We start from the raw sequence: 144,179 nt of genomic DNA, 5'->3' as shown, positions 1-144,179 counted from the left end.
GAGGTAACATCGGAGAAGGCAATGGCACCCCACTCCAGTACTCTTGCCTGGAAAATCCCATGTACGGAAGAGCCTGGTGGGCTGCAGTCCATGGGGTTGCTAAGAGTCGGACACGACTAAGCGACTTCACTTTCACTTTTCACTTTTTGCACTGGAGAAGGAAATGACAACCCACTCCAGTGTTCTTGCCTGGAGAATCCCAGGGATGGGGGAGCCTGGTGGGCTGCCATCTATGGGGTCGCACAGAGTTGGACACGACTGAAGCAACTTAGCAGCAGAGGTAACATAATGAAATTGCCTAAAAAACTTTAGAAAGCAAGGTGAAGCAATCATTTTCTTTGTCTCAAAAGATACTTAGCCAATGTCTTTCTTTCTCTCTTTTCATTTTCAGCTGCATTTGGTCTTTGTTGCTGCACAAGGGCTTTCTGTAGTTACGGCGAGTGGGGCCTACTCTCTATTTGTGTTGCACGGGCTTCTCATTGTGGTGGCTTCTCTTGTTACAGAGCCTGCGGTCTAGGGTTATCAGGCTTCAGTAGTTTCAGCATGTGGGCTCAGTACTTGTGGTGCACAAGCTTAGTTACCTTGCAGCATGTGGGATCTTCCCAGACCAGGGATTGAACCTGTGTCCTCTGTGTTGGCAGCTGGATTCTTAGTCACTGAACCACCAGAGAAGCCCCATAGCCCATTTCTTATTCTTGTTATTTCTGTGCCCTGTCCTCATGGGACTATTTCCTAATAAGGAATTAACTTGGCTGAGGAGGAGCCTGGGACATTGGCCTGACAATTTCATTTGCTTCCCTGGTGGCTCAGATGGTAAAGAATCTGCCTACAATGCGTGGGACATGGGTTTGATCCCTGGATCAGGAAGATCCTCTGGAGAAGGAAATGGCAACCCACTCCAGTATTCTTGCCTGGAAAATTCTATGGAATTGTCCATAGTAGCCTAGTGGGCTATAGTCCAAGGGGTCACAAAGAGTCAGACATGACTGAGCGACTAACACTTTGTAACTCCAATTCAACCCTAACCTGACAGAGATGATGCAAGGAAGAGTGTGTGCAGTGAAGTAATTCTTTAGTCATCCTATAGGGGTATCTTCTCCAAGAATGTTAAAATTAAGCCTGATATTTTTCACCACTGATTTTCTTCCCTAAGCTAATGCTGGCCTGACAACATTGCTCATCATCTTGACATAAGTGTGGAGTATTTCTGTATCATCAGAGAAAATTGCTCTATTTATTCTGCATAGAGTGATTTTCTCCTAAATCAGAATAGCAGTCTATTTTATTCCTCACTGTCACTTAATAGATAAATCCCATCAATAAATTTGCTGTTCCTTTGTGAATAAATTGTCTCTGCTATCATTTTCATTTTATAGCTAGTCACATCTTTCATCTGGATGCTATTACTCACCTCCTTGAACATTAAGTTCCTCCTTCTCAATGAAATAAGCTGTTCTTAGTACTTTTTCCTCAAAGTCAGTACTAAATGCTCACATCAAGTAAGCATTAACGGGAAGAGTACTGGCTGGGGATTAAGAAGTCATGGGTCAGAGTCCCATTTCCAGTCCCCTCTGTCCAGACATGTGACTTTGGGGCAAGCTACTTGTCAGCTTGAGTTTCTTCATCTGTACAAATGGGAGAGTGTGCTCTTTCACTACTTATATTCCCATGGTGGTTTGGGGAATGAAACAAGACAGGTCTATGTAAAAGATCTCTAAGGTGTGGCACTCAAAGGCAAATTGTTAAAGTACCAGGCACAGCTGAGGTACTCGTACAAACCTTTTGTGTTAGTCGAATCAATTTCTCCCACTTACTGCTTGCCAATACCAGAAGATTCACAGAATAAGGGGGACAAGAGCTGGAGTGATCACCCTGGCTTTTAACTCTGTTCCTGCCCAGTTTCTCCAACTTCACTCATCTCAGAGATCAGTCAAAACATGTAGATACTGACTATACAAAACGTACAGATGTCTGATATGGTGATTTGGGCAAAGCTCATTAACCCATAGAGTAGGTATTATCCCCAAAGTTGAGATAACTCAGCCTGTCTTCTGGGAATTTGTTCTTTGATGGGGGAGACAAACTTTCATTGTTACCAGAGTGGAGTCAATTAATGACTGGCCCCTAGGAGAAGCTTTTTGAATCGCTGCTAACACCCTTAGCTTTACCAGGATATCTTTTCTTCTTATGTCAGATTATTAAGTATATCTTGGAAACCTATGAAACAGACAAAAAATAAACAGGGCTGTGTAGTGTGCATATACCAGTTCCTGAGATACGGTAAGCATTCAATAAGTGAAGGGCTTCTCTGGTGGCTCTAACAGTTCAACATGACATTGGTTAGTTTAAGATGTATAACATGTTTATTTGATATACTTATTTATTGCCAAATGATTACCAGCATAGCATTAGCTAACATCTGGATCACATCACATAATTATTATTTCTTTTTTTCGTGTGCAGTGATAACATTTAAAATCTTCTCTCTTGGAAACTTTCAAGTAAGTAATACAGTATTGTTAACTATAGTTACCATGCTGTACATTAGATCTGCAGAAGTTATTCATCTAATAACTGAAAGTTTGTACTCTTTGACCAATATCTCATCATTTCTCCTGTCCCCTATCCACTGATAACCACTATTCTAGTCTTTGAGCTTGACTTTTTTTGATTCCACATATAAGTGAGATCATATAGCATTTGTCTTTCTTTATCTTACATATTTCACTTAGCATAGCACCTTCAAGATCCATCCTTGTTGCAAGCAGGAAAATATCCTTTGTCTCAGATACATGGCTGAGTAATATATCATTGTGTAAAGTCATTCAGTCGTGTCTAACTCTTTGCGATCCCATGGACTGTGTCTGTAGAATTCTCCAGGCCAGAATACTGGAGTGGGTAGGCTTTCCTTTCTCCAGGGGATCTTCCCAACCCAGGGATCGAATCCAGGTTTCCAACCCAGGTGTCCCACACTGCAGGCGAATCTTTACCAGCTGAGCCATAAGCGAAGCCCCACCATATCTTTATTAGTTAATCCATTGATAGACACTTATATTGTTTCCATATCTTGGCTATTGGCTGCAATGAACACAGGACTGCAGGAATCTGTTTGTGTCTCATGAATATATACCCAAAAGGAAGATTTCTGGATTCTATGGTAAACTATTTAATTTTTTAGCATCCTCCGTATGGCTTTCCATAATGGCTGTAGCAATTTATATTCCTACCAACCTCCTTATCCACACTTTTCTCCACATCCTCACTAATACTTTTTTTTATCTCTTGTCTGGTTGGTGATAGCTATTTTAACAGGTGTAAGATGATATCTTATTGTATTTTTTATATGCATTTTCCTGATTATTAGTGATGCTTTTTTATGGCCTATCTTCTTTGAAAAGATGTCTATTCAGTTCCTCTGCCCATATTTAATCAAAGTGTTGTGGTTTTTTTTTGCTATTGAGTTGTATAAATCCTTTATATATATTTTATGTTAACCCCTTATCAGATATATAATTGGCAAACATTTTCTCCCATTCTGTAGATTGCCTTTTCATTATATTGATGGTTTCTTTTCTGTGCAGCTTTTTATTTTGATGTAGTACCATTTGTTTATTTTTTATTTTGCTGCCTTTGCTTTGATATAAAACCTAGAAAAATCACTGCTGAGATAGCTGTCAAGGAGATTATCCACTGTATGTTTACTTAGATCTTTAAGCCATTCTAAGTTGATTTAGCATATGGTGTAAGACTGTTTTGATCTCCTTGCAGTCCAAGTTTCATTCTTTTACATGTGGCTATCAAATTTTCCCTACAACTCTTATTGAAAAAACTGCACTTTACGCATTTTACATTCTTGGCTCCTTTATCAAAAATTAGTTGACCATGTATATGTGGGTTTATTTTTGGACTTCTATTCCATTGATCTGTGTCTGTTTTTAAGCGAATATCATACCATTATGATTATTATAGCTTTGTGATATAGTTTGAAATCAGGAATTGTGATGTTTCCAGATTTGTTTTTCTCTTTCAATATTGCTTTGGCTTTTTGAGGTTGCTTGCAGTTTCATACAAATTTTAGGATTATTTTTTTTCAATTTCTTGAAAAGTACCATTAGAATGTTGATAGGAATTGCATTGAATGTGTTGATCATTTTGGGTGGTATGGAATTAACAATATTAGTTCTTCTAACCCAAGAGCATAGGATATCTTTCCACTTATTTGTGTCTTCTTCAGTTTCTTTCATCAGTGCCTTAGAGTTTGCAGTATATGGCTATTTCACTTCCTTGATTAAATGTTTTCTGAGGTATTTTATTTTTTCATGTTATTATAAATTAGATTGTTTTCTTAATTTCTTATTTTGATAGTTTGTTATTAATGTTCAAAAATGCAACTGATTTTGTATCCTGCAACTTTACTGAATTTATTAGTTCTATAGTTCTTTGGTAGAATCTTTAGGGTTTTCTATGTTTAATACATTTCATCTGTAAATGTGACAGTTTTACTTCTTCCATTCTGATCTGAATGTCTTTTGTTTCTTTTTCAGGCTTAATTGTTTTTCTAGGACTTCTCATACTATTTTGAATAAAGATGGGAAATATGGGCATCCTTGTTTTGTTCTTGATCTTAGAGAAAAAGCTTTCAGCTTTTAACTGTTTGGTATGATGTTAGCTATGGGCTTGTCATATATGGCCTTTATTAAGCTGAGGTCCAATATCACTGCAGATGGTGACTGCAGCCATGAAATTAAAAGACGCTTACTCCTTGGAAGAAAAGTTATGGCTAACCTAAAGTGTCCTACTCTTTGCAACCCCATGGACCATAACCTACCAGGCTCCTCTGTCCATGGGATTTTCCAGGCAAGAGTACTGGAGTGGGTTGCCATTTCCTTCTCCAGGGGATCTTTCCAACCCAGGGATTGAACCCAGGTCTCCCGCATTGCAGGCAGATGCTCTGCTGTCTGAGCCACCAGGGAAGATTCCTATGACCTACCTAGATAGCATATTAAAAAGCAGAGACACTACTTTGCCCACAAAGGTCTATCTAGTCAGGTTGTGGATTTTCCAGTAGTCATGTATGGATGTGAGAGTTGGACTACAAAGAAAGCTGAGTGCCAAAGAATTGATGCTTGTAAACTGTGGTGTTGGAGAAGACTCTTGAGACCCCCTTGGACAGCAAGGAGATCAAAACAGTCAATCCTAAAGGAAATCAGTCCTGAATATTCATTGGAAGGACTGATGCTAAAGTTGAAACTCCAATTCTTTGGCCACCTGATGCGAAGAACTGACTCATTTGAAAAGACCCTGATGTTGGGAAAGATTGAAGGCGGGAGGAGAAGGGGATGACAGAGGATGAGATGGTTGGATGAGGATCACTGACTCAATGGACATGAGTTTGAGTAAACTCTGGGGGTTGGTGATGGACAGGGAGGCCTGGCGTGCTGCAGTCCATGGGGTCGCAGAATCAGACATGACTGAGCTACTGAACTGAACTAAACTGAAGCTAAGGTGTGATTATTTTTCCATACACATTTTGTTGAGAGATTTTATCCAGAACAGATGTTCAATTTCATCAAATGCATCAAATAAAAAAAGATCATATGATTTTTATCTTTCATTTTCTTAATGTGGTGTATCACACTAATTTATCAGCTTCATGTACATATATATATATACATATATATGCTCTACATTTATCCACTCCATCTCACATTTTATGTATCTTATATCACAACTTACCTCTTTTTAAATTGTGTATATATTCAAAGTTGTTGTAGTTACAGTTGTTTTAATACTTTTGTATTTTGACCTTTATACTAGAGTTATAAGTGATTGACCCACCACTGTTACATTAGAGTATTTTGAATTTAACTATATATTTACCTTTACCAGTGACTTTTATACTTTCATATGTTTTCCTGCTCCTAGTTAGTGTCTTTCCATTTCAACAAAAACTCACTTTAACATTGCCTGTAAGGCCAGTGTAGTTGTTATGAACTCCTTCAGCTTTTGCTTGTCTCTTTATCTCTCCTTCAGTTCTGAAGGGCAACTTTGCCAGGGTTAGTATTCTTGGTTGGCAGTTTTTTCTTTCAGTACTTTGGCTGTATCATTACCACTCTCTCCTGGTCTGCCAAGTTTCTGCTGAAAATCTGCTGATAGTCTTTTGGAGAGTCCTTTGTATGTAACAAGTTGTTTTGTACTTACTTTTTAAGTTTTTTTCTTAACAATTGACAATTTAATCACAATATGTCAAAAAGCATTACACCATGTCTTCTTGTGGGTCTCCTTCAGTTCAGTTCAGTTCAGTCGCTCAGTCGTGTCTGACTCTTTGCGACCCCATGAATCGCAGCACGCCAGGCCTCCCTCTCCATCGCCAACTCCCGGAGTTCACTCAAACTCACGTCCATCGAGTTGGTGATGCCATCTAGCCATCTCATCCTCTGTCGTCCCCTTCTCCTCCTGCCCCCAATCCCTCCCAGCATCAGAGTCTTTTCCAATGAGTCAACTCTTTGCATGACGTGGCCAAAGTACTGGAGTTTCAGCTTTAGCATCATTCCTTCCAAAGAAATCCCTGGGCTGATCTCCTTTAGAATGGACTGGTTGGATCTCCTTGCAGTCCAAGGGACTCTCCAGAGTCTTCTCCAACACCACAGTTCAAAAGCATCAATTCTTCGGTGCTCAGCTTTCGTCACAGTCCAGCTCTCATATCCATACATGACCACAGGAAAAACCATAGCCTTGACTAGACGGACCTTTGTTGGCAAAGTAATGTCTCTGCTTTTCAATATGCTGTCTAGGTTGGTCATAACTTTTCTTCCAAGGTTCTTATTTGAAACTCTGAGCTTCCTGGGCTTAGATGTCTCTTTCTTTCTCTGGGTTAGGGAAATTTTTCTTTGAATAAGCTTTCAGCTTCTTTGTACTTGTCTTTTCCTTCTGGGACTCCTATAAAGCACATATTTTTCCATTTGAAGGTGTACCAAAAGTATCTTAAGTTATCTTTGTTGTTTTTGTTCTTGTTTTTTGTTTGTTTCTCAAACTAAATGAGAAACACTGTCCTGTTTTCAAGGTCACTGATCCTTTCTGCTGCTTCACTTAGCCTACTGTTGACTTTCTGCTCTTGGATTTTTTAGTTAACTTATTGTATTCTTCTGCTTTATGATTTGTTTGATACTTTTAAATATTTTATATTCCTACTTTGATGTTCTTACTTTGTTCATGTCCTCAGTAAATATCTTTATGACTTATTTTTAACTCTATTAGATGAATCATTCATCTCCATTTCATTAAGATCTATTTCTGGAGTTTTATTTTTTTTCTTTGAAATATATTCTCTTTCTTCATTTTTTCTTACTGTCTGTATTGATTTCTACACATAGTTAAGGCATCCACCTCTCCCAGTCTTGACTGAATGATCTCATGTGGGAGATGAACCTTGTCTATTAGTCTAGCCTGAAGTCTTGGTTGTCCCTTAAATTTTTGTAAATAGCAAGCTGCTTTCTTTGTTCTTGATGCCTGTCAGTATTTGAGGATGTACCCAGACCCATCAGTGTCCTAAAGGGCGGAGAATCACAGCCAGCACTTAGATGCCAGTTTATTGGAAACAGGGCTCTCAGCATCTTAGAAAATTTGTAGTTTGGCCACACCCAGGGAAAAGCCAGGATGTTGGCATTTTGCCTACTCCCCTTGTGCTTGGTCCAAGTGTAAAACTGTGTGTGTAGAGGTGCTCCTGCACCCATTAAAATGCTTCTTTCCTAAAGTCCTATGGGACTTGGGAATGCAAGCACTGTTAGCGCTCAGTCAGGTAATCCAAGTGCCCATCCTGGGCAGAGCTGGAAAAGTTGGGGAGCCAAGTGTGTGTACAAGCTTCTTCCAGAAAAATACTGTCTTCTTGAAGTGGGCTAGGGAGAGAACAGAAGAGGTTCCACAAGCTTCTTGGTCTCCAGGAAGAATGTCATTCAGTCCATAGGTGTGTGCTAAATTAGAAATTGGATGCTCAGGCAGCAGCTTTCAAAGTATGCAAATCGACTGCTTTCAGAGACAGACTGGGAGATGAGTGTTTCTATTGTTTCTGTTTGTCCCCTCTGCTCTGAGTTCTGGGAAGATAGCCAGTTAAGAACTGCTTCTTTGTTTGCTACAATCCTATGGGACTTGTGAATACAATACTGTTGGGTTTCAGAACCAGGCAATCCAGGAGCCTGTCTGTCACATGGCAGCCACCTAGCCGGGAGTGCAGACTATGTACAAGCTCCTTCCAGGGAGATACTGGTGATTTATAGTAGTCTAGAGGAAGAAGGCAGAGGAAATGTCCACTGGCTTCCCTGGTCTTCAGGTAGGATGGCAGTCAGACCCTAGATATGTGCTAAATTATAAGCCTTTTCCATCTTTGTGCATGGAAAGTGATGTCATTTTCTTAAAATGCCTAGATATTAATTAGTTTTCCCTTTATCTATGGACATTTATGTAGGTTTACTTTATCAAAAAGCTGCAACAAATTCTCTTACAATATATTGTATTAGGCATATGTTTTGTTCTCTTTACAGAGAAGAGATCTGGTACTGCCATAGCTGAATCATAAGGCATATTTAATGTTACTAAATTATGAAAAATTACCCATTAAAGTAGTTGTACCCCCTATATATTATGGCTGCATGTTTCTCTGTTCTCTTACCAACATGTCATGTTACTAAAATTTTAAACGATTTTCTTATAAGATGTTATGAACTCACTTCTTTAATTTGCATTTCCTTAATTACTACTGAGAAACATTTTTCATATGTTTATGAATATTTATATTTCCTCCTTTGTACACTGTCTGTTTTCCATTTGTTTATTTAGTATTTGATTTAGAAAATCTGTTTTCCTCCTGGGAACCATGGAGTATTCCTTGAGAAGTCTGAGAACAGATTACCTTCTCTCTCAGACCCACAACTTTTGGGTAGAGACAAGTGAGAATGAATTCTTTTAGAACAATATTTCAAACGTGAATGAGGATGAGCTCTCTCAGTTATTGATATAAATTTAAACAGCGTATTCAAAGCAGAGCCAGCAGCATCAGCCTTTTATGTGCTTAGTCACTCACTTATGTCCGATTCTTTGCGACCCCATTGACTATAGACCGTCAGACTCCTCTGCTCATGGCATTCTTCAGGCAAGAATATTGGAGTGGGTAGACATTCCCTTTTCCAGGGGATCTTCACAGCCCAGGGATTGAATCTGGGTCTCTTGCACTGAAGGCAGATTCTTTACCATCTGAGCCACCAGGGTACATTCTCAGGCTACTTTGTCAGAAGCTCTAGAGGCAAGTACAGCAAGCTATTTTAATTTAACAAGCTTCTAGGTGACTAAGAAGTGCTAAACTAGACCATTAAAAGAAGAAAAAAGTCAGTTAGTGATTCTAAAACTAGGTTAAGAATAAGATTATATTTGTTTTATTAACATTTAAAAATTTTATTAGTAGTATACACAACAACTTGAATAAGTCTCAGGAGAATTACATAGAGTGAAATAAACTCTTTCACATATACTGTATGATTCTATTTATATAATATTCTAGAAATGAAAAAATTATAGAAATAGAGAACAGATTAGTGATTGCCAGAAGTTAGGGAAGGTGAAGGGTAGTGAAGGATTGGGAGGTGGACTTGATAATGAAAGAATACAGTCAGGAATCTTTGTTCCGAAGGAACTTGCTGCATCTTGACTGTGGTGGTAGGTACACAAACACACACATGGTAAATTGCACAGAACTGAACACACACACACACACACATTTAATGCAAATAAAACTGAGGAAATTTGAGTAAGACCAGTGGATTATATCAATGTCAATATCCTAGTGGTGATATTATACTATTGTTCTACAAGCTTTGGTGAAAATTGAGTAAAAGATTCGAAGTATCTCCTTGTTTTACTTCTTACAACTAGAAGTGAATCTCCAATTATCTCAAAATAAAATGTTCAATCAAAAATGAAAACAAAAGATTTCTTAGATTTAATTGCCATCAATTCCCCCCAAATATTCATAGGAAATGGGAAAATGGCTCATTGCCATTTTCATTCAGAATTTGGCAAAATGTCCCAATTATCTTAATTGTATATTCAAAGAATTAGATAAATTAATACACATGCTGAGTGAAGAGCATTTATTTTCTTGAAAAAAATCAAAGAAACAATGATTTTTAGACATAGATTTAATTCTTCCTCAAACAATGTATCTCTAATGTATCTATAATGTTAATCTTATGTTATTAACTAAGACATACTTAAAGAGGAAAAAATATCATATATTTTAATTTTTAACTTTTAGGACTGAGTGTATTTTTATTTGAATGACAATGCTTTGGAATAGGAAAACTATAACTGAAATTAGAGTGTAATTTATGCAGAACAGACTTAAAAAAAATGGGAACTCTTGACTACAGATGGGATTTTAGTTTTCAAATAATTACAAAATAAGCTTGTTCAATAGTCTCAAACACCTAAACATTCTGCTAGTGATTAAAGACTCCAAGAGAAAGATGTTTATGGATCTTTGGTAAAATCACTGTGATTTTCATGTTGACACAATTTCTCATGTAAACAAGCTAAAATACTCCTGGGTATCAATTTTGTTTTTCTCCCTAGAGGTTCTTATGATGTACCGTTCAGTTCAGTTCAGTCACTCAGTCGTGTCCAACTCTTTGTGACCTCATGGACTGCAGCATGCCAGGCTTCCCTGTCCATCACCAACTCTCAGAGCTTGCTCAAACTCATGTCCATCGAGTCGGTGATGCCATCCAACCATCTCATCCTCTGTCATCCCCTTCTCCTCCCACCTTCAATTTTTCCCAGCATCAGGGTCTTTTCAAATGAGTCAGTTCTTTAGAGTTTCAGCTTCAGCATCAGTCTTTCCAATGAATATTCAGGACTGATTTCCTTTAGGATATACTGGTTGGATTTCCTTGCAGTCCAAGGGACTCTCAAGAGTCTTCTCCAACACCGCAGCTCAAAAGTATCAATTATTCAGTGCTCGGCTTTCTGTATAGTCCAACTCTCACATCCACACACGACTACTCAAAAAACCATAGCTTTGACTAGATGGACCTTTGTTGGCAAAGTAATATCCTGCTTTTTAATATGCTGTCTAGTTTAGTCATAGATTTTCTTCCAAAGAGCAAGCATCTTTTAATTTCATGGCTGCAGTCACCATCTACAGTGATTTTGGAGCCCCCCAAAATAAAGTCTCTCACTGTTTCCATTGTTTCCCCATCTATTTGCCATGAAGTGATGGGACCGGATGCCATGATCTTAGTTTTCTGAATGTTGAGTTTTAAGCCAACTTTTTCACTCTCCTCTTTCACCTTCATTAAAAGGCTCTTTAGTTCTTCTTCACTTTCTGGCATAAGGGTGGTGTCATCTGCATATCTGAGGTTATTGATATTTCTCCTGGCAATCTCGATTCCAGCTTGTGCTTCATCCAGCCTGGAATTTCACCTAATGTACTCTGCATATAAGTTAAATAAGCGGGATGACAATATACAGCTTTGAAATACTCCTTTCCCAATTTGGAACCAGTCTGTTGTTCCATGCCCAGTTCTAACTGTTGCTTCTTGGCCTGTATACAGATTTCTCAGAAGTTTGGTATGGTGGTTTGGTATTCCCATCTCTTTCAGAATTTTCCAGTTTGTTGTGATCCACACAGCCAAATGCTTTGGCATAGTCAATAAAGCAGAAGTAGATGTTTTCCTAGAACTCTCTTGCTTTTTAGATGGTCCAGTGGGTGTTGGCAATTTGATCTCTGGTTCCTCTGCCTTTTCTAAATCCAGCTTGAACATCTGGAAGTTCATGGCTTATGTACCTTTGAAGCCTGACTTGGAGAATTTTGAGCATTACTTCACCAGTGTGTGAGATGAGTGCAGTTGTGCGGTAGTTTGAGCATTGTTTTGCATTGCTTTTCTTTGGGATTGGAATGAAAACTGAATTTTTTCAGTCCCATGTCCACAGTGAGTTTTCTAAAAATGCTGGCATATTGAGTGCAGCACTTTCACAGCATCATCTTTTAGGATTTGAAATAGCTCAACTGGAATTCCACCACCTTTACTAGCTTTGTTCCTAGTGATGCTTCCTAAGGCCTAGTTGACTTTGCATTTCAGAATATCGGGCTCTAGGTGAATGATCACACTATTGTGATTATCTGGATCATGAAGATCTTTTTTATATAGTTCTTCTCTGCATTCATGCCACCTCTTCTTAATATCTTCTGCTTCTGTTAGGTCCATACCATTTCTGTCCTTTATTGTGCCCATGTTTGCATGAAATATACCTTATAGGAAACCATTTATACTTTCTTTTTCCTGGAACCTTGATCTTCTGCACCTTATTGACTTATTCATATTAAAAAAAAAAAAAGACTATCTGAATGTATTCAAGATTCAAATTTAGAAAAGTTTGAGGATTAACTGTATGGAAAGAATTATTGTACATTCACTAAAATTCATATTCTCTTCATTTTCCTGGGCACACAACTTGTGTGTATAACCAGCTTTCCTTGAAGTTTATTTGATCACTAAGTCGTGTCTGATTCTTCAGAGCCCATGGAATATAGCCCACCAGACTCCTCTGTCCATGGGGATTTTCCAGGCAAGAATACAAGAGTGGATTGCCATTTCCTTTTTCAGGGGATCTTCCTGACCCAGGAGCCCAACCGGTGTCTCCTGCATTGGCAGATGGATTCTTTACCACTCAGCCACCAGAGAAGCCCCTCCTTGAAGTTGATGTAGACATGTGATTGAATTATAGGTAGCAGAATGGGATAAAAGTGAATCTTCCACTTCCAAGACTCATTCATAAAAATGTTCCTAAGCACATTTATTTATTTCTTTTTGGCTGCTTTTGGTCTCAGTTTTGGCATCTGGGATCTTCCGTTACCACATGTAGGCTCTTTGTTGAGGCATGTAGGCTTCTCACTGGTTGTGGTGCGTGGTCTTAGGTGGATCTCACTTCCCCACTCAGGGATTAAACCCATATCCCCTGCATTTCAAAGAGGATTCTTAACCACTGGCCCACCAAGGAAGACCCCTAAACACAAATGCTTTTGTTTTATTCACCTTCTGGTTGCCTGGGATGTAGACAGATGCCATGGTCTTGTGAACCATCTGTTATGACCCAGTTTTAGTATCAGTCTTCCTTCTGTGATTGGCTGACTGCTTTAGACATTCCTTGAACTTTTATATCAGTCTTGGGTGGTATATTTTAACACAGACTTTTCATCTGTGAACTACTAAAGCAGTCAATAAAAGTTGAAGAATCAAATAAGAATGGAGTTGCCTATATTCTAATTGGAGTCTTTCCCTTCATTTGACTTGTTCCTGGATTGACCAAAGTGGGTTTCTCTCCACTCAATATTCTATTTCACCTGGGACTTAAAAAATGAACACAAATATTCATGAGAACTGTGAGTAGAATTTATCATATTTAGAATCCTTAAACTACATGAAAGTGAAAGAAAGTGTTAGTTGCTTAGTCAAGTCCAACTCTTTGCAGCCCCGTGGACTGTAGCCTACCAGTCTCCTCTGTCTGTGAAATTCTCCAGGCAAGAATACTGCAGTGGGTAGCCATTCCCTTTTCCAGGGGATCTTTCCTATCTAGGGATTGAATCCAGATCTCCTGCATCGCAGAAATATTCTTTTTTTTTTTTTTTAACTTTACAATATTGTATTGGTTTTGCCATATATCAAAATGAATCTGCCACAGGTATACATGTGTTCCCCATCCTGAACCCTCCTCCCTCCTCCCTCCCCATACCATCCCTCTGGGTCGTCCCAGTGCACCAGCCCCAAGCATCCAGTATCGTGCATCGAACCTGGACTGGCGACTCGTTTCATATATGGTGTTATACATATTTCAATGCCATTCTCCCAAATCATCCCACCCTCTCCCTCTCCAACAGAGTCCAAAAGACTGTTCTGTGCATCAGTGTCTCTTTTGCTGTCTCGTATACAGGGTTATTGTTACCATCTTTCTAAATTCCATATATATGTGTTAGTATACTGTATTGGTGTTTTTCTTTCTGGCTTACTTCACTCTGTATAATAGGCTCCAGTTTCATCCACCTCATTAGAACTGATTCAAATGTATTCTTTTTAATGGCTGAGCAATACTCCATTGTGTATATGTACCACAGCTTTCTTATCTTGAGAAAGAATGGAACTGGAGGAGTCAACCTGCCTGACTTCAGGCTCTACTACAAAGCCACAGTCATCAAGACAGTATGGTACTGGCACAAAGACAGAAATATAGATCAATGGAACAAAATAGAAAGCCCAGAGATAAATCCACGCACATATGGACACCTTATCTTTGACAAAGGAGGCAAGAATATACAATGGAGAAAAGACAATCTCTTTAACAAGTGGTGCTGGGAAAACTGGTCAACCACTTGTAAAAGAATGAAACTAGAGCACTTTATAACACCATACACAAAAATAAACTCAAAATGGATTAAAGATCTAAACGTAAGACCAGAAACTATAAAACTCCTAGAGGAGAACATAGGCAAAACACTCTCCGACATACATCACAGCGGGATCCTCTATGACCCACCTCCCAGAATATTGGAAATAAAAGCAAAAATAAACAAATGGGACCTAATTAAACTTAAAAGCTTCTGCACAACAAAGGAAACTATAAGCAAGGTGAAAAGACAGCCTTCAGAATGGGAGAAAATAATAGCAAATGAAGCAACAGACAAACAACTAATCTCAAAAATATACAAGCAACTCCTACAGCTCAATTCCAGAAAAATAAATGACCCAATCAAAAAATGGGCCAAAGAACTAAATAGACATTTCTCCAAGGAAGACATACAGATGGCTAACAAACACATGAAAAGATGCTCAACATCACTCATTATCAGAGAAATGCAAATCAAAACCACTCTGAGGCAGAAATATTCTTTACCGTCTGAGCCACAAGGGAAGAAACATGTTTAAGAATTTTCACAATTTAAAATCAGTTAAACATATATGCTGCTAACATAATTTATTATTATAAATCATGATTTATTTCTATTCATATATTCATTTGCCCTGATATCCTAGGAGGTCTGTAGGTATGGGTTGCTATCTTAGAAATGGATATTTGATGAATATCGCATAGAAACTGGAAGAACACAAGAGCTTGTACCTTTACATTAGGATGACTATTCTAAGAAAACTTTTGGAAATATATTTTACGCTGTGTCTAGTTCAAGGGAAACTGCATTGTAATCATTATTTAGACAATAAGAAAATCCCATTTGGTATAAATCTGAGATCAACTTTCAGTTGTAAATCTATGTGTTTTTCCCCTGCATTTTGGGAATGTCTCCATTCTTAAGCAGCAGGAAAGTATCTAATACAGGCTTTGAACTCCTCTCAAAGCCACAGAGAGAGAGTCAGTCTTTTATAGTTCCTGTTTACTGAGCCATAACAGAGCAAGTCACTGGTGCCAAAACCCCACACTCATTCCCTTTAAACAATCTCTGCAAGCAGGTCAATGAAGTGTTCCTGGAACTATAATTTATGGTGCCTCATGCAGTGATAAGAAAAATGCTGGACTGAGTTCAGAAACAAGGGTCAAATGATGACAATGAGAGCAAACCATTTCAAATTGTTTTAGCTGCAGCTGATTATGAGGCTGCTAGGAGGGAACATCTATCAGGGAGAGCTAAATAGTCATAACTAAGCCAGGCATTGATTTATTTACTTATTTGTTTATTCACTCATTCATTCATTTGAACATGCTTTGAGCTCTTTGAGAGAGGGAGGAGAGGTAATATGTTTCAGTCTTTCTCCTGAAAGGTTCATTTAGGAAAATTGGGCAAGAGATCCTTTTTATCACAGATTTCCAAGGACTTGTAAGACTCAATTATGTGAGCTGATTAAAAGCACAAAATATTTATACTTTTGGTCAAGGAAAGAGTGACCCTCTGTTGTCTGGTTACTGATGTGAGCATGTGCTGTGCTTGTTCTGTCGGTTTCATCCTCTTGTTTCCAAAATAGTACAGTCTTTCTGTATATTACCCTGCCATATTATCACTCACCATTATCTGTCACCATTCAGATCTTTCCTTGTTTTTAGCTAATAAAGTCTTTAAGCTCCCTTAACAAAATTAAGATAACAGACTGAAAGGGGAAAAAGTAGTGGCTCAAGTCTTATTTGCCTAGGAAGAGATTGGAAGTCTTAGTAGATTTTCTAGGTGTTAGACAAATCTCAAATATTTTGAAAGACTCCCATATTACTAGTGTTTAAGTTGAGAAAGAAAAAAAAAAAATGTGTAGCTATACTTCTCTGAAGTAGAAAGAAAATAGCTATTATATGTCCTGGTTCTTCTCCTATTCAGTTTGTGACAGTTGGATCATGTTCCTTTCAGTCAGGGCAGTTCTCCCAATCTATTCTTGACAGAATTTTCACAGGCTTTTCTCTTATCTTGGTCTCTCTATGAACCTTACCTCTATTTCTGTTACTTTATCTAATTTGGAGATAAGCAGGGTCAAAGACAAACAAAAAGAGCTGGCCAAAGGAATAATAGAAACTTTTGTCTCTCTTCTGAATTGGAACATTCCTACCTGCTACAAGTAATGTAAATTGAAATGCAGTGAGTCATCCTTCTCTGTCATTTCCATGAATATCACACCTGTTGTCCATCTTTGCAAGAAAGGTCACTCGCTGAGAATAATGGCTCATGCCGTCTACCCCTGTTCAAGGACTTTCTAGCTGTCCATGCTCATCAATAGCATCTGTAAAATTAATTCCACTTGGCACTTTCTTCAGTCTACATCCTAGAGATCACTAAACCTGCCCTGCCTCTGTGCAAGGATCTTCTTACCTGACTTAAACTCCCCTGAGAAATCTGGGTACATGATGCTGATCCCAGGTACCCTAGAAAGAGCCCTGAAATTCAATATGTGTAAAGCAAACCAAATTTGACTTGTTAGCAATAGAAAAGGTGACATCATTCAGCATCATTCATTATTTGATAAAAGAAAGCTTAAATTTATTCTATTACTGTTTAGCAGTAGTTTGACGTTGTGATAAATTTACATTTTATTTTGCTTATATGAATACCATTAAAAACTGTTGCAGAACATAGCAATAGTTAACAGGTACTACTTGGGGTTACTGTATTAAATGTTTCACAGTCATATTTGACCTAACCCAAGGAGATAGGTGCTATAGTCTTCATTTTTCAGGAGCAGAAACTGAAGTTTAGTTATGTTAGGTAGGTAGAATAGGGAAAAGGAGTCCAAAATGGCGGTGGCTAAAAGACAAGGAAGGTCCGAGGACCAGAGTGAAGACTTCAGGCAGAACAAACAGCACTCCTGGCTAAGCCCAATTTGCATAGGGCAGGCCCAGGTGGAAGAAAAAACATATAAAAGGAGGAGCCAAAGTGCTTTCTCTGGGACTCTCTCTCCCGCGTGCGTGCGCTCTTTTCTCTCTCTCTTCCTCTCTCTCTTCCTCTCTTTCTCTCTCTCTCTCTCACTCTCCTGCTATCTTCTAAATAAAATAGAGCTGTAACACTGATTTGCCTAAGAGCTGTAGCACAGTTTGTCCAAGACCCAAGAGCTGTGACGCGCCGAGGGCTTTAATGTCCGTTGCTCCAAATCTTTGTTGTGACGAGACAAAGAACCGAGGAACATACACTTGCGTGACAGTTAGATTAAACAAGTTGTTAATCATGTAGCTAATAAGAATTGGAGGATTAATTAAATAAAAACTTTTATCCTTTTTTTTTTATCCTCTAAAGTCTATGTTCTTCTCCACTTTGCTATACAACCTCAAGAAAGAAGAATTATACTAATTCTGAATCTGCCTAATAGAATTTGTAATAATTTAACCAAAACAGTCATACACATTTCTACTCTGAGGATAAATCTGTTAGTTTAACAAATATTTAAATATTTACTGGGTGAGAGTTGTGTACCAAGAGATTTTTTTTTTTCCTAAGCTACTCAAATATTTTTTCCATTTCAGTTATAGGAGACCTATTTGGGAAGAGAATACTCATTTCCCAGGCAAAAATAAAATAAAATACAATGGTTCATCTATTGTCAATGTTAAACTGTTGAGCCTACTAGAAATCTTTAACACCTTCTGTTTCTTCTTTCAGGCTGGAGTTTGGATCTGAAGTATTATACTTTGAAAAAGAACTTTTAAATACCAGAATTTCTAGTTGTTAAAAGGATATTTTAAGCCATCATTGTTGAAATATTTTGAAACTTAACAAACCCTTAGATTACATAATAGTGTTAAAATAAATTGGAGACCAGGCTTGCAAACTGCCCAAGCCATGTTGTGTGCGTGCACGTGTGCGTGTTCAGTCATGTCCGACTCTTTGCGATCCCATGGACTGTAGCCCACCAGGCTCCTCTGTCCATGGAATTGTCCAGGCAAGAATATTGGAGTGGGTTGCCATTTCGTCCTCCAGGGGATCTTCCCACCCCAGGGACTGAACCTGAGTCTCCTGCGTCTCCTGCATTGGTAGGCAGATTCTTTACCACTGCCACCTGGGAAGCCCCTAAGTCATGTTCACAAAACTAAATCTAACTTATTTCATGAAAATAAGTGAAACTTAGGTCATTTCTTGTAAATGTATTCCTCTGATAATCACAATAGAAACTTAACTCATTTTCCCAAAATGGTTTAAGATAAATCATTTTTAACCAGTCCTCTGTCATCTGGAAACCCCCAGTGTAATCAATTACTGTAAGAGTTAAACAGTTTCCTCATTTTTGCTTTATAAGCCATCCTGCAGTATTATGCCTCTGAGCTTAATTACAGTTTTAGTCTGAAGACTCTTAGTTCATGAACTGCTCTTATATGCACAACCAACACTATTTTATTGATCTGGTTTTGATTTTACTGTTACTGGATTTTTGATGGTTCTTGGAGTCAGAAATGGAACCAAAGAAGATGCTCCTCAGTGACTCTGAGGCTGATGTGCAACCATGTGCTGGTACCCACAGAGCCCATTGCACTCACTGCTTTCTCACTTATCTCAGGGTCCTAGGATAAGTTTCCACTGGATTCAAGCTCTTTTTTTTTTTGCAGTTTGAACTTTCTGAGTTTATTTTGCATACCTGTGTTTGTGGAAGCTTCTTAGTAAGTCATCCTTCTGTTCAGAAAAGGAGATAACTGGTTTTGGGGACTTTCAAAAATACATATATAAGATTGTATCATCTGTAAATGGAGAAAATTTACTTTTCCTTTCTGATTTGGATGCCATTTATTTATTTTTTCTTTTGGAATTGCTTGTGGTTAGAACCTCCAACACTATTGAAAAAAAGTAGTTAGAGTGGACATCCTTGTCTTGTTCCTGATCTTAGAGGAAATGTTTTCAGCTTTTCACCATTGAGAATAATGTTTGTTGTGAGTTTGTTGTAAATGGCATTTATTATGTTGAGGTAGGTTCTCTCTATGATCACTTTCTGGAAAGTTTTTATCATAAATGGATGAGTTTTATCAAAAGCTTTTTCTCCATCTACTGAGATGATCATATGGTTTTTATTCTTCAATTTGTTACTGTGGACTATCAGACTGATTTGCAGATATTGAAGAATCCTTGCATTCTTGGGATAAATCCCACTTGATCATGGTGTATGATCCTTTTAATATTGTTGGATTTGATTTGTTAGTATTTTGTTGAGGATTTTTGCATCTATGTTCATCAGTGATATTGGCCTGTATTTTTTATTGTGATATTTTTGTCTGCTTTTGGTATCGGAGTGATGCTGGCCTTGTAGAATAAGTGAGACGTGTTCCTCTATATGAAATTTTTTGGAATAATGTGAGAAGGATAGGTCCTACCTAATGTTCTATAAATATTAGGGAGAATTCTCCTGTGAAGCCATGTAGTCCCAAACTTTTGTTGGGAGTTTTTTTTTTTTTTTTTTTTTTTCCCTAATTCAGTTTCATTGCTGATAGCTGTTTTATTTCTTCCTGATTCAATGTGGAGATTTAGTATGTGTCTAAAAATTTGCCCATTTCTTCTAGATTGTCCATTTTATTGACAGATACTGGTTCATAGTAGCCTCTTATGATTCTTTTATTTCTGTAGTGTTGGTTTCAACTTCTTTTTAATTTATGATTTTATTGATTTGGGCTCTCTCTCTCTTTAATGAGTATGGCTAAAAGTTTATTAATTTTGTTTATCTTCCCAAATAACTGGATCTCAGTTTCATTGATCTTTTCTATTATTTTTCTGTCTCTATTTCATTTATTTCTTTTCTGATCATTACGATTTCTTTTTGCTTTCATTTGTCTCCAGGTATATTTTTATTTCCCCTTTGATTTGTTCAGTGATCCATCTGTTGTTTAGTAGCATAGTATTTCGCCTCCACATGTTTCTATTTTTTTCAGTTTTTTATATAGCTGATTTCTTATCTCATAATATTTTGGTTGGAAAAGAAACTTGATATTATTTCAATTTTATTAAATTTATGAGGCTTTTTTTGTGGCCAGCATGTGATCCGACCTGGAAAATGTTTCCCATGCATTTAAAAAGAATGTGTATTCTGCTGCTTTTGGATGGAATATTCTATTTAAATCTATTAAGTCCATTTGGTTGAATGTATCACTTAAAGCCAGTGTCCCTATAGATTTTCTGTCTAGATGATGCCTCCATTGATTGAAGTGTGGAGTTAACATCCCCTATTATTATTGTGTTACTGTCAATTTCTCCCTTTATGTCTGTTAATATTTGCTTTATGAATTTAGGTACTTTTATGTTGGGTGCATATGTAGTTATAACTGTTACATCTTCTTCTTGGATTGCTCTTTTAATCATTATGTAATGTCTACTTTTGTTGTCATGTTAGGGAAGTTTTCAATCTTGATTTCTTTAAATGTTTTCTGTCCCTTTTCCTCTCTCTCCTCCTTCTCGGATCCCTATAATGCAAATGTTAGTATATTTGATGTTATCTCTTATATGGGTTACTGTAGCTTTTACTAGGTCTTTTATCATTCACTGGCAATTACTGTTTTACCCTTGATTCTCCTCTGAAAGCGTTTTCAATCAACTACAGGCGAACTTGTTTCACTTTCAAGCAGGTTCATGGGAAAGTACTTGACGATGGCTCTACAATACAGGTTTCTATTAACTTTTAGATCAAAACGCTGAATTCAGTAAGAATTTTTAATGGAAAAATTGACTAATTCATATAACTGCTGGTCCAAGATCAAGAAAAATAAGAATTGTTTACATAAAAATGAATGAACAATTGAAGATGGTTATGTTTATGACTTTGCTTGAAATAGTGCTAGTGCTTTAGTGCTGTCTTTTTTTCCCCCCCAGATTTAAACAAACCACTTTTCTCCTTAATTTTAAGCTATCTATAACTTGCAACAGTTTGGCAAAATATACCTTTATAAGCAAAAATTGAAACATTTATCATTTCTTCCTTATCTATATCCTCTAGAACTCAGAAACATTTACTAAATATTCTTATTTTTCATGACGATACAAGTATTTACAAAAGTTCTTAAATAATCTGTTCTCCCCTACAATAGAACACAATTGGGCAAGTCTCTAACTTGGCTTCTCTGCCTAAGAGACTTTTAAAGTTCTCATCTGAATTTATTATTACTTGAGAATTTTAAGTACTAAATGTTAACCTTATGGCGCTACTAAACACATTGGATATTAGCAAAGCTTTGACTAAAACATTATATTTGAAAATATACATGTAATCACTATTCTTGCTGCTGCTGCTGCTGCTAAGTCGCTTCAGTTGTGTCTGACTCTGTGCGACCCCAAAGATGGAAGCCCACGAGGCTCCGCCGTCCCTGGGATTCTCCAGGCAAGAACACTGGAGTGGGTTGCCATTTCCTTCTCCAATGCATGAAAGTGAAAAGTGAAAGTGAAGTCACTCAGTCGTGTCCAACTCCTAGTGACCCCATGGACTGCAGCCTACCAGGCTCCTCTGTTCATGGGATTTTCCAGGCAAGAGTACTGGAGTGGGGTGCCATTGCCCTCTCCACTATTCTTGCTACTTTCATGTAAATAATCAGGCCATATTTAATGAGGCTAGACTTATAAACAAATTAGGCTCACTGTAACTATTTTTGATAAAAGTACTTTTACAAAATGTAGACAAAAATATATAAATACAGACAAAAATGGTTTTAATGGAAATCTATAGTATACCTGTTATTAGATTCTAATCTTCTTCATTGTCTTTGAGATATTCTTATTTCCATGTAAACTTCAGAGAAATCATAACAGATGATATATGGACAACCTTCAAACAACCTTCAACTTGTTGTTGTATGGGACACTCCAAAGAGTTCAGCAGAACACCCATGGATATGATCAAAGACAGTCAAACTGCAAACTCAGACGGTTCATCAGATTGAAACTGCCACCCACATTTACCATCTAAAGATGACTTGAATTCAAATCTAGAAATTTTCTTAATTAGCACCTCTTCATTTCAGATATTGGGTTTATATTTTGCTCCAACTATTAACCGTTGTTTTTCTTTGGTTTCCATAGAAATTCTTTTTACTAAATTGCTTGATTGCTCAAATCATAGAGTGGTCTAATTTAGGTGGAAGTTCACCTGCAACACTGTCTCCTGAATTAAAACATCCTCATGCCATCCTTTCCTAAGTAATCGTGAGAATATGAGATGCTCATACAACATGTTGTGCTTGGTAAATAACTCAAAAAAAGGAAACCCAAGTGCGTATTACTCTGCATATGTAAGTTGACTTAGAAATGTGAAACATGAATCTGATTGTAACTCATTTGATTTATTTCAATTTTTACTCCTGGGAATGTCTACTCTGGGTTATTTTAAATCCTTGGCTATTATCCTGCTCACAGTCATTGTATTAACAACTTCCCTAGTGCATTGTATCCTCTCAAGGCTTTTAAACACATCACAGCTGCCACTCATGTCTCAAATGGTATCATCAAGATTAGACGTCAAAGGACTCACTGATCCGACCACATGTATCAATATCTGTTATGATGTTACATGTTGGTCATGTAACAGCAGCTACATGACCGTCTGTCTGAATGACTGTGTCCATAGTGGTACCTAAAAGTAGCACTATACTGGTTGGTCATACGCTCAGCTTGTGGAGAGAGTGACCAAAAGGGAGAAGTTGTTAAAAAAAATGCAGACCAGGCCTGATAATCCCCCAAGAAGATAAAGCCATTTAAGGCACATCAGTTCAGTTCAGATGCTCAGTCGTGTCCAACTCTTTGCGAACCCAAGAATCGCAGCATGCCAGGCCTCCCTGTCCATCACCAACTCCTGGAGTTCACTCAGACTCACATCCATGGAGTCAGTGATGCAATCCAGCCATCTCATCCTCTGTCGTCCCTTTCTCCTCCTGCTCCCAATCCCTCCCAGCATTACAGTCTTTTCCAATGAGTCAACTCTTTGCATGACGTGGCCAAAGTACTGGAGTTTCAGCTTTAGCATCATTCCTTCCAAAGAAATCCCAGGGTTGATCTCATTCAGAATGGACTGGTTGGATCTCCTTGCAGTCCAAGGGACTCTCAAGAGTCTTCTCCAACACCACAGTTCAAAAGCATCAATTCTTCAGCACTCAGCTTTCTTCACAGTCCAACTCTCACATCCATACATGATCACTGGAAAAACCATAGCCTTGACTAGATGGACCTTTATTGGCAAAGTAATGTATCTGCTTTTTAATATGCTATCTAGGTTTCTCATAACTTTTCTTCCAAGGAATAAGGGTGTTTTAATTTTTGGCTGCAGTCACCATCTGCAGTGATTTTGGAGCCCCCCAAAATAAAGTCTGACACTGTTTCCACTGTTTCCCCATCTATTTGCCATGAAGTGATGGGACCAGATGCCATGATCTTCGTTTTCTGAATGTTGAGTTTTAAGCCAACTTTTTCACTCTCCTCTTTCAGTTTCATCAAGAGGCTTTTGAGTTCCTCTTCACTTTCTGCCATAAGGGTGGTGTCATCTGCATATCTGAGGTTATTGATATTTCTCCCAGCAATCCTGATTCCAGCTTGTGCTTCTTCCAGCCCAGCGTTTCTCATGATGTACTCTGCATAGAAGTTAAATAAGCAGGGTGACAATAAACAGCCTTGACGTACTCCTTTTCCTATTTGGAACCAGTATGTTTTTCCATGTCCAGTTTTTAATGTTGCTTCCTGACCTGCATACAGATTTCTCAAGAGGCATGTCAGGTGGTCTGGCATTCCAATCTCTTTCAGAATTTTCCACAGTTTATTGTGATCCACACAGTCAAAGGCTTTGGCATAGTCAATAAAGCAGAAATAGATGTTTTTCTAGAACACTCTTGCTCTTTTGATGATCCAGAGGATGTTGGCACTTTGATCTCTGGTTCCTCTGCCTTTTCTAAAACCAGCTTGAACAGCTGGAAGTTCACGGTTCACATATTGCTGAAGCCTGGCTTGGAGAATTTTGGGCATTACCTTACTAGCGTGTGAGATGAGTGCAATTGTGCAGTAGTTTGAACGTTCTTTGGCATTGCCTTTCTTTGGGATTGGAATGAAAACTGATCTTTTCCAGTCCTGTGGCCACTGCTGAGTTTTCCAAATTTGCTGGCATATTGAGTACAGCATTTTCATAGCATCAGCTTTTAGGATTTGAAATAGCTTAACTGGAATTCCATCACCTCCACTAGCTTTGTTCGTAGTGATGCTTTCTAAGGCCCACTTGACTTCACATTCCAGGATGTCTGGCTCTAGGTCAGTGATCACACCATCGTGATTATCTGGGTGGTGAAGATCTTTTTTGTACAGTTCTTCTGTGTATTCTTGCCACCTCTTCTTAATATCTTCTGCTTCTGTTAGGTGCATACCATTTCTGTCCTTTATCGAGCCCATCTTTGCATGAAATGTTACCTTGGTATCTCTAATTTTCTTGAAGAGATCGCTAGTCTTTCCCATTCTGTTGTTTTCCTCTATTCCTTTGCATTGATCACTGAGGAAGGCTTTCTTATCTTTTCTTGCTATTCTTTGGAACTCTGCATTCATATGCTTATATCTTTCCTTTTCTCCTTTGCTTTTCGCTTCTCTTCTTTTCACAGCTCTTTGTAAGGCCTCCCCAGACAGCCATTTTGCTTTTTTGCATTTCTTTTCCATGAGGATGGTCTTGATCCCTGTCTCCTGTACAATGTCATGAACCTCCATCCATAGTTCATTAGGCACTCTATCTATCAGATCTAGTCCCTTAAATCTATTTCTCACTTCCACTGTATAATCATAAGGGATTTGATATGGGTCATACCTGAATGGTCTAGTGGTTTTTCCTTTCTTTCTTCAATTTAAGTCTGAATTTGGCAATAAGCAGTTCATGATCTGAGCCACAGTCAGCCCCCAGTCTTGTTTTTGTTGACTGTATAGAGCTTCTTCATCTTTGGCTGCAAAGAATATAATCAATCTGATTTCGGTGTTGACCATTTGGTGTTGTCCATGTGTAGAGTCTTCTCTTGTGTTGTTGGAAGAGGATGTTTGCTATGACCAGTGCATTTTCTTGGCAAAACTCTACTAGTCTTTGCCCTGCTTCATTCCGTATTCCAAGGCCAAATTTGCCTGTTACTCCAGGTGTTTCTTGACTTCCTACTTTTGCATTCCAGTCCCCTATAATGAAAAGGACATCTTTTTTGGGTGTTAGTTCTAAAAAGTCTTGTAGGTCTTCATAGAACCATTCAACTTCAGCTTCTTCAGGGTTACTGGTTGGGGCATAGACTTGGATTACTGTGATATTGAATGGTTTGCCTTGGAAATGAACAGAGATCATTATGTTGTTTTTGAGATTGCATCCAAGTACTGCATTTCGGACTCTTTTGTTGACCATGATGGCTACTCCATTTCTTCTGAGGGATTCCTGCCGTCAGTAATAGATATAATGGTCATCTCAGTTAAATTCACCCATTCCAGCCCATTTTAGTTCGCTGATTCCTAGAATGTGGATGTTCACTCTTGCCATCTCTTGTTTGACCACTTCCAATTTGCCTTGATTCATGGACCTGACATTCCAGGTGCCTATGCAATATTGCTCTTTAGAGCATCGAACCTTGCGTCTATCACTAGTCACGTCCACAACTGGGTCTTGTTTTTGCTTTGGCTCCATCCCTTCATTCTTTCTGGAGTTATTTTTCTACTGATCTCCAGTAGCATATGGGGCACCTACTGACGTGGGGAGTTCCTCTTTTAGTATCCTACCATTTTGCCTTTTCATACTCTTCATGGGATTCTCAAGGCAAGAATGCTGACGTGGTTTGCCATTCCCTTCTCCAGTACACCACATTCTGTCAGACCTCTCCACCATGACCCACCCGTCTTGGGTGGCCCCACGGGCATGGCTTAGTTTCATTGAGTTAGATAAGGCTGGGGTCCTAGTGTGATTAAATTGCCTAGTTTTCTGTGATTATGGTTTCAGTGTGTTTGCCCTCTGATGCCCTCTTACAACACCTACCATCTTACTTGGGTTTCTCTTACCTTGGATGTGGGGTACCTCTTCACGGCTGCTCCAGCAAAGCACAGCCACTGCTCCTTACCTTGGACGAGGGGTATCTCCTCACCGCTGCCCCTTCTGACTTTGAACATGGAATTGATCCTCTAGACCCTCTTGCACCCATGCAGCCACTGCTCCTTGGAGGTGGGGTTTCTCCTCCTGGCCGCTGCCCCTGGCCTCGGATGCTGCCCCTGGCCTCGGATGCGGGGTAGCTCCTCTGGGCTGCTGCCCCTGACCTCGGACGTGGAGTAGCTCCTCCCGGCCGCCACTTCTGACCTTGGACATGGGGTAACTCCTCTTGGCCGCCTCCCCTCGGGCATGGGGTCCTCCCTGCTTCTGCTCCTGACCTCAGACATGGGGTAGCTCCTCTTGGCTGCGCTAAGTGCGCCACTCGCAGCCGCCTGCGCTAAGTGCACTGCTCGCCGCTGCCCACGCTAAGTGCGCTGGTCGCCACCGCCTGCGCTAAATGTTGTTTATGTCACATAAACAAAACTAAATCTAGCTTACTTCATGAACAAAACTTAACTTAGTGTACTTAACTTAGTGTACTTAGATATGTATTCATCTCATAATCATAAAATAAACTTAACTCATCTTTCTAAAATGGTATAAAATCTGCAGTTTTAACCAATCCTTTGCCATCTGGAAATCCTCATTGTAATAACCAACCATTGTAAGGGTTAAATGATGTCCTCGTTTTCACTTTATATTTATAATGGCTTATAAATATGATTCTGCAGTATCATATCCCTGAGCTTCTCCACTTTTGGTTTGAAGATTACCAGTTTGTGAACTGTTTTTATGTACACAATAAATGCTTACTAACAAAATTTTACTTATCTGGTTTTAATTTTTACAATTTCTGGATTTTTTTATAATAGTTATATTATATTACAACATGAGTTTGTGCATGCATCCTCAGTCATGTCTGGGTCTTTGTGACTCCATGGACTGTAGCCTGCCACGCTCCTCTGTCCATGGAATTTTCCAGGCAAGAATACTGGAGTGGGTTGCCATTTCCTCCTCCAGGGGATCTTCCTGACTCAGGGGTCAAACCAGTGTCACTTGTGTTTCCTGCATTGGCAGGTAGATTCTTTGTACCAAATGCCACCTGGGAATCCCTATGTTACAACATATATTGCTTGAACGGTTTTTAACCATAAGTTAAAAGTCCCTTTTTCCACTGCGGTGGAATTAAATTGTTTTTGAGTTTTTCTATTATGACTTTCAAATTTTCTACAATCTCTCTGCAGTTTTTCTCAGTTTCTGAAATACGATAAATGATATTTATGAGAATCAAAAGAAGAATCAATTCAGTTCAGTCACTCAGTCGTGTCCGACTCTTTGCGAACCCATGAATCGCAGCATGCCAGGCCTCTCTGTCCATCACCAACTCCCGGAGTTCACTCAAACTCACGTCCATCGAGTCGGTGATGCCTTCCAGCCATCTCATCCTCTGTCGTCTCCTTCTCCTCCTGCCCCCAATCCCTCCCAGCATCAGAATCTTTTCCAATGAGTCAACTCTTCGCATGACGTGGCCAAAGTACTGGAGTTTCAGCTTTAGCATCATTCCTTCCAAAGAACACCCAGGACCCATCTCCTTTAGAATAGACTGGTTGGATCTCCTTGCAGTCCAAGGGACTCTCCAGAGTCTTCTCCAACACCACAGTTCAAAAGCATCAATTCTTCGGCACTCAGCCCTCTTCACAGTCCAACTCTCACATCCATACATGACTACTGGAAAAACCATAGCCTTGACTAGACGAACCTTAGTTAGCAAAGTAATATCTCTGCTTTTGAATATGCTATCTAGGTTGGTCATAACTTTCCTTCCAAGGAGTAAGCATCTTTTAATTTCATGGCTGCATTCACCATCTGCAGTGATTTCGGAGCCCCCCCAAAATAAAGTCTGACACTGTTTCCACTGTTTCCCCATCTATTTGCCATGAAGTGATGGGACCAGATGCCATGATCTTCATTTTCTGAATGTTGAGCTTTAAGCCAACTTTTTCACTCTCCTCTTTCACTTTCGTCAAGAGGCTTTTTAGTTCCTCTTCACTTTCTGCCATGAGGGTGGTGTCATCTGCATATCTGAGGTTATTGATATTTCTCCCGGCAATCTTGATTCCAGCTTGTGCTTCTTCCAGCCCAGTGTTTCTCATGATGTACTCTGCATATAAATACAGTTAATAAACAGGAAAGCAAAGGCAAAAAGAAGAGAAGATGCCCTAGGAAACAAAAGAAATTTTTAAAAAGGAGGATGGTGGGGGAGGAGAAGACGCAAAATAAAGATAAATTCCAAGCACATGGAGCCTTAAGGGGCACTGTTGGTGATGGACAGGGAGGCCTGGCATGCTGTAATTCATGAGGTTGCAAAGAGTTGGACACGACTGAGTGACTGAACTGAACTGAACTGCTAAGATGGTAAAGAATCTGCCTGCAATGTGGGAGACCTGGGTTCAACCCCTGGTTTGGGAAGATCCCCTGGAGAAGGGAATGGCAACCCACTCCAGTATTCTTGCCTGAAGAATTCCATGGACAAAGGAGCCTGGCAGGCCACAGTCCATGAGGTCGCAGAGTCAGACCCAACTGAGCAACTACTACTTTCATTCACAAAAACCCTTTCTTGCTTCTGTTAGCATATTTTTGTGCATAGATGAACATTTGAAGGTTGATCAGTGGACACTTTATTTTTGCTAGTTGTTTCTGTGAACCAAGTAAATGGGACATGGCCACTGGTGCTTGATCACATTGGTAGTACAGGGTATCTTCCTTCAGAGAACTCGACTGGGACCGTCTCTCTTTGAGGTGCTCATGAGCCAACCTAAAGGATGGTGTAGAGGAAAATTATGAACATCCCTCTGCTGTTTGGGAACCTGCATGCAATCGTTCACTTATTCATTCCCTCAACCATAATTGCTCATTCAAGTAAGTTTCTATTGAAAGCTAAAAGCACTGTACTGAACACTACAGGAAATAAAAGAAACATTATACACAGAATCCTGCCTAATTTTTTCATATTAAATGCCTTTTGTGTATGTTCCACAAGATACACAACCTCAACAGATACAAAACTAAATTCAACAGGCTCTTCATACCTCACTCCCATCACTAACCACCCAGCTCTTCCACTTACAAGCAAATCTACTCCTTCACTAATATCTCCTATATTTGTTATTGATAAAACCATCCAAACTAGAAACCTCAAGTCTTTCTCTGTTCTTTAAGCTTCCTCATCCTATTCTCTAATCAGTCATCAGGTACCTTCAACTCTTCTCCTGATTATATCTCTTTCTTTCTACCCACTTATCTCTTACTTGTACTCAACTGAGATAGGCTTCTGTCCAAATTTTCTATCAGTTCCTTTTTAGTCTTCCTTTTGAATAAAGTCTGAAAGCTGTCCTTAAAACACAAATAGTGTTCACTTTCTTGCTAACAATCTTTCAGTACTTCTCATTACCAAAGAGCAAATAAAGCCCCTCAAATTATAGAGAAATATCTTCATATCTATTCTATTAGCTATCTACCTATCTAATGTTTCTATTTTCATCTCATATGTTCTTTTCCATAAACTCTTGATTTGTTGTATGTTGTATTTTTCTTGAAATGTTTGTTAGGAGTCTTTTTTTTTTTTAACTTTATGGGACATAGAAAATTATTGGACTTATTTTTGTAAGAAAGAGATAAGATCAGGAAATGATTTATAAGGATAAATGTATTAATAATTTGAAAAATGAAATGAAGAAGGAACTGGCTATAGTAGGTGGTTACTGCCATGGTGATGAGGATGTGAGCCTGGATAGTAGAATAGAAAAGGAGATGCAGTGAGATAATGTATAAGGTGAGATTATACATGAATATGTGTGAGTTGTTTCATCTCAATAGGCTGATTTCTTGGTGTAACATAATGGACAACTGAAAGAATAGAAAAAAGGAAAGAGTTTTAGATTTTTCTTAAAAGTTAATTATGAAAAATTTAGTAGAGAGGTGAAAAGTAAATATGCAGAAGAAAAAGTGAAAAGTTAAGTCTCTCAGTTGTGTCTGACTCTGTGACCCTGTGGACTGTAGCCCGCCAGGCTCCTCCGTCCATGGGATTCTCCAGGCAAGAATACTGAAGTGGTTGCCATTTCCTTCTCCAGGGGATCTTCCCAACCCAGGGATCGAACCCAGGTCTCCTGCCTTGCAGGCAGACGCTTTAACCTCTGAGCCACCGGGGAAGCCTATGCAGAAGACTACTATACAAATAAATGAGAACGACTGATATTTAACATAGGATTTGTATTAAAATGTTACTAAAATACTGGCGTAACTTTTGGTCACTGTATATTTAAGCTCTATTCTGATTTAGTATTATAGTATTCATTTCTTAATAAACATTTCATAAAATTTTTAGGAATGAGTAAAATCTAAAATGGTTTGTCGTCTTTTTCTGTTTTGTTTTTTGGGGTTTTTTTTTTTTTTTTTTCCTTTCTACTTTGAAGTCATGTGTTATGCTGAATGCTGTATGGAGGCCTGTATAAAAAAATAAACACTAGATAATCCCTACCCTCAAAGGAAATTACTAACTCATTTAAGGCTTATAACAAGCAAAACAAAAATCTAAACTTTAGTCAATTAAGTAGAAAATTTAGGCCCCAAACACTTTCCTCTGAAGTTTGTATAACCAGAGCATGAAAAAAAAGGGATATCTAAATTGTTTTGCTTAATTTATTGGTTACCTACTAGAACCAGAGGCCCCCAAACGTGAAATAAAAACAAAGTATTCATGGGAAACATTCAACATGCAAAACATGTTTGCCAAGAAACCAAACAACCCACACATAGCCAATAAAAGCGAAGACTCTTACTCATACTCTAAATGCCTCCAGACTGAAACTGTGTCAGGGAGAGAATATCTCACAGCTGCAGGACTTCTTCATCGAGAGATTTTTTTTTCTGCCAGTCTCAGAATTCAGCAACACAAATCATTACTTCGAGAATCACACCCAAGCTTCTTAAATAATGAAGGGGCTACAGAGAAATGTTGTTATTTTAAGTTTTCAGGGAAGAGGAGACTCTGTTGTACAAACAGCTCTTTTTTAGCCCTTTGAGATGGGTGAAGATCACCTTCAGAGCTGTGGACAGTGTTCATACAGTCTAACTGGGAAGACTAAAATCTGAAAGATCTTTGAGTTAGAATTCTAGCAAGAACAGATCACTTTGTAAAGTTTGTCTTTGAAATTTTTAGCCTAATTAACTGTCATTAAAAAAAATCAGAATAATTTAAAGTGTTCTGCCATGAAATTATAGATACAGGATTTTTTCCAGTTCTTAAAAAATCACTTTTTCTGGTTTTGTTTGTTTCCGCATACATCATCAGAACCATTGCATATTGACTTGAGGATAAATGACTAATATTTAATGCAATTTGGACAGTAGTTTCTATTCTGCTTTGTCCTTCAGTGATGATTAGGAATTTTCTGATGGGCCAGTGGTTAGGACTCAGGGCTCTCACTACTGAGGGCTTGGGTTCAATTCCTGTTAAGGGAACTAAAATCTCATTAGCCTTGCAATCAAAAAAAAAAAAAAACAAAAAAAACAATGGGAGACTTCCACAGTGGTCCTGTGTTTCGGAATCCACCTGCAGATGCAGGAGACATGTTCCTTTCCTGGTTTGGGAGGATTCCACATGCTTTGGTGTAACTAAGCCCGTGTGCCACACTACTGAACTCTGGGGGGCCCAGAGCCCATGCTCCGCAGCAAGAGAAGCCACCACAATGAGAGGCCTGTGCCCTGCAGCGAGGAGTAGTCCCTGCAACTAGAGAAAGCCCACATCCAGCAATGAAGACCCAGGGCAGCCATAAATAAATAAAATAAAAAGAATGATGATTAAATGTTTCATACTTCTCTTTCCTGTTCAGAATGTTCTCCGAGATAGACCTAAAGAGAGAGAAGTATGGAGTAAGGAAGCATTTACTGGGAAATGAATTTGTATGAAAAATCATAGAGGTTTAAGTTTAGAGATAAGGCGTATTCATATTCAAATTTCCAGAATGAATTTTGCCACTGGGTATAATGTTTATAATAAAATATGCTCTTTGATCCACTCGACTGTGGGCTAAGCGTAGTGACTTTCATCTTTATTGAGAGGGTATAGTAAAGGAAAAAAAAAAAAGAATACAGTGGGGAAAGCTGGAAGATACCATTTTAAGCAAAGAATAAAGGTTGACAACATCAGTAATAATTCATGCTGATATCATGTACCCCTTGATAGGATGTGATGAGCAGTATGTTTTTATCTCAAACCTTTGTTATTGTTGTTCAGTCACTAAGTCTCAAGTCATGTTGTTAGCCAAATCATGAGAAAATACCACACAGCTAAACTAAAGGACAGTCTACAAAATAACCACTACTCCTCAACATTGTTATGGTCATGAAAAATAAGGGAAGATTGAGTATCTCACACAGATTGGAGGAGATCAGGAGACCAGAGGACTTAATGCATTGTGGTGCTCTGGATTGGATCCTGGAACAAAGAAAGGACATTCGTGGAAAAATTGGTAGAATCTGAATAAAGACTGAAGTTGAGTTAATCGTCATTTACCAGTGTTATTCTTCATTTTTGTCAAATGCACTATTCCTACATAAGATGATGACTTTAGGAAAAATTACGTTATGGGTATATGGAAACTTTTTGTACTATCTTTGCAACCTTTCAGTAAATTCAAAATTATCCCCCAATTAAATATTTATTAAATACCTATGCATATATACATACCCTGCAGTCAAGAGTTAATTACAATTTTAAGAAAGACTAATTACAGCAATGATGTTGTCATTGTGTTCAGTTGCTCAGTTGTCGACTTTCACTTGATGTTTTAAGTCTAGGCATTGAGTAAAGTGTAAGCAGTTCAAATGAGACTTTTGTTTATATTTTATATGCAGAATAACAATGATAATGCCTCATGAAAGTAGTGTTACTCAGTTTTTCTTCCAATTGTTATTTATTGAATACTGGCAAGGCATAAGGAGCTCTTTAAAACATTTATACCTAGAGGTGCTGATACCTAGAAAATTTATCATCAGACCTGGAACCAGACTGCAGTCCTTCTGACTCCTGGGCTCGAATCCTTTCAAACACAGCTTGGAGCCTTCCACAGTTCCATGGGGCATGGGAGCTATTGAGTGGGAAGATATCTTTCTCAGTGGAACTTTGAGAAAACAGTCAGAGGGCAGTATTCAGCTTCTATGTGTGTGTGTGTGTGTGTTAGTTGCTCAGTCGTGTCCGACTCTTTGCGACCCCATGGACTGTGTCCACCAGACTCCTCAGTCCATGGAATTCTCCAGGCAAGAATACTGGAGTGGGGTGCCATTTTCTTCTCCAGGGGATCTTCCTGACCCAGGGATCCAACCTGGGTCTCCTGAATTGTAGGCAAGTTCTTCACCATCTGAGCCACTAGGAAGCAGTGGTCAGAGACTGTGGGCATTTTTCCATCCTGATTAGTAGAAGTAATTGTCTGTGTCTTTGATGGGGATTTTGATTACCCTTTTTACATCTCTCCGTGTGTGTTCTTGCTTAGTTGTGTCCGACTTTTTGTGAACCTATACTCTATAGCCCTCCAGGCTCTTCTGTCCATGAGATTTCCCAGGCAAGAATGCTAGAGTGGGTTGCAAATTCCTACTCTTTCTACAGCCCTACTTAGTTTAATTGCTGGCATCATCAGAGTTGTGAATTAGGATATTACCAAAATTGCTTGCAGTGTTTTTTTTTCAGGTTGATGTAGAAAGTTTCTGAGATGACATCTAATGATCTTCATATAATCCTTTTTGTGTGATACCAGGAAATTAGTGTAGGCTTGAGTTAGTGATTTGATTCCAGTAAACAGAATACAGCAGAAGTAAGAGGCTGCTACTTCCAAGATTGGGTTTAAAAGATTATGGCTTTCATCTTGTGGGTGTTTGAGCTCTCTCATTCTCTCCTGGATAGCTCAGAGCTGGGGAAAGACAGCTTCAAGCCCTTGAGGTAACCCTGTGGAAAAACCCACATGGTGAGGGAGTAAGGCCTCCAACAGTGACATGAGTGAGCTTGAAAGGGGCTCTTCTTCAAGACCTCCCTACCCAACCTAGTTGTTACTGCAGGCCATGAGAAATCGTGAGTCTTAGCAGGGACGGTGGAGCCTGATGGGCTGCCGTCTATGGGGTCGCAGAGTCGGACACGACTGAAGCGACTTAGCAGCAGCAGCAGCAGCTATCTAGCTAAGCTATTCCTGGATTTCTGGTCTGCTGAAACTACGAGTCTGTTTTTTTCTTTTTCTTTTTTATTGAAGTGGGCTCCCCTCATAGCTCAGTTGGTAAAGAATCCACCTGCAATGCAGGAGATCCTGGTTCAATGCCTGGGTTGGGAAGATCTCCTGGAGAAGGTATGGGCTACTCACTCCAGTATTCTGGGGCTTCCCTTGTGGCTCAGCTGGTAAAGAGTCTGCCTGCAATGTGGGAGACCTGGGTTCGATTCCTGGGTTGGGAAGATCCGATCCCCTGGAGAAGAGACAGGCTACCCACTCCAGTATTCTAGCCTGGAGAATTCCACGGACTGTATAGTCCATGGGGTCCCAAAGAGTCAGACACGACTGAACAACTTGTAAAAAACAAAAACAAAAACCAGTTGACCAACAATGTCATGCTAACTTCAGGTATATATTTAAGTGATTCAGTTAGATATATATATTCTATTTCAGATTCTTTTCCATTATAGATTATTACAAAATATTGAGTAGAGTTCCCTGTGCGATATAGTAGGTCCTTGTTGTTTATCTATGTTATAGGTAGTAGTGTGTGTGTGTCACTCCCAAATTCCTAGCTTATCCAGCCCCCACCCACTTCTTTCTGCTTTGGTAACCATAAGCTTGTTTTCTATATCTGTGAGTCCCTTTCTGTTTTGTAAATAAGTTCACAGGACAGAGAGATTATTATACTAAGTAAAGTAAGTCAGACAAAGACAAATGCCATATAATACCACTTACATGTGGAGTCTAAATGTCTACAAGTTTTAAGCTGCCAAATTCTGGGTAGTTTGCTATGCAGCAGGAGAGAACAAATAGTCTCTCTATAAGGGCTGAATGGGGGAAGGGTACAGATTTTAACCAGGTAACTACATTTATTTTATGCTTAGTATTTTGCTACAGTTCACTATTATGTTTATGATACTGCATATATACAACTTATTCTTTTATTCAATTTTATCTGTTTGACAGCTGTAGTATATAATTTTCATAATCATCTAAAAGTTATCGTGAAGGCCCTCCTTCTCTCGTTTGTTTTTGTTATACTCAAGGCCAGCTTTGGCACTACAGAATTAAAACTGAAAAACGAGCTTCAACTTTGCTTTTTGATTGTTAAAATGCTCTGATGAGATGGAAATATGTTTTTAAACATGTTTATTTATCTGTTTGGTGGTACTGAGTCTTAGTTGTGACGCGTAGGATCCTGGGTGCAGTGCATAGTCTCTCTAGTTGTGGCACAGGCGTAGCTGCTCCACAGCATGTGGGATCCTCCCGGACCAGGGATCAAACCCATGACCCCTGGATTAGCAGGAAGATTCTTGGCCACCAGGGATGTCCCACACATGCTTTATATCTAATTTTTTTCTTGAAAAGTTTAGGAAATCTCCTGCCTTATGTGCATTTAGAAATATTTAAGGACAACATATAGAAGCATCTCCATTTATAAGAAAGCCAGATTAATACCTTAATGGGCACAACAGCTTATGTGATACTCTGAAAAATGCTTGTTGTTTCTTTTTTTTTCCTATAATAATTAAATCATCTTTGTGCATATTCAAAAAAATTTGATATTATTCTTTTTTTGAATTTCACATTTACAACTCTTGGGTTTAAAGCCAGATAAAATGTCTCACTACTATTTCCATTTCATCTGCCTATATATTCATCAATCTGTAAACAAACTCATAGGTAAATATACATATGCATACTTACCTCTAAATATGTACATATGTATATACATGTATAGTATGTATACAAGTAAGTTCAGGTCATGCATATTTTTGTTGTTGTTGTTCAGTCACTGAGTTGTGTCCAACTCTTTGTGACCCCATAGACTGCAGCACACCAGGCTTTCCTGTCCTTTACCATCTCCCAGAGCTTGCTCAAACTCATGTGCATTAAGTTGGTGATGCCATCCAAACATCTCTTCCTTTGTCGTCCCCTTCTCCTCCTGCCTTCAATCTTTCCTAGCATCGGGGTCTTTTCCAATGAGTCAGCACTTCACATTGAGTGGCCAAAGTATTGAATCTTCAGCTTCAGCATCAGTCCTTCGAATGAATATTCAGGGTTGGTTTCCTTTAGGATTGACTGGTTTGATCTCCTTGCAATCTGAGGGACTCTCAAGAGTCTTCTTCAACACCACAATTTGAAAGCATCAGTTCTTTGGAAAAACCATAGCCTTGACTAGACGAACCTTTGTTGGCAAAGTAATGTCTCTGCTTTTTAATATGCAATCTAGGTTTGTCATAGCTTTTCTTCCAAGGAGCAAGCATCTTTTAATTTCAGGGCTGCAGTCACTGTCTGCAGTGATTTTGGAGCCCAAGGAAAAAGTCTGTGACTAAATTCATTATTTCTCCCTCTATTTGCCATGAAATGATGGGACTGGATGCCGTGATCTTCACTTTTTGAATGTTGAGTTTTCAGTCAGCTTTTTCACCCTCGTCTTTCAGCTTCATTAAGAGGCTGTTTAGTTCCTCTTAACTTTCTGCCATAAGGGTGGTGTCATCTGCATATCTGAGGTTATTGATATTTCTCCCGGCAATCTTGATTCCAGCCTGTGCTTCTTCCAGTCCAGCGTTTCTCATGATGTACTCTGCATAGAAGTTAAATAAGCAGGGTGACCTGACACTTTTTTCCTTTTTCTCAGCATATAGAGTTTCTTTGAAATTGTTGTATTTAGGGAAAATTTAGGGTAAGATTGTTGAGTGTTGGGAGGCATTTGATAGTGACTCAGACTTTCATCTTTGCCTTCCCCTTCAGCTATACTTCCTACTTATGACCTTCTGCACTTGTCCATGTTATACAATAAAAATTCTCCCTCGCCGTACTCCACAGGCTGAGTTTGGTAAGGTTTATCCTGGAAAATTTAAATACATTTCACATAATATAAATGCAGATAAGTAAGTTAACTGAAATGTATACATTTATGGTAAGTGTTCACTAAGATTAAAAATTAAATAACTTGTTAAATTTAAAAAAAAATTGAATTTAACGGATTAAAAATCACTTTGAGTGAGTGTTTACAAGGCTTGATGCCTTTCATGTTGTGATGCTTTGGCCATTATTAATTGTTACGGTCAACAGATACAAAAGGAAAGAGAGTTTTAAGAAGAGGCATTATGATGATGATGGAAACAAAAATGAGCTCATTGGAAGTGCAAAGTTATGTGAGTATAGGAAAAATTTGAAAGGACACACCAAAAAAATCCTTGAACATATGATGCATGTTATTTAGGCTGTTAATGCATTCTTATCTCAGCAAAAGGTAAGGAATTGTTATAATGAATGGTTACAGATAAAATAAAAACTATTCATTTAAAAATACTCACCATGGTTAGAAAAATCAGCATCAATGCAAATGCCTATTGAACTAATACTATCTCAAGAGAGGAGAAGACTTTGAGAAGGTAGAGATGAAAGAGTGATGATGAAAGTTTTTTTTTTTTTCTAGAAAAGTAGAATGAGTCACAAGCTCAAGGCCAGTTATCCTTTCTATATATCATCAAATTATGTGGTAGTGCCTGCTGACTGCTGAGGAAGTGATTTGCTGTAATTGTTATCAAGAGAGACATTGCCCACACCAGCAGATTTTCCTATGGATGGAATAGTTTATTTTGAGAAAAACTATGGCCAAAGAGGCTATTGCAGAAGGAGAAGAGTGTGTCTTGTTTCAAAGCTTCAAAAGACCACAGTGAAAGTGAAAGTGAGTCGCTCAGTCATGTCTGACTCTTTGCAACCCCATGGACTGTGACCTGCCAGGCTCCTCTGTCCATGGATTTCTCCAGGCAAGAATACAGGAGTGGGTAGCCATTCCTTTCTCCAGAGGATCTGCTTGACCCAGGACCAAACCTGGGTCTCCTGCATTGCAGGCAGATTTTTATAGTCTGAGCCTCGGAGAAGCCCCTAGAAGGACCAAGGTACACACTTGTTTCTTGGAGATGTAATTGGAGCCTACAAACCAGAACCCCTTTCAAACACTGTAGGCTTTGTGTTTAAGCTTGTTTCTAGAGTTGGTACAAATGTCAGAGAAATACAGTTTGGAGAAAACAAGACTAATCTTTACTCTCCCATTGGAAGGTATTAAAATTTCCACTAAGACCTCACCTTATAGCTCAGACCCCAGCATGACCCAGTGGTCTCTTCTTGAATACTTTGTTCCAGATTCAGCTCCCTAAGCCTCTCGTGCCGGCTCTGTATCCTTGTGGCTAAACTCATACCTGCGCTTGATGAATTCTGTGATCTGTTGCACTTTATCTTGTCTTCTAGTTTTGGTGTCTTTCCTAATATCCTGAATCACAGTTTCCTTAACAACTCATTTAAAACTAATGGAATATGTTTGAGGAGGGTAGACACAATTGTCATTTCTCTCCACTGGATGATAAATAAGTCCACTAAATAAAAGTGCACTTTGCATTATTGAATTAATTCTTTATGCAAGTCATTATTTTTTTGTAAGAGGCAGTAATTTTTCATATCATTTACAGTGAATGTTTATCCCATATGATCTCAGGAGATTATATAAATAATATAGTGTTTGTGTTATAAAAAGATATAAAGGTATGGATGTAATAATATTGACTAAAATACAGTGTTCACTTTTCACTTTCATGCATTGGAGAAGGAAATGGCACCCCACTCCAGTACTCTTGCCTGGAAAATCCCATGGATGGAGGATCCTGGTAGGCTGCAGTCCATGGGGTTGTGAAGAGTCGGACACGACTGAGCAACTTCACTTTCACTTTTCACTTTCATGCGTTGGAGAAGGAAATGGCAACCCACTCCAGTGTTCTTGCCTGGAGAATCCCAGGGACAGCAGAGACTGGTGGGCTGCCGTCTATGGGGTCGCACAGAGTCGGACACGACTGAAGCGACTTAGCAGCAGCAGCAGCCTAGTCATGTATATATTATTTATAAGAGTAGAAAACATGAAGATAAAATGCAAAAGCCATAGAGTAAGTCTTCTGACTCACAAACAGATGCGATATTGTTTAATCTACAAGTAGCCTGAAAAGAGTGTGGGAGGGTGTTTATCATATTCCTTTTAAAGTTTCCAGCCCAAGTTGTAAAGGGCTATGTAAACCATCTACATTTTTGTCAGTAAAAATTATTTCATCCCTTGCTAAAACTCAGTCAGCTCGAGAGTGAAACAAAGCAACTGTTAATACTATAACTGTGTTTGCTCAGTGGTTGAGGTTAGAGTGTAGTGAGGGGCCTCTGCTGTGATACAGGAAAGGTCTAATACTTGAAGATGAGCTAACAAGTATTTGTGATGACTAATGCACTTTTGGTCATTTACTATCTAAAAGTGAAAGTGATTTATGCTAAATTACCCCATAGCAGCTATCTTCTACCAACCAAGCTGGCAACCCACTCCAGTATTCTTGCCTGGAGAATCCTATGCATAGAGGAGCCTGGCAGGCTACAGTCCATGGAGTCGCAAGAGTCGGACACGACTTTGTGACTAAACCACCACCACCCCCAACCATCTTCAACCAACCAAGCTTGAGCCTTACTGAAATTTCAAGGAAGAATAATAAATACCTCAGGTTTGATCAGTACTGTTATGGAGGAAAAACCATCAACACAATTTGTTGAATGAGGGAAAAACCACATTGTGGTAGATGTTTGATTCCTTTCATCACTCTGATTTCTGTAGTCGATCCTGGGAACTGTAGCCTCCTTGGTCTCCTCAACTCAGGGACTCCATATGGTTCTAAAGACGTTCTCCCACTTTGCACTGCACTCTGGACCCCCCACCCCCCCACCAAGGCCCTCTGAGGAGAACCCTTGGTCTCACCTGGTTCCTCTCCTCACCCTCAGGAGTGACTATTCTTCACTGCCTCGTGCATACAGTGCATACAGAATGGTGGTTTCCTTTATTTTGTTTCTATTTGGTTGATTCAATTAAGAGGATAAATTCAACCTCTCTTACTCTATGTTGGTCAGAAGTGGGAGTCTTGTTTTGAGTTCAACAATTGGATACCCCTGGTTTGCAATAAAGCCATACCAGATTTATTATGTTTAGTGTTTGCATGTACAGCTTTTTCTACATCTTTACTTTCAAGTATTTACTCTGTTTATAATTATCATGTGTTGCTTATAAGTAGCATTTATTGAACTTTGCTTTTTCATTTTGTCTGACAATTATTGATATTGTAGTGTTTAAATTTATGAAACTACTATTTGTTTTATATTTATCCATTATTTAATATGTTCTTCCTTTTTTGCCTTTTTTAGGTGAATCAAGTATTTTTCATATTTTATTGTACACTTTTGTGTGTGTGTGTGTGTTTGTGTATATGCTTAGTAACTACTCTATAATATAAATAAGTATCTTTAATTTATCATAGTCTACTTTTAAATAATTGGATACTTTTTCATGAGTCTTAAACATATGGTCCCAGTTTTTATGCTCTAATGGCATTATATTTTACTTCACACATGTTATAAACCCCAAATACATTATTATTTTTATTTTAAACAGTGAAAAGTTTGAAAAGATACAAGGATATGTATCATTTATAAAATATATTTTATGTTTCTGATGTTCATCATTCTTTCCTGTAGATCCAGGGTTTAATCTATTATTTTCTTTCTGCCTTTTTAAAGTATTTTTTTTATAGTACAGATAGTCTAGAAACAAGCTATATCTGATTTTTGTCAGTAGGAAAATGTTTTTCTTTATTATTATTATAGATACATTTTGCTGAATATAAAATTCTAGGTTAATTTCTTTTTCTTTTTTTCTTTCAGCATTTTAATGGTGCAGTTCCTCCTTTTTCTGGCTTCCTTTCTGTTGAAAAGTCAGACATCACACATATTGTGGTTCTTTTTTGGTATCTTTTTTGCAATGTATCTTTTATAACATATCTTTGTTGTAATGTATCTGTTTTCTTCAGGATGCTTTCATTATCTTCTGTGTTCAGTATTTTGTTTATCATATGCCTATATATGTGTTTTCCTTGGATTTGTTATGCTTTGGTTTTATTGAGTTTCTGATATCTATGGAGAGGATGATTTTCTTGAATTTTGGAAAGCTCTCATCCAATGTTTTATGAAATATTTCTTTTTTTCGTTTTCTCTCCTTCCTCTCCTCCTGAAATTATTTTTACATCAATGCTGACTATTTACTATGGATCTACAGAGAGGGACTCTTTTCCTCTTTATATTTCATTTTGGATACTTTCTATTGTCCTGACTTCCAGTGAGCCAATCTTTTCCTCCGTGCCCAACTGTGAAGCCATGAATTCTTCATTTCTGGTAACATTTTTCATTTCTATCTTTTCTATATTTCTCCTGCAGGGTTTTACATTTCTCCACTAAAATTCCTCATCTCCTTACATGTGGTCCATCTTTCCCATGAGATCCTTTGGTATTTTTATTGTCATTATTCAATAATCCCTCTTTGATAAGTCTAACATCTGGATACTAGCATGATTCCAGAGATATCTTTGCATTTTACAGCAAAGTCACTATCTTTTTGAACCATGGAGATTTTGTCTCCAGTTTATAGTTCAGCTGCCAGCTCTTTTTGTATTACAGATAATCTCTCTCTTCCCTCCCCCTCTGCGTTTAGCTTTGCGAGGGTCACTGCAAGCTGCCTGGGAGGCTTTCTCTCTGTTCCTCTTACCTCCAGGCTTCTGAAGTTGCCTACCTTAGTTTCTGTGGCTGCCACACTGGAGGCTCTCCCAGGAGGGTCCTTAGCCCAGCTCTCAGCTGTAAGTGTATTACAAATGGAGACCTGTGTGTGGTGTGAGTGTGGATTCGCTCTCTCACAGGGTCTTCTTGGCATTGTATCTGTCAGGCCAGCCTTCCCATGGTCATTAGAAGTTCATTCAAGCTGTGGCTTGTTTCTTCCTCTTTATACCCTTTAATAAGATATTTATTCTCTTTCTATTCCACTAAAAGTGAGATAGTGAGGAGATATCTGGGAGATAGGGACAGGGAAGCCTAATGTTCTGCTCTCCATGGGGTTGCAAAGAGTCGGACCCAACAACGACTCAACAAATATGAGAGCGGGCATGTGTCTCACCAGAAATAAGAGCAGGATTTGTTAACATTTTGAAGTTGAGTCAACTAGGGTTCTTTGCCTCCTCAGCGCTCTGGTGGATTAAAAACAAATAGTGCAATAGTTTATTCAGCTTGTTTTGGTGGTTATGCCAAAGGCAAAAGTCCTTTGTGATGTTAATATAAAAAAAAATCAGAAGAAATCCCTTGAATAGTTATAAAAGGGTTTCCAGTGAAAATTGGTGCTTTCTCCAATGCCACTGGGATGCCAGCTATAGAAAGTCTATCAGTTCACTATATGTGTCAGATATTTATATTTATAGGTATATTTATATTTATCAGTTCTAAATGCATCAGAACAGAAGGCAAGGAGTTGCCTGAAATCTTGAAAAAGAAAAGGCATGAAGTTGGCTGCCCTGGTGCTGGAGAACAGGAAATAGAAAACAAGGCAGTCTTGTCCAGGTAAACAGCTCTGCCAAGCACATGCAGCTTTCTTAATCCATTGATTTAATGTATTATTTCATCAAGGTGCTCGTTAATTTAATGAAAAATTTATAAAATATGGATTGTGGCATTTTATATGGATTTTTTGCTGGAGATATCAGCATATAAAAAGGCAGAGAAGAATAAATTTTTGTACATGTTGTAATAGAGGTGTGTCAGTGCTCAGTTTACTACTAACTTTACTGCCAAGGCTCCTGAGCATACGATACACTGGGATAGCAGAGAGCTGCTGGAGAACTCCTTAAACCACTTTCAGATGGAGGCTGAGAGTCACTTTGGTGCTGGTCGAGCACATGCAGTTAGTGTTAGGACCCTGGGTTAGAGAGACATTCTAGGACAACAGTAATGCAGTGGGTGGAAACAACTGTTTCCAGTGGGTGGATGGTGGTCCTCAGAGATGCAACGCCAGTGTCCCATTTGCAGTGGAAACCATGCAAGAACAGGTAAGGAACCGAGTGAGAATTTTTAAGAAGGAGAAAAATGCAACTTGGACAATTATCAAGAATTTGACCAGCTTCACCAGACAGTGATATGTGTAGCATAAATCAGATGTTGGCTTGTGTTCTGATAAGTGTCATTTTCTGAGAATGGAGAGTTTCATGAAGCTAGTATAGCTAAATAGTTTTCCCAGTACCTATCATCTTTAAAAGCCCATCTATTAGAGCTAGGAATTTTCCTAGACTTATTAAATGGGAGAGGCTATTTTGTCTAGCTAATATAGGGGACGACAAAGGATGAGATGGCTGGATGGCATCACTGACTCGATTGGACGTGAATCTGAGTGAACTCTGGGAGTTTGTGATGGACAGGGAGGCCTGGCATGCTGCAATTCATGGGATCGCAAAGAGTCGGACACGACTGGATGACTGAACTGAACTGAACTGAACTGATTTCAATTCAATTAGAAAAATCACTAAGCATCTAACAGTGTCAGGTATGCTGCTGGGCACTGTGGTATAAAAATAAATAAGACACAGTCCTTGCACCCAGAGATCCAACAGGTTACTAGAAGAAGAAACCATGTAAATAAATGTTAGTATGGAATATAAATCAAATTCCGTAATGAGGAACAATCCTATGGTTGAAATGAATGCATCAGGCTATTGCAATGTGATAGCATCATTGCTTAATGATTTGTTTTGTTAATTCAATAACCATTTATTCAGTAGCTATTATGTCCCTACTTCAATGTTGATGAGAAGTGTATTTCAGTCCACATTAATCCACCTAAGTCCTTATGTCTACATTTCACCCTTATGTGTACATTTCACACTTTCATATATAGTATTATATTCCTGCATTGTCTTGCATTTTGACTTCATTCAGTGAAATGAATTTTATGTCATCTAATCTGATACATATTGACTTTTTCACTGGAAAAATTAGAAATGATAAATGAAACACATTGTTTTTTTTTAACTAATTGGTTACAGGAGATTATATTTAATTTCACAATGATTTTACACTTGGGTAAGGTTTAAAGTGTATTTTGATGTATGTGAAAGGTGGCTTAATGTATGTTTGAAACAGAAAGAAAAATATGGGGAAAATAATATATACTTTATCCTATTAAAAAAGATTTAATGAAATAAATTTCACCAGGAAGCAAAAGACAAACCCATGTTCTAGCCTGAATCAATATGGAGAAACACAAAGGAGAATGAAAATGTAATTTGTCTTTGGAATTACTAAAAAGTATTGAAACTAAATAACTGGCAAGAGAGAAGCTACAGCTACTGTCTTTTCAAAGTGCCCTTCTTATGATTTCAGAGCAATCTGAGAAGGTCAGGGCCTCTCATTCTCACTGACTGCAAAGTAATAGAAGACAGACTCTAATTGTGGGATTAAATGAGCATATGGCTGGTGACTTTTCATGAAGAGAATTAGATAGAATTCTTAGAAGATAATTTTTATCAAAGGTGATGAAGAAACTGAGAGCTACTTTTGTTTTTCTTTTTTTAAGAAAAATTGGTATATAAATATATATACATATTTATATATAATATATAGTACTTATATATTATATTAGGATACAGCATATATTATATGTATGCTTTCAATTATTCAGATTTTTATTGGACCTTAGATACACTTTTTGAAACTAAGAAGATTTAAAAACACTTGAGCAGCCTACTTCTTGTTGTTATTAAATGATCTGTATCAAGGACATTTTTATCCCTTTAGTATTCACAGCTGTATTGGCACCTGTGACTCAGGTATCACATTCATCCCTGAGCCTGAGTTCAGCTGCCCTTCATGCTTTTTGAACACTATTACAGACCCAAAGATAATTTCTATGAGTCTGGCTTTTGTAATTTTCTGAATAAAACTAGAACCTTGCTAAAGATTAATAATTAGACATAGGAAACATTCTAAAGAATGGCAAATCAGTTAAATAAACATTTAAAAGTACAGTAGATAACAAATGCTTACCTTTGGAAGTTCAGAGGCCAAATGAAGCAGTAAATCTAAACTCCAACTGGGAATCCAAGCTCACAGAGCCCCTAGTTAAAAAACGGAGAACATAGGGAGTGGGTTTATCCTTTGCCTTCCCAGTTCCATTACACATCAAAGTTGTTTTACAGGGAAAATAAATCCATAGCTGCAAAGCAAATAAGAAGTGATACCAGCAGCACAAATTAAATTGTGAATGATTTCCAGAGAATACGTTCTTATTGATAAATAGTCCAGACTGGGAGAAAGCATACAGGAAGTCCAGCACAGTCAGAGGAGATGTGTTGGGTATGTTGGGAAAAGCTCCAAGTTCAGTCAGGAGGCATGGGGGTGGGGGAGAACTGAAACCAGTCGTCAAGATAAGTATTTAAAAATCTGTCGGCTAACAGGACTCTAGTGGCTTTTCTCCACTTCCCCACAAATTGACTGACAGCAGAGGCATTTCTTCCTTAGCTTAAGCCAGAGAACATCTTCCTAAAGAAATTAAATAAACTGCCTAAGATGGTCTAGCCATTCAGTGTGACATCTGTCTCTTGCGACAGAAGCCCAGCTGAATGGACATCAAGCTGTACAACCGCAAAAAGGAATGTAAAAGGAAAGACCTCTCAAGTCAGGAGAAAAACATACTGAAATACCCAATTCCCAGAGTAACCTTTTTGTTATTTTGGCATTTTAGGTAGCCTGCTTACCTTCTGGCCACACATCCTTAAATCATTCCTACACGTTGACACATCCTCACCTATTTACACACAGACAGGAAAACAGCCTGCTCACTTCCAGGGAAAGCCTTTTTGAGGAAATAGATCCAGACCTACTCAGAGAGGGTGCAACAGCTAAATTAATTCATCAATAAAGTCCTTTATTCACAAGTATGATTTGCCAACTAAAAGATCAGAGAGTTTAAAAAAATTAGTTCTGATTTTCTTAAATGCAAAGGATGCCAAGAAACAAGCTAAAGGAACAGAATGAATGACTGTAGACGAAAATGAAATAGTTCAATGAAGGTAAGAGAACTTAAATATTCTGATTACATTCTCAGAAAGATTTGTTTCAATATTAAATATATTTAAGAAAAAGGAAGAAGAAAGGAGAACCAGACTATGACTAAAAATAAGCAAACATTTTTGGAACTAAAAAAATTTTTTTGTGAACAATTACAAAGGAAATCAAACATACCAAATTAGTGATCTATTCTGAAAGATAAAGTTGATAAACTCACAAAACATTGAAAAAGAATTAAATATATGAGTAGAATAGGGATGGATTATTGAAAATCAATTCAGGGGCTCTGATTTTTTTTTTTTTTTAGGAGTTTTAGAAAAGAATGTAGGGAAAATGAAAATGACATAATTTAATTTAGACATAATGTAATATGTATTAGAAAAAATTTCTAATACATGTTTTGTCCTAGTCAAAGAAAGGTAGTGCAAGTCTTCAGAATGAAAGATTCATCTACACATGATACCTCAGAACTCAAGGGATAATGGGAAAGTTGCAAAAGTATCCAGAGAAGAGGAAAATCAGGTTACTGGAGGATGCCAAATGCTGTTTTAACAATAGGGACCTAAGAAAGGTGAAGGTTCCTGACTCTAGTGAGTTGAGTTGACCGTAGAAACAAAGGATGATTTATAAGTAGTACTGCAAAAAAATCAGATAAGTACTCATATTAGCATAAGTATAAAAGACCACTAGAGTTCTGGCCCTTAGGTACTCAGAAGAGGCTTCACAGAGAGGGTGCTGTCTGACCTGGGTCTTGAAATAGAAGTACAAATTCACATTAAGTGTCAGAAAATCAGAAACAAATACAATAATCTGCTTACTTTCCTGGTGTAATCTTCATATCTTTTACTTTGATATCCAAGTTTTCTTTTCCATTTCTTTTTCATTGCCCTGTTTATGCTATCTTCTCTCCATTATAAGCTCCTTCAAACTTCTTGTAGAAAGCAGATCATATAGCTTCAATAAATAAAAATGCTTAGTTTCTTATGCTTCGTTTCCTTAGTAGGTTGAAAGTTTTATATTTTTCAGGGAACTAAATAACATTAGTTACACATGATTTTTAAGTTTTTATGGGAAGGGAGTGCTCACTCTTATACCAGAGGCTTTAGTTCATGGTTTTGATGATTTATTGGCTTAAATGAGATGATATTATCACTGGACATATTGATCAACCAAAACTCTCCAACAGGAATGAAATCTCCTCTAGATTAAATATTTAAATATAGAGCTTTCTATTGATGCCAAAACATAAAGAGAAAGAAAGAAAAAGAAGGGACAACTCATGTAAAAAGGATTAAAGGAGGCTGCAATGACTGTTCCTGAAGCCTGCCTTGTCATTTGAATGTTTATCAGAAAACAGAATGGTGCAATCTGAAAACAATACAGTATGTTTTTTAATTTTCAAGGACCATGGATTTCTATAAATTATTTCCAGATAAAGATGTTTTAAATTGATGACACAGAGCAGAAACAGTCTTAGTGAGTCAGTAAATTGATGAGCAAGCTTTCCTGAGTACACCGTGTATGCAGGACTCCATGGTGGCTATTTTAGGGAATGTATTGTCAATATTAATGCTGATGCCTCCCTTTGGGGATAAATTGGTGACAGTCAGAGTTTCCAAAATAAAGCCAAGCCTGTTTCAACATTTTTATGTTATAGGTTCTTTTCAAAGTATTACAATATTTGGAAATGAGGGTTTATATTTTAATAATGCAATTGAACTTGGGGTCAAAAAAGATAGACATTCATTTTATATTACTACTTGTTCTGCTCCACATAGCATTTTGAATAAAATAGGACATTTGAAGATCCTCTGCACCCAGTTATATTGAGCTGGACTTGTTAAAATTGACTTTCATGGTCTTTCATTTTGATGGCTTTGGACCACTCGAAAAAGAAAGAAAAGCTAGTGTTTGGGGGAAAAGGTGCTATGTAGCTTCATCCTTTACCCCAGAAATCAGGAATACCTTTTTTGAAACCTAACAGCAGTAGTCTGGCCATCAGGAAACCTTGAAATCTATCCTGGAGACCATTTTCTGTGTCTTTGGCAAAAAGCTGGGAGGCTTGTTTGAGATGGCAAGAGAAGATTTGCACAAGGCATCTGATTCTGAGAAAAGGGATTACTTAAAGGTACAAGAGAAGGGTTTTGAGTCCAAATAGGGGTTTAGAAGGCCTTTTCAAGTGTCACCATTTGAAAAATTCTTGTTGGCTTCAGGTTGATAACGTATCTCACCATTTGGACAGAGAGCTCAATCCCTTCAGCTCAGAGCCTTCAGAAATCTGACCTACAAAGAGCCTGGCTCCACCAATGGAAGGTAATGTTATGATTTCCTTCCCTTTCACTCACGCTCTGAAACAGTGCTGGCAGATTTCCCTTCTGTACAATGAGCCTGCTGACCTTGATAGTCTCAAAGTCCTCTTTCAGTTCTAACCATTGAAAGGTTTTTCAGTTCACTTTCCATTTTCTCCCTCATAACCCGTATTTACTAACATTTTTTAAAGCTGGAGCATAATTGCTTTACAATGTTGTGTTAGTTTCTGCTGTGCAATGAAGTGAATCAGCTAATTTTGTTGTTGTTGAGTCACCAAGTCTTATCTGACTCTTTGGGGAACCCCATGGACGATAGCTCACCAGACTCCTCTGTCCATAGGGTTTCACAGGTAAGATGACTGGACTGGGTGGCCATTTGCTTTTCCAGGGGACCTTCCACACCCAGGAACCAAACCTGCATTGCCTACGTTGGCAAACGGGTTCTTAACACTGAGGCACCAGGGAATCAGCTGTGTGTGTACAAGGATCCTCTCCTCACGGGCCTCCCACGGCCCCATCCCACTCCTCTAGCTAATACACAGAGCACCAAGCCGAGCTTCCTGCGCTACGCCGCAGGTTCCCACTAGCTATCTATTTTACACATGGTGGTGTATACTAACGTTTTTTAAATGGATATGCATTATTCATTAGTGTAATTGTTTGCACAGCTGCCTGAATGTTTGTATGTTTGTGTTCCTATTGTCTGATTTAAACTAGAACTTCTAGGGAAGCAAGGACCATGTCTTATTTGTTTGATCTCAGGACCCAATCCACTGAAGCATGTGTTATAGGAAAAAGATGAAAAAGTGTGTGTGTGTGTGTCTACAGATAGATTGATGGTATGATTTGCAAGTTCAGAAACACATAAAATGTCTATGAATGTGGTTACGGGAGACTGGCTGGAAGTAAACAGAGACAGAGAATAGAGAGAGAGGGGATACTTATTCTAAATCAAGAATTCCATTTTCCTAGACTTTTCAGTGTCTTGATGTTTTATCCAAATATGCCAAAGTAAAGGAAGCAGAGCATAAATCTTCTACCTGCTAACATATTTTGCATTTATGTCGTTTGCTATTTTTCCAAAGTCTGAAAACTTCCAAGGGTAGAGCCGTTAATCTATGACTGAAGAGGCAGAAGGACTAAAGAAAAAGAAGCCCTGCTACATCTAGGAAAACAATTCAATGGGGCTACAGAGAAGGCCTCCAATTGAAACAAAATAATGTGTACTTCCACTCTTCTTACAGAAATTATTTTGCAGAGTTATCATTGCAGTACTTCCATTTGATTAAAAAGTCCATGATTTAGCACTAAGCTTAGAGTACCACGTCTGTTGGAGTAAAAATTATGTGAGAGACGGTCAGAGGGCCAGGTCTAGTTAATTTCTCAGTTTTATGACTCCTTCTCCCTCCAAGATTGCTGTACCATCTATCACCATCATGTTTGGTTAGTACGATTCTAATAGTAGTAATGATGCATTTGGCAAATGAGACAGTTATCTCATGTGAAAGCTAACTCAGATGACTGTCTTGCATTCTCGTCAGTTGCTTCAAGTCTTACCTCAAGGGGCATGCCATCTATGAAGCATCTACTGCCATCCTGCTTTCTATGTTCCCCCTCTAGTCTGAAAGAACTGCCGATCACGTGGCGATTGTGTGTCATTGCATCACCTCCTAGTTTCATATAACTCAGTGAAACAACCTCTTTGTCTGTCTTTAAGTTTCTTGAGAGTATGGCAGTGGGGTGTGTTCATTCAGGACACATCGTCTGTCCCTGACTCCAGGATATTCATATGAAACATGCTGAAAATGTGGTACATAACTGACAGTCTAGATGAATGGATAAATTCTATGTGCCCCCTCCATAATGATCTAATTTGATGTAACTTGTACTGGAATACCCATAGGCATTATACCCTGAGATACTTTATTTATTTTTTTTTATTCACACACTATTTCGTTGACTATTTCATAATACTTTGAAAATCCCCAAGATAACTGGGAAATTTACTCACAGAAACAAGCTATTTCCATTTACAAGGACTCCAAATGTAATACTGGAATAGTTTTTCCCTCCTGAAATTCACCTCTTTTACCTCTTCAGAAATATTTTATATGACTTTTAAAGCTCTTCAAATAAATACATTTTACACAGTAGAAAAAGAAATGTAAATAAGTGAATAAATCTCTTGAAAGGGACTAACCCAAAGGTGCTGCTGCTTCTAAGTTGCTTCAGTCGTGTCCGACTCTGTGGGACCCCATAGACGGCAGCCCACCAGGCTCCCCCATCCCTGGGATTCTCCAGGCAAGAGCACTGGAGTGGGTTGCCACTTCCTTCTCCAACCCAAAGGTGGCTCAGTTGTAAAGACTCTGTCTACAATGAAGGAGATGCGAGTTGGATCCCTGAGTCAGGAAGATGCCCTGGAGAAGGAAATGGCAACCCACTCCAGTATTCCTGCCTAAGAAATCCCGTGGGCAGAAGAGCCTGCAGGCTGCAGTCCACGGGTTCACAAAAAAATGTCAGACATGGCTTAGCAACTAAACAACAGCATCATTAGAAAAAAGTGTGGTTACAACTTACAATTAGAAACAAACTTCCAAATCCGTAGAATCTACACCAAGAGTGAACCCTAAGGTAAACTATGGACTTTGAGTAGTTATCTCCTGTGTGCCCCCAAATTCCACTGCCCTCTATGCGAGGTGTCTGGTTTCCTCCCTGAATTCTTTCCCAGACATGGAGGACATTGAGGGTACTCAGATATCTATAGAAGAATTTGGGGAATTATTTCTACTAATCTGTCCTGTAATCTCTGTACACTTTTTGAGCACCTTCACTCATGTAAATGCCCCAGCTTCCATTGGTCTGAGGTCCAGTATCTTCTCTGCTCTGCTCTGTCACCATAAGGCAAGACTTCTGGCATCCATCACCCATAGCTTATGAAAGATCTCCACTACCAGGGCATATTTGTAAAAAATAAACCAGTTATTTTGAGCACTTTATTCAACTGGTAAACAATAATGAAGGCTTCAGAAAAACAAACAAAAAAACAAGGCTTCAGAATTATCTGCAATCACTGTGTGCATATTAACCTCATATCCTAGATTCTCTGATTCAGTTTGTATTTCAACTATTTCATTCTTCTGTCCACTAAGGTATCTGATACTTAGAATAAATGCATCAGTTTATTCCACAAGTATGGTTACCAGATAATCATAGGTTATACCAATTTTGAACCTAATTGAGAAGGGAGGTAAAAATGCAGTAGCCAGATGTTTTAGAAGGAAAACATTATTGAATAGAAGTATTCTCCAGATTTGGTTTCAAAGGCAGAGGGAAAGTGAGTGGGACAGTCATCATCATTTACAAATAATGCATGATTGCCAGATTTCTCAAAGCTAGCCAAATATTGATTGGAAAAAAGTTTTTGAAGGGCAAAATCAAATAAACTACTCTCAAATGTTTTAAGATATTCAAAAGCTAAAATTTAATGCTAAGAACAGATAGAAGCATCTAATGTTTAGAACAGATACCTTCCAGGGCGTGGGATGGTGTTTTTGAAAAATAATATCAGCTTTGGAAGAAGAGATGTCAGTGATTTCAAATTCTGTTCTCCTACTCAAATCAATTAATTTTGGCCATCACCACTATTTTATGAGCACCCATTGGGAACAAAGGATCAACCAGGCCCTTATGAACTTAGAGTTCTTAAGCTACATACATGAAGTAAGGCAAAACGTTCTGTAACTGATTATATTTCCTTGGTGTCCAGTGCAGCAGCCAGGTGGTTTCAGTGGACTCTATTTTTAACAAACAGCCATTGGTATGACCTATTTCAATACTCTATTGAAATAAAGTTTGGTTTGGTGATTGGCTTAAAGGAATTACCTAAAATTTTATTTCATTTTTCTCTTTTTCACATTTCCTACTTTAAACTAGAAAGTGTTAACATTCTAACCTAAACTGAAGAAGACACTGCTGCTGCTGCTGCTAAATCACTTCAGTCATGTCCAACTCTGTGCGACCCCATAGACGGCAGCCCACCAGGCTACCCCATTCCTGGGATTCTCCAGGCAAGAACACTGGAGTGGGTTGCCATTTCTTTCACCAATGTATGAAAGTGAAAAGTGGAAGTGAAATTGCTCAGTCATGTCCGACTCTAGCGACCCCATGGACTGCAGCCTACCACGCTCCTCCATCACTAACCCATGCTTAACTGTGTTTGAGTCTTTGCTAGGTTGTAGTAAATGATTCATACTTTTGGCGGAAGGAATTTCCAGATAGACTACAGAATATAAAAGCAAAGTGTATGAATTCTGCCATCAGAAATCTTTATCATTTAGACTTTATTTCCTGTTATCATGATCTTAAAAAATTTTTTTTCAAAATCGTAATACTTTGAAAGTTTATATCTTCAAAGAAATTCACTAACCAAAAAAAAAGGATATACGCCAAATGATATCCTGAAGATGTTGGAAAATTAATTCCTTAAAATTTTGTATATAGTTCTGAATTTTAATTGAGTGAAAAGTAAGCCACATAAATAAAAACAGGCTATCTCATAGGTTAATGTACTAGGTATAACAAACATGACTGGCTTGTCTCTCTTTTTGTTGTCATTGATTTAAATGCTAAGGCTATCCAATCCTTGTATCTGTCATTTAATGTTAAAGACTTTCAAAAAATGTCTATTTATTTGGCGCCGTCGGATCTTAGTTGGGCTTGTTTAATTGTCCCATAGCACTTGGGATCTAGTTCCCTGACCAGGGATTGAACCCATGTCCCCTGCATTGGAAGGCGAATTCTTAACCACTGGACCAGCAGGGAAGTTCCAGTAATAACAAATTTGATCACAGCTGAACAGACAACTGGCTCATAAATTAGAACATCAATTTAAATTATAGAAGTTTGACATTCATTTATTCAATTAAAATATACTTATTTGGAAAATACTTATATTGATAACCAGCTGCCAGACATTGTATGAGGTATTCAGATAGAAGCCAGTGAAAGAGAAAGACTGCCTTCCCACATGATGTGTATAGATTAGTGAAAGAGATGTAAGAATAAGTAAATCAATTAATAATAATAAATTCTCTGGGTGGGGGGGAACTGCTGGCAGTATCACTGAATATTTCTCTGAGATAATAAACTGATGCCTAAAGGAAGATTCAGCCATGCAAAAAAATTAAGAGGGTAAAGAACATTCTGGGCAGAAACAAAAAAAAAGAACCTAAGAAAAATAATTCAACCATGGAACAGCTTGGAGAATTTCAGGAACAGGAGGTTGTTTTGATTGGAGTAGAGAGAGTAGGTGGGCCACCAGGTAAGATCATGTCAGACATTGCAGGATAAGAAAGGAATTTGCTGCTGCTAAGTCACTTCAGTCGTGTCCGACTCTGTGAGACCCCATAGACAGCAGCCCACCAGGCTCCACCATCCCTGGGATTCTCCAGGCAAGAACACTGGAGTGGGTTGCCATTTCCTTCTCCAATGTATGAAAGTGAAAAGTGAAAGTGAAGTTGCTCAGTCGTGCCCGACTTTTAGCGACCCCATGGACTGCAGCCTACCAGGCTCCTCCGTCCATGGGATTTGCCAGGCAAGAGTACTGGAGTGGGTTGGCATTGCCTGGGATCCGGTTAATAATCTTAAGTCGAAGAGAGAGAGATCAGATGTACTTTCACTTTATGTAGCTGCTGTGTAAGAAATGAAGGAAGCAAGACAAAAACAGAAACAAAGACAGCAGGGATCACATTTAGGAGGCTGAGAAAAGAATCCACTCAAAAGGTAATAATGGCTTGGATGAGGATAATATAATAGAGAAATAAAGAAAAAAGCAGATGCGAGATGTATTTTGGTAGAACTGGTAGGATGTGCTGTTTGATAGAATGTGAAGCATGAGAAGGGGAGGAAGGCATGAAACATGTCTACCAGGAATTTAGGTTAGATGGTGCAATTTACTTAAAACCTAGGAGGAGCAGGTTTGAGGATGAGGATCCAAATCCAGTTTTGGATGTGTTGCATTTAGGATGCACTTCAGACATCCATGGCCGCTTGTATATGTCCTGAATTCAGCAGTGAAATCTCGGTTGGAACTGTGTATTTGGGTAGCTAACATTGCATGTTCTAGCCATAGAATTAAATAATAGAGAAAAGGGAAAGTGTAGAATGAGAAAAAGAGCAGACCAAGAGTTAATCCCTGAAGAACTGCATTTTGAAGCTGAGTCAAGGAACAGAAACTAGAAAAAGAGACTAGGAGTCTACAAAGAGATAGATAGTATGTTTAAAGAAGCAGAGGATGACTCATGATGTGGAATGCTGTTCATTGCTCTGTTAAAAAAAAAAAAGCTTGGATTTGGATTTGGAAACAAGAAAGCTTTAGTAATCCTGATAAGAGCAGTTTCAGTGGCCTGGGACAGATGCAAAATAGTGGTAGGAGGGTGGGAAGTAAGAAGTGGAGACAGAACATATTATAAACAATTGTTTCTGGGAATAAAAATAATGTTGGAGAAGTTTGTAGAGACAAGTCAGAGTATTGTTTTATTTTAAATATTGGAGGCATGAGAGATTGCTTTGAACCGATGGGAGGATGCAGTGGAAAAGGAGAAACTGATTATGCCCCAGAGAGAGAAGAGATACTGAAAGAATAATGTTCCTGATGAACTGAGAAGTAGGTGAGGGCTTTCCAGCATCTTTGGAAATAAAATTTACTCAATTGTTTCTATCTTCCTTTTTTCTTGAATGTTCACTATTATTATTTAGGAAAGACTTTTCTCCTAATGTCTTTAAAGAACCTGGCAACTTTACCTTCCACACTCCAAATACGTATTTATAAAATGAACAAATAAGTGTACACCTTATCTATATAAGGCTTCCCTGGCGGCTCAGACGGTAAAGCATCTGCCTACAATGTGGGAGACCCGCATTCAATCCTTGGGTCGGGAAGATCTTCTGGGGAAGGAAATGTCAACCCACTCCAGTATTCTCCTCTTGGACAGAGGAGCCTGGTAGTCTACAGTCCATGGGGTTGCAAAGAGTTGGGCACGACTGAGCGACTTCACTCACTTTACCTATATAAATATGTTTCTTGTATGTCAGGTTGCTTTTGAGCCTGTTCATTCTATTTTTTTTTATTATTAAAATTTGTGCTAGAATATTATTTGTCTGTAATACCATTAATATATTTTTTGTTTTTTAATTTTTCCAGTGTTGTGTTGGTTTCTGCCATACAACAATATGAATTAGTCATAATTATAAATATATCCCTTCCCTCTTGAGCCTCCCTCCCTTACCCCATCCCACCCCTCTAGGTCATCACAGAGAGCCAGATTGGGCTCCCTGTGCTACACAGCAGCTTCTCATCAACTATCCATTTTATACACAATAGTGTATATATGTTGATGCTACTTCATCCCTTTGTCCCACTCACTCTATCCCCCACTGTATCCACAAGTACATTCTCTACATCTGCATCTCTATTCCTTCCCTGAAAATAGGTTCATCAGTACCATTTTTCCAGAGTCCATATATATATGTTAATATACTATATTTGTTTTTCTCTTTCTGTCTCACTTAACTCTGTATAACAGGCTCTAGGTTCATCCACCTCACTGGAACTGACTCAAATTCATTCTTTTTTATGCCTGAGTAATATTCCATAAACAAGCCATAAGCCATTATGTGCTCCATAAGGCATTACGGAGAACAGTATAGAGAGTCCTTAAAAAACTAGGAGTAAATCTACCGTATGACCCAGCAACTCCACTACTGGGCATATACCCTGAAAAAAACACAATTCTAAAAGACACATCAACCCCAGTGTTCATTGTAGCACTATTTACTATAGCCAGGACATAGAAACAACCTAGATGTCCACAGACCTGAATGGATAAAGAAGATGTGGCATGTATGTACAATGAGTATTACTCTGCCATTAATATTAATACTCAGGAATAAGATAGTTGTTACTACAAATAAAAATAATCCTGAAGAATGTTGAGTTATATCTCAAAAAGTGTAGCAGGAACAATTCAGTTAACAATTGATAAATGTTCATTAATTTCTTTGTAGATATTAGACATTATGATAAATCATGCAAGAGAAATAAATCTCAACTTATTTACTTATGGTGAAAAATTAAGAAATAGTGTGGTATTTAACAGCATGTATTTTGTTTGCTTCTACTACTCTTGACTTCTAACACTCATTCTTTTTTTTTCATTTTATCATATTTTATTTTATATATATATATATATATATACACATACATATATATAATTCATTCAGGCTTAGACGCTCTGTCATGTCCAACTCTTTGTGACTCTTTGGATAGTAGTCCACCAGGCTCCTCTGTCTGTGGGATTTTTCAGACAAGAATACTGGAATGGGATTTCCTTCTCCAATTATATATATATATAATATGTTTTTAAATTTTATTTTTATTAAAGTATAGTTGATTTACAGTGTTATGTTACTGGGTATACAGTAAAGTGTTTCAGTGATATATATATTCTTTTTCAGATTATTTTCCCTTATAGGTTGTTACCAAATATCGAGTATAGTTCTCTGTGCAATACAATAAGCCCTTGTTAGTTGCCTATTTTAAATATATTAATTTGTTTATGTTAATTCCAAACTCCTAATGTATCCTTTCATCCCTTCCTCCTTTGGTAACCATAAGTTTGTTTCTCTGTGTTAAACCTACCCATTAGAATAGGGTATGTGTCTCAGTTTATGTGTATGTACTTTTTAATTTGTATGCTTATTAGCTCACTCTTTCATTCACTTTTGTATATAGCACTAACCCTTAAATGATTAACATTGCTTACAGAGTTACATAAAGTATAATAAATAAAATTAAATTAAATCTATAATAAAATATCATATGTTTTAATAAAATTAAAAAGTGCATACATAAATAAAATGAGACACATACTCTATTCTTATGAGTAAGTTTAATTTTGGCGGGAAATTTAATTTGGAGGTAGGGGAGTAAAGAATAGTAATAATTATAACATAAGGCAAAGCATTGTAAGTATTTAAGTGTATAATTTTTTAAAAAATGTCTAAGGATGGAGAAAACAGTATTTTTAATGGAAGAGGAAGCAGCATTTTGAGAGCTGAGACAAGCCTAAATAGACTTCCCGATTAAAATATCTTTTCTTTTTATTAGCACCATGCTCTAACCAACTGAGCTAAGCTGATATAAGTTTTGTTATACCTCGCTGATGGACTTCCCTGGTGGTGCAGTGGATAGGAATCCATCTGCCAATGCAGGGAACACAGGTTCTTTCCCTGATCTGGGAAGATTCCATATACCGCAGTCCAACCAAGTCCCTGTGCCACGACTACTGAGCTCACACTCTAGAGCCTGCGAACCGCAACTACTGAAGCCCTGGCATCCTAGAGCCTGCTGCTGCAACCACTGGAGCCTGCGCACTTGGAGCCTGTGCTCTGCAGCAAGAGAAGCCATGGCAATAAGAAACTCATGTACCATAACGAAGAGAAGCCCCTGCTTATCACAGCTAGAGAAAAGCCCGCACAGCAATGAACACCCAGCACAGACAAAAAATAAAAATAATTAAGTAAATAAAAAATATTTTTTAAACCTTATTGAAATAGCAGTGCAATCTCATGGTGGAGATATTGTATTATGGGTAAAAATATAGACGAAAGTAACAATTCATGTCATTTTATAAAATTATTAAAATTTTACAAACTGGAGAAAAAGTAGGGGAAGGAAAGACATTTTCAAACTAGGAGAACATCATGGCAAAGTCAAGAAGGAGGGAGAAAGCAACAGGAGTTGGGAATAATGGGAGATTGGACAAAGAGTGCGGTTGCTCATGACCGGAAATATAGATTTTATTTTTATCATGGAAGGCCTTGAATGCTCTGAAGAATTTTTAATATATTTCTGTAGGATTAAGACAGGACATCCCCGTATTTGGTTTTGTGTTTTAGGATGCCTAACATCCTAAACATCCTATGGTGATGATGCATGACAAAAACTAAGGGGGATAGATAGTGGAACTAGGAAACGAGTTAGGCTTCCTATTGCAAAACCCCAAATATGAGCCATTGGGTTAATAATGGGAATGAAAATGTAGAGAAGATTGAGTGACACACTGCAGAATGAAAAACTTTAAAGACCTGGCAGATGATATGGGCGAAAATAGAAGGTTACGGAAAAGGTTCGAACTTGAGTGCCTGCTAGGTTTGTGAAATCGAAGTAGGAAAGAAGAACTCATTGCAATAAGAACAAAATGACGAGGTTTGTTCTGAACTTGTGGAGTTTCTGATCTCAGTGTCCGACAGGGAGTTGACAATATGGAGGGAAGGGCAGGGCTGGAGATCTTGAATTTGGGCAGCTTGGCCAAGGTAGTAGATAAAGCCATGGAAGAATTAGCTTGATGAGGAAATTACACAGCTGAAGAAAGTAAAAGTAAAAAAGCCAATGTTTCATTGTATTTCTTCTCTTTCCTTTACAGTCCTAAAAAATTTCATCTTGGGAGAGATGGATTGTTTAACAGGGCGATCTGATAGTATGAATGTGCGGACAAAGACCAGAGACTTTGGCAATATGTACTAGTATTAACAGTATTGATTGTAAATGCGGATCCTGGAAGCAAACTTAGGGTAGAAGACAACTGTTATTTTAAACCAAATTTATTAGAAATAATTATAATATGTGTAACTGTTTGAATATAGTAAATTATAGTTGAGGTTTTGGGAGGTATTTAGGTATAAAATTACTCTTAAATTAAATACTAGTGGAACTTAGGTTTCTTTTTAAGAACTAGCTAATTAAGTTCTAAAAATGGGAATTGGGAGGGTTTGAACAGCTGGAAAGCAGATGGGGGTTAGGGTGGGGTGAATAGAAAAGTCATTACTAAAGAGAAATGTTTAATATTATTTGTCTTCTGTTTGATTTGGTGGCTTTATAGTGGAATTTGAGGCATCCTTTTGGCAGCCAAATGGACTTGGGTTTGGTAGTTAAATTTATAGGTAGTACAATGTGGCTTTGCAGAGAATGATAGAGTCTGTTATCATGAATTCTCTGCATAAGAACTTCTGTTACCAAATTGTGCACACATAACATGTTTAATAAAGGATGCTAAAATATTTAATTTGTGATATTCCTACAGGGTCTTTTTCTATTATTAATTTTTACTGAGTATAATTGCTGTGTCAGTTTCTGCTGTACAGAAAGTGAATCAGCTATCAGTTCGGTTCAGTTCATTTGATCAGTCGTGTCCGACTCTTTGTGACCCCATGCACTGCAGCACACCAGGCTTCCCTGTCCATCACCAACTCCTGGAGCTTACTCAAAGTCGTGTCCATTGAGTTGGTGATGCCATCCAACCATCTCATCCTCTGTCATCCCCTTCTCCTCCTGCCTTCAATCTTTCCCAACATCAGGGTCTTTTCTAATGAGTCAGCTCTTCGCATCAGGTGGCCAAAGTAATGGAGTTTCAGCTTCAGCATCAGTCTTTGCAATGAATATTCAGGACTTATTTCCTTTAGAATGGACTGGATGGATCTCTTTGCAGTCCAAGGTATTCTCAAGAGTCTCCTCCAACACCAAAGTTCAAAAGCATCAATTCTTTGGCATTCAGCTTTCTTTATAGTCCAACTCTCATATCCATATATGTCTACTGGAAAAACCATAGCCTTGACTAGCCGGACCTTTGTTGCCAAAGTAATGTCTCTGCTTTTGAATATGTTGTCTAGGTTGGTCATAACTTTTCTTCCAAGGAGTAAGCATCTTTTAATTTCATGGCTGCAGTCACCATCTGCAGTGATTTTGGAGCCCCCCAAAATAAAGTCTGACACTGTTTCCACTCTTTCCCCATCTATTTCCCATGAACTGATGGGACCGGATGCCATGATCTTAGTTTTCTGAATGTCGAGCTTTAAGCCAACTTTATCACTCTCCTCTTTCACTTTCATTAAGAGGCTCTTTAGTTCTTCTTCACTTTCTGCCATAAGGGTGGTGTCATCTGCATATCTGAGGTTATTGATATTTCTCCCGGCAATCTTGATTCCAGCTTGTGCTTCCTCCAGCCCAGCGTTTCTCATGATGTACTCTGCATATAAGTTAAATAAGCAGGGTGACAATATACAGCCTTGACATACTCCTTTCCTGAAGGAAATGGCAACCCACTCCAGTGTTCTTGCCTGGAGAATCCCAGGGGCAGGGGAGCCTAGTGGGCTCCCGTCTATGGAGTCGCATAGAGTCGGACACGACTGAAGTGACTTAGCAGCAGCAGCAGCAGTAGGTATACATATACCCTCTCTTTTTGGATTTCCTTCCCATTTAGGTCACCATAGAGCACTGAGTAGGCTTCCCAGGTGATGCTAGTGGTAAAGAACTCATCTGCCAATGCAGGAGAGATAAGAGAAGTGGGTTTGACCCCTGGATCAGGAAGATCCCCTGAAGAAGGGCATGACAACCCTCTCCAGTATTCTTGCCTGGAGAATCTCATGGATAGAGGAATCTGCCAGGCTGTAGTCCATAGGGTCGCACACAACTGAAGCAACTTCTCACGCATGCAGAGCACTGAGTTGGGTTCCCTGAGCTATAGTATTGGTTCTCATTAGTTACCTATTTTATAGATAGTATCAATAGTGTATATATGTCAGTCCCACCCTCCCAGTTTATCCCACCTCCCTCTTTGGTGTCCATACATTTATTCTCTATGTCTGTGTCCATATTTCTGTTTTGCAAATACAATAATCCATACCATTTTTATAGATTCACATATATGTGTTAATATTACAATATTTGCTTTTCTCTTTCTGACTTACTTCACTCTATATGACAATTTCTAGGTTCATCCACATCTCTACAAATGACCGAGTTTCAGTACATTTTATGGTTGAATAATATCTCATCATATATATGTAGCACGTCTTCTTTATTCACTCCTCTGTCAGTGGGCATCTAGATGGCTTCCATGTCCTGGTTATTGTGAACAGTGCTGCAGTGAACACTGGGGTGCATGGATCTTTTTGAATCAGTTTTCTCTGGGTATATGCCCAGAAGTGGGATTGCTGGGTCTTATGGTAGTTCTGTTTTTAGTTTTTTTAAGGAACCTCCATACTGTTCTCCATAGTGACTGTATCAATTTACATCCACACCAATAATCCAAGAGGGTTCCCTTTTATCCACACCCTCTTTAGCATTTATTTTATGTAACTGCAGGGTCTTTAAAGGCAACATTAGGAGAGAGCTTCCCTGTGTATCCTACTAGAAAGTAGTTCCTACATCTCCTATTCTATTAGTTTTTATCCTCTCTGTTCTCTCCCTAGTACTTATCTAAATACTAATATTATATCACAGATTGCTATGTCCATTTGTTCATTGCCTATCAACTGCCCTAGATCCTGAGATCACTGACGCAGGCATTTGGCTCTTCTTGTTCATTGTTGTAAGTGTCTCAAGTTGTGCCTGACTTAAACTAGAGTTCAGTAAATACCTGTGGACTGACTGACTGCTGACTGAAGGATAAGAGATGGTTGTTTTCTCTATTAGAAGATATGGGCCTTGAGAAATGTGATTGTTCTTTCTTCTCTCTCATTTAACCCTATCTCTCTCCATTCTTCTTTCCTTCTCCATTCACTTACTTGCCCTTTAATGTGTGGGACAGTATGCCTCAGCATACAATGGTGTCTGAGGCACACCATTGGTGCTTGACAAGTATTTATTAAACTTGTGAATATATTTATTCATGCACTCCTTCACCTGTCAAACCCTATATGTACATCTTGTTTATACTGGGCATTTTTCTAGGTCCTAAGTGTGTAAAGAATATCTATACTAAGAAAAACCAACAAGAACTTTAAGGCTAAGGAGTGTAGTAACTGCTGTGTTAGAGGAGTGCCCTGGGAGCTTTATGAGTGAAGAAGAAGGATACTTAATCAGACAACGGGGAGGAAAAGTGTTTGGACAGTGTCTGTGAAGGCTTGTTTGAGCTGAGAATTTAAGGATACCCATAGATCTCATAAATACCCATAAATATATATAAAATTGAGTTAAATGAATATTATCTTTTAGCAATTGAGGAAATTTCAACACTGTCATTTTCAAATGTGGGTGATGCAGACTAAAGTAGATATGTCAGGATAAATTGGAGAGTTTCTAGAGATAAAGATCTCCTTCCTATTGTCATATCTGAGATCCTGTTTTTCAGAAAGTATATTTTGACAAAGCATAAAAGATAATTTTATATGGTTCCCTCTCTCCACCCCTCCCTAGTAAAAGAACATACCCTAATAGAATGGATAAAGTCACCTACGTACGAATGAGTTCCATTCCAACAGCATGATCATAAATCCAATTTGTTCATAAGTCAAACACAGTTAGCCTAGGTACCCAGCTAATACAATTGGCTATATAGTACTGCGTGTGTGTTAGTCACTCAGTCGTTTCTGACTCTTTGTGACCACATGGATGGTAGCCTGCCAAGCTCCTTTGTCTATGGGATTTCCCAGGCAAGAATACTGGAATGGGTAGCCTTTTCCTTCTCTAAGGGATCATCCTGACCCAGGGATTGAACCCGGGTCTCCTGCACTGCAGGCAGATTCTTTACTGTCTGAGCCACCAGGGAATTTTTATAATACTTTTCACACAAATAATGCATTAAAAAAACAACCAAAAAATAAAGACAACATTTTTAATCTTACGCTGCAGCATCTTAAAAAGTTCAGTGGTACAGTACAGCTGGCATACAGGGGCTGGCATTTGGTGAACAGGAAAGAAGAGTTACTGCAGGAGGAGGGAGGAGAGGTGGGAGGTGGTCTAACTGAAGGATCAGCAGCAGTAGGAGATGGAGGGCAAGCTGCAATTTCACTCATGCCTGATGCTGATGGCATAGGTTCTGATTCCTTGCTTGGACCAGATGCACATTTGCATCTTTGAAAGCGCACACCTTGAAGGGTCGTCTGTAGGGGAATTACTGTACTGACATCTGAGACGGTGATTTTATATCTGAAAGGATCCTATGTGCTCATTTAAGCCATAGGTTCATACAATGCATTTTTGTATTTTTCCTTAAGGGAAAGATTTATTGTGTTATTATTTACTTAATAGTTTGAATATACTTTTAGATTTTAAAATGTTACTTGAAATGCCTTTCAATTTACATGTTCTTTAAGAACTACTCCTTTATTTAGAATAAATGTCACATATACCATTTTTCAAGGACAAAATTCTTAAACATTTGTTGAGAGAAATGGTAGTACCTGTGATATCCTTGGGGATGATATCAGAGGGAAATATAAGTGGGCCATGTATAAATTTGCCTATATACATAGGAACACATGTTTAAGGTCCATCAGCAACTAGCAAAGACATATCTGTGTTGAAAACTCTTGAGCTTAACGTTATATTTACAAAACTGATGGGTTCTGTTTTCATTCAAGGCTGTTAGCATATGTTTATTGAACCTCACAAAATGATACTGTACTTGTGTGTTATTGTTCAAAGAATTTTTGATGTTTCAACAGACCCTAATTGATGGCATTTGAATATATTGTGGATCACTAATTATGACTAATTCTGTCCAAATTTTGATTTACAAGCTAAAAGATTCAGAGGAACGTATTTAATTTTTGTGTTGAAAAAGAGCACGGTTGTCAATTTTCCTTATGACTGAGAGAAAAGGATGTCCTTCTTAGACCTTTAGCATGAAAATTTTATGTATGCAAGTTTGAAGGTAGAAATTTTAGAGAAATATTTCATTCCTGTTGCTTTCAAGATAACTATTTTGTCTGCCTTAAACTAAACATCTTTCAGAGAAAGTGCAAGTGCTGAGTTTCCAAATCTAAACTTGATTTTAAATGTGTGAATCCAACATACATAACTCATGTGATATGCACACGGAAACATTTTAAACATTTTTTGATATCCAGACCCCAACAATATCTGTTAACCCTCTTTTTCAGATGGTGAAGAATAATATCTTGATTAGATTTTATAATTACATAATCTTTTAAATTAAAAACCTTATTTCAATCCTGTTTATTTTGAATTTTGAAAGTCAAGTCTGACTTAAAGGCCTTCTTATTCTTTCTGTCTTTCTCAAGCTCCATTTATTCTCTCCAATTGCTTTCTCTCTGTTTCCACTCTGTGTGTGTGTGTGTGTGTGTGTGTGTGTGTGTGTGTATTTAGAAGTAGATATGGTTAAGGATGGAGTCAGAGTGATATGGGAGTGAAGGCATTTTGGTCTTACCATAGAATCTCCTCCTCCATTCCTAGATTTTCTGGTATTCTGGGCCCTATAGATTGTCAAAATTACTCTTGGTCTAGTAACTACTTTTAAATAAAAACTCAAGATATAGAAATGGCTTACTTGAACTTTTAAAGATATAGAAATCAAACTTAAAAATATACCTCTTACTACTATTCTCTTCATATTTTTCATTCTTTTCACATTTTTTACTTCATATTCTTCCCTTCAATGACAGAGCACTCTTTATGCCATAAGAAGAATCATCCTGTTTTTTGAACTATTTCACTTTGTGCCCCCCTCAATTCTGTCTTTGGTTGAAATAAGTCTTTTGGGAAGGACTCTTGTTTCTCCCTAGTAAGTTCTTCCCTGGTGGCTCAGATGGTAAAGAACCTGCCTACAATGCAGGAGACCTGAATTTGATCCCTGAGTCAGGAAGATCCCCCAGAGAAAAGGAATGGCTACCCACTCCAGCATTCTTGCCCGGAGAATCCCATGGACAGAGGAGCCTGGTGTGCTACAGTCCATGGAATCACAAAGAGTTGGACATGACTAAGCAACTTAACACTTCTTTCTCCCTGGCAGTGTTCAGAGAGAATTATGCAAGAAGCTATAACAATTATTAGTAACAGCATGTCATATTTTAGGTGTCAGCATAAGGATGGGATTTTTCTTAGAAAAAGCCTTCAGATACTGTGTTTGATCCAGAGTGTCAAAGCGTTAGTGTCTGGGGAGATGTTTAGAAAGTGGCGTACTTATTACTGAGTGCATATTATTAGAAGAATCATCTGCTGAATGTGTGATGAAAATTTAGCCCAGCCAGGAAATTGGGTGTTCAGCCTGACATGCCACCTCTGATTTACGTCACCACTGGATTCAAATCACATAGGTTTGGCACAGCTAAGTGACCTTCTTTAAAATATTCATGCCATTCTCATCTTCTGGGTCATTGTGTTCCTATTCACATTCAAATGAATTCCTTATTAATTATACTACTGGCTTCAATAACATTTTTGGTGAACAATGAATTTGTGAATATGATGCAGTCTTTCCTAGCAGCCAGATGGTTGAATTAGCCAAATTCCCTTGGCTAATTAACATCTAGATGTGGCTTTTATCACACAAGAGCAGAACTTCTGTGACCTTGGGGTAACTCTCTTCAGCCCACAGTAGATTTGATGCTATTGAGGAATACATCAGAAATCATTCTCTGTACCAATGGAGCTTCTGTACTGAAAGAAGTAGAACATATAGATATAAATAGAGATTAGAGTAGTATTAATTGAGTGAAAATTATATTGATGGGGGCTAAGGAATGTTGAGTAATGAATTGACTTCAAAAATAATCGGAGGTTATGACAATATTTGAGGAAGAGATTGCATTGAATTAGGAGTTTTTTTCACTGAAGGAAAAGTTGTGTTTGGGAGGAGGGAAGCAGGGCTTTGATAGACCAGGGACCTATGATGGAGTAGTGGTGAGGAGGGCAGAGTTAGAAAGCGGTAGGCCTGGGTACAAAGTGGAATCTGCAGTGTGGGATGCTCATGGAAGTGAAAGTGGAAACCAGGGGTGGGTAGTGGCAGAGAAGTGAAGCTGGGAAGACGCAGAGCAGTTGGAAGAGATCCATGAAGCACACAATCGGTGGAGTTATTTTACTCTGTAAAACAAATTGAAACCTTCTGTTGCTTCTTGAGTCACAGTGTTATGATCAAACCAGTGTTTGAGCGAGATAAATGTCACATGAAGGAAGATTCTAGATTCTAGAGGCAGAGAATCTAGAGATTCAGATTCTAGAGGCAGGGAATCTCTTTCGATGATGGTGGTTAGTTTTCTTTTTAAACCTTTGATTTCTAACGCATAATAGGAAAGTTTTACAGGTACGTGTGGAAAATACACATGATTACAACGGAGGGTGCAGAAAGCCTAAACAGACAGTTCACTTTCTGTTAGCTGGTACATAAACTGAAATTCACCAGAAGCGACAGCTGTTGTTTTAGGATGTTTTACAGGTTTGGATATTTCACTTTTTTGAAGTAGAGTTTTAAATTATGTAAAATATTTACTTAGCTCCAAGTCAAGCTAGGAAAAAAGTCACTAAAGTCTTGCTTCTTTCCTTGGTCTATTAATCCTTTTCTCCTGATCCCTACATAAGTAAAATTTTGTTGTTTTTTATTGTATATTTCCATGGTATTTATTTTAAAAATTTAATAAAATGCATGCACATATACAACCCACTTTTTCATACATATAGTGTCAGTCTATAAATAATATTCAGTACTTTTTTTCACTTTAAGTGTGTTCTAGAGCTGCCTGTATCTATCAATCAAGATATAGATATCTATCTCGTTCTTTAGAGCTGCATAGTACTGCTTTGAGTGAATGTATAATAAATTCCTTAACCAGTTCCTATTGACAGATATTTAATTAATGCCACAACTAATAGCCTCACTTATGGAATATTTTGTATATTTCTCAGGATCTACATGAGAAATCTGAAAGTCAAAGGCTAACCCATAGATAAATCAGAAAAATATTTTCAAATTCTTCTACATAGGAATACATCATTTTGTTTCGCTATAACAATGAATAAGAGAATTTATTTTCTAATAACTGTCTTTATAGAGCATTTTCTCAATTGTTCAGATTTTTACCAATTGGATAGCTAAACATGGTATTTCATTATAGTTTCATTCACTTTCTATAATTTTTAGTGAAGGTGGGCATTATTCATATGTTTAAGAATAATTTATATATTGATTGTTAATCATGTTTTTATATAATTTCCTCATTTTTCTAATAGACTGTTGGTCTTTTAATTCCAAGTTTGGGAGTTTTTCATAAAATTCCAAATTTTTATAATTTAATATACATTTTTTCTATTTTTACTTATATTTTTCATTGTTTTTCATTTCTTTTATATTATTTGTCAATAATTTCTTATTCTGCTATAGCTTTTGAATATTTGCAAGTTATTAAGTAATTTACCCACATTTTCTTCTAATACTTGTGTGGTTCTATATTTGAATTCAGAGTTTGGATCCATTTTGGAACGATTCTTGGTTTTGGTGTAGGATAAATCTAATTTTTTATATAAGCACATAATTGTTACCTCATTGGTTATTAGTAAGTCAATATTTTCCTCCACTGATTGAGACGCTGCCTTTATTGTCTACTAAGTGTTTGTACGTAAAAAAGTCTGTTGATTCTTCATTAGGTTTCATTGACCTGTCTTTCTGTTCATGTACAAATGCCACTATTTTTATATTAATGGCTTTGTAATACATTTTAAGTTTTGTATGGGTGAACTTTTTTTATATGTTTTGCTTTTCATTTTGGATGTTTTCTGGATATTTCTACTGGCTTCTTATATCACATTATCTTTATAATCAATTTTGTTGTTATTATTTAGTCACTAAGTCATATCTAACTCTTTTTGTGACCCCCATGGACTGTAGTCCACCAGGCTTATCTGTCCATGGCATTTTCCAGGCAAGAATACTGGATTGGGTTGCCATTTCCTTCTCCAGGGGATCTTCCTGACCTAGGGATCAAACCCATATCTCCTGCATTGACAGGCAGATTATTTACCACTGAACCACCTGGGAAGCCAATTATAATCAATTTCTTTATCTCTTAAAAAAAAAAAACACTGATGGCATTTTTTGTCATGATCACATTGCATTTATAATTTTACCTATGGAAAATAAATGACATTTTTTATATTGAGTTTTTCTATTCAAGAGCATGATATAGCTTTAATTTTGTTCTATGGAATCTTTGAGAGTAATATTTTTCCTTATATAAGTTTTATATATTATATTAAATGTATGCATAGTTATTTTAATTTTCAATCTATTAATGGGATTTTCCATTATAGTTATACACAATAATTATTTTTTCTATTTATGAAGACTATTAATTTCTGTACATTAGCTTTCTATTTTTCTAATCTTTTGGCAACTTTTCCATTTGTGCTTTTGTTGTTTTTCAGTATCACCTCATACCATAGACAAATGAAGATAGTTTTCATCTTATTTTACAAAATCTTTTGCTTTTAATTGCTTTTTGTTTTCTAATCGCTTTGTCAAGCAGATCCAATACAATTAAACAGTTAAATAATAGTAGAGATAGGAGGGGTTTTTGGTTCCATTTACATGAATGTTTCTAATTTCCTCATTATGACACTAATTTATTATTATTTTTTCTTTTTTTTTAATTTTATTTTATTTTTAAACTTTACATAATTGTATTAGGTTTGCCAAATATCAAAATGAATCCGCCACAGGTATACATGTGTTCCCCATCCTGAACCCTCCTCCCTCCTCCCTCCCCATTCCATCCCTCTGGGTCGTCCCAGTGCACCAGCCCCAAGCATCCAGTATCGTGCATCGAACTATGACACTAATTTAAAGCCAAAATGCACATCAGCTTTTTTTAAGCTGTAGCATTTTTAAAATTTATTTATTTTTAATTGGAAGATAATTGCTTTACAATATTGTGTTGGTTTCTACATTAACATGAATCAGCCATGGATACACATATGTCCCCACCCTCTTGAGCCTCTCTCTCACCTCACACTCCTTTAGGTTGTCACAAAGCACCAGATTTTGTGTTCCCTGCATCATATAGCAAATTTTCACTGGCTATCTAATTTTACATATGGTAATATATATGTTTTAATGGTACTCTCTCTTTGAGTCCCACCCTCTCCTTCCCTACCTGTGTCCACAAGTCTGCTCTCTGTGTCTGCATATCCACTGCTGCTCTGCAAATAGATTTATCAGTACCATCTTTCTGGGTTCCATATAAATGTGTTAATATATAATACTTGTTTTTCTCTTTCTGATTTACTTCACTCTGTATAATAGGCTCTAGGTCATCCACCTTAATAGAACTGAGTCAAATGCATTTCTTTTTATAGCTGAGTAATATTCCATTGTGTGTATGTATCACGACTTCTTTATCCATTCATCTGTTGATGAACATCTAGGTTGCTTCCATGTCATAGCTATTGTAAATACTGTTGTGATGAACGTTGGGGTACATGCATCACATCAGGTTTTAAGAAAACTATTTCATTTATCCATTTCTTAAAAAGTATAAATTAGTATTTGATGTGCCAAATACATTTTTATGAAAAGATTATCCTCTTGATATGATTATGTAAGTTTTCTCCTTATATATCTTGACATGATGACTATATTAAAAGATTTCCTAATACTGAAACTCTTTTGCCTTTTTTTGAATAAATTTTAGTTATTTCTGAAGTGATTACTTTTTAATTGTCTTCTTTCAATTTTCTTTTAAAATCTTCCTTTTTAAAATTAACTTTATTTTTATATTAAATTAAAGTTCTCAGCCAACTTGAGAGAAAGGTGCAAAGATTTTCTATCTACTTCCTGCCCCTAAATATGCGTAGCCTCCACATTATCAACCTCCTCCAACAGTGAGACATTTTTTGCTACAATTGATAACCTACATCATAGTCAATCAATGTCAGTAAGTTTACATTATGGTTTTCTTTTGGTGTTAAACATTCTATGAGTATGAACAAATGAATAATAAGATGTATTCATCATTCACACAGAGTATATTCACCGCCCTCAAAATCTGTGCTCTGCTTATTCACCTCTTTCCCCATTTCAAACCCTGACAACCACTGATCTTTTTATTGTCTCCATAGTTTTACCTATTCCAGAATATTTTATAGTTGGAATCAGACACTATGCTACCCTTGTCAGATTGACTTCTTTCACTTGTTCATATGTATTTAACATTCCTCCATGTCTTTTCTGACCTGGAATTGCCATAACAATTTGCCATTAGAGAAAGAATTTAAGCAAGTGTGCCCTAGTGCCTGAAGCAAAGGGAGAAAGAGAAATAGTCTGTACTATCTACCCAATATTTTTTTGTATTTGCATAAAATGAAGCAAGAGAATGTATTAAGTCATATTTTTGTTTAGAAATCATCAGAATAATTTGCTCAGGAATTTATGTAATGACACAAACCAACTTTCAAAGATACTAAATTAAATTCAAACTCTAGTGCTTCGTGTGTATGTGTGTGCACGTGTGTGTGTGACCATACACTGCTAGTCTATTTCTCTGCCACACATGGATTACTAATGTCTTAATGCTTTTGTGTAATTGGGGGTTAAGTCAAACTAATTTTCCCTTCGATTCAGGAAGACTTATTCAGAGATGCAGTGTGAAAAGTTTAACAAAGAAATGAAAAAAAGATAAACATTTAAAAATTTTCAGTGAAATGAAGAGTGAAATTGATCTACTACATCCACTCTTTTTATTACTTTGAGTAATCTGTATGCTTATGAAATGTTATTTTGAATGCACATCATTTGAGTTAGTAATAACTGCATTTCTGCAATTCACATTTTGTGAGTAACTATGTGTGCTTCTCTACTTTAGCTATTTCTTTACAAATGTGCAATAGTCATTATAAAAATGTTTATAAAAAAGACTGCCACTAAAGTTTAAAAAATCTGAGTATTCAATTTATTGATATTCAAACAAAAATGATAATATACATCTCTCTTTGAGAAAGTGGGAAACTATTAATTTCATTTTCTCTAATCATCTCAATAATGTCAAAAGACTATGGAACTAAGCTGAGTTTGATGTAGCAAGGTTAAGAGGTCTATGAATCTACTTCTCACAGGCATTCTTTGAAGAAAGATTCTGAGATATTTGGTTTTGTTTGTGTGAATTTTGAACGTTCTACCAAAAGTCTACTCACTAATGAGCTGTCAATACCTTTCATCGATGAGTTTCAAGTGTTACTTGCCAAATGCATGACAATGATTTCAGTATTCTGCTGCTAAGTCACTTCAGTCGTGTCCGACTCTGTGCGACCCCATAGACAGCAGCCCACCAGACTCCCCCATCCCTGGGATTCTCCAGGCAAGAACACCGGAGTTGGTTGCCATTTCCCTCTCCAATGCATGAATGTGAAAAGTGAAAGTGAAGTGGCTCAGTCCTGTCTGACTCTTTGCGACCCCATGGACTGCAGCCTACCGGGCTCCTCTGTCCATGGGATTTTCCAGGCAAGAGTACTGGAATGGGGTTATTGATTAAAATGAATATTCTTCTTAATTGGTGCAGAAATATAACCTTTACAGACAAACCTAACGTTAGTATAGTACATGCTAGCCTGTTCTTTCCTTCTTGAAAAGCCTGCTTTTATTAAAAACGGTCTTTTGATAATGTAAACATACAAATTATATTCAGGTTTTTATTCTGTGTGTGTATGTTTGTATTTAAGGTATTGAAATGAGAAATTTAAAAATGAGAAAAAATTGAAAAGAGTCTTAAGTATTCTCTTGGAATAATTTCCTTGTAACTTTCATGATTCTGGTGCTGACAAGTGAATTTAAACATTAACATTCCTTTTCAGTGTAGTTACCGCCTAAGTCTAGTGTAATAATACAGTGAAATCTACACTAATTAAATACCAGACTCCCAAGGGATAATGTCATACCAAGCAAATGCTAAAAAATCCCTCCTGGTTTATTGTAATCCAATTATATGCTAAATTTTAAAGACTTTTCTTTAGCAGTGTTTTAATAACCAACAGCTTTCTTCACATTGTTCTTCTGGCTTGTTTTATGTCCATTTCAATAAATATGCATGTGGTATCTAATTTAGAAAAAATATTGTTTGAAGTTTAAATCTTCCTATAAGGAAGTGCATATGAAATATAAAGCCATGCATTATGGTAGAATATTAAGTAATTACACAAACTTTGTTTAATAAGAGGAATTGAATATGAAGTCCATTGTTTCAGTTATCAATCACCACACAATGAACCACCACAAAATTTAAGAGCTTAAAATAGCAGCAACTGGCGCTCTCTCATGGTTGTGTGGGTTGACTTGACTGAGTTCAATGGTGCTTGCTCAATGTTTCTCATGCAATTTAAGTCAGATATCAGCTTAGCCTGCAATTACTGAAATCTTGACTGAGCTGGACATACAAGATGGCTCACTCACATGGTTGGCAATCTAGCTATAACTTACAAAGTTGGCAATGATAGCAGCCATCTGGTACATGTATACGTGAACTCTCTATGTGGCTTGGGAGTTTTACAGCATGGATTCTGAGATAGAGTGTTTCAGAGATGAGCATTCCAAAGAGCTCAACTTCAATAACTTTATATTTCAGTCACACATTTCTTTTGAGATTAAGGTTACTGAAAGAAATGAATGTAATCGAAGAAAGTGTGAAAGTAAAGTCCCTCAGTCGTGTCTGACTCCTAGCGACCCCATGGACTGCAGCCCACCAGGCCCCTCCGTCCATAGGATTTTCCAGGCAAGAGTACTGGAATGGGTTGCCATTGCCTTCTCCGGTAATCGAAGATAGAGAAGCCAAAAACTCAAGATAGGATTTGAAGTGGTTGGCTATATGAACAATAAACTTATCTAGAAAAAAATGGGAGAAATTGGAATTGAGCAAAGGATGTAAGTCAGTTGAAGATTCACAAATCTTTTGAACTCTAAAAGAGTTTTACTATTTTACTTCTAAATACATCTAAACCACTTCTAAACCATTGTTTTAACATCCAATCTAGCACCCAATCTCCTTCTTTCCTTCCTTCCTTAATATTTGCTCGATGGCCTCAGTGGTACATCAAATACCTTGAACCCTTCCTGTATTTTTCCTCAATTATAGCTTTCAAAATCTTTGCCAAATAGCTTAGGTTGTACAAATTAGTATAATACTTCAATGATTTTTTGACAAAACTCCTAATTTTCTATCTTTTACTACCATTTTCTGCATCAAAGCAACCATAAGTTTTTACCTTCACAAAGTGACACAAGCATGCATGATGTACCTTAAAAATGTATTTCCCTCAACATGAATTGGGCTTTTATTTCCATGGAGTGGACTACTCTACTCATTGATAAGCTTCTTGTCTCTTCTCAGAGTAACCATTCCAAATCTACTGTTGTCAGCTACACTGCCATTTAATTCATATTTCACAATTTGCAGATAAAAAAAAATTGCCTCTTCCAATGCATGAAACAAAACAGGCCATCCTGAACCTCACACCACCATATCCATAAACATCTGCATCCATCTTTGTCTTGTGTCTCGGAATAATATGGAAATCTTGATCTATGCAAGGAAAGTCCTTCAATCTAGAACCAAACCCTTCCGTTCTCCCATAAAACTGGGATCTTTCTATTTTTTGCTAGTGGATTTTTCTTCTCATATGGATAACCTATTTTCATTTCCAGTGTTAGCTCCCTTTTCTTCATACTCTTACTGAACTCCATAAACAACCTTAAGTTCAACAACTATCCACTTGTATATAAGTCTCTAATCTCTCCCTCTATCCTAACTCCCTCTTCTTATATTTGAACTCATATCAGAATGCTTACTGGATATTTGTACTTCAATCCCATTATCCCTCAAGCTCAAACTATCCTAAGCCTAACCTACATGACCTCCAACCTTTATTCAAAACCCATTCATTATTTTAATTCCCCTTAGTGACTAATCATCCTATGATAAGTGACCCATGTCACAAACCTTGGAGTCACTCCACATTTCTTAATCTTGCCTCCAAGCACAAATCAATTAATAACCAACTAGGGTCTCCCTGGTGGCTCAGATGGTAAAGAATCTGCCTGCAATGTAAGGAGACCTGGGTTCAATCCCTGAGTTGGGAAGATTCCCTGGAGGAGGAAATGGCGACCCACTCCAATATTCTTGTCTGGAGAATTCCATGGACAGAGGAGCCTGACAGGCTACAGTCCATGGGGTCACAAAGAGTTAGACATGACTGAGTGACTAACAGACATACCCACTATTTCTGCCTCCTTAATATATATTATGGACTCCCTCATAGCTCAGTCGGTAAAAAAAATCTACCTGCAATGCAGGAGACCCAGGTTTGATTCCTAGGTTGGGAAGATCCCTGGAGAAGGAAATTGCAACCTGCTCCAGTACTCTTGCCTGGAGAATCCCATAGACAGAGGAGCCTGGCAGGCTACAGTCCATGGGGTCACAAGAGTCAGACATGACTTAGCAACTAAACCACCACCACCAATATATCTTATATTTGTTCTTTGCTTTCTATGCACACTGCTACTGCTGCCTTATTTCAGGTCTTTATCATTAGTTACTTTCTGAAATGTCCTGTTTTTTCTTCTTGCATCCTTGTTTGCTTTCAATCTGTCTTCTACCTGGTTGCTAGAGAATCTTAAAGAATAATATAAAGGCATCTCCATTGCCTATAGATTGGAGTCCAAGCTCTTTGCCATCTCATAGAAGGCCTTTCTTATTCAAGCCTTGCCTTTCCTCTCCACGATCATTTTCCACAATTTCCTTTTAGCAACTGTACTCTGGTCTAATAAAATTGCAAGTATCCCAAAAATCTTTTCTAAACATTTTTATGTGCTCTGTGCTCTTTGATATGAATGACTTCCTTTTTGCTTTTATTCCTGAGTGAATACCTACCATTTAAGACTCATTTGAAAGGCTTTCTCCTTCCTAAAGGCTTTGCTATTCTTTTCGTTCCATGTTCTGCTCTTTAATAAGTACTTACCTCATTGTTACACCAATAAGTCTGCTCATGTTCCATCAAAACAGGCCCTTAAATGCAGAAATTATTCATCTAGTACTGAGACTAGTACTATACATACTTGTTGATTAAATGATTCTCAAAAGGCCTGGAGGGATGTGAGTTTCAGGAAATTTTTATTGGAATAAAGCAAAAGTAAGAGAGGTATGTTATATCAGCATCGTTTTCCTAACTATTTTCCTTATATAACTCCTGATTGCAAAATTCAGACTTAAACTGAAGAAAGTAGGGAAAACCACTAGATCATTCAGGTATGACCTAAATAAAATCCCTTACAATTATACAGTGGAAGTGAGAAATAGATTCAAGGGATTAGATCTGATAGACATAGTGCCTGAAGAACTATGGACAGAGGTTCATGACATTGTATAGGAGGCTGTGGTCAAGACCACCCCCAAGAAAAAGATGCAAAAAAGCAAAACGTTATCTGAGCAGGACTGACAAGTAGCTGACAAAAGAAGAGAAGTGGAAGGCAAAGGAGAAAAGGAAAGATATACCCATTTGAATGCGAAGTTCCAAAGAATAGCAAGGAGAGATATGAAAACCTTCTTCAGCGATTGATGCAAAGAAGTAGAGGAAAACAATGGAATGGGAAAGACTAGAGATCTCTTCAAGAAAGTTAGAGATACCAAGAAAACATTTCATGCAAAGATGGGCACAATAAAGGACAGAAATGGTATGGAGCTAATAGAAGCAGAAGATATTAAGAAGAGGTGGCAGGAATACACAGAAGAACTATACAAAAAAGATCCTCATGACCCAGATAACCACAGTGGTCTGATCACTCACTGGAGACAGACATCCTGTAATGCAAAGTCAAGTGGGCCTTAGGAAGCATCACTATGAAAAAAGCTAGTGGAGGTAATGGAATTCCTATTGAGCTATTTCAAATCCTAAAAGATGATGCTATGAAAGTGCTGCACTCAATATGCCAGCAAATTTGGAAAACTCAGCAGTGGCCACAGGACTGGAAAAGGTCAGTTTTCATTTCAATCCCAAAGAAAAGCAAAGCCAAAGAATGTTAAACTACCACACAATTGCACTCATCTCACACACTAGCAAAGTAATGCTCAAAATTCTCCAAGCCAGGCTTCAACAGTACATTAACTGTGAACTTCCAGATATTCAAGCTGGATTTGGAAAAGGCAGAGGAACCAGAGATCAAATTACCAACATCAATTAGATCATTGAAAAAGCAAGAGAGTTCCAGAAAAATATCTACTTCTGCTTTATTAACTGTGCCAAAGCCTTTGACTGTGTGGATCACAACAAACTGAAAGAAAATTCTGAAAGAGATGAGAATACCGGACCACCTTACCTGCCTCCTGAGAAATCTGTGTGCAGCTCAAGAAGCAACAGTTAGAACCAGACATCGAACAGCAGGCTGGTTCCAAGTTGGAAAAGGAGTACGTCAAGGCTGTATATTGTCACCCTGCTTATTTAACTTATATGCAGAGTACATCATGCAAAATGTTGGGCTAGATGAAGCACAAGCTGGAATCAAGATTGCCGGGAGAAATATCAATAACCTCAGATATGCAGATGACACCACCCTTATGGCAAAAAGAGAAGAACTGAAGAGCCTCTTGGTGAAAATGAAAGAGGAGAGTAAAAAAGTTTGTTTAAACCTCAGCATTCAGAAAACTAAGATCATGACATCTGGTGCCATCACTTCATGGCAAATAGATGAGGAAACAATGAAAACAGTGAGAGACTTTATTTTGGGAGGCTCCAAAATCACTGCAGATGGCGATTGCAGCCATGAAATTAAAAGATGCTTGCTCCTTGGAAGAGAAGCTATGATCAACCTAGACAGCATATTAAAAAGTAGAGACATTACTTTGCTAACAAAGGTCTGTCTAGTCAAAGCCATGGTTTTCCAGTAGTCATGTGTGGATGTGAGAGTTGGACTATAAAGAAAGCTGAGCATCGAAGAATTGATGCTTTTGAATCGTGGTGTTGGAGAAGACTCTTGAGAGTCCCTTGGATTGCAAGGAGATTCAACCAGTCCATCCTAAAGGAAATCAGTCCTGAATATTCATTGGAAGGACTGATGCTGAAGCTGAAACTCCAATACTTTGACCACCTGATGCTAACTGACTCATTTGAAAAGATCTTGATGCTGGGAAAGATTGAAGGCGAGTGGAGAAGGGGACAACAGAGCATGAGATGGTTGGATGGCATCTCTGACACAATGGACATGAGTTTAAATAAACTCTGGGAATTGTTGATGGACAGGGAGGCCTGCTGTGCTACGGTCCATGGGATCACAAAGAGTCGGACACAACTGAATGACTGAACTGAACTGAAAGTTTGAAATAGTAAATATTCATTCTTTCTTCTTTAACCTATCATAATTACAAAGGTTGATAACTCTAACTTAGGAATCAAATGCCTGAAAGTGGACAGTAAATACTATTGATGGTATTAATGTATCCTTTATAGGGAAATTTCTGTAGGTAGATAACCAAAGCATTGATTTCTACACTAAAGTATAAATAGTTTTGTTATGGAACCATCTTCAATGAACAAGAAATAAACTTTAGTGATCCAGATTTTCACATCAGTATATAAGAGAAAGCATGCCTGGCTTTAGCAAAAACCACTATCTTCGCATTGTCAAAACCTCTGAGAGCTTCCATGACAGAGACAGGCCACACATGATTATGGAAACATGGTGAAAGCACCTTATATTGTGGAAATGGCCCCAATTTCGGGCTAACAAATATAAAGTATGGTGATTTTAACTTTTTTTTTTTTCCCTTCAGCCATCTGAAATAAGTCAGACTGCCTTTTCCTCCCTATGGGAACCAGACACTATGAAGTAAACAAACAAACTTACTTCACTGAGAAAAATGAAAAAATGTTAATGCTTTTTGTTTGTTTCTTTCCTATTTCTTCTCTTCCCTCTTCCTCTTTTTTGTCTACTTCCCCTCTTCTTCCTCATTCTCCACTTTGTTCTCCCTCTTTTATTCCCCTCCTTCTTCGTTTTTCATCTCCTTCTCCTTGTTCCTTCTCCCTCTCTTTTTCCTCCTCAATCTCCTCTCCTCCCTTCTCCCCCTCCCTCTCCTCTTTCTTCTTCTCATAATACACACAAACTTACCATGTAGAGGCACCAGTAGCCTTTCTTATTTAAATCAAGACTACAATATTACCCCCAAATTGTGTAGATATAATCCAGCAGTTGACATGATGGTAGATTTTTAACATTATGGATTTTGTCTTCATTACTTGTCAAGTTCTTAAACTTCTCATTTGTCATAATTTGGTTTTCATTTGGGCACTAAACCCAAGGAATGGCCCATTTATAACAAAATATTACCTTTAGATGCTCTATCTTTGCTTCTTTCCAAATATCAACAGCACATTTTTGCTTCAAAACAACATATTATTATCAGGATTCTCTTAGATCATATTTGTCTTGTAAATTCAATTAATAAAATCAGCCCTTGTTTTAATACTTGTTTAAACCATTTCAATGGCATTCATTTCAATTCAGTTCCTCAGTCGTGTTGGACTCTTTGCAACCGCACGGATTGCAGCACGCCAGGCTTCCCTGTCCATCACCAACTCCTGGAACTTGCTCAAACTCATGTCCATTGAGTTGGTGATGCCATCCAACCATCTCATCCTCTGTTGGCCCCTTCTCCTCCTGCCTTCAATCTTTCCCAGCATCAGGGTCTTTTCCTACAAGCCAGTTCTTCTTCACCTCAGGCAACAAAATACTGGAGTTTCAGCTTCAGCATCAGTCCCTCCAATGAATATTCAAGACAGATTTCCTTTAGGATTGACTGGTTGGATCTCCTTGCAGTCCAAGAGATTCTCAAGAGTCTTCTGCAACGCCACAGTTCAAAAGCATCAATTCTTCCACACCCAGCTTTCTTTATGGTCCAACTCTCACATCCATACATGACTACTGGAAAAACCATAGCTTTGACTAGACGGACCTTTGTCATCAATGGCATTTAATGTCAATGGCATTAAGAGAAGAGCATATGCCAAAAGTGTCTTGGTTCTAAGGGAGGGTACAGGATTACAATAATCTGCCTAGACCTATTGGTTTAGTGAAACCAAAAATGTTTCTCTAAATGGAAGGGAGTAGGGTGAGAAGACCACCTACAGGGAATGAATAAAAACAGTTGTGGACAAAGCCAAAGTGTGCGGTGGAAGGAGTAACATATTGGTCACTTGCTTTCCTTCTAGCTCCTTCTTTCCTGTTTATATTTAATATTCTATTATTTTCTATGAACCTATCATCTACGTTATTTTTCTCAATTTGCTGACTTCTATCTTTCTCTCTTTATCCAGTGAAAAAGACAGTGAACGTGTCCCGAGACTGAGTGGAGTGAATAAGCTTATGTCAGATGCTTTCAGAATTGAAACAAGCTGTAAGAATCTTGAGTTGTGACCACTACAAGGAAAGAGAATGAAAAGTAGCCAAATCTCTACTTGAGAGAGATGTTGGACTATTTTCCAGTGACAACCCCATCTGATTTGTATGAAGTAAGCAGGTTTTCTCTCCAAGAGTTCAAAACAATATATTCTGATACTGAAGATGTTTTCGTGATAGTCTCAAAACTGAAATAATAAAAAAGTATTAGATTTTCTCTACCTGCAATAAATTATCTGTAATAATTTTCAGTTTTCTAGGGACTTTCAGAAACACAAATGAAAAGGCAAAATCCATTGATTAGTAAGCTGTGTAAATCTCTTAGCTTCTTGGAAACCAGAAAATAGAAATGATAAAATACTTCATAAAGTTGTTTTGATTATTGAGATAAAATTTATGAAACTTCTTTGGATCCTCCTAGGTATTACACAGCTGTCAAATATTATTGTTTGATGATATTCCATTTGGAATTAATAATGTCCTCAATCTGAAGCTATGCATTTTAGTTGTTCTAATGCTTCTTTGTACCTCAAATTTTTTCTACATGTATACCTGTGGCGGATTCATTTTGATATTTGGTAAATCTAATACAGTTATGTAAAGTTTAAAAATAAAATAAAATTAAAAAAAAAAAAAAGATAGAATTTTACAGGGCAAGAGTCTTTCCACTCACTACTTTTACTGAGGTATAGTATCTAGGCCTTGAGGTCAGCTAGATCTTAGTTTTAATTTTGATGGCACCCTAGTTCCATTGAGTCTTAGTGGATGGCCATGGATATATAATTCCTTCTCTCTGAAATCATGAACTTTTTAGTTTGCAAAATTGAGACATATTGTGTTTACCAAAATATGTTTTCAGTAGCTCATGAGTGAAATAATATATTTGATGCTTGGTAGGGAATGGCAACCCACTCCAGTTATTCTTGCCTGCGAAATCCTATGGACAGAGGAGCATGGAGTCCTAAGAGTCGGACATGACTTAGCGACAAAAGCACCACCACCGTAGTGGCCAGTAGGCAAGCTCCTAAAGTTCCCTTTGTACAATTCCTCATATTACCCTCAAAAAGAAAAAAAAAATCTTGGTACCTTGCTTGAAAGCTGAGTTATATCCCTGTTGTTATCATCTTCAGCATCTTGCCCTATTTCCCTGCTAGCATACCTACCTGGAGAAATCACAGCCCTAGATAAACCTAGATGAATATCTTTCCTCTGTCCATGTTCAGGCTGATAAGTACTACCAAAGTAAAATTGACACAAAATTCCAAATTTGTCCTAGACAATTTATGGTCTCAACCTCAATGGAATTGCGGTCCAGGAGGCACTTACTAAGATTCACTATCACTTTCCTTTCCCATCCCCACAACAGCAATTTCAAACTTTTCTTACTTTCATCAAGCTTTCTTCTCCCTTTCCTCAACCCCCAACCTTAGCGAAACATTTCACAAGGAAAGCATGTCTTACCTTTCCTTGCTTCCACTCTGCCTTTCTTCCTTCTCTCTTCCTCTTATAGAGAGATGTCCCTACTTCCTTTTTGTCAAAAGCTAAGCATAGATTTAAGGGCCTAGATCTGATAGATAGAGTGCCTGATGAACTATGGAATGAGGTTCGTGACATTGTACAGGAGACAGGGATCAAGACCATTCCCATAGAAAAGAAATGCAAAAAAGCAAAATGGCTGTCTGGGGAGGCCTTACAAATAGCTGTGATAGAAGAGAAGCGAAAAGCAAAGGAGAAAAGGAAAGATATAAACATCTGAATGCAGAGTTCCAAAGAATAGCAAGAAGAGATAAGAAAGCCTTCTTCAGCGATCAATGCAAAGAAATAGAGGAAAACAACAGAATGGGAAAGACTAGGGATCTCTTCAAGAAAATCAGAGATACCAAAGGAACATTTCATGCAAAGATGAGCTCAATAAAGGACAGAAATGGTATGGACCTAACAGAAACAGAAGATATTAAGAAGAGATGGCAAGAATACACAGAAGAACTGTACAAAAAAGATCTTCACGACCCAGATAATCATGATGGTGTGATCACTGACCTAGAGCCAGACATCCTGGTATGTGAAGTCAAGTGGGCCTTAGAAAGCATCACTACGAACAAAGCTAGTGGAGGTGATGGAATTCCAGTTGAGCTATTCCAAATCCTGAAAGATGATGCTGTGAAAGTGCTGCACTCAATATGCCAGCAAATTTGGAAAACTCAGCAGTGGCCACAGGACTGGAAAAGGTCAGTTTTCATTCCAATCCCAAAGAAAGACAATGCCAAAGAATGCTCAAACTACCGCACAATTCACTCATCTCACACGCTAGTAAAGTAATGCTCAAAATTCTCCAAGCCAGGCTTCAGCAATATGTGAACCATGAACTTCCAGATGTTCAAGCTGGTTTTAGAAAAGGCAGAGGAACCAGAGATCAAATTGCCAACATCCGCTGGATCATGGAAAAAGCAAGAGAGTTCCAGAAAAACATCTATTTCTGCTTTGTTGACTATGCCAAAGCCTTTGACTGGGTGGATCACAAGAAACTGTGGAAAATTCTGAAAGAGATGGGAATACCAGACCACCTGATCTGCCTCTTGAGAAATTTGTATGCAGGTCAGGAAGCAACAGTTAGAACTGGACATGGAACAACAGACTGGTTCCAAATAGGAAAAGGAGTTTGTCAAGGCTGTATATTGTCACCCTGTTTATTTAACTTATATGCAGAGTACATCATGAGAAATGCTGGACTGGAAGAAACACAAGCTGGAATCAAGTTTGCCGGGAGAAATACCAATAACCTCAGATATGCAGATGACACCACCCTTATGGCAGAAAGTGAAGAGGAACTCAAAAGCCTCTTGATGAAAGTGAAAGTGGAGAGTGAAAAAGTTGGCTTAAAGCTCAACATTCAGAAAACGAAGACCATGGCATCCGGTCCCACCACTTCATGGGAAATAGATGGGGAAACAGTGGAAACAGTGTCAGACTTTATTTTTCTGGGCTCCAAAATCAGTGCAGATGGTGACTGCAGCCATGAAATTAAAAGGCACTTACTCCTTGGAAGGAAAGTTATGCCCAACCTAGACAGCATATTGAAAAGCAGAGACATTACTTTCCCAACAAAGGTTTGTCAAGTCAAGGCTATGGTTTTTCCTGTGGTCATGTATGGATGTGAGAGTTGGACTGTGAAGAAGGCTGAGTGCCGAAGAACTGATGCTTTTGAACTGTGGTGTTGGAGAAGACTCTTCAGAGTCCCTTGGACTGCAAGAGATCCAACCAGTCCATTCTGAAGGAGATCAGCCCTGGGATTTCTTTGAAAGGAATGATGCTCAAGCTGAAACTCCAGTACTTTGGCCACCTCATGCGACGAGTTGACTCACTGGAAAAGACTCTGATGCTGGGAGGGATTGGGGGCAGGAGGAGAAGGGGACGACAGAGGACGAGGTGGCTGGATGGCATCACCGACTCGATGGACGTGAGTCTGAGTGAACTCCGGGAGTTGGTGATGGAGAGGGAGGTCTGGCGTGCTGCGATTCATGGGGTCGCAAAGAGTCAGACACGACTGAGCAACTGATCTGATCTGATCTGATCCCCAGCTTAGAGAGACATTTATGGGCAATCTCACTGTGAGAGACTATTTCCTCCTTCCATCCTTCCATCTAATGGCTGCTAAGCTGAAGCTCCAATACTTTGGCCACCTGATGCGAAGAGCCAACTCATTGGAAAAACCCTGATGCTGGGAAAGATTGAGGGCAAGAGGAGAAGGGGATAACAGAGGATGAAATGGTTGGTTGGCCTTACTGACTCTGACGCTGGGTTAGATTGAGAGTAAGAGGAAGAGGAGTTGACAGAGGATGAGATGGTTGGATGACATCACTGACCCAATGGACATGAGTTTGAGCAAACTCAGGGAGATAGTGAAGGACAGGGAAGCCTGGCTTGCTGCAGTCCATGGGGTTGCAAAGGGTTAGACACAACTTAGCAACTGAACAACAAGAAGTTATCACAGGGCTCAGCTTATGTCATTTTCTCTGAGAGTTCATGCAAGACAAATTAAGAGCCTAAACATGAGCTGGATTTGAGAGGTCTAAATCAAGATAGCATTATTGAACATGGCAAGAAATGAAAAGAGTTTTGGTTAATTCCAAGATTAGATTTCTGGTTGGCTAGAGGGTTACATTTATGCAGAGGAGAATGAGTTTTAGCTACCACTGGGCCTCTATCAGGAAGAGTTTAAGTGAACCTTGAAATGAGAAAAATAGTTTGAAATGAATATAAGGTGTTAATTGAACTTATGAAATTGCTAAAATGCTCATAAAAAAGGTGTAAAATAAGAAGGAAATGTTTGAATTTCCTTAAGGAATAATGAATTTGTAACTAGAAATCCATACTTTTTTGTCTCCTACCCATTTTAGAATAAAGCTGTTAATTAGTTAAAATTAGCTTTTAAACATTTCTGTAATATAATTTTATCAACTCCAAATGCATTCTATTCTCTTTCTTATATAAGAAACAGATCATTTATATTTAACTGTTTAACTTTTAAACAGTATTTTACTTTACTTATCTGTTGAAAATTAAGAAAGGAAAATGCAAAACTTCCCAGATTGCAAATAAATAAAGTTTTCTAATGCCTAAGTCTTTTTTTGGGGGGGGGGTGCGGAGGGTATTAGTTCTAGAAGACCTTCTAGAACTAACAACCAAAAAAGATGTCCTTTTCATTATAGGGGACTGGAATGCAAAAGTAGAAAGTCAAGAAACACCTGGAGGAACAGGCAAATTTGGCCTTGGAGTGTGGAATGAAGCAGGGAAAAAGGGTAATAGAGTTCTGCCAAGAAAACACACTGGTCATAGCAAACACCCTCTTCCAACAACACGAGGGAAGACTACATATGGACATCACCAGATGGTCGACACTGAAATCAGATTGATTATATTCTTTGCAGCCAAAGATGGAGAAGCTCTATACAGTCAGCAAAAAAAAAAAAGACTGGGAGCTGACTGTGGCTCAGATCATGAACTCATTATTGCCAAATTCAGACTGAAATTGAAGAAAGTCAGGAAAAACACTAGACTATTCAGGTATGACCTAAATCAAATCCCTTATGACTATACAGTGGAAGTGTGAAATAGATTTAAGGGACTAGATCTGATAGACAGAGTACCTGATGTACTATGGATAGAGGTTCCTGACATTATACAGGAGACAGGAATCAAGACCATCCTCAAGAAAAAGAAATGCAAAAAAGCAAAATGGCTGTCTGAGGAGGCCTTACAAATAGCTGTGAAAAGAAGAGAAGTGAAAAGCAAAGGAGGAAAGGAAAGATATATCCATTTGAATGCACAGTTACAAAGAATAGCAAGGAGAGATAAGAAAGCCTTCCTCAGCAATCAATGCAAAGAAATAGAGGAAAAGAAAAGAATGGGAAAGACTAGAGATCTCTTCAAGAAAATTAGAGATACCGAGGGAACATGTCATGCAAAGATGTGCACAATAAAGAACAAAAACAGTTTGGACTTAACAGAAGCAGACGATATTAAGAAGAGGTGGCAAGAATACATGGAATTACTATACAAAAAAGATCTTCATGACCAAGATAATGATGATGGTATGATCACTAACCTAGAGCCAGACATTCTGGAATGTGAAGTTAAGAGGGCTTTAGGAAGCATCACTACGAACAAAGCTAGTGGAGGTGATGGAATTCCAGTTGAGTTATTTCAAATCCTGAAAGATGATGCTGTGAAAGTGTTGCACTCAATATGCCAGCAAATTTGGAAAACTCAGCAGTGGCCACAGGACTGGAAAAGGTCAGTTTTCATTCCAATTCCAAAGAAAGACAATGCCAAAGAATGCTCAAACTACCACACAATTCACTCATCTCACACGCTAGTAAAGTAATGCTCAAAATTCTCCAAGCCAGGCTTCAGCAATACGTGAACCATGAACTTCCAGATGTTCAAGCTGGTTTTAGAAAAGGCAGAGGAAGCAGAGATCAAATTGCCAACATCCGCTGGATCATGGAAAAAGCAAGTAAAGAGAGTTCCAGAAAAACATCTATTTCTGCTTTATTGACTATACTAAAGCCTTTGACTGAGTGTATCACAATAAACTGTGGAAAATTCTGAAAGAGATGGGAATACCAGACCACCTGACCTGCCTCTTGAGAAACCTGTATACATGTCAGGAAGCAACAGTTAGAACTGGACATGGAACAACAGATTGGTTCCAAATAGGAAAAGGAGTTCATCAAGGCTGTGTATTGTCACCCTGCTTATTTAACTTAGATGCAGAGTACATCATGAGAAACGCTGGGCTGGAAGAAGCACAAGCTGGAATCAAGAGTGCCAGGAGAAACATCAATAACCTCAGATATGCAGATGACACCACCCTTATGGCAGAAAGTGAAGAAGAACTAAAGAGCCTCTTGATGAAAGTGAAAGAGGAGAGTGAAAAAGTTGGCTTAAATCTCAACATTCAGAAAACTAAGCTTGGTATCTGGTCCCATCACTTCATGGCAAATAGATGGGGAAACAGTGGCTGACTTTATTTTTCTGGGCTCCAAAATCACTGCAGATGGTGACTGCAGCCATGAAATTAAAAAACACTTACTCCTTGGAAGGAAGTTATGACCAACCTAGACAGGATATTAAAAAGCAGAGACATTACTTTACTAACAAAGGTCTGTCTAGTCAAGGCTATGGTTTTTCAAGTGGTCATGTATGGATGTGAGAGTTGGACTGTAAAGAAAGCTGAGTGCTGAAGAATTGATGCTTTTGAACTGTGGTGTTGGAGAAGAGTCTTGAGAGTCCCTTGAACTGCAAAGATATCCAACCAGTCCATCCTAAAGGAGATCAATCCTGGGTGTTCATTGGAGGGACTGATGTTGAAGCTGAAACTCCAATAGTTTGGCCACCTGATGTGAAGAGCTGCCTCACTTAAAAAGACCTTGATGCTGGGAAAGGAGGAAAAGGGGATGACAGAGGATGAGATGGTTGGATGGCATCACTGACTCGATGGATGTGGGTTCAGGTGGACTCCGAGTTGGTGATGGACAGGGAGGCCTGGCATGCTGCGATTCATGGGATTGCAAAGAGTCAGACACGACTGAGTGACTGAACTGAACTGAATGCTTAAATCGGTTATGTGTTTGTGAGAGTTCCCCTATAGTACAAAGTTTAGCCAATCTTCAGATTTAAATATATCTACTTCCCTTAGAAGTACAGAATACATCTTTTGACTCTGAATATAAAGGTGACTTCTACTGTTAGCATTTATTATCTGTAAGCTTTCAGGAAAGCAATCCTAGGTAGTCTGGTCCTGCTGCTAAATAGGGACAAGAGCCAAGGAGTCAATAATCATTATGTGCTTCAAATTCAGAACATTTTTTTTTCACATATTTTAACTATTATTGTTCTATATTGCATGTACACTGAAAGTAACAAAGGGACTTTAATAAATATTTTTAAAGTCTTCATAAGTTGCTGTTTAGCAGTTGATAGATTTCACTGAAAACTCTTAGGAGTTGACAATATAGGTTATAAATTTTCACCATTAATATTCTAATATCTGTGAAGACTGGAATCTATTTATAAAATTGTTATATTATACATACTATATATTATTACACTTTAAAAATACAATATTATTTAGTTTTAAACAGCATAAAATTGACTAATTTAAATAAATAGGGGCTCTGTATCAACCTAGAAGGGTGGGATGGAGAGAGAGATGGGAGGGAGTTTCTAAAGGGAGGAGATATTTGTATACCTATGGCTGATTCTTGTTGAGGTTTGACAGAAATACCAAAGTTCTGTAAAGCAATTATCCTTCAATAGAAAATAAATTAATTTAAAAAATACAACATCATTTATTTTTAAGCAGCATAAGATTGACTGATTTAAATAATCTTATCTGTAGATTTCTTCATTGTAACAATTTATATTTACTAATTTAAAAAGACATTAAAAATGACAACAAATAGAAAGTAGGCCAGTAACTCATGTAATGCTGGCAGAAATTGTCATCGACTACTAAGATTGCTCCACTGTCTGTTTAAAAGATTTTTTTAGATCTGCAAAGTTTTTGAATTTGCAAAAATAGGTTGCTGCTTTCATAAGAATAGGAGTTTTCAAATTACATCTTCTGCCTTTTTTTCAAAAACCACTCATAATTATGTGCTTTTCAAATGCCTTTTTCATTATGCAAATGCTTTTAAATCATGAGCTAACAGAGAAAAGTGAGAATTGAAAAACACTGAGATGTTTTAAAAATTGCGTTTTCTTATAATATCTCAAAATAGGTACTTTAGATGTGTGTGGCATAGAAGTTTATGAATGGTTGGCAAAAAGTTACTATTTACTATACCAGTGGGAAGTGCGAAAGGAAAAACACTTCTGCATTGTGTGGGTTTCTTGGAATAACATCTATAAACTGTCCTTGTTTAGAAGGAGCCCATCAGAGGCTTCATTTGGCGTGGAGCTGAGGAGGCTGTCCTCCGCTGCCTTGCCTTGTCTGATGCAGAGGGCTAATGCAAGTTAAATGTTCCTGCATGCTTAGCAGCTTCATATATGTCTGACTCTTGCAACCCCGTGGGCTGTAGCCTCCAGGCTCCTCTTCCACAGGATTCTCCAGGCAAGAGTGCTAGAGTGGGTTGCCATTTCCTGCTCACTAGCTAAAAAAGCCAGTGGATGTCTGCGTTCATGGTTTGAGAGCCATGTGTGCTTAAACAATGGAAACATGGGTCTTCTATGGAGTATTTTCTAGTTACACTGTGAAGTCATTATTACTGCATGCATTTGACCAGCCTCTTTAACATTTCAAAAGCTTTTTATACCCAATAACTGCTTTATTTCCACAGCAACTTAAGGAGGTAGTGAGGAGAGAACTGTTATTTGAATTGAGATAATGCATGGGAGAGTGATTTGTTAATGGCAAAACCACACAAATTATGCCATTAAGATACTTGTTTTAGGGGCAAGTTCAGGATAACAGTGTAGGAACTTACCTTCTCCCATGGACATAACAAATATATGTTACATATAGATTGGTTTCTTCTGAAATGAACATGAGGATTAGCTAAACACCTGCTGCGCAATAAAAGATAAAAAAATGACCACATCCAAATGGGTAGGAGAGAGAGAGCAATGCTCTCACTAACTCCCCTTTTCTCCCCCGCCCAGTGTGTCAGCACGCAATAGGAAGAAATCTTACCTAAGAAGCACTGTTCCTGGAGGAGCAGGAGGTTAAGGCCCCTGTCCCTTGAGATCAACACTGAAGAGATAAGGCCCCAATACATCTGACTTAGAAAAACCAAGGTCCTGACATCTAAGTGTCCCGAAGTGCTAAAGAAAACTGAAATCCCTCTCTCAAAGGCCTTGCATGCAGTTTTACTCATCCCAAGACCCAGTGAAATAACAGGACCTTGACTACATGTGAGGGATGTGTATGCTGGGCACTCAGTTGTGTCTGACTCTTTGCGACCCTATGGACTGTAGCCCACCAGGCTCCTCTGTCCATGGAATTCTCCAGGCAAGAGCACTGGAGTAGGTTGCCATGCCCTCCTTCAAGGGATCTTCCTGACCCAGGAATTGAGCCCATGTCTCCTGCATTGCAGGTGGATTCTTTACAGCTGAGCCACCAGGGAGCCCAGAACTATCATAGTATCAAGCAATCCTACCACTGGATATTTACTAAAGAAAATGAAAATTGTAACTTGAAAAGATATACACACCCCTTGTTCTCTGCAGCGTTGTTTACCATATCCAAGATATGGAAACAACCTAAATGCCCACTGATAGCTGAATGGATAAAAAAGATGTGGTAAATATATACAGTGGAGTATTATTTGACCATGAAAAAGATTGAGATCTTGCCATTTATGACATGAATGAATCTACAAGGTATTATACTGTCAGACATGGGGAAAAAAATTACCATGTGATTTCACTTACAGGTGGAATCTAAAAACCAAAACAAACAAAAAACAGAAATAAACGTATGGACACAGAAAAAAAAAAAAATTGGCAGTGCCCAGGCCAGGGGGGAACGGGTTTAAAAAAAATAGGTAATCATGAAGAGGTACACTTTTCCAATTATAAAATAAAGAAATTGCAGGGATATAATGTACATCATTAGGAATATAGTCAGTAGTGTTGTATTAACTTTGTTATGATGATAGTAACTAGAGTTATTGTGTTGACAATTTCAAAAAGTACATACAAAGAAAGACAAATAACACATGATAACACTCATGTGGAACCTAATTTTTTTTTTTTTAAAGAAGCAATTGAACTTGTACACAAAACAGAAAGAGACTAACAGATGTAGAAAACAAACTAACGGTTACCAAAGAGGAAACACAGCAGGTAGGGATAAATCAGAAGCTTGGGATGAGCATGCACACACTGCTACATGTATGAAGATAACCAACAAGGACCTAAGGTATAGCCCTGGGAAATCTGCTCAGTATTCTGTGATAAGCTATATGAGAAAAGAATCTTAAAAAAGAATAAATATATGTACATGTGTAACTGAATTACTTTCCTAGGTGGCGCTACTGTTAAAGAATCTGCCTGCCAATGCAGGAGATGCAAGAAAGGTGGGTCTGATCCCTGGGTTGGGAAGATCCCTGGGAGCAGACAATGGCACCCTACGCCAGTATTCTTGCCTGGAAAATATCATGGGCAGAGGAGCCTACATTCCATGGGGGCATCAAACAGTTGGGCACAACTGAGTGACTGAGAACATCAGGAGCTAACACAACATTGTAAATCAAATCTTTTACCCTGATAAAATTTTTAAAAATACATAAAGCAAATCCCTGTGACGTACACCTAAAACTAACATGATACTGTATGTCAATTATACTTTAATAAATACAAAGATGATGCTTATTTTATGGAGGACAAAAACAGATGCCAGAGACACTAAAGTGAAAGTCTCTCAGTTGTGTCTGACTCTTTGTGAACCCCATGGACTATAAAGTCCATGGAATTCTCCAGGCCAGAATACAAAGACACTAAGCAACCTGCTTAAGATCATGTAATACTGGGATAATGGAAATACAGCTCAACTAACTTGCACTTAAAATTGTTTATCAATTTTTTGTACTTACTATTCACTGATGAAGCTGTAGGCAGTCAATATAAGAAAATAATATAGTATTTTAGATGAGCAAATATAGGACTAAAGTACTTCAAGAGCTTATTTGGAGTTAGTCATTAAGAGGATATACACTCTTCTAAAGCTATTTTTGAGCTAGTATCTGCCTGAAGATCATGGAATACAGAGTACCCTCAGCTTCTCTGTTACAAATATTATGGTAAGAAGTAGTGTAACAACTTGACCAGATTTGTATCAGTGATCCAGATGGAAAGTTTCTGCATTTCACTAGTAAATTCTAGCTCACTTTCCATTCATTAATCTACTTTCATGCAACTTCTGTATGGTAATTCCATTAACTTTCTAGTTTCAAGGTATGACTTACTATAACAGATCAATTGAACTATCAGAAAATAACTGGAATGTGAACATCTTTTCCTTCTTCCTAAGATTTAAATCTTCCAACCCCTTGTGTTTTCTTCTCTTGAAAGACAGTGGAGGATAGAATGTTGAAGAAAAGAGAGAACTGGTTTTCCAAATCTTTACTTGCCCTACTCCTTGCTTGATGTCAATTTAGAATACAGGATTGGGAAGGTGTACTGGGCTTCCCTGTGTCTCAGATGGTAAAGAATCTACCTATGATGTGGGAGATCCGGGTTTGATCCCTGGGTCAGGAAGATCCCCTAGAGAAGGAAATAGCAATCTACTCCAGTATTCTTGCCTGGAGAATTCCATGGACAAGAGGAACCTGGCAGGCTACAGTCCATGGGAGTCACAAAGAGTTGGACACAACTGAGCACTAATGCATTCACTTTCACATTGGAAGACCATGATGATAGATAATAATTATGAATTATTAGCACAACGGTATGTAGTGTTTATTGAGAACTTCGTCTTCATCCATTTCAGGTCCTATGAAAAGCTCCATGTGTACAGTCTCATAGATGTAAGCAGTTAGTCCCAGGGTACACACCAGTGAGCCCAGGTGCCAGAACTTGACCTCACACATGTCTAGCCCCCAGACCTGTGTATTAACCACTATGCTGTTTCCCATTCTGGTTCAAATGAAAGTCAAGAAGTTCAGGAAGAATCTGTATTATATGAGTTGCAGTGAATGGCTGGTTCCAGGAAACTCTGATTCTTTTTAATAGCCAAGGTTTATTTAGAAAAAAAATAAATAACCACACAGGCAGTTCTTTCCACAAACAAGTGAAAGAAAGCAAGCCAAGGATGAAGGCAAATATCCAACTACTAATGGTGCGTCATAGACGCAATTGTGTTCAATGGTGATGAGGAGGCAAAATTCCCTGTCCAATGACTGTGTGCAGATTCTCAAAATTTATGTATGATTTCTGGGCCTCAGTTTTTTCATTTGTAAGATGGGGCTAATAGTCTTTATATCATGGTTTTTAACAAGGATTAAATACGCACACACACTTTCATGCACATTTATAATATCTAGTGTAGCTCCTAAATTAGTGGTCAGTCTGTAAATGTTAGTTCTAGCTCCTGTCCTGATACTCACCTCGTCTGATGTTCTCAAAGAGTTGGATGTGATATGCCAAGACTGTGGGTGGCAGGAACCCAGAGCCCAGAACCAAGTCAACCTGACCGAAAGGTTAGGCAAAGAAACACAGCTGATGGAAGAACAGCTGAAATCCAGACAGTAAACTCCGGATGTTGGAAACCACTTGAGTTGGAGGACACCAAGTACGTCCCTTAGGGGATCAAAGTATTAAGATTGAACTTAGGCAGCCAGGAAAGAACCAAGAGTCACATATTTACCAGTCAAACTGGTGAGGACCACAAGCAGGGATTTAGAGCTCAGAACCCTACAGGCTGACAAAGTTAGCAGGTCAGGGTCAGGGATCCATGCAATTCTAGATGATAGATTTGTAGCACCTGCCAAAACAAGATCTTGAGACAAAGGTAAAACTGCTGCCTGTCATGAATTGCTGTACACACTTTTAGCTTAGGTGCTATTCAGTCCAGGGGCATATTGGACATTTAAGTAGATGTTCCTTGGTGGAAAAGAAATAAAATTTTTGAGATTATAAGATTTCCTGGTGGAGAAAGGAGAGCTGTGCTATGGTCTAGGATTACTGCAAGTCCCCAAACTGGGCTGGAGAGGGTCTATAATGCTTTGGGCAATTGAGAAAGAAGCTTTAGTGTCCTTGCCTTCAGACTCCCAAGTCAGATCACAAACTTATCCAGGGTTATTACCTTATCTTTGTCCAATCATGAATATATAATAAATGCCTCTGGAGCTATATATTTGTTTATTTTTTATGAATACATAAAATAGTTTTAGTCTATTTTCGAAAGACCTAAGATAATTAGTTAAAAAGTGAAGGTTATTCTACCAAATTTAAGGATGAGAAACTGAGGCACAGAGAGGTTAGTTTCCTAGGTCATTCAGCTAAATTTAGCCAAGCCTTGATTTGAACCTAAGCAGTCTAGCCTCACAGAAACCCACTTAACTGCCATGCTGTGTTTTCATTTAGAGAAACTTAAGTTCCATTTGACACCTAAATCTCTGGGATATCAAAACAAAGGAAAAAAATTTGTTTGCCCTTTTCTCCTCCCTCCCTCTCCGGGAGTTGGTGATGGACAGGGAGGCCTGGCGTGCTGCAATTCATGGGGTCGCAAAGAGTCAGACACGACTGAGCAACTAATCTGATCTGATCTGAATGTGTCCTTATTTGTTCATTTCCTGCGTGTTGGGGTTGTTGTCTCTTTTCATAGAAGTGGAGTATTTTATTTTAATTTTTACCTTTCTTCTCAAAAGACATAATTTTTCATAATGTGTTTTAGTTCCACTATGTATTTTAAGACATAAACAGTGGATGTGAAAAATTTTTTGATAAGATTGTTAGCATCTGTTGTGCAGTAGGCCCTTCTTTACAAGGGACACAAGCCTACTCAACTGGCTCATAAAATTTGAGCTTTATTGTTAAGTTTGCAGTGAAATCTGAAAAAATTCTGGAAATAAGGAAACACTAGGTAGCCAGACCCAGGGCTGTTCTGGTGACCAAGAGAGGAGATTTCCCCTCTGCTGTGGGATTGTCAACAGTCCTGCTTGCCACATGCTATGATATCAGTACAGATCACATTTACCAGAGGGGACCTAAGTCCTGACATCAAAAAGTGAGCTGGGTCAATTAGATCTGAAACTGAGCGGGACCCTGTGGGGTTCCTGGGCATGGAAGCCTCTCTATGTCCCCTGTTTCTTAATTGTAGGGAGTAGACTCCAGCCTCCATGACCTTCCCTGAATTCTTAAGGGCAGACTCAAAAAGTTGCTAATCAGGGAAAGGAAGACAGACAAAGACAAGAGAAGAGGCCATCAGAGGCCAGACTTAAGGAAGCAGAGGAGCTCGTCCTGAGACAACCTGAGGCCAAATTAAAGGAGTGCAGGCCCTGCACACACCCTGATCCTGGTTAGCAACGCCACCCTTGAACCATTGCTATCAGACTCCTCTCTGAATTCTCCGAGGTTGAAATACAGTTTTTGAACCATGAGCCTGCTGTGTCCTTCTTTCCCTGGCAAAGCAAAAAAATAATAATAATCTTTTCTGCTTCACCCCAAACTCCAGCACCAAAATTCAGTTCAGCACCTGAGCACAGAAGCCAAGTATTCAACATCAGATCCATCTTTCAAAAATTTAAATTATGACATTGGTAAACAGGAGAATCTATGGTACTCAACAGCTAGATAGAAACAGGCAGATGCAGAGCCAGTATTGAAAATAGCAACCAACATAATAATGCTGATGAATTTTCATAACACACTATAATGTAAACTTAACAGTTTTGTAGCATGACCTATGCTCTATGTTGACTTTAAACAAATTTGTTTAGCCCCATAAGGTTCATTTTCTCAACTGATATACAAAGACATCTGTCATCTCACAAAAATTTTATCAGTGGGATATATTTGAAGAGGAGTTTAAATGTTTTGCCAATCATAGAATACTGTGAGATAAGTAGAATAGTTCATAGTTTCATGTCCCACTGTTCTCAGACATAAATTGTGAAACCGAATTCTAGATACATTTCATTATTCAAAAGTGTTAGTAACAACCTTGTCAACATCCTTCACTCTAACTTTTTAGGTTTTAAATATGATTAAAATATAATTATTGGGCCAAAATGAATCATTAAATTATTTTTCAAAATTATGTGTAATACTGATATAATACATATGCCAGTGAAGATTTACTAAGTTAGCCTTAGATTAATTCAAGAATATAGTTCTTTTTAAAAATAAATTTATTGGAGTATAGATGATTTATGATGTTGTGTTAGTTTCAGGTGTACAGTGTAGGGATTCAGTGATACATACACATATACTCATTCTTTTTCAGATTCTTTTCCCATATAGATTATTACAGAATATTGAGTAGAGTTTCCTGTGCTGTACAGTAGGTCCTTGTTGATTAACTATTTTATATATAGCAGTGTGTGTATGTTAATCCCAAGCTCCTAATTTCTTCCTCCTCCCCACACTTCCCCTTTGATAACCATGTTTGTTTTAAGAATATAATTCTTATAATTTCTGTCACTTTGCATGTAAGACCTGAAGATACATCCATGAACAGAATTAAAATGTCAAAGGATGTGGTTTCTGAAAGGAGACAGTCTAGCAAACTTGTCCCTGATCTTTCTGAATTCAAGTCTCTAGGCTTATATTTTACAAATATTTATATACACTTCTGGCTAGATGAAGCCCTGCATTTAAAAGGCTTAGCATTTTATCAACCAAACCATCATGGTTCTGTCTTTTCATTTCAATTCACAAAGGAAATACTGAATGTTAAAGGGAGAGCCTGATGACAACTTGGTGTTCATATCATTCATAGGATGTCACCAGTATGCTGCATCTGGACAGATTTTGCTGTGAGCATAAAGTATATTTCACTATATGTCTAATAAAACTTCTGTAATTTGAAATATGACTTGGAGTCCTTGGAGACATCATAGAAATTAACCTAAATCAAAGAAATTATCCAAATAGTTGTAGAAATTTTTTCTAAACTATGGGAAGCATAAAATGTACTGGATACAAAATTGAAATGCAGAAATAGATGAACCATGATCTAAAAATGTATTTGACACTTAACCTCTTTAAGACTCCAATTCTTCATCTGTGAAATGGATATAATAACAACCCCTAACCCACATAAATATTTGTTACTATGAGGATTAAATGAGCTATGCAGATACATCTCTTAACACATAGAAGGTACTATTGTAAATCATAGGTATAGATCACAGGACAGAAAATACTGAATAATAAGGCACAGAGTTAATCATAGAAAAAGTGGAAACACTGAAAATAATTAAGGTTATTTCTGAAGTGCAAAACTTGTTTGTAGTTCTAAAGTTCAAGTCAAATATCTATCATTATTCCCTTTTTGATGTTTAAAATGGTTATATCTTGAAACTGCTTTAGGGAAAAAAACACATGAACTGAGAACAATTATTAAAACATGTACAAACTGAAATATAAATGTATCTTCAGCCCTGGGATAAGGACTGAATAAGATGATGTTCCACAAATCTAAGGTGATTCAGTAAATGGTGATTTATTAAATTAATTACTAACCAATGCAATGGCAACCCACTCTAGTGATCTTGCCTGGAAAAACCCATGGACAGAGGAGACTGGTGGGCTACAGTCCATGGGGTCATAAAGAGTCGGACACGACTCAGTGACTAAATAATAGCAACTGCTTATAAAACATTATTAATCATATGTTTAGAAGAGATAAGAGAAAATGTGAATCCCAATACACAATTGAAAGAAAACTGAGACAGTTGGTTTTAACCTTTGATCTTCCACTTAAAATATTATGTGTCTACAGAAACCCATAATAAGACTATTTTGCATCTGGAAAGCCACAGAGCTACAGAACATGAAGGCCAGCTGCAAGAAATCATTATTAAAAGAGATTCATCCTTTTCTCAAAAGAAAAAAAAAAAAAAAACTGGTTTTACGGAGAAAGTTCCAGTACAGTTTACACTTGAGCCACCTTGAACAATTTTCTGGCTGGGTAATCAGAAAAAGAAAATGTCTTGAAACAGTAGAGTGGAGGTGAACTTACTTGGATGGCACCAGCCTCAGGGGCTGGTCTTGGTTGCTCAGAGGCCTCTAACTTTCCTGAGATTCAGTTTCCTTCTCCTCTAAAATCTTGAGAGGTTGGGGAAGAAGTAGTGGTTTTCAGTGTCTTCATTTGACCTTTCAAATAAATCTTAAGGAAAAGATTTAAATAAATCTTTTTTATTTAAATAAAATAAAAAAAAATACAAATAAATAAACCCCCCAAATTGTTCTTTCTGAAAGGGAGTGTGTGTGTGTGTGTGTGTGTTCTGTGGTGTGTGTGTGTGTGTGTGTGTGTGTGTGTACTGTGGTGTTTGTGTTTGTGTGTACCCATGCCACTACTGCCATCTGCTTACTTTTCGGGTAAGGAAGAGAAGGAAGAAATATGTGCTTATCTGAGTTATTTATAATGAGGAAAAGTGGAAACATTCTTAGTTATGCCATTATTAAAGAATTTGCCTATTTAAATAATAAACATTATTAAGGAATTTTTTAAATTATAAAAATTGAAGGCATTTAAAGAAACTGATAAGTATAAAGAGTATGAAATCTCTTGGTTCTTGTTGGGTGCTATTGGTAAAAGCGATGGAAGACAGAAGGGGATTAATTACTAATTTAAGGAGATGTGTCAAAACCAAAGGTTCTCTTAAGGAGCATATATCAATAAAAAGACATTTCCAACAACTAGAGGGAAAAAAAAAATTGCTGAGGATAAGGCCCAGGACCTAGTTCCAAGGGCAGGAAGGGACCACCTAGTGTTGAATCCTTAACCCTGGCAAGGCTGTTATGCTCGAGACCTTGACTGCCAAGGTTTTGACTCTGAGATGTGAGATGAAGACATCTGAATCTGTGTACTTAGGAATCTAGAATGTCCAGCTTCCCGTGGACAAAAGACCTAGAAAAGTAGCCCACATTTTTCCTGTTAAAGTCTGACATTCCTACCTGGCTTTAAGACAACACAGAGGCCTCTGCCTTATAAGATAATAACACCTCTTTGGGATCTGCCCTCACCTCTCGTACTGGCCATCAGAAGAACAATATTGGCCTGCCAGATGCATGCTGGCACTAGATAGAGAATCCTGTGAGACTAGCCCACATGTAGCAGCCAGAGCCTGGGGAGTGTATATGGGACTGAATTCTGAGGGTGCTGGATCTGGGCGGGCAGGTGGCACATGGTCTTGGATAAGAGAATCCATCAGTAGTGGAGTGCCATCTCACGATCTAAGATTTATTACCCTGTTGAAGACCTTATGAAACAGTGTTACAATGCTAACACTCTTGGGAGCTGGAAAAAGCAATGGCCTTCAATAAATGAGAGATGTTATTAATGGAACTACTATGGCAGACAGTTGAGCAAGAGGTTCAGAGAAGTGAGCATGGTGGGAGAGGTACACAATGTTTGGCTGCAAAACCCCAGCCCACTGTGGGAGACCCGGGAGGAAACTCCACCTTCTAAACTGATGAGCTGCTCTGATGAGTACCAGGTTGTAGCACTTCTGAGCTGCTCAGCAATGAATGTCTCTTATGGGTGACACAGAAGGTGCTGTTACAGAATTGGGTTTTCTGATAGCAGTGGGATTGAGGAGTGCAAGAATAGCACCAACCAGGTGGCAGAGCTTATACTTTAGAAACTCTGTAGGTGTAGCTACCGATCATAATTGGTAGCAAGATATGAAAGACAGCCAAGGGGAGCTGGCCTATAGAGAACTTCAGGGATATACTGTTGGACATGATACTCCTAGGGGCAAGATAAATGGACAGCCAATAATATTATAGCTCAAGGTATAAAATATATAGAGCCAAATAAGTCAAAGATTTATGCCTAGTCACTCCAAAAAAACTTCATGATCCCTTGTCCAGGTTTTGAACTTATTTTTAAATCCCGAATCATTTCCCCTGAAGAAAATGCTGGATCCTCATGAGGCAGGCTTGGTGTGTTATAGCGCATGGGGTTGCAAAGAGTTGGACATGAATGGGAGGCTGAACACACAGCATGCATGACGAAGTATCTACTAATCTCACAGCAGAAGTCTGTAACAATCCTCTTAAAGCAATCTATGTTCACTTACACCAGTTAGGAGAGTACTTGAGGTCAGTTAGACATGTGGCGTAGGTTGGGGTTAATATCACGGCATCTAAAATAGCATGAAGAATTCCTCTCCTAGAATGTGGGGGTGAGACATATTTGGATTGGATTAAAATGGAGTCCTGGCCCAAGTTCGGCTCACTGGATCCACATATCCGTCTGGTAGTTATTTTACTAGTCCTCAAATATACAAATGAATGTACTTGGGAGGTGGAAGAAGGCCTGAACTGGTTTCTTGTCCTGAGGGTAAGAGCTAAAATAGTACAGAAGGCCAACTGGGAGCTCTGGAGGGGGCTTCTCTCCCATTCCTGCCACTCCCCAGCCAACATAATAATTAAAAAAAAAAAAAAGTCACATCTCAGAAGAAACATCAGGGAACATTGCCCTTAAAAAGCTAAAGAATTCAGGGATAATGGGCCCCATCATATCTTTACTTAGTTAACCAGTCTGATTGTTAAAAAATAGCTAGACATTGGCAGATGCTAACAGTTTACTACAAACCCAGGCAAAGAGGAACCCTGATCACAACTTTTATATTAGATGCTCTGGTCTTTTTTTCCCCATAGAAAGAAGGAGCTACAGAAGCAATGTGGTTGAATGTGGGGCAATCAGGGATGCATTTATTCTTTGCTCCAGGATTATGTTAACTCTCCTACTCTTTGTCATCATTAGTCTGAAAGGGCCTGCACCATTTTTCTGGACATTCTAGAGATGGTCCATTATACTGATAACGTTGGGTTCATCAGACAAGCAAGTAGTAGTAAGGAGGGGGATTTGGGTAAGACAGATGATCCAGGGGATAGAAGATAAACTCTATGATAATTTAGGCTTCCTGTTTCAATGAGTGTATCTGGTAATCCACGTTCAGTAGAGAGAAGCATCTTGAGGTAAAACATATATTGACTCATTGGTAGTGATAGGATAGGGTGGCTGATTTTGTTTAGGGTCTTGGAAGGATACAACCTGAAAAATTAGAGACCAAGAGATCTGGGGAGAAATCATATGTATGTATATTAATCACATTTTAGAGGACTTCCTTGGTGGTCCAGTGTTTAAAACTCTGAGCTTCCAGTGCAGGGGGGATGCGTTTGATCCCCAGTTGGGGAGCTGAGTTTCTACATGCAACCTAGCCAAAAGAGAACAAGAAATCATGTCTTCTTATTCTGTAATTTTGATGTTTTGACATCTTGAGACTAACTAATATCTTAAGATAGCAAACAACTCTCCTGCAATTGCATCTTGCATATATAAGACAACCACTGACTTTATCAAGCCCTTATGCTCTGGGCATCTATTCCTCTGCCCTAATCATACAGGTCCAGGTAGTCGATAACTAGGGATAGTCCCTACACCCCAAAGCCTGAAGAAGTTATTCAGACTAGCCAGTCCTAAACTTGCTTATCCTGCCTAAGCTACTCCTTCCCTCAGAAACCACAACAAAAGTTCTTGCCACAGTGTCCCCCTCCACCTCTACCTTCTGACTGACTTCCCTGTGTAACTTCCTGTGGTGTTCCGTGCCTCCTGCTCTTGGGATCTGAGATTATAACAAACTATCTTTTCAATAGAAATTTTCTTCCGATCTGTTGGTCTCACCATATCTAAAAAATGATGAAACAGGATGGACTTGGAATTGGCATGAAGGTGCAGAATTTGCTGTCGTGTGCCCACAGGAGTGCACGCAGTCACTTCATTCACGTCTGACTCTTTGCAACCCTATCGACTATAACCTGCCAGGCTCCTCTGCCCATGGGATTATCCAGGCAAGAATACTGGAGGGGGTTGCCATTGTCTCCTCCAGGGGATCTTCCTGACCCAGGGATCCAGCCCATGTCTCCTGCATCTCCTGCATTGCAGGAGAATTCTTTATTACTGAGCCACCTGGAAAGGCCCTGCCCACAAGAGCATATCCACGTAAAAAGAAGCATGAAACAGCCAAGTAGACAGGAGTCACCTAGCAGAGGATACTCAGCCAGGACTATTCTTGGCCAACACAAGTTTGCTTAATGAGCTTGTGGGCACATTCACCATGGTAGCTGGTGTGGAGGTTGTGCATATGCCCAGCAGTATGAACCTGTGCTCACTCCAAGACTGGTTTAGCTGCCATGCTAGACCTGTTCTCCCATTACAGACAGCACTGCTATAAATATCTCTGTGCAAATCTCTTGATATTCATACACAAGTCTCCTGCTTTTTTTTTTTGTTTTTAATAATAAGTGTGCCTTTTTGCATGCCCAGAGCTGACTATAATCTTAGCATGATGTTTCTGGTTTCTTATATAATTATAAATGTAAAGTGGGACTTCCCTGGTGGTCCAGGGGTTATGAGTTGGCTTTCCAATGCAGGGGGTGCAGGTTCAACCTCTGGTCAGGGAGCTAAGATCACACATGCTTCAGGGCCCAAAAATCAAAACATAAAAGCAGAAGCAATATTGTAACAAATTCAGTAAAGACTTTAAAATGATCCATATCAAAAAATCTTAAAAAAATAAATATAAAGTATAAGAATATTGAAGTTTCAATTTAGTGTTTGTGAAAGATACACATTTGCCATGAAATCCATCCATGGTTCTTAGTGGGCAGGCAAGGAGCCTGCACCACCAATGGGGCTGGAGATAGGAGGAAATGGTTGATTTATTCCATGCAGTCATAACACTTACAATCTTATGGGAATTCTTATCTCTCACTAAAAGACAGGGCTTATATGACAGAAAAAGATGTGTAAAACTGAAAAGAACTTCAGGCCTAAATGCCTAATTTAAAAAAAATTAATAAATAATTAAAACCTATGAGCTTGAAATGATTAAATATCAAAATCTTAATAGCAGGTCCATGTACAAAGCAAGCTGAAGAAGAATGAAATATTGTTTTCATAGTCTTATTTTCCTTTTAGTTTAATTTTAAAAGTAAATCTCACTGATTAGCAGATGACTTTTGCACTTAATCCAGAAAATTTTTACTGAATGGAAAAGCAATTTACAAGAACCTTTACAAAGAAATGTCATGTTGATAATAATGTTTTTGAAATTGAATTTTTTGCCTTTAATTGATCTTTTCCATGCTGACTCAAAGTAATTTCCATCAGGATTTCTTGCTTATTCATTTTCCCCTCAAGTCTTTAATTAAAATGTTAAAAATTGTGATTCTCCTTTTGTTAGTTTGATTATAAGTCTAAGTTGAGAGAATTGAAACTACTTGGCTTTCTTCTGCTATAATTCCAATGTCAAATGAATTTCATAAATGCCTTGCTATATTTCAGGATATATTTGGTATATAGTTGCCATGTTAACAAAAACAAACCTAAACTAAAAACAAAGAATAGGATGCCCAGTTAAGTTTTAACATCATATTCAAATTCCAAAGATCATATTGATTTAGAGTGGAAAAAGGAAGATTGTAGAGCATCAGATTTGACAGAAGGAATAGAATCAATTACCTGACAAGGATAAGATGCTCATGCTTACAACTTGATCATTATTAGCAGTTGGGGAAATGCATGTTACACATATCATAGAAATACACCCCTCTAACTTTAGTCTTAGACCTTCTGATTGACATAGACCAGAGTTCCAGTCTGTCTGGAAAAACCTTAGGACACAAGAACATACTTTTTTGGGGGTTGGATAAAGGGAATAAAGAATCACAGAACACTAAAATAAGAGAGAATTAATATTATACTTGGAGAAGGCAATGGCAACCCACTCCAGTACTCTTGCCTGGAAAATCCCATGGACGGAGGAGCCTAGTAGGCTTCAGTCCATGGGATCGCGAAGAGTCAGACACGACTGAGCGACTTCACTTTTACTTTTCACTTTCATGCATTGGAGAGGGAAATGGCAGCCCACTCCAGTGTTCTTGCCTGGAGAATCCCAGGGACGGCAGAGCCTGGTGAGCTGCCGTCTATGGGGTCTCACAGAGTCGGACACGACTGAAGTGACTTAGCAGTAGGTAAGAAGAGGACCATCTATTTTGCTAGAATTCAGAGACTCCAAGAGGGCTCTGCTATTGTCAAAATTAAATCTTTCTATTCACTCGGCTCACCTTTTTCTTCTTTGGGTCATAATCAATGTCTAAAAACTCATTACTTTAACTTTAAAGAATATTAAAATGCCAATATCCCAAGGTGCTTTGTTTTGTTCAAGGCAGTAGTGAACCATTTCCAGGTATCATTGGAAATCTTAACCTTCACTGCTCCTTAGAATTCCCTGGGAAATAAAAACAAAAACAAAACAAAAATAAAAAAGCTACCATTGTCTTGGCTCCATCCTGAGAGAGTGATTCATATTTTCTGGGTAGGGCCCCAACATCAGATATTATCGAAAAAGTTCCCTAGGTGATTTTATATGCAGCCAGGGTTAAGCATTAGTTTATTACAGGGTGGGTTTGATTACACATGGGCAGTAAGGTCAAAGGGAGTTTTTGAGTGGTGTCAATAGACTGTGTAGGATTGAGATGAGGGGTGCTCCAGGCGACACACACAGAACAGGTTTGGTTGCTCTACACACACAGAACAGGTTTGGTTGCTCTATCACCAGTCATGGGGAGATCCCTGGGTGTTTTCTGCTCAAGAAAGGTTTTATCTTAGCTGAAGTTGTCCTTACACATTAGGTCTGGATTGCAACTTATAACCCTCTTCTGAGAGGGTGAGTTCTTTTGCCCTTTCCAAATGTGCTTAGAAAGTCCCATTTTCCTATTTATTTATGTGTATATCTTTCAGGAAGACTTGAGGCTCAAGGGCAGTGTTGATGGTTTCTCTGTTTCATTAGATGAATGAGAAACATGTGTTTTGTTTCATTTAGATGAATCTTAGTGGGCAAAAATTTTGAATAGACTTTGGCCCTGGTGAATGGAGGGGCTTTTACTTAAACATTACATATAAGTTTGTCATGGTCTGAGGGCCTTCATCTTGTTAGATCCTATTTTTATGGTGCATCACATCATCTTATTAATTTTTAAAAATGTTAAACTGATTTGCATCTCTGGAATAAATATCACTTAATCATGTTGTATCATGTATGATCATACTCATGAAACACACACAAAAACCATAAGCAACATAGCAACAAGCATACATATGATCTACTTTTCATGAATGTGATTGCCCTGTAGTTTCCTGAAAAGAGAAAAAAATTGGAGTTATCGAATACAACTTTATTAGTTTCACAGTTGTCAATATTCAGTCCTCTTGGAGCTTTAAATATATTTTTCTTTTACTTTTTCAACAAATCTAAGAACATAGTACTCTACATATGTACAGTGAATAATGAACACAAGGACTTCATCATGAGTTGGGAAAATATATATGTATATTAATAGATATAAGGAAATTTTTGATTAAGTTAGAGCATTTCAGGGTTAAACTAATGGTTAAGACTGGTAGATATGCCTTGATAAAAATCTCAGAAAGAAATGTATGATCTGATACAATACAAAAAAAATAAGCATTTTTCTTAATACATTTTTAAACTTACAAAGATAAAACACATTAATTAAATTGAAAAATTCAGAAAAATATAAAGTTGTGAAACCTATCATAATCACAGTTAACATACTACATTGCCTTCTTTGAGTCTAGTTTCATCCATTTGAAAATAATTGGGATATTCTTGTACAGTTCATATGTGATTTTTAAATTACTTATTTTTAATTGGAGGATAATTGCTTTACAATATCGGGTTGATTTCTGCCATACATCAGTATGAATCAGCCAAAGGTGTACATATGTACCCTCCCTCTTGAAACTCCCTCCCACCTCCCACCCCATCCCACCCCTCTGGGTTGTCACAGAGCCCTGAATTTGAGCTTCCTGCATCACACAGCAAATTCTCACCAGCTATCTATTTTACATATGGTAATGTATGTGCTTCTATGTTCCTCTCTTTATCCCACCCTCTCCTTCCCCACTGTGTCCAAAAGTCTGTTCTCTAAGTCTGAATCTCTATTCTTGACCTGCAAATAGATTCATCAGTACCATCTTTCTAGATTCCATAGGTACACATTAATACACAGTATTTATTTTTCTCTTTCTGTTTTACTTCACTCTGTACAATAGGCTCTAGGTTCATTCACCTCATTAGCACTGACTCAAATGAATTTCCTTTTATGACTGAGGTCCATCTAGTCAAGGCTGTGGCTTTTCCAGTGGTCATGCATGGATGTGAGAGTTGGACTATTAAGAAAGCTGAGCGCTGAAGAATTGATACTTTTAAACTGTGGTGTTGGAGAAGACTCTTGAGAGTCCCTTGGACTGCAAGGAGATCCAACCAGTCCATCCTAAAGGAGATCAGTCCTTTGTGTTCATTGGAAAGACTGATGTTGAAGCTGAAACTCCAATACTTTGGCCACCTGATATGAAGAGTTGACTCATTGGAAAGACCCTGATGCTGGGAAAGATTGAGGGCAGGAGGAGAAGGGGACGACAGAGGATAAGATGGTTGGATGGCATCACCGACTCAATGGACAATGGGTTTAGGTGGACTCCGGGAGTTGGTGATGGACAGGGAGGCCTGGCGTGCTGTGGTTCATGGGGTCGCAAAGAGTTGGACGCAACTGAGTGACTGAACTGAACTGAACTGAACTGAATATTCCATTATATATATGTACCACAACTTCTTTGTGCACTATGTGTCAATTGACATCTAGGTTGCTTCCATATCCTAGCTACTGAAAATAGTGCTGCAATTAATATTGGGGTACATGTGTCTTTTTCAATTATGGTTTCCTCAGGGTATACGCCCAGTAGTGAGATTGTTGGGTCATATGGTAGTCTTATTCCTAGTTTTTTTTTAAGGAATTTCCATACTGGTCTCCATAGTGGCTGTATCAATTTACATTTCCACCAACCATGCAAGAGGGTTCTTTTCTCCACATGCTCTCCAGCATTTCTTGTTTGTAGATATTTTGATGATGGTCATTCTGACTGGTATGAGATGATACCTCATTGTAGTTTTTATTTGCATTTCTCTAATAATGAAAACTGTTGAGCATCTTTTCATGTATTTATTAGCCATCCATATGTTTTCTTTGGAGAACTGTCTGTTTGAGTCATCTGCCCACTTTTTGATTGGGTTGTTTGTTTTTCTGCTATTGAGTTACATGAGCTATTTGTATAATTTAGAGATTAATCCTTTGTCATATATATACTCTTTTTATTGTGTATTTTATTGATTTTCTATACAATTATAAACTCTTTGAAGAGACACAGATTACATATTACCTCTTCATATTGGCTCTATTATTAGACATTTAGGTAGTTTCTAAATTTTCACTATTCTAAACAACTGCAGGTTGCACACTTTTGTATCTATATTACATTTCAATAGCTTTTTTAAAAAAAAAAAACTTGATCACATTTTTACATTATGGGACCAGATTTATCCTAAATACTTGCTCCTTAATGTATAGTCTGTAGAGCAACAGAATTGCCTGGAAGAATTTTAGAAATGCAGAATGTCAGGCCCTATACAGGCCTATTAAATCAGAATCAGCACTTTAACAGATGGTGAGGTGATTCCTATGCATTATTTACATTGAGGGAACACTGTCTTAGAGTCTATTTCATCTTCACCAAGCTGATTGCTCCAGTGAGAGGCTTGTATTATCCTGATTGGTTCAATGAAAGGAGGCCAGAGCATCCTGATTGGTTACCAGCAAGACACTCTCAAGTCATGTTTCCTGCCCTTCTTTAGCTTTCCATCCTAACTCCCTGTAAACAGGAATCTTCCCAATTTTGATTACACATAAGAACTACCTGGAAATTTACTTAAGAATATTGATATTTGGACCCTACCCTAGACCTGTTGGCTTCCCAAGTGACTCAGACAGTAAAGAGTCTCCTGCAAGGCAGGAGACTGAGATTTGATCCCCGGGTCGGGAAGATGCCCTGAGAAGGGAATGGCAACCCACTCCAGTATTTTTACCTGGATAATTTCATGGACAGAGTAGCCTGGTGAGCTACAGTCCATGGGGTTGCAAAGAGTCAGATGCAACTGAGCAACCAACACTTTCACTAAATGTATTAAATAAAAATCTCTTGGGAAAGGAAAGCGGTTTTAAAAAGTTCTCTAGGTGTCTATTAATAGACAGCCATGGTTGACAGTCATGGTAGATGAACCAAGTAAGGGAGGAAAGTAGTTGATAGATGGTTGTTTTTCATCAACCTGTCCTGCTCTCAAAAGCTGTCGCCTTGGGTGCCATCAGTTCCACATATGCAGAGCAGTGGAGAAAGGGAGAGAAGGCAGGAAATGCGGTTTATCTGACTAGTGATTGGAGACTGAAGGCGTTCCTTTAACTGAATTTCCAGTAAAAGTATTATATTCCAAAGGACTCAGAGCCAAATGTAAAAGCCCAAGCAATCAAATGACTGCATATATACTTTGTTTTGTAAGTGAAAGGCAGGCAGGTTGAGAGGATGGTTGCCATTGAAAGCAGGCCTTCCAAGAAAGGTTGAGTGTAAGTGAAACAATCAAATGAGTGTTTTTTTCTTCTGGAAATAATCTCCACATAACTAATTTTATTTGCAATGATTAACTTTCAAGGTCTTTTAATATTTATCAGATTATTTGTAAAGCCAAAATAAATAAATTTTGGATTGATAAATCCAATTTAATTACAAATTATGAAATAAAACAACTGGATGTAACGTTGTATCTCAAGCCATGGAATTTTCAACACCACTGCATTCTTTTTAATAGAATTTGAATTTTCAGTGTTGACTATTGCCTGAGTTTATGTTTGCTTTGGCCTCTGCTCACACTAAAGCTTTGTGAAATGCCTGAAGTGTTATTGTATTATTTCTAATGGCATAATCTGCTTGATTTCAGCTATAGCAGGATTAAGAAGAATTTAAAATGTTAATCTTGGGACTAATATCAAGATATAAACTTTAATTCTAGTCCAATCAGTTATTTGTTTTATGTGTAATGTATATCTCATACTTCTGAAAAAGATAAGGGATAGTTTTCAGTAAAACCAGACACATATACACAGACAAAAATATGCAACCAATTCTCAATACTTTATTATTTTAATTACAGTCTGCAACTCACAGACATTTCTTTTCCTATCCTTTCACTTGGCATTTTTTTAAAAGAATAAAAACAAAAATAGCATATATATATATTTATTTAACCTGTAACCTTTTTCTTTTCTGTAATTCATAGATTTAGGATATCCTTATTAATAAACTGTGTCTAAGTTATGCTGTTTTTTTCTCGGACTATCATGGAAATGAGTTTCTTACCTCTGTACTCCCCCATCCTCCCCTTAGTCTGTTTAGGCGGCTGTAACAAAATACCATGGACTTGGTGGCTTACAAAGAACACAAATTTATTTCTCAGAGTTCTGGAGGCTGGAAGAATGAGATCAAGGTGCTGGCAGATTTCATGCCTGGGGAGAGATAATTTCCTGGTTCTTAGACAGTTGCCTTTCACCACATCCCCACAAGGTGGAAGAGGCAAGGAGTCTCCCGGGCCTCTTTATAAGAGCACTAGTGACCATATTGCTACTCTCATGACCCCCTTGTCTCTCAAAGGCCCCACTACTCATACCATCACAATGAGGCTTAGAGTCCAACATGTGAATGGACACAGGGCGGATAGCAAGCATTCAGTCTATGGCATCATCTTATTTTAAATTCTAGATCAGTGGTGTGTTACATTTAGTCTGTTATACAAGTAACAAATCTAACCTTTTAGAGGAGGGGGATAGAGGAAGGAGAGAAATAAGTAAGAGAGATTAAGAGGTACAAGCGTCCAGTTGCAAAATAAATGAGTCACAGGTATGAAATGTAGAGTGTGGAGAGTGTAGTCAATAATTTTGTAATATCTTTATATGGTGACAGATGGTAACTAGACTTGTTGTGGTGATTATCTTGAAATGTATAAAAATATTGAATCACTGTGTTGTATACCAGGAACTAACATAGTGTTGTAGGTCAATTATATTTCAAAAACTAATTCACAGAAAAAGAGATCAGATTTGTGGTTACCAGAGGCAAGGTCAGGGATGCCTGCCTCGGATGAAGGCAGGCAAAAGGTACAAACTTCCAGGTAAAAGACAAATAATACTAAGGATGTGATGTACAACATGGTACATATAATTTACACTGCTGTGTGCTACATATGGGCTTCCCTGGTGACTCAGACAGTAAAAAGTCCGTCTGCAATGCAGGAGACCTGGGTTCAATTGCTGGGTTGGGAAGATGCCCTGGAGAATGGAATGGTTACACACTCCAGTATTCTGGCCTGGAGAATTTCATGGACAGAGGAGCCTGGTGGGCTATAGCCATGGGTTCACAAAGAGTCGAACACAACTGAGGGACTTTCACTTCACTATGCTACATATGAAAGTTACTAAGAGGGTAAATCCTAAGAGTTCATTGAAAGGGATATTTTTCTCTATATCTTTACTTTTATATCTATGAGATGATGGTGTTCCCTGTACTTACTGTGGCAATACTGTCATAATGTATGTAAGTCAAATTGTTGTGCTGTGTGCCTTAAACTTACATGGTGCTGTATGTCAACTATATCTCAATAAAACAAGAAGAAAAAACTTTGAAGGAAATTCAGAAATTTTATTAATGGGAGAGGCCTTGATGCAGATTGAATGTGTGCATTCCCTTCCCTGGAGATGAGCCTTAAAAGTCAGTAATAAGATTTTAATGTGGAATATACCTTTCAGGGCTTCCCTAGTGGCTCAGCGGTAAGAAAAATCCACCTGCAGTGCAGGAGTCACAGGAGATGTGGTTTTGATCCCTGGGTCAGGAAGATCCCCTAGAGGAGGGCATGGCAACTCACTCCAGTATTCTCGCCTGGAGAATTCCATTGATGGAGGAGCCTGGTGGGCTACAGTCCATAGATTCAAAAAGTTGGACATGACTGAAGCGACTTAGCAGCAGCATCATACTCCTTTTCAACCAGAAAAAGTTATTCAAGTCTATGTTCAGTGATTAAAAAACAACAGCATTCTCCATTCAGTAATCAAAAAGCCTGGTCACACCACCAGACTATTGACTGATTTTGGCCATCTATTGTACAGGTTAATTTACAGTTGAAATTAAAAGAGTTAACTCAAATGAAGAATTTTACTTTCACTTTGTGAAGGACCTTCATGAACCATTTCGATTCTTTTTTAAAATCAGCAGAGAGTGAAATTAGCTACCTTGACACTATAAATATTTCTCTTGTTCTAGCCGGAGACATTATCCATCCTAGGTTCACTAGGGTAGTTTTTGTGTGTGTGTGTGTGTGTTTTCTCTCTCTCCAAAAGTGTTGAGTAGAAGGTATTTATCCTTCTTTAGTATCAATAAAAAATTTTTTTTTCTTTACAAACATGCTCAGTTCAATTCAGTTCAGCCGCTCAGTCATATACGGCTCTTTGCGACCCCATGGACTGCAGCATATAGTCCATAAATGTGCTGAGAAGTATCATTTCCAACTTCTCCCAGGAATCCTCTTCAAAAACGTATGATTTTCCAAATAATCCCATAGAACTCAGTTGAGTATTTTATGGTCCATATTTTACTATATTAAATGTGTCATTTGCCTGTCTGTAGGTCAAAATAAGTGCCAACCTGTGTTCCTTGTTTATCACAATATTCTAAGAAAATAGGAAACAGCCAAAAGGATCCTCTTGAATTACCAGAAATCTTCTGTAGATTTGCCAGGATTAGAACCCACAACTGCTTCCAAAACTTTTTGGATTAAGCAATTGTAAAAATGATCTTGACCTTTATTTTTATAAACAATACCATGGGCATTGAAGTCTTTTAGATGGTGGGAAAATGACAAAATAAATTCTGTGAGTGAGATGGCAAAAATGATTAGATAATCCAACTGAACCAAAATTATCCAAGACAAACTAATGTGATCAGAATGATTTGAGACTCAACCAAGAATATGGGGCCATTTTAGAAGAAGAATTTCATGGGTCTCCAAGATGATTTTGGTTTATAACTCTATTTTAGATGAAGAGTTTTATGCTTTAAAAACAAACAGCTGTACAAACTGAAGTTGAAGATCTTTGTATTCCATGTCTAAATACTTGATTCCTTTCTGTATTTCTTTATTTTAATGCTAGTTTTTAATCTACCGCATCCCTTTGTTTGTTACAAAGTTAGCCTCATGAGACCAGTGAAATAAACATCAAAATGTGTTTTTCATTCCCCCCAACTACAGTCTTCATTACTTTCCTCCTTGTATTTTAATTTTACTTTTAGTCTTCAAGAAAGGAACAATAATACCAGATGGAAGAAGTACGATGGCATTCTTGACCTCTTTATATAAAATCAGGTGGTTTGTAATGAAAGACATGCAGGACAAAAAATGCATTTGAGTTCCATAGATGGGATCAGTTCAGTTCAGTTGTTCAGTCGTGTCCAACTCTTTGCGACCCCATGAACTGCAGCATGCCAGGCCTTTCTGTCCATCACCAACTCCCGGAGTTTACCCAAACTCATGTCCATTGAGTCAGTGATGCCATCTGACCATCTCATCCTCTGTCGTCCCCTTCTCCTCCTGCTTTCAATCTTTCCCAACATCAGGGTCTTTTCAAATGAGTCAGCTCTTCACATCAGGTGGCCAAAATATTGGAGTTTCAGCTTCAACATCAGTCCTTCTAATGAACACTCAGGACTGATTTCCTTTAGGATGGACTGGTTGGATCTCCTTGCAGTCCAAGGGACTCTCAAGAGTCTTCTCCAACACTACAGTTCAAAAGCATCAATTCTTCTGCGCTCAGCATAGGTGGGATAGACCTTGGCAAGTTCATAAAATAGATGAAGTGGTCCTTGGTCCATTCCTGCTATTTATAATAGCACCTCTTTCTTCTTAAGCTCTTCTAGGCCCAATTCAGTAAACTTTTTTTTTTTTTGATAGGAGTTCTAAAGTATTCACTGAAGATGCTAACTAATCGTTAAGATGCTAGCTACTATTGATAGCTGATTATTAATGAAGGCCTTTCAGTCACCACTGTCTGCAGACTCCTGGATTGGATTCTAACATCACTGGGAAATGGCCCAGGCCACTCCCAAATTGTAGATTTTCAGCAAGGCAACCTATATGGGACCCTTAACCTGCATCCCCGAATGATGAAACACAATATCACTTCCTTCAGGGAGGCTATGCCACAGTAAAGCAATCCATGAGTGAAAATTTCCTGCCACAAATGACAGGTGCTAAGAATTTGGAGCTTCCTAAGCTTTTGGGGTGTTTCCATAGTGATTTAAATGACTATTAAACTTTTAAATTTGTTGCCTATATGGTGGAATGGGGAAGTTTCAGTGATAAAAGCTAGATGGACCTACAGATCAGAAAAACTATAAAAGTAGAATAGTTCTGATTTAGGAAATTAATAGGATATGTGCTGTGCTGTGCTAAGCTGCTTCAGTCATGTCTGACTCTTTGCGACCCCATGGACTGTAGCCTGCCAGGCTCCTCTGTTCATGGGATTCCACAGGCAAGAATACTGGTGCGTGTTGCCACACCCTTCTCCAGGGGATCTTCCCTAGCCAGGGATCAAACCTGTGTCTTTTATGTCTCCCACATTGGCAGGCAGGTTCTTTACCACTAATGTCACCTGGGAAGCCCAACAGGACATATAAATGATAAATCATCTTGTTGCTTACTGGACCCATGGTAATCAGGCTTGGTAATATCTAGGAACTTAGTCTTGTCACTGTCTGAAATTTTAGTATTAAAAGGTTAATTGTAACTCTTTGATTTGTTGTTTTTGTTCAGTTGCCAAATTGTGTCCACCTCTGTGATCTCACGGACTGTAGCATGCCAGGCTTCCCTGTCCTTCACTATCTCCCGGAATTTGCTCAAACTCATGTCCATTGAGTCATTGATGCTGTCTAACCATCTCATCCTCTGCTGCCCTCTTCTCCTTTTGCCTTCAATCTTTCCCAGCATCAGGGTCTCTTTCAGTGAGTTGTCTCTTTGCATCAGATGGCCAAAGTATTGGAGCTTCAACTTCAGCATCAGTCATTCCAATGAATATTCAGGGTTGATTTCCTTTAGGATTGACTGGTTGGATCTCATTGCAGTCCAAGGGATTCTAGAACTCTTGTCCAGCATCACAGTTCGAGGGAATCAGTTTCAGCACTCAGTCTTCTTTATGGTCCAACGCTCACATTTATACATGACTACTGGAAAAACCATAGCTTTGACTATATGGACCTTTGTTGACAAAGTGATGCCTTTACTTTTTAATACCTTGTCTTGGTTTGTCATAGCTTTTCTTCCAAGGAGCAAGCATTTTTTAATTCCATTGCTTATTAAAGATAATGTAGCCCTCATTCAAGGTGATAATACTCTTGGTACGTTCCACTAGGATATCACAGTCTAATCACAGAAGCTCTTTTTTTTCCTGCTTTAATAGATGTGTAGAAGTAGAATCAAATGTATAGATAAATTAACTACAGACATGATATATAGTTGTTATTCAGAGCTATCACTGTTGGATTGGTCGCTATGAGGAAATTTTCAAGCCTAATGTAAAACACAAGGACAAGTCAGGATTCTAGATGTCAGTCCTGGAATACAGCCAGCAGCAGGCCTGACTCAAGCTGGGAGAAAACACCTTAAGGCCGCCATGGACAGAACTGGTCAGGAACACTCAGTGGCTACATCGATAAGAAGGCATCAAATCCAAGAAGGGAAGAGATATAAGATATGCTACATTTCTTGGATCTGGAAGGGAATTCAGTTGCCAGAAAAAGCAGAAGGACTTTCTGAGGAAGACTGATCTATTTTTAGCTGCAGAACATGACCTCTATAGAATGTGTTATGGGAGACGCTATAGCTGGAGTGGAGGCTTTAAATGATTCTGAATGAATAGCTTCACAATTCATTCTGTCCTGGTCACAGTTTCCCGTACCATCTATGGCCACATAGTGAAATCAAATCTGGCTGCTGGACCCTGACATAGAATTAAATCTTGGAGACAGAGTTTTGGGCAAAAAAAGAAAAGAATAACTTTATTACTTTACAGGCAAAGTGGGCCACTGTGGGCTGAAACCTTCAAAACTGTGTGTCCAGACCTAGAGTGGGGACTGAGGAGTTTTATAGTAATGGTTCAAAGATAACATTATCAGCTCATGGGCATTCTTCTGATTGGCTGGTGGTGAGGTAACTGGGAGTCTGCATCATCAATCTTCTGGTACCAGGTGGTCTGGGTCTACATGTGGGAAGTATACCCTTAACTTCCTCCACTTGGAGTATCTGCAAAACAACTCAAAGGATGAGGAGGAACCATGACCCTCCCCAATGCTGGGGCAGTTTCTTGACTGTCTTACCTTGTCTCTGCATTCCCTCCCTTCCCTAAGTAGCATCTGTTGGAACATACCTGTTGGAACTCTGGGAGGTTCATGGAGGCTGAATGAAGCCTATGTCCTGTAATCAAGAAATGGGAGACTCAGAAAGACATTGAGCCCAGGAGCTCCAGAAGGTCCTGCTCAGTATCAACAGTGCTAGGTAGCAGGTGCCCCAGTAAGAACCAGGGGGAATGTACATGGTGAAAGGAGGGAAACAGGAAATGTGCAGTTTGTAAAACTTCATCATCTTTCCCAGGTTCAAACCCTGACACCATTCCTTAGATTGGGTTGTGATTTTGGGCAAATCATTTTCTCTATTAAAAGCTTTAATGTTCTCATCCATGTAATGGTGATACTAACTGCTTCAACCTTATAAGATTTTTTTGAGAATTAAATAAGCATATACATGTGTAAGATTTTAGTCCACTGCCAAAGAGCTTTATTTATGTTAAATTCTCAGTGTTATAAGAGAAAGGCTTCTAGAATTCTCTCTAGTGAAAGGAATCACTGCCAGTAAATGGATTAGAAGTCTTATCATTGACCACTTATTTCCTCTCTATGTAGAAATAAAGGAAATGACAAAGAGATAGTTGGATTGTTACAGGGCCCAATTATTCTCAAGCATAAAGTTAGTATGTCTGGATAAATGGCTTCTGAAGTGAAGAAACTGTTTAAAATGCTACTCTAAGGCAGTATAAACAATTGGCAATTTGGTGTTGACACATAAGCAGCTCATAATTTTATGACTAATCAGAAAGAGGCGAGATAGAAAATGTGGGCAGAATAAGAATATGTGACTGGGTAGGAGGGGTACTTTCTCAAAGAACGAGACTATTTGAATCTGTTTCAGCTCTAAAATTGAAAAGTTCCTACAATTTAGGTAAATCTACTTTCTTGCTCTCTCAAATTCCATTTTGCTGGAGGGTAGGCAAGTTGATGGGCTTCCCTTGTGGCTCAGCTGGTAAAGAATCCACCTGCAATGTGGGAGACCTGGGTTCAATCCCTGGGTTGGGAAGATCCCCTGGAGAAGGGAAAGGCTACCCACTCCAGTATCCTGGCCTAGAGAATTCCATGGACTGCATAGTCCGTGGGGTCACAAAGAATCGGACATGACTGACTGTCACTTTCACTTCACAGGTAAGTTGGTAAGACCAAAGCAGTGATGCTGAAAAGCAATCTTGTTGAGCCCAGATACTTTTCTCAGTTCATATGGGGTGCCTGAAGCACTTTCTATAACACTTTTGAGGCTGCCTTCAACCTGGGGATAATACTGTCATGATTTATTAGGGATGTTGTGGGGCAGAGAAGGGTAAGTGCCTATAAACATGCCAGGAAAATGACATCCTTGATAATTTGTACCTGAACTTAGATGGTAGCTTCTCCACTTACATATGAGGTCCTTGTGATTTTGAGTGAAATATTTAACTATCAAATATTTAACTATCTCTGATCAGTTGTCTTGGACACTAGAATCATTACCATCCATTTCTTCTTTAATTATGAGATTGAGTGAAATAACAAAGGCACCAAGTTTGCTCAGCCCATGTCAGGTCCATGAAACCCCCAAGAAGGGTCTTGAAGTTCATAAAGTATCTGTAAACACGTGCAGCCTTGGGCTGGATCTGGCAGTGGTCCACCCAAGCCTCAGGTCTGTGCCCAGGAGAGGCTCAGGGCATCTTTGGAACAGCTCAAGAGATGTGCCGTGGTGTCATCCTCTCCCTCTCCTGATGTGCCACTTAGATGGCAGGAGATAATGTTAACATCTGACCAGGGTATCCCTTCACTTCAGCTGGCGTGCATTTTTTCTTTTCAGAATGACTGGAAGAGTCCTTGGGTGACAATGATTAATTCAGACGAACATGATACTAGGAGAGTGTATTCACCCGAAGGCTTCTCAGAGTGGGTATTTGACAAGGAGGGTTTAATGAATAAGGAGACCTCCACCTCATCTCTGTGATGTGTTCCAGTGGGGTAGATGGAGGTAGCGGTTGGTGATTAAGTGCACGGGACACTGCAGGGAGGGAAGCATAAGACAGTGAGGGGGGCAGAAAGGCTCTGCCCACTCGACAAACATGACGGGGGAAAAAGAGAAAGAGGAGGGTGGCAGGCACGAGGGCAGAAGAGGGAGAAGGTGCCAGAATTAACATGTCTGATGATCCTCTAGATATGAGATTAACTTATTTTTTTGCTGAAGTAAAATTAATTTATGATGTTGTCTTCAGTTCAGTTCAGTTCAGTCGCTCAGTCGTGTCCAACTCTTTGCGACCCCATGAATCGCAGCACGCCAGGCCTCCCTGTCCATCACCAACTCCCCGAGTTCACTCAGACTCATGTCCATGGAGTCGGTGATGCCATCCAGCCATCTCATCCTCTGTCATCCCCTTCTGCTCCTGCCCCCAATCCCTCCCAGCATCAGAGTCTTTTCCAATGAGTCAACTCGTCGCATGAGGTGGCCAAAGTACTGGAGTTTCAGCTTAAGCATCATTCCTTCCAAAGAAATCACAGGGCTGATCTCCTTCAGAATGGACTGGCTGGATCTCCTTGCAGTCCAAGGGACTCTCAATAGTCTTCTCCAACACCACAGTTCAAAAGCATCAGTTCTTCGGCGCTCAGCCTTCTTCACAGTCCAACTCTCACATCCATACGTGACCACTGGAAAAACCATAGCCTTGACTAGAAGAACTTTTGTTGGCAAAGTAATGTCTCTGCTTTTGAATATGCTATCTAGGTTGGTCATAACTTTCCTTCCAAGGAGTAAGCATCTTTTAATTTCATGGCTGCAGTCGCCATCTGCAGTGATTTTGGATGTTGTCTTAGTTTCTGGTATACAGCAAAGTGATTTAGTTATACATCTATCTATTAATATCTATCAATCTATCATTTTTCATATTTTTTCCATTATGGTTTATTACATGGTATTGAATATAGTTCCCTGTGTTGTGCAGTGGGACCTTGTTGTTTATTTTATATATAGTAGTTGCCTAATTTATCCCTCCCCTATCCTCTCTCCCTTTTGGTAACCATAGGTTTGCTTTCTATGTCTGTGAGTCTTTTTTTTTTCTTTTAATAAATTCATGTGTATCATATTTCAGATTCCACATGTAAGTGATATATTTGCCTTTCTCTTGCTTGCTTGCTTAATAGGATAATCTCTAGGTCCATCCATGTTGCTGCCAATGGCATTATTTCATTCTTTTTTATGGCTGAGTTGCAGTCCATTGTACATACATACTACATGTTGTTTATCCATTCATCTGTTGATGGACACTTAGGTTGCCTTTTGGCTATTGTACACAGTGCTACTCTGAGCACTGGGATATATGTATCTTTAAAAAAAAATCTAAATTTTAACATCTTTCTGCCTGCAAGCCCTAACAGAAACAACGGTAGAGCATTTAGCTAAATGCAGTCATTCCAAAGTCTCTGCCATTCCCCAGGATGCACTGGTCCTCTGTCTGGAAGACATTTCCTCTCTTTCCATCCCTGCTCCCTTTCTGCTCACCCTCTTTGAGTTACTGGTCTTTTGAAATCTCCATGAACCACACTACTCTCGGTATGTTTGGCTGCTGCCTCTTCTGTAATGCGTGTACTTTGGTCAGGCACTGGTGCAATATATATCTTAATGGCTTCCCAAGAGAACTGTGAGAGCGGCAGAGGCCGAAACCCATTCTTTTTTATGCCACCTTCCCTCACTAGCGCAGTGCCTGACATCCATGATTAACTCAGGGTTCCACATGGAATCATTGAAATGAGATGAAATTTTTTTTTAATTTTATTTTACTTTTAAACTTTACATAATTGTATTAGTTTTGCCAAATATCAAAATGAATCCGCCACAGGTATACATGTGTTGCCAAACTCATTTAATTCACTCAGTCTGCTTCAGTGTGGGTGATACCAGCTGACAAGAATTTTGCTTTCTCTCTCCCTCTTCTTAGACTTTTGGAAGAATTTCTTTTCTTTTTCTTTTTTTTTTTTTATAAGGAGTCAAGGGGTCCCCAAGGAGAGAGGGGTCTGGAATTCTCAAGGAGGAAGAAAGGACAAACTTTTTTTCTTTCTCCACATTCCTTAGGATTATGTAACAATAATGTATCCTGCCTGAGGACAGTCTTTGGATTAAACCTTCTGGCTAATTCAAAAAAAAAAAAAAAAGAATTTCTTTTTAGAAGGCGAAAATGCTCTTTCTTCCTTTGTTCTTTTCCTTTCCTTCCTCCCTTTCTTCTTCTTCTTTTTTTTTTTTTTGTCTTCAAATCATCCATCAGTATCTACAATGTGCCAGGAACTGTGCTAGGCATAGAAAATAGACATGTAAGAGGCATCATCCTTAAGGAAGATAATATTTTACTTAGAGTTAAAAAAAAAAAAAGCACACAAATTAGAGTTTTCCATTTGGGGCAAACTATAATACAATCAGCTGTCTGGGCACATGGGTGAGCCACAGAGGGATTCTAGGGAAAACATCCTACAGGGGGTGATAACTGAAGTCTTGAGAAAGGGCAAAGTTTACCAGGCAACAAAAAGATGACAGAGATGACATAACCAAAGGTAGCACCACTTACAAAGGGAGGGAGGGCAAAGTCTCATTCAGGAAATGAAAAGATTACTGATGTGACTGTAGTGGAAAGTACAAGCTGCCTGCGGAGAGGGCAAGAGAAGAAGAGAGGATCCACACATGGAAAAAGACCTCTTGTCCTGGCAAATCTCCCTGGCCTCCATCAGGAAGGCTTGAGGGAGTCATTCAAGGATTTTAAGCAAAGGGGCAGTGTGATCCTATCTGAGCGCTCTGACTGCTGGGTGCCTATGAAGTGGTAGCAGAAGATTAGAGGCAGGGAGGCCCATAGAGGAGGCTGTGTTCAACGATCCGGGTAAGCAAATCAGAATGGTCTGGATGAAGCAACACTGTATAGGGGCAGGGAGTGTTTTAGGGATTCATTCGCATGACTGGAAATAGTCAATAGTGCTATATTTAAAATTAAATTAGTAAAGCTAAAGAGAGGTATTTTACGGGGGTGGGGGGAAGAAAAAATAGTAATCTCAATAGTAAAAATAATAATATAATAGTAATAGTAAATAAAAAAGAGTAATAATAAATAGAGGAGGATTTAAGCAATTGCCAAAAATATAATGATAAAAAGAAGGGAGTTGTCAAGAGCATCAAATACAATGGAACACTCTAGAAAGATAAAGGACTCTAGAAAAACTTCCTTTGAGATTTATTGCTATTCTCTCCAGCACCCTGGGGCTTCCCTGGTGGCACCAGTGGTAAAGAATCACGTGCCAGTACAGGAGGCATGAGATGGGGGTTCAATCCCTAGGTTGAGAAGATTCCTCTGGGGGAGGACATAGCAACCCACTCCAGTATTCTTGCCTGGAGAATCCCTTGGACAGAGGAGCCTGGCAGGCTATGGTCCATAGGTTGGACACGACTGAACCAACTTAGCACAGGCTAGCACCCTGATAACCATGGGTATCTCTTCAAGTTTCAGAGATTATGGTCATGTGGTAACCAAGGCTTTCTTTTCTTTTTTTTTTAAATTTTATTTTATTTTTAAACTTTACATAATTGTATTAGTTTTGCCAAATATCAAAATGAATCCACCACAGGTATACATGTGTTCCCCATCCTGAACCCTCCTCCCTCCTCCCTCCCCATTCCATCCCTCTGGGTCGTCCCAGTGCACCAGCCCCAAGCATCCAGTATCGTGCATCGAACCTGGACTGGCAACTCGTTTCATACATGATATTTTACATGTTTCAATGCCATTCTCCCAAATCATCCCACCCTCTCCCTCTCTCACAGAGTCCATAAGACTGTTCTATACATCAGTGTCTCTTTTGCTGTCTTGTACACAGGGTTATTGTTACCATCTTTCTAAATTCCATATATATGCGTTAGTATACTGTATTGGTGTTTTTCTTTCTGGCTTACTTCACTCTGTAGAATAGGCTCCAGTTTCATCCACCTCATTAGAACTGATTCAAATGTATTCTTTTTAATGGCTGAGTAATACTCCATCGTGTACATGTACCACAGCTTTCTTATCCATTCATCTGCTGATGGACATCTAGGTTGCTTCCATGTCCTGGCTATTATAAACAGTGCTGCGATGAACATTGGGGTACTCGTGTCTCTTTCCCTTCTGGTTTCCTCAGTGTGTATGCCCAGCAGTGGGATTGCTGGATCATAAGGCAGGTCTATTTCCAGTTTTTTAAGGAATCTCCACACTGTTCTCCATAGTGGCTGTACTAGTTTGCATTCCCACCAACAGTGTAAGAGGGTTCCCATTTCTCCACACCCTCTCCAGCATTTATTACTTGTAGACTTTTGGATCGCAGCCATTCTGACTGGTGTGAAATGGTACCTCATAGTGGTTTTGATTTGCATTTCTCTGATAATGAGTGATGTTGAGCATCTTTTCATGTGTTTGTTAGCCATCTGTATGTCTTCTTTGGAGAAATGTCTATTTAGTTCTTTGGCCCATTTTTTGATTGGGTCATTTATTTTTCTGGAGTTGAGCTGTAGGAGTTGCTTGTATATTCTCGAGATTAGTTGTTTGTCAGTTGCTTCATTTGCTATTATCTTCTCCCATTCTGAAGGCTGTCTTTTCACCTTGCTAATAGTTTCCTTTGATGTGCAGAAGCTTTTAAGGTTAATTAGGTCCCATTTGTTTATTTTTGCTTTTATTTCCAATATTCTGGGAGGTGGGTCATAGAGCTGCTGTGATGTATGTCAGAGAGTGTTTTGCCTATGTTCTCCTCTAGGAGTTTTATAGTTTCTGGTCTTACGTTTAGATCTTTAATCCATTTTGAGTTTATTTTTGTGTATGGTGTTAGAAAGTGTTCTAGTTTCATTCTTTTACAAGTGGTTGACCAGTTTTCCCAGCACCACTTGTTAAAGAGATTGTCTTTAATCCATTGTATATTCTTGCCTCCTTTGTCAAAGATAAGGTGTCCATATGTGCGTGGATTTATCTCTGGGCTTTCTATTTTGTTCCATTGATCTATATTTCTGTCTTTGTGCCAGTACCATACTGTCTTGACAACTGTGGCTTTGTAGTAGAGCCTGAAGTCAGGTAGGTTGATTCCTCCAGTTCCATTCTTCTTTCTCAAGATCGCTTTGGCTATTCGAGGTTTTTTGTATTTCCATACAAATTGTGAAATTATTTGTTCTAGCTCTGTGAAGAATGCTGTTGGTAGCTTGATAGGGATTGCATTGAATCTATAGATTGCTTTGGGTAGTATACTCATTTTCACTATATTGATTCTTCCAATCCATGAACATGGTATATTTCTCCATCTGTTAGTGTCCTCTTTGATTTCTTTCACCAGTGTTTTATAGTTTTCTATATATAGGTCTTTAGTTTCTTTAGGTAGATATATTCCTAAGTATTTTATTCTTTCCGTTGCAATGGTGAATGGAATTGTTTCCTTAATTTCTCTTTCTGTTTTCTCATTATTAGTGTATAGGAATGCAAGTGATTTCTGTGTGTTGATTTTATATCCTGCAACTTTACTATAGTCATTGATTAGTTCTAGTAATTTTCTGGTGGCGTCTTTAGGGTTTTCTATGTAGAGGATCATGTCATCTGCAAACAGTGAGAGCTTTACTTCTTCTTTTCCAATTTGGATTCCTTTTATTTCTTTTTCTGTTCTGATTGCTGTGGCCAAAACTTCCAAAACTATGTTGAATAGTAATGGTGAAAGTAGGCACCCTTGTCTTGTTCCTGACTTTAGAGGAAATGCTTTCAATTTTTCACCATTGAGGATAATGTTTGCTGTGGGTTTGTCATATATAGCTTTTATTACATTGAGGTATGTTCCTTCTATTCCTGCTTTCTGGAGAGTTTTGATCATAAATGGATGTTGAATTTTGTCAAAGGCTTTGGTTTTTGTTTTTCAATTTGTTAATGTGGTGTATTACATTGATTGATTTGCGGATATTGAAGAATCCTTGCATCCCTGGGCTAAAGCCCACTTGGTCATGGTGTATGATCTTTTTAATGTGTTGTAGGATTCTGATTGCTAGAATTTTGTTAAGGATTTTTGCATCTATGTTCATCAGCGATATTGGCCTGTAGTTTTCTTTTTTTGTGGGATCTTTGTCAGGTTTTGGTATTAGGGTGATGGTGGCCTCATAGAATGAGTTTGGAAGTTTACCTTCCTCTGCAATTTTCTGGAAGAGTTTGAGCAGGATAGGTGTTAGCTCTTCTCTAAATTTTTGGTAGAATTTAGCTGTGAAGCCGTCTGGACCTGGGCTTTTGTTTGCTGGAAGATTTTTGATTACAGTTTCAATTTCCGTGCTTGTGATGGGTCTGTTAAAATTTTCTATTTCTTCCTGGTCGAGTTTTGGAAAGTTGTACTTTTCTAAGAATTTGTCCATTTCTTCCACGTTGTCCATTTTATTGGCATATAATTGTTGATAGTAGTCTCTTATGATCCTTTGTATTTCTGTGTTGTCTGTTGTGATCTCTCCATTTTCATTTCTAATTTTATTGATTTGATTTTTCTCCCTTTGTTTCTTGATGAGTCTGGCTAATGGTTTGTCAATTTTATTTATCCTTTCAAAGAACCAGCTTTTGGTTTTGTTGATTTTTGCTATGGTCTCTTTTGCATTTATTTCTGCTCTAATTTTTAAGATTTCTTTCCTTCTACTAACCCTGGGGTTCTTCATTTCTTCCTTTTCCAGTTGCTTTAGGTGTAGAGTTAGGTTATTTATTTGACTTTTTTCTTGTTTCTTGAGGTGTGCCTGTATTGCTATGAACTTTCCCCTTAGGACTGCTTTTACCGTGTCCCACAGGTTTTGGGTTGTTGTGTTTTCATTTTCATTTGTTTCTATGCAAATTTTGATTTCTTTTTTGATTTCTTCTGTGATTTGTTGGTTATTCAGCAGTGTGTTGTTCAGCCTCCATATGTTGGAATTTTTAATAGTTTTTCTCTGGTAATTGAGATCTAATCTTACTGCGTTGTGGTCAGAAAAGATGCTTGGAATGATTTCTATTTTTTTGAATTTACCAAGGCTAGCTTTATGGCCCAGGATGTGATCTGTCCTAGAGAAGGTTCCATGTGCACTTGAGAAAAAGGTGACTCTAATACAAAAGAAAAAGTTTTTTAAAAAGTAAATTTAAAATAAGGAAAGAAAAAAATGATACACTGAGGTGGCTAAGATCTATAGTTAGGATGAATCTTCTAACCATGAAATTGGTAAGAAAGAAAAAGAAATTCACACTAGTTTTGCTGTCACACCTCAAACTGCAAAAGTTGTGGTCATAGTGTGTGATAAATGCTTAGTAAAATTAGAAAAAGCATTAGGTTTTTACAGTTTTAGAGAGAGCAAGAGAGACCACATTCACATAAATTTTATTACAGTATACAGCTGAGCTTTGAACAATACGGATTTGAACTGCATGGGTCCATTTATATGTGGGTTTTTAAAAATAAACACTATGCTGCTGCTGCTGCTGCTAAGTCGCTTCAGTCATGTCTGACTCTGTGCGACCCCATAGACGGCAGCCCACCAGGCTCCCTTGTCCCTGGGATTCTCCAGGCAAGAATACTGGAGTGGGTTGCCATTTCCTTCTCCCAAGGTTTTCTTATTCTCAGGCCCCTTTCCATGTCTTATAATGATCATTAAATAAAGAATAAGTGTCTTTAAATGTCACATTATGATTCCGGGCTAAGAAGGCAACTCATTGTTTCTTCCTGCTCTCATGCGTCCCAGCCTGTGTATTTCTCCACCCTGTTTTGCAGCAAGCAGACTTCAGGTTTCTAAATTAGTATCTTCAGTGATTCTTTTCCCTATTCCTCTATGAAACTTTGTCCACATCTTACTCATACTTTCCTATGACCCTTTCCCTTCCTCTAGCATACAGATGTTATCCTGTTTCTACCCAGGTGCGTCAAACTTTTTTTTTTTTTTTTGTGAAACTGGGTAGGACATACCCAAATTAAACAGAGTACCCATTTTGCTTCCTAATAGCACTGCAATTTGATTGCTGCAGCCTCCTGGCTGGTTTCACGTCTCTTTAGTCTTGTCCCTTCATTCAGTTCTACACAAAGAGCATGAGTCATCCCCTGCAAGCTCTGTTTTGATCATCTCTCTCCTTCTCTGAACTCTGCAGGATCTCTGAGTTTCTGCTGACGTCAAATCAAAACTGATCATGAGTCACTCTTTATCTAACTGTCCTCCACTTTCATCACAGCCTGATTGTTCTCTCTGCTTAATTCAAGCTGCCTGGCTGGTTCAGAGCGCACACACGCTGTCTCTTTTCTCCAGGGCATTCACAGAGCCTTCCGCCCACCTGGCATGTTTCCGCTCCTCCGTCAATGCTGGTCCCTTGGTTGCTTGCTTCAGAGCTGGGTACAATCCTTACTCACCTCCCTCCGAAAAGCTTTGCCACATTCATCTCAGTCCCCGCAGGAAGTCTCTCCCCAGGCCTCACTTGGTTACCTGCTACTGTGGAGCACTTTAGCTCATTGATGTATTCCTTTACTTTCATATGTATTGCTCTTGTAAAATTTGTGAACATGTAAGCTGTAAATATATAAGCCTTGCCCTGCTCCTCAGGGGCTTAGCATCTAGTGAAGGAGACAGACACAAAAACATTATGATCAGAGACAGATAACTGCAAACAGTACTGGCTACTATGAAGTAAAGTAAGAGGGGCAAAGAGATTTTAATAGGCACCTTATTTAGTTGAGCAGAGTTGGGAAGGCTGTTCTGAGAAGGTGACAAAGGATGAACAGGGTCCCAGCCATTGAAGAGTTGGGGCAGGGAGTTCCCAGAATGGTAATCAGCAGAAGTGAATGACCGAGGAGCTCTGAGACTTCTGGGTGACTGCAGTCCAGGCCATGGGATAGCGTCGCACTTGCGTGTGCCTCTTATAATGTGCCGGTCTCATATCACAAGCAAAGTCCACCTACGCCTTCAGTTCTCAGATCGGTGTTTTCCAAACATCCTTGATGATAAGAATCACCTGGACCATTTGCTAAAATTCAGCTTCCCAGGCTCATTCCTGGGAACATCTGACTCAGTGGGATGGAGGTATGGCCCTGGAATGTGCATCTTTAAATAAAATACCAGGTGTTTTTTTTTTTATCATCGGGCTTGTTTGGGAATCATTGATGTTTTACAAGGTTTGGATAATTCCGAAACAATAGGAAGAACAAGAAGTGGACTAATGGCAAACTAACAGTAGAATTTCTTAAAATCCTACAATCTTTGGTTTATCTTTGTTAAAAGCAAACATTGCTAGCTGTCGTGCATATTAACCTGTCTTTGGATGTTGAGTCCATAAATCTTTGCCTACTCCCGCATTTGACCATAGAGTAGTGGATTCCAACATTGGCTTCTTATCAGAATCCCCTCACCACCCCAGGACTTTAGGGTGGAGCCTGGGCTTCTCTTGTTTTTACAAGCTTCCCCGCTGATCCTGATCCTTGCTGGGGCTGTCAGCCACTGCTCTTGAGTACGTGTGGAAGTAGGCAGTCTGTTTTGCTTCCTGGCCTCCCTTAACACCACTGTCCATTCTTCAGATAGTACAGGCTCAGGAATTCGGTTGAGAACTGATCCACCCCCACTCCCTCCTGTGTGATCACATACTAGTAAAACTCATGTGATCAATTATTGTCCACCTCTGCATGCTAAGTAGGGACTGGGGCCCAGAAACCCAAGGGCAGTGACTGTCCTGTCACTGATAGAAGCAAGGTGTCATCCAATCATGGTGTTCTGAATCCCTAAGCTTCTTATTCTTTACTGAGGAATCATTAACACTTGCTTGCATGTCTCAACCACATTTTTTTTTTAAGGTAAGGGTTATATTAGTGTGTGTACCACAAATGGTAAGAGGTTAATGGTGAAGCCTTGAGGAAAGATACCATGGGTTGACCATGTTTTACAAATTTAGAAAATTAGAATGAGGGAAGAGGAAAGTATCATCTGTTAGTTCCTGGCTGGGAATGACCCTACTAATTGTAGCAGGTTAGGGCAGTAGGGACTTCCCTGGTGGTCCAGTGGTTAAGACTCCAAGCTTCCACTGCAGAGAGTGTGGATTTGATCCCTGATGTGGGAGACCTGGGTTAGATCCCTGGGTCAGAAAGATCCTTTGGAGAAGGAAATGGCAACCCACTCTAGTACTCTTGCCTGGAAAATCCCATGGATGGAGGAACATAGTAGGCTGTGGTCCACTGGGTCATAGAGCAGTAGGACGTAAAGCAGGAGTCAGTTAACTGTGATCACCAGGAAGAAGACCAGATCAACGGAGGAACATTGGATGCCCAGTGGCAAGCAATAGTCCAAGCAAGTGAGGGCAGCTGGGGTTCAAGTGGGCAGAGAAAAGGGATGGGAAATGAAGCTAGGGATAGTTAGAGATGCTGCTGCTGCTAAGTCGCTTCATTCATGTCCGACTCTGTGCGACCCCATAGATGGCAGCCCACCAGGCTCTGCCGTCCCTGGGATTCTCCAGGCAAGAACACTGGAGTGGGTTGCCATTGCCTTCTCCATTGTATGAAAGTGAAAGTGAAGTCACTCAGTCACGTCCGACTTGTAGTGACCCCATGGACTGCAGCCTACCAGGCTCCTCCATCCATGGGATTTTCTGGGCAAGAGTACTGGAGTGGCTTGCCATTGCCTTCTCCGAGTTAGAGATGCTAGGGTACAAAAAGGCAGCTAATGTTGGAAATCACTTAACTCACATCGGAAGATCTTTAACCACTGGACTGGACAAAGGAGAATAAATAGGACTCTATTCCAAAATGGTTTGGAATGCTAGTCAAGTTGTGTAAATGGCAGATAATCCAAAATATGGCTGGCCAGGAAGCAAGATAAGTCTGTGTTACCATAACTGAGACCCACGTAGCAGGACCAAATCTGAATCCCAGAATTAAAATCTATATTTTCCCTAGTTTACAGAAAGCAAGTGCTTATGCATGAGCAGTAACTATAACTTGATGTCGGCCCCAGTGTTTTGGGCTTGAGTTCCTTAAATTCCTCCAGCTCAGATTGAAAATTGTATCTTAAGACTGAGAGTGAAGTTCAGATCATAAATGTGATGGTCAAGTGTCTTTAGCTGTGGAAAAAGAAAACATATGTAGGCAAAACTGAGAAAAACGGTTACAGAAAGATAGGTTGAGCGTTTGATATTTTGCTTAATATTTTACAACTATTTCTAATTGCCAAGCTATGATTTTCTATTGCCTTTCAGAAGGAAGGCATCGCCTTCTCTAGTCAGAAACAGCGACTGCCTGATCCTTGAATAAGCCCTGGCTTTTGATCAAGTTCTCTGTGTCTAGAATGTCGTTCTCATTTTCATAAGTTTGAATTCTAGTTCTCCTTTGAAATAAGCAATTATCCTTCCATCTAGAAACTTCTTTTTCTTGCCAAGTTCTACACAATTTTCTATCAGCTTTCTCTTACTTTCACAGATGCAGTCTTGAAAACTTGTTGAAAAATTAAAGGTTTTAGAAGCTAAAGAGCATGCTCAACTATTTTACTGTGCTAAAAATACTAGAATAAGTAGTGGAATCTAAATACTTACCTCACACTTTAGTACAAGATAGTCTTTGATAATACTCTCCAAGCCTCCTTCTTCACTTATCAGTTGAACATACACTCTAGTATGTTAATTTTATGACACTTAATTTCATAAGTGTCTAAGGTATAATTTGAAAATTTTGGTTCATTCAATAATGTCTTTTCTTCAGCTTTAATAAACGTGAGATCCATAACTCTTAACTTTAGGTTCTCTACGTTAAAAAAAAAAAAAAAAACTCTTCGCCACTTGTTATGAAACATTAAGTTAAAATGCAATTAGATGTCATAGTAGCTAAACAAATAGAGGCATTTCTATCAAAGATGTGACGCACTGAATTGGACTGTTGACTAGCATATGTTAGCTGCAAATACTGTCTTTAGCCTTCATCCAGAACTTTGAATTTAATCATTATACTATAGGAATGACAATGTATGCTGTATAAAGGAGCAGATTGTCCTGAAAATCAAGACCTCCCTTGTTTTATAATAATTTGTTTTGCTTTTTCATTAGGACTGATATTTTGCTGGTGTATTCTGACACTGTCTGGTTGGTACCATTGTAGTGCTAATTGCTGTGTATCACCTTTGAATACACCCTTGAATACATTATGTCCTTTATGAGGTGGGGATTCCTTATCTTAGTATCTAGTACAGTGATTTGTGGAAAGCAATCCCACATACAATGGTACTGTATGTAATATTTTCCAAATGCTTTCTCAGGCATGATCTCCTCTTAAGCCAACAACATTGCAGAGGCCTGGACATGCTGGATGTTTGTGGGTCTCAGGCAGAACATATGTCTTTGCAATCACAAAATGGAGAAAAGGAAACAATGGAGAGAGGTGACTTGCTCATGTTCATGAATTAGTAAGAGGTAAAATTGGGGCCTAAACCCAAATTGTCAAGTCTTTTTATATCAGAAGTCTTCAATATACAATGGATTGATGTATGTATGAATATACAGGTAGTTCATACAGCCTGTCTATACTCTGGTTCATTAACAACTTTTTCTGATATTTGGAACTATGGCAGAACCACACCTCCCATAGTGTTCAGGATTTTCAGAATCCATCCAGGGACAAGGAAAACTGGTCTAGGGCCTAATGCCAGAGCCTTCTCACTCACACTCGAAAGGAAAAGAACTTATGATGGTAAAAGAGAAGCTGTTTGTAGAGGAGTAAAGAAAAATCACAGTTTGGTATCAGTACATACACATATGTAAATTACTAATAGGACCCAACTACTTGGAACTAGAGAAAAAGAGTTGGGACTACAGCAATTTGTATTGAAAGTTGGGAATTTACCATTAAGCAAAGCAAATTCAGCAGGTAGAAGACCTAACACTTTTTTTGGGCAGATGGTGGTGAAAGTCAAAGTGAAAGTCACTCAGTTGTGTCTGACTCTTTGCGACTCCATGGATTACACAGTCTGTGGAATTCTCCAGGCCAGAATCCTGGAATGGGTAGCCTTTCCCTTCTCCAGGGGATCTTCCTAACCCAGGTATCCTGCATTGCAGGTGGATTCTTTACCAGCTGAGCCACAAGGGAAGCCCAAGATGGTGGTGGGGTGTCATTAAATCTTACTACTGTAAGCGACTCTAAGACTGTGTAACATTCATCATCCATAGAAATTTTCTGTCATTCCAGTTCTTTATCTCTGAGAGTTTAATCTCCTTTTTTGTTTTTGTGGAGTTTTTGAGTAGAGAACAATGAACTCTAATCTTGTCGGGTCACTATGAAGTGATTCAAGGGTTCCAGAACTGTTCGGTTTTATGTGTATGTTAAGGAGGGCCCATGAGAACTGATGTCAAAATATGTTAAGTCTTGATAGGAGACAAAAGTTCTTAGGTTTTCTCAAATTTCTCCTCTTGAAAATGTGTACCTAAGTAAACAGAGATACTCTCTGATAAGTTAATTTCTCCTAAAACCTGGATGTATTCCAAGATAGATTTTTTTTTAGCCAATATTCTATTCAAAGAGTATTTATTCTGTTTTCTTCTCCAGTAAAGTAAATATTTATTAATCTTCCAATCAAATATGTCTTGATATATTTTGCTTGTAGTAGTATATAAGTGAAAGATAAGGGTATTATCTAAGGCTACACAGGTTGGTCTTGATAATTTGGTGACATTAGGTGCAAATAGTCATTTACTGACATTTCCTCCTCTTCAGTTAGAGACTTTAGAGAAAGAATAAGTTTTTATATTGAACTAGTATTAGTAAAGACAGAGTAATCATAAATCCTAAAATGAGAACACTAAAGCCTTAGAAAATGAAATTCTGTAGTTAGGGAAGTTGAAAAATATTTATCAGACCCTATTTTAGAGGTTTAAAAGACAGTGTTTAGCTACTACAGGCCAAGTAACTAAACCCTGTCTTTTATAAATCTGAATAAATCTGACTGAATCTTTAAAGTGACTAAGAACACATCCTTTTTAGGAAGGATTGAAATCCAGTGTAGAATTAGATAATGTTAATGACTTGGGAATTCCTGCGTTTGTTTTTCTCTTGGTAGAGAATACATTCCTCATACATCTGACTTAAAGGGGAGCTCCATTTCGGCCTGGAGGAGTGCTTATTTTGTTTGGTTGAAAGTAGTCTCTAGTAGGAGTTTCTCTTTACTGATGCTGACTAGAACTCATCATATAAGAATAGTTGGTTTACAGAAATTTGATGGCTTTCTATGTCTTATCTTCTCTCTCTTTTCTGGTTGGAGACTAGTTGTAAATAAAGATTCTCAGATCTTGTTCATTAAGTTGGCAGCAGGGTGCAGGGGGAAGTATGAGGGGAGGGATGTATGATGTGAATGTGTTCCAATTTATATTTTGATGATAACCATTGATAGGTGTCCATCTTTTGGCTATACTATAGAAATACATCGTTAACTAATTAAATGGAAACATATCTCCTTGCTAGTACTTTAATAGTTTATGTCAGATCATGAATCCTCTTAGAAGCATTGTGCTCTGTTACTTTACGTCTCATTTTTAGTTGAAGGTTAAGGGAATGTAGTATTTTAATCCCAACTCTGCCAATATCTTTGTCTAGATGCATGTTGCCACATTTGTCTTTTATGAATTTTTTTGTCTCCAAGAAAGGAAGGATTGCAGTTTTTCCTCCCAGATTGAGTTGGTGTAGTGTATTCTTGGTTATCAAAATAGTCATAGTTTTGGGACTTTGAAATGCTAAATATTCATGACATGTGAAAAAGCATGATACGTAACAGTATGATCTCAATTACATAAAAACGGGAGCTTAGTTGTATAAATACACAAATAAACGAGACCTAGAAGGACACATAAAACGATAAACTAATTGTGATTATTTATGACTTGGTTTTTTTTCTGCTTCTTGCGTTTTTTGGTTTTCTATTATGCACATGTTAACATTAGAAAAAAATAAATCTCATTTTAAAAACCTTAATAAAAAAAAAGTTCTCAGTGCTGTTTTCATCATGAAAGACTGACGAATCACCATTGGCTCATTTTGTAGGAAAACGAGACCTCCATGAAATAGCAGGCATATACTTACTTTGGAAATATGCAGCATCTTGTAAGTAGCATATTCAAAAGCAGAGACATTACTTTGCCAACAAAGGTCCGTCTAGTCAAAGCTATGGTTTTTCCTGTGGTCATGTATGGATGTGAGAGTTGGACTGTGAAGAAGGCTGAGCGCCAAAGAATTGATGCTTTTGAACTGTGGTGTTGGAGAAGACTCTTGAGAGTCCCTTGGACTGCAAGGAGATCCAACTAGTCCATCCTGAAGGAGATCAGCCCTGAGATTTCTTTGGAAGGAAAGATGCTAAAGCTGAAACTCCAGTACTTTGACCACCTCATGCGAAGAGTTGACTCATTGGAAAAGCCTCTGATGCTGGGAGGGATTGGGGGCAGGAGGAGAAGGGGACAACAGAGGATGAGATGGCTGGATGGCATCACTGACTCGATGGATGTGAGTCTGAGTGAACTCCGGGAGTTGGTGATGGACAGGGAGGCCTGGCCTGCTGCGATTCATGGGGTTGCAAAGAGTCGGACACGACTTAGCGACTGAACTGAACTGAACTGTAAGAGCTGGATTAGAATGTTAGGAAACTTGACAATCAAAACCATAATGACCTCACGAGATAACACTTGATCTTTGCCATAAAGTATATCAACTGCATAGATACTTCACAGATGGATTTTTTTCCTTTGGTTTTCAAGACCTGTAATTTCTTGATGTAAGTCTTGTGAGAAAACACCTGTCTTAACATGTTCAAACATTTCTAACTTGACTTAGATGTGATTTGGCTTGAAATAGGATATGTGGTTTGTAACCAATCCGTAACTGGAAGAGATCTGAACAGAGATATTGATTCAAACATATCAGAATGACAACATATTCACTGGTCTCACTGACTTGGGAATAAATTTTCTCTGTGCCATGTATATTTTCTTAACCTTAAATTTATGGCCTTTTGCTGAGTAAGTGAAATTCAGACCAAAAATAAATCATCAGTGTTTGCCCTGACAACAATAGTAAGTAAAACAAGGACCACCAACTGGGTAAGATTTCTTGCATATATCTCTGGGCTATGTATTATTGTAGATGTAAAGCATCAAACGTTTGTGCTCTGCCTGGCTCAGCTAAAGCCAGTGTGGCCCTGTCCTATTTGTCACCCAACAATCTGTGACTAATTTTTGGAAGGGCCCTATCTACTTTTCTCAGTACACAATTTGCCAAATCAATATTAAAACCACATTTACTTGATCTTTCAGGGATTTGAGCATTCAAATACTCAGAACTGGGAGAGTCGGAAAAATGTTTTGTAGGACAAGTGGTCCTGGGCAGGGTATATGGGAATAAGAAAGTGCTTGGGTGGGAATTTAGTTGCAATTTGTCCTCAGTTCTTCTAAGTCCTTAGCCTTAGCCCATGTTGGCAAGATACAATAGAATATCATAGCTGGAATCATCCACCGTGTTGATTTTCTTGACACAAGGTCAGCAGAGTATTGGCTTTTGTGCTTTAGTAATCAACTTTCAGATTGTCAATGATTTCCAAGGTCTACAGCTCCGTGACTTTGCGTGCTTCTCTTTTCAGTGTTGACTCATCCTGCATCAGGAAATTTTTCCTGAAAAAAAAAAATGAAAAATAAAAGTCAAGAGTGGTAAAGAACAAGAAAAAGATGTTTTCCTTATATCTGACTGAATTCCCTGCAACTCATACTCAACTCCTTTTATCTAAGTTTGACAAAGTAAATGATCAATGGATCAATGTTTTCTTCAAAATGGTTGTTCCTTTTCCACACAGTGATCATGAAACTATTCATAATAACCCATAGGTTTGTTTCTTTTGTTTTGAAAAATGTGCCTATTTTTATTCCTTTCAGAAGCTTTATTTATTCATCATTCTGAACCCTTTCTATCTAACTACCTATTTCTTAAATATTAAATATTGAACCCATTTGCATCATTTTTAATTTCAGTTGATTTTTACCACTTGTGATGCAACTTAGGTACCTATAATTTTTCCTAGGTAGAAATGTTAATTTAATATGTAATTTAATGAAAGTCTTAAAAAATGATTAAAAATCACTTCATTTCTAATGCATCCTCAGTCTGTCCTTCCAAGCATAGGAAGCTGAAAATATGAAACCAGGTTTATCTTTGTCCTTGCTAAAAGAGCTGTCATTTTATCTTAAGACAGTTGTCCTTTTCTATACTATGGAACATTGGGGAATATTTCTCTTGTTTTTAACAGTCACAAAGGGCAATACATAAAACAGGCAGAAAAAGTTCACTCTAGAATGACATTTGTTTGAGCATAATAATAGAATTAATCATCTAGTAGCCAAATATATACTTTATGCTCACTGGAATATTAAAAAAAAAAAAAGCTTTCTAAATACCACAACTGATTTGAATTCTGTTTCTCTTTGGGGAGATAAGTTGTCTTTTAGGGAAATATTTATATAGTTTTTCTTTCTGTTATTTTCTACAGTCTTTTGAAAGTATTGTTATTGTAAATATATCTTCATGTAGAAAATCTGAAAGAATAGAGAAATTAATAAAAATGAAAATCAGTTAAAATTCCCCAACTAAAGATTGTTGTTATCCTTTCAGATTTGTTTGTTCCTTGGCCATGTAGCATGTGGGATTAGTTTCCCAGGCAGAGAGTGAAGCTGCACCACCTGCATTGGAAGCATGGAGTCTTAACCACTGGACTGCCAGGGAAGTCCCTCAGTTGAGTCCCTCAAGCACATCACTTGTTTTTTAATCATTTATTGGATTTTCCCTGTGAACCTGTATGAGCCAGGTATTACCATCAGAATATCTGCTCTACTGAATGGAAGTGTTTTTAATCCTAATAGACTTTGGAAGGTATAGCTGGAAACACAGATGATTAAAATGTAAACCAAGGTGCATTTAGTATCAATAATTACAATATCAACGTGAAACAACAAATAAACAGAAAAGGTGTCATGATTGAAAATAACAGCGTTAGGGCAAGAGGTACTTAGCTGGGTGGTTAAGTGGGTGTTATAGGGGTGGTGACAATCCACATGAGGGCAGGAGGGTGAGAAGACAGATGTGAGGTCAGCAGGAAGAACAGCATTCCAACCCACGACCTGCTTCTGTAAAGATAGCTGAGTGTTTCCCTTGGACTCTGTTGATTCTGTTACACCTAGTAATAGCTATTTGATTCTCTAGACCTGATCTTCCGAATGTGTCACTCCCAACTTGCTAACCTGTTAGTACACATCTTACAGAGTTGATGATGGTTTATTCACTTGGTCATCTGACCCAGTGTCAGTCTCCTGTGAAATATGCCTGTTGTCACAAAGCTGAACTCCAACGGAATTCCAAAAATGCTGTAGAGATGGTAGAAGATCAAGTCATAAAGTTCAAAGTTGAGAGAAGAAATGCTGTGAAGTCATCCCAGCTCTTTAGTTCAGCTATGTGCTGTGAATGCTGAGAATAGAAAATCAATTACAGATGCATTAAAAAATAAAGCTAGTCCATAGATTCAGTTGGTGTAATGTATCCATGGGAATATATTCTTGTTCTTTAATTCATTGAGGAGGATATGATGACCAAGGTGTTGGGTTGGCCTAAAAGTTTGTTCTGATGTTTCATAAGATGCTGTGAAAAAACCCAAGTGAACTTTGGCCAACCCAATAAAATAGGCTTTCTCAAAAAACCAAAACTATAACTGTGAGCAATAAGTTGAAGGAGAGAGGATAGTCCCAACTTTTTACCTTGCCTTTTGCATTTGGAGAGACATGGTGTATCCAGGGAAGCTTCCCAGGTGGCGCTAGTGGAAAAGAACTTGCCTGCCAATGCAGGAGACATAAGAGACAAGGGTTCGATCTCTGGGTTGGGAAGATCCCCTGGAGGAGGACATGGCAACCCACTCTCTGGAGAATCCCATGGACCGAGGAGCCTGGTGGGCTACAGTCCAAAGGCTCGCAAAGAGTCAGACACGACTGAAGCAACTTAGGAAGCATGTATGGCATATCCAAGTATATCTAAATTCCCTTTTAAAATAAGATCAGAAATAAGCACTTTATATTTCATCCTAGGGAAACACAAGTGATACTCTTTGTTTCATGAGGACCCACCCATTATAACATAAGGCCTGCATTCCTTAAGGTCCTGGGAAGTTTTCCGAAGTGACATGACAATTAAGTCAGTTGAAAACCAGAATTCCAGCTGCTTCACAAGGGGGCCGCTGTGTGAACACATCCACACTCAATGTTTAAGCTTTGGCTTATGAGGTGGTTTATTCAACATAAAAATTTTCTGTGGGTCAGAGCAATTGCTGTTTTAATGCTTCAAATCAAACACACTCGGAGGTTTAGAGATGAAAAAATAAATATTTGCAAACAGTGGTTGAATTGGGCAGACTGTTCACTCTAGTTCTCTTTGAGGATTTTCAAATCTTCTATTTTATTACTATTTCTGAATTTACCAATAAAAACAGTCACTTTGGCCACCAAGAAGGGACTTGAGAAGGACTTATTATGCAGTTCCATGAATGTTCATAGCTGGAACTTACAACCTGAGCGGGTCCTTCAGAGGCCCTACATCTTAACACACATGGTTCCTTACCATTGCCTGTAGGCCATCAGAAAGGCTATTGTTTCTAATGCCCTGTAGAAAAGCCACATGCAATAATAGAGAAATTGCTTACAATTCTTAATAAAATTTATACTTAATATTATAAGGGCTTCCCAGATGGCTCAATGGGTAAAGAGCCTACCTGCAATGCAGGAGATGCCACAGATATGGGTTCGATTTCTGGGTTGGGAAGATCCCCTGGAAAATGGAATGGCTACCAGCTCCAGTATTCTTGTCTGGAGAATTCCATGGACAGAGGAGCCTGGCGGGTTACAGTCCACAGGTGGCAAAAAGCTGGACACGACTGAAGCAACTGAGCACAGCACAAATATTATAAAAGAATGTATTATGTGAGGTTTTTCTAAAACATGAAATATACGTCTAATTTAAAGTTATGTAACTTTTATGTATAGTAAGGCATTTTTAGAACAATTTGGACAAATACAAAAGCTTCCTTACTTATTTTACACATTTTGAGCCAAATATACATCTGCCTCAAAACTCACGCTGACTTTTTTCAGTGGACTATTTCCTGATGTATTTTGTTATGGCTCTTACTTCTTTTCTAGAGTCTATTTCAAGATAAAACCATTCATAAAGGGAGAAAGGCAACAATCTACAAACTTATTTGAATTTTCCCTTACAGAGTGTATATGAACTAGGTGAACAGAAATGATGGTACAAAAAACAGAAAAACATCAGCCTGTTTTTCAGAGTATTGTAGAGCCTAAAATTGTGACCCTGAAATTACTGTGCTCAATGTCACCCCACTCCAGTACTCTTGCCTGGAAAATCCCATGGACAGAGGAGCCTGGTGGGCTGCAGTCCATGGGGTCACTAAGAGTCGGACACGACTGAGCGACTTCACTTTACCTTTTCACTTTCATGCATTGGAGAAGGAAATGGCAACCCACTCCAGTGTTCTTGCCTGGAGAATCCCAGGGATGGCGGAGCCTGGTGGGCTGCCGTCTACAGGATCACACAGAGTCGGACACGACTGAAGTGACTTAGCAGCAGCAGCAGATACGGGTTTCCCAGGTGGCACCAGTAGTAAAGAACCTGCCTGCCAATGCAGGAGACATAAGAGATGCAGTTCAATCCCTGGGTAGGGAAGATCTCTTAAAGTAGGATATGGCAGCCCACTCCAGTATTCTTGCCTGGAAAATCCCATGGACAGAGGAGCCTGGCTGGATACAGTCCATAGCATTGCAAAGAGTCAGATGTGACTGAAGCAACTTAGCACACTGATAAGGACTCTGCCCCATCCAAAATTCTTATATTTCTGAATTAAAATTATCCTAAGTTTATGGCTTGTTTCCAAGTAATACAACAGGTCTAACATGCAGATGAAGGTTACTCTTTCTTTTGGTTTTAGGGCTTTCTGTTCATATTATTCAGGATTATATTTTCTCAGTATCAGATACAGAATATAAAAAATTCTTGTGGATGAAGGCCTCTAAAATCTTGTGGATGAAGCCACTGATTTCCTTTTTATTTTTTAAAGCTTTTTATTTTATGTTGGAGTATAGCCAATTAACAATGTTGTAATAGTTTCAGATGGACAGAAAATGTACTCAGCCGCACATATACATGTACCCATTTTCTCCCAAACTCCCCTCTCACCCAGGCTGCCGCATAACATTGAGCAGAATTCCCTGTGCTATACAGTAGGTCCTTGTTGATTATTCATTTTAAGTGTAGTTGTGTGTACATGTCAATCCCAAACTCCCTTACTATCCCTTCCCCCATCTTTCTGCCTATCAGCCATAAGTTTGTTCTCTAAGTCTGTGAATCTGTTTCTGTTTTATATATCAGTTCATTTGTATCATTTCTTTTTCGAATCCATATGCAAAGGATGTCATATGATATTTCTCCTTTCCTGTCTGACTTACTTCACTCAGTATGACACTCTCTAGGTCCATCTGTGTTGCTGCAAATGGCTTATTTCATTCTTTTTAATGGCTGGGTAATATTCCATTGCATATATATACACATCTTCTCAATCCATTCCTCTGATGATGGACATTTAGGTTACTTCCATGTAAATAGTGCTGCAATGAGCATTGGGTTGTATGCATCCTTTTGAATCATGTTTTTCTCCAAATATATGCCAAGGGGTGGGATTGCAGAATCATATGGTAGCTCTATTTTTAGCTTTTTAAGAAGCCTCCTTACTGTTCTCCATAGTGGCACCACTAATTTTCAATCAGTCTAATGTGTCATACGCTAGTAGATTCTCTAGACCTCTCCAGAGGACCTGGCTCACATATTAGCATTCTCCAAAGAAAAAGAAACAATTATATATACATTTATATATAATAGTTATATGTAATAATTATAAATACATATATATGAATATCTAGAAGATGAACATTTTATAAAGATAACATATAGATATGTTATATGCATATATATGTACATAAGGTAATTTAAGGAACTGACTCACACAGTTTTGGAAAACAGAAGATCCTCCCAGTTTGGCAGGCAAGCTTGAACACTAGGACAGCCAATGGTTTAGTTCCAGTTCAAGACCAAATCCAAAGATAGGAGAAAACCACTGTCCTCACTCAAAGACAGGTGGAGAGAGAGAGAGAGAATTCTCCTTATTTAGCCTTCTGTTCTATTCAGGATGTTAATACATTGGTGATGCCCCCTCCAACATTGATCGTGGATGGCAAATTGCTTTACTTTATGTCTGTGGATTCTAATGCTAATCTCATCCAGAAACACTCTCAGAGACACCCAGAAGAGTGTTTAAACAAATATCATGGTCCAGTCAAGTTAGTACCCAAAATGAATCATCATACTCAGGGCTTTTAAACAGTTTCAACACTCAGGATTCACTTCGGCACCAGTGTTATACATTTATCTTTTAAACTGGTAAAGCTGGGTTGGGGAAATTAGCTCAGGTCTGAGGCCAAAACCAAGATTCTTATACTTAACCCTAGGTTTAAATCTTCCACACATGAGGGGACAGACTAAAGAGCATACTCACCTGACCAGCAGCAGAGAGACTTGTCACCTGACTTCTGCCAACCAAGCCCCAAACAGGCTGCCATGCAGAAATGCATTTATGAATGTGCAGGCTCTCCCTTGGGCTCCGAATCGCAGCTTGAGGGATTGTATAAAATATTTATTGGGGGATTTAGGAGGCTCTGTTGATCCATTTTTATATATATTCAAAATCGTTTTGAATTTTATATTTCCCATGCCTCTCTGTTTAAAAAAGAACTCCATTGAGTTACAACTTACATACAACAACCTGAATCCATTTTAAGTGTTTAGTCCAATGAGCCTTGACAAAGTTAACCAAGTAACCCCAAAAGATACAGATAGCTCACCTCCAAAACTCTCTTGTGAGCCTTGATCTTCAGCCTCTTTCCACCCCGACCCCTGAGCTCTGTGCTTCCAGTGATCTACTTTATTTCAGTGGATCCAAATCCTTGGCAACGTTTGGCATTACAAGTCTTTTATCTCCTTGTGTTTTAACTTGTATTTTCCTGATGAGTAATAACATGTATCTTTTCATGTGCCAATGACTTCAGTTTATCAAATATTTCTTTTATAGTTCATGCTTTCTGTGTTCTATCTATGAAATCCCAGTCTGAACTTCCTTTCCTGCCACCTTGAACTCGTAAGGTTGCAGTTTTCATCTTTTGAGAAAAAGGCTACACAATTCTTACCTATCACAATATCAGTTTCTTACGAGTAAACTCATCTCCTGGTTCTGTTTGCTTTGGGATGATTTCCGTTGCCTTTAAATAGCTGTTTACAATTTTGTCCAGCTCTTGTAAGTGTAAACAATGTGGCACTGAGTGGACTGGAACAAAGATAAATAAGCTAGCCACTGGAGAATTATTTTTTTTAATTAGTGTTTGGGCAAAAGAAGACACAGGAATGATTCTTTACTGTAACAATTAGGAGCAGATGCTTTAGAGAAAAAAAAAAAAACTAGACATTTTCTTCTTTCAATTAATATCTTGCTTATTGGGCCAATATTCAAGGGAGGGAGGGAAATAGATTTGTCATTTAATTAATACTTTTAGGGGTTCTGAAAAGTGTGTTTTCTCCTTTCCCCCTTTATCATAATGCTTTCCCTATACAAGCATGTGTGCATACACTTATGCACACTACACTCTGTCCCGGTCCTCTTGTAACAGCACAATATGATGTTTTAGGGGGTATTTAATAATTCACACAACTCAAGAAAAATGATAGTACATAAAAATATCTGTATAATGAGAATAGATTTTTTTGGCTTAGTTTGTTTTGGTGATTGAGTAAAAATGGTATTTTTCTCCCCAGGGGAGAAACTTTTAAAAAACGGAAAGAAAAACTGTGAGTACCATCTTACAGCTGTGGGTACCAGCTCCCCCAATCTACTTTAAAAGCCCATCTCCCACTCCCACCACTGTTTCTGTTACACCATCCTTCTGGTTCTCAGGCATCAGAGTCAAGGATCTTTAGATAAGCTCCGAGAGGAATTTGCACCATATATATGTAGGGTTGGGGTTGCCTTAAGAAATTGAATGAGTGATTTTCTTTTCTTCAGTAAGAGATTTAGCAGATGCCTTGGGGACAGGAAAAGCAGGTCTATCCAGGGCTGGCAAGGCTCACAGATGTGGTGTTCCTTCATTATATAGAAAACAGGGACACTAGACACTGTTGAAACTGTTACAGGAATAAGGAATACCTTTTTTCCCTTTTTAATTGGAATATAATTGCTTTACAATGTAGTGTCAGTTTCTGCTGTGCATCATGAGTCAGCTATATGCATACATATATCCCCTCCCTCTTTGGCATGCCTCCCACCTGCACCCCCACCCCGCCTCTGCCTCATTCCACCCATCCAGGTCATCACAGAGGAATATCTTTAAACTAACTTTACTGGTAATTCTTTGAATAACTGAAACCTCTCAGTCTTAATGACTGGGAGAGTGTGCAGAGAGGCAGAGCAGGGCAGGGTGGAGCTTGAAGAGCACCAGAGTTTATGTTCTGGGTACAGCAGTCACTCTTGTGGGACGAAGAAGGTGAAGTCCTCACTCTGGGCTACTGTCCCTCAACAGGAAAGACCCTCAGCCTTACTATCAGCTCTGTGCTCTTGGTTGTAGAAAGTGCTTCTTCCACAGTTCAATAGCATCTTTTGTGTCTGACTTTTCTCCTGGCTGCTTATAATACACATTTGATGTCCTATAAAAGGCACACAGATGATAGTTTACTTCAACCTGGAGTTCATGACATTCAGTTCAGTTCAGTCACTCAGTTGTGGATGACTCTTTGCGACCCCATGGACTGCAGCACGCCAGGCTTCCCTGTCCACCACCAACTCCTGGAGCTTGCTGAAACTCATGTCAATCAAGTTGGTGTTCATGACATTATCTGCCACCATTTTGAATAAATGGTGATGTGATGAGACACGTGTGTTTTAATAAAGTTTAAAGGGAACAAATAAACAGAACTTTTGAGGACACATCCCTTTCTTCTACATTAAAAGAAACATCGTAATGGCTAATATGTAATTTGACATTTAAAGACACAAATATTGTATGGACACCTCTAAATCTTGTCAAACAGAGAGCAAATAACTATTTTATTGACATGGGTTTACAAAAAGGCTCAGACCTTAAGTCCTTTCCATATTTGTAGAGCAGAGAATTGTTTTTTAAAATGCTAGTAATGACAATAAAATATTCAACGTGTTTGATCACTTATGCTACTTAATGCTCTTAAAGCAATTATAGAGAACTTATACACAAATATTAGTTAACTAAGCTCTTAGGATAACTCTAAGAGGTAATTGCTTCTTTTCCAGAAGCAAGGTTTATCTAATATTTCTTTGTGAATTAGATTGTTTTTTATAGCCTAATTTCATGATCATTTTCTTTTTCAAACATAATCCTCTGTATGTTTTATGTGTGTATATTTTAAAAATACTTCATCATAGATCTACATAGTCGTACATTCCAGTTGGACTGGCTATTGCATATTTGAAACAAGTATAAAATAAATGAAATTTTTGCTTTTTTAAAATTCCAAAACCTCATACTGCCATATATACAGAGCTATCAGTACAGCTGCAAATAAACTTTAACTACATTGAAAAATCACTGTTGTTGTCCATAAGCAGCTTGACAGAACCAAGCAAATATATATAAACTTTGTCTAAGTTCAGGAAAAATATTTGGTGAATATTTGGTATAATTGGCTTAACGAGGACCCAAACCATCACATACTCTATGAATATCTTCACTGGGGCATAAACATTTGATATCATGTCAATTACGGGATCATGTCTTTTGAAAGCTTCTGTTATATCTGAGCTTTCTTTACATTTTTAAGATTTTTATTGGAGCATAGTTGCTTTACAATGTTGTGTTAGTTTCTATTGTACAGCAAAATACATCCCCTCTCTTTTGACTCCTTTCCTATTGAGGTCACCACAGCCTCATTAAGTAGCTCCCTTTGCTACACAGTATGTTCTCCTTAGTGATCTATGGCCTCTCTGAGCTTTCTAAAGAGAATTTCTGGCATTAATTCATATCTTGACATATCCACTTGTCAGATTTGATAGCTATTTTCAAGAAGAGGTCCTATCTTTGAACACATCTGCCACACAATTTGTTCATTTACAAACATTTATTGAATGCCTGTTATATTCTGGATATATTCCTCGATGAGCTCATGACTATATAAAGAAAATCTTGCAGTATGAGATAACAAAACTACAAGATCAGCAAAGTCACATTTTATGGGGTTAGAATGTAGTCAACGCTTAAAGCAAAATGTTTAATATAATGGAAATTATCCTTGAAAATCCCATAGAAGCTTTCAGCTTGGAGGATTACATACTATTGATATTTCTCAGTGACTCTAAACCAGCCTGCTTTTCTTCAAGCATTTAGAAAAGATTATTTTTTTCTTTCAGTTGGATATCAGATGACGTAGTTGACTTGCATCAGCCACCAGCTTTTGTGAAATATGCCTGCTTTCGAAGTTGCATAACCAGTGAGGAAGGCTCACTCTATGAGGGCCACACAGGAGCAGACCAACCAAAGGAGAGCAGACTCAAGTCTTCCTTCTTGCTGCTGTGGGAGTTATGCTTGTAGGCAGAATGGCTGGTGGTTCACTTACTTGCATTATCTCAACTTCCCCCTTTGATTCCATGTGTACAGATGAATGTGGGTATGTTAAATACATGTATGATGCAACCTCCAGGGAAAACTGAGTGACTAAGTCTAGGAAGCTTCTAAATCAGAGGGGATGCTTGACTTGCATTTGAAAAGATCAGTAGAATTTCAGATTGTGAATGTGGAAATTCCAGGCAGCAAATAGCATGAGTAAAACCATGGAAGAGTGTGACTTTCTGGTACATTAAGGGAACTGGAATTAGTTCTTTTTTTTTTTTTTTTTGGATCATTTTTTCCAGCTTTATTGAGGTATAATTGACAAGTAAAACAGTATATACTTAAAATACGCATGTGATGATTTGATATACATATACATTGTGGAATGATTGCCATAATTAAGTTAATTAACATATCCATCACCTCACAGCTACCATGTGTATGTGTATGTGTTGAGAATACTTTGCTGTTCTCGTAGCAAATTTCAAGTACACAGCACAGGGTTACTAACTACAGTCACTATGCTGTATTAAATCCCCAGAACATATTCATCTTATAATTGAAAGCATGTACTAGAAGTAGTTATTGATGGCAAGAGGGTGTAGCTAT

The 144,179-nt window shown here is 38.3% G+C and overlaps 1 long non-coding RNA gene across 1 annotated transcript; it reads left to right on the top strand.

Moving 5' to 3' along the window:
• The first annotated feature begins 35,475 nt into the window (after positions 1-35,475).
• LOC129659977 (uncharacterized) lies at positions 35,476-80,454 on the top strand. Its single transcript, XR_008718271.1, has 3 exons — positions 35,476-35,609; positions 48,925-49,024; positions 80,156-80,454. It is a non-coding gene; the product is annotated as an uncharacterized LOC129659977 (long non-coding RNA).
• The last annotated feature ends 63,725 nt before the right edge of the window (positions 80,455-144,179 follow it).

Source organism: Bubalus kerabau, chromosome 9 (genome assembly GCF_029407905.1).
Source record: "Bubalus kerabau isolate K-KA32 ecotype Philippines breed swamp buffalo chromosome 9, PCC_UOA_SB_1v2, whole genome shotgun sequence".
Classification (NCBI taxonomy): Eukaryota; Metazoa; Chordata; class Mammalia; order Artiodactyla; family Bovidae; genus Bubalus; species Bubalus kerabau.
This window is presented reverse-complemented; position numbering and strand designations above follow the sequence as displayed.